This window comes from Arvicanthis niloticus, chromosome X (genome assembly GCF_011762505.2).
Source record: "Arvicanthis niloticus isolate mArvNil1 chromosome X, mArvNil1.pat.X, whole genome shotgun sequence".
In the NCBI taxonomy this organism is placed as follows: domain Eukaryota; kingdom Metazoa; phylum Chordata; class Mammalia; order Rodentia; family Muridae; genus Arvicanthis; species Arvicanthis niloticus.
The window spans coordinates 42029474-42135914 of record NC_047679.1 but is presented as its reverse complement, the minus strand read 5'-3'; the positions used below and the strand labels follow the sequence as shown (position 1 = coordinate 42135914).

The window sequence follows — 106441 nt, the reverse complement described above, 5'->3', positions numbered from 1 at the left end:
TATTAAATTTATAAGCAGAACCCTGGAGATCTAAATAAGTACAGCAATAAAAAAAATACAGAAACACCATCATGCTCCCTATTGGTACAGTCTCAAGAAACAGAGAAGCCAAACTCGGGAAAGAGGGCTGTCAGTGCACTCAAATTTAAGAACCCATTGGATAAAATTTGTTAGCAGAAGAGAGGAAGAAATGTGTCAAGGCTACTCCAGTGGGAACTGAATTTGTGCCCAAAACCCAGTAGAAGAGGGAGCTTCATTTCATGATGATAATCAAGGCTTTTCCATTCAAAAGGGCATGGAAGAGAAGCTAGGAAAGTAGTCTTTGTGAACAAAAAGCCCCACAATAAATAGCAAGGTTTGATATATGTGATGTTAGAGACATTTTCAGTTTCTCAAAGATCAAATATGATGTTGTTATTTTTGCTCATTGCATAGGTCCTCGTATAGATTATGCAACAAATTCATCTATTTATAGGACATTTATAGAGAGTTGTAAATCTTTAGAGGTGGAATAGTCCAAGCATAGCCAAATGCCCAAACCTTAGAGCCAAGAGCTGCTATGAATGAAATAATTGGATGTAGGTCAAAATAACATTTTCACATGAAGAGTGATTTCTCCACTTAAGAGACTATTGGCTTCTGTAAAAAATCACAAAGTTAATATATATTCAAGACATATAGGGCTTATCAAAATAACTCCACTTCCATCACCATGGATCTCTACAAAAGACTTTTCTTTCCACAAAGATTAAATGTTTGCTTGATTTATTATTTAAAATATTGAAAACAAACAAAAACATTACACACTAAAATTAACTAGATATAGAGCATACTAATTAAGCAAACCTAGACTACAACTACAGTGAATTTCTAGTCGATTAGAATAGGCTGTGAAGCTTTGCATTATGTTTTACACTTTGAGTATCAATTACATTTCATGTACTTGCCTGCTACCAATTGGTCTCAGTGATAGATAAGCAAATATGCTTATTGTTCAAGAATCATATATAATTTCCTGTAATTTTTTTCAGACCACATAGTGACATGATTAAGATGCTCTTGACATCTTTTATCTGTCCCAAGCCTACACTTACCATTAGCAGACTACTTCACACACTACTTTTCTCTAATTCAGGGAGCAGAGGCAACAGACAGGTAGGAAGACAGAGGACTTAGAATATTGTGTCCTCTCTGCATGCATGGCCACTTGATTCCTCTAACAAAAGCTACCACTGGGTCTGGTGAGAAGTCTCAGGTTAAGAATGCTTGCTGCTCTTTCACATTACATGAGTTTCCTTCCTAATACTATGATGGGTAGGTCCAGGGGACCAGAAATCTCTTCTGGCCTCCAAGGGTACCCACATACACACAGATATATACACAGATACAAATAGAGTAAGTCTTTTAAAAGGCTAACACTTCTAGCCCAATCACACTGTCTTCTCTGATTCCCCATCCTACTAGCAGGTCCCGTTCTCATTACCTGAACACCTAGAGATAGTGACAACATTCAGTAGTTATTATGGCCAAAGTACCACAGCCCGTTATGATTTTCTTATATTCTAATCACATGTTTGAAATTCTCAGATGACACAGTTTGGTAGTATTATCTTGACATTAAATGATTTACACACAGCAGATTTTTCTAATACTAAAAAAGGCAAGAGCATCCGTACTAGTCAGGTTGCTTTAAGAAATTACTATTGGCTGCATAACTTAAGAAGCATAAATTTATTGTTCGAGGTCCAGAATGCTAAGATGTCTGAAATCAATGTGCTAGTTGACCTGACATCTGGGGGAGTTCTGCTTCTTGATTTAAACTGCCCATCCTCTCATCACATCCTCACATGGCAGAGACAGACAAAGCAAGCACTCGTGTATCTTTTTATTAGAACACCAATCCCATTCATAGGAGTTCTCTTCTTATAGCCTAAACCAAATATCCTAATGATATCACTTTGGGGATTTGGACCCTGACATGAGTTTTGAAGGGACACAAACATTCCATTCATCACACAGTCCACAAAAGAGAAATTTTTAGAGTTGCTTTTCTTTTTAGTTATCAAAAAAGTAAAAGCTAATATTTACTGAAAGCTTATTCTATGGTAGAACTATTCTGAATATTTTAAATGCTAATTCCTATGACCTGAAATTTAATCCTATAAAGATGAGGTAGTAATTATGCAAAACTGCAGAGGAAGGTTAAATGACTTCCTCAAAGTCACATGGAAAATAAGAGGCAGGGTTGCCATGTAAACTATAGAACTCTGACTTCTGAGCCCCAATTGGTTATACAGATTAGTAGTGTCTTCATACAAAAAATAGTAAGAGAATATTTCATGAAAGAAATCATGCAGTTAAATGAAAAGTATATTAAATGAAATTTCCAGAATATATATGGTTCCTAAAATATTTTAATGTCAACAGAAAAAAAATGTTATAGGATATAATGCTATGCATGGAAAAACAGACCAAGAAACACCACTTTAGAAAAGGCATATTGAAAAAAATTAGCGTTTATGAAACATTGGTTAGGCTTTGTGTTCCCCTAGACCCAATATCCCAGTCTCATCTTAGTACTGGAATAGAACACAAGCTGCAGCCTTTCCTTGCCCCTTCTCCTGTGAATCTCACAAGCCATCCCTTCTTAACTATACTTCTTGTACTCAATTGCTGCACCCCAGCCCCCAACTCCAGGAGGTACCCCTGTTAAACCACAGATCAGATATGCCAGAAAACAATTCTCTCTCTCTCTCTCTCTCTCTCTCTCTCTCTCTCTCTCTCTCTCTCTTCCTTTAGACCCCATACTCCAGCCTCATCACTATCACTGCAACAGAACACTTGCTGCAGCTTTTTTTTATCTCTGGTTGACCCCACAAACCAACCTCTCTTAATCTCCCTTCCCCCCCAACTTGTTGATTTGTTCCAGACCCCACTCCAGCAGGCATCCCTGCTAAACCAAAGGCAGCTCATCCCCAGCAAGGTAGCTGGAAACCTGCTGTGTTCTCCCTTTATTCTTTGACCCTATCCATAACAATCATAAAGACCTCCCCCCCCAACCTTTCATTCTTAAATTCATTCCCCAACTCATTCCAATCCCAATTCTTCCCAACCTCCAACACCAGCAGGTAATCCCTGAGAACAGAACAGCTGAACATGCTAGAAAAATAGGCAACACACAATCCAGGAAGAAACAAAAACCAAGCAACAAAACACCCACCCAACAAAGACAAATCCAGAAATCAGCACCAACGTCTTTAATCATCCCAAACCCAGACGCTTAGACACCAACATAAAAATTCAATATAAACCAGCCAGGGTAATAATGTCTCCACTAGAGCCCAGATATCCTACCACAGCAGGCCCTGAATATTTCAACATAGCAAGAGTACAGAAAAGGTCCTTAAAACCAATTCTATAAAGATGATAGAAATCCTTAAACAGTAAGCGAATAAATCTTTTAAAGAAACGCAAAAAAAAAAACACAATTAGAGAAAGTGAATTAATCTCTTAAACAAATGCAAGAAGGAAAAAAAACAAAAACCAAACAAAAACATAATGGAAGGAAACAAAACTGTTCAAGACATGAGAATGGAAACAGAATCACTAAAGAAAAACCAAACTGAAGGAATTCTGAGAATGAAAACTTTAGGAATTAGAACAAGAACCACAATAGTAAGCTTCCCCAGCTGAATACAAGAGATAGGAAAGAGAGTCTCGGGCATCAAAGATATTATAGAAAAAAGTAGGTGCCTTGGTCAAAGAAAATATTAAATCTAAAATATTCCTGACACAAAACATCCAGAAAATCTGAGACACTATGAAAAGACCATAATAGATACAGAGGAAGCAGAAGAAACATAGCTTAAAGCCCAGTAAATGTATTCAATAAAATCATAGAAGAAAATCTTCTTAACCTAATGAAGAAGATGCCTATTGTTAGATGGCAGTTAAGACCACTCCAGACCACAGGGTTCCAAGGGGGAGGAGGTTTATTCAGGAGATAGGGCAAAGGTGGGGAGAGGAAGGTGGAAGGATAAGAGAGCAAGTCAGGGGGTCCTGCCTGTTTTGTATGGGTGGTGAGGTAGTATCTCCCAGGTAAAGGTGAAGTAGCCAGGTGGATTCTGGGAGTGTATGGCTGTTGCCTTGGCAACAATGTGGGGGTCGCCTAGATGTGATGTCACTGGGTTCGGAGCCTGATACAAACATACTTCCCTTTTTCTTATTATAAAGAGAAGAAGAAAAGTGGAGGGGAAGTCGATGGTGAAAAGGGATTTGGGGCGCAGTGTCTCTTAAACTACTTCCTGCTGTGTAGGGGCGTAGTCCATTGTGGGGAGTAGCTGGCTTTCACCATCAGGGTCCACTCAGTAGATATGTGTATCAGGTTCCTCTGTGGACAGTGGCTGGCAATCCTGTAACAGGAACTGATTAATAGTTTGGTTAGAAATAATAACACCAGGAGGATGACAAGAAAGGGTGTTATAAAAAAGAGTATCTTGTTTTTATATGGGATTTAAAAAAGAAAACTCAGAACTGGAGGTCTCACGTTCTTTAAAAACAGCATTTTTCCTGGACAAACCAGCGAAGACCATTTCAGGACATCTGGCCCCCGTCGGTTCTGAAGCACCACAGCTGGAATCCCACCGGTCTTGTGGTATTGGTGGAAGTGGTTGGTCTGTGATCTAGCATATATATTTGACAAGACCAATATGGGCAGCCCCCATAATTGTCTGGCCAGTTTCTACAATAATCTTCTACCTGTTCAAAGAGAAAGCAAGTATAGAGAGCATAATATTTAGATGAGTAACAGATATAGAGATGATAGCAGTTTAGACTGGTTCTTGGCACCCGGCTATGGAGCTGTTTCCCCGACCCTGTTTGGAAAGAGATGTTTTTTATCTGTGGGGGTTCTCTTGACTCTTGAACCTTCAGGTGTAAGGCCTGACCTGGATAGAAACAAGCAGCAGGGGGAGGGCGAGAAACCCATGTCTAGTCTAGTGAGGTTGAACTCGGCTGCCGGAGTAGAGTCTTGTGTTCTGGGATTGAGGACAAGGTGGGTGATTTTGAAGTCCTCTGGAGCTTAATAGAGCACGGCCCTGTTAGGGTTGACGTGTATGAAGAGTCGATTTTAGGTGGGGGAATAAAAGACTTGAGGTGAGACAAGTGGACCCAATGAGGGAGTCCATCAAGTTTAGCAGCTGTAGGGGTCACAAGAATTACCTTAAAAGGACCCTGCCATTTGGGAGAGAGGGGTGAGAGCCAATGATCTGGAGGGGAGAGAAGGACTTGGTCTCCAATGTTGACAGGCAGTGGACAGGCAACAGTGTGTGGTCGAGGTAGATGGTAGTCAGCAAAGTTCTACAAGACAGAACGGAGGTGGCAAAGTAATGTGGTGAGTAGATGGTCTGGGAGGAGAGAGCATTTAGGTGAAAGACCAGGAGTTAGGACTGGACGTTCATACATGAGTTCAAAGGGTGAGATGAGGAGAGGCTGCTTGGGGAGAGCTAGTAGCCTGAAAAGAGCTAGAGGTAAAAGTTTTACCCAGTCAAGATGAAGTTCCTGTGACAGCTTGACAAGAGTGGCTTTTAAAGAGCAGTTAGTTCTTTCTACCTTACCTGAAGATTGAGGGCAGTAAGGAATGTGAAACTGCCAGGGGATGTCTAGGGCCTTAGATAGAATTTGACAAACCTGGGAAGTAAATTCAGGACCATTGTCTGACTGGAGGGAGGCTGGGACGCCAAATCGGGGAATGATCTCTCAAAGGAGGAGATCAGAGACTGTCTGAGCCCTTTTGTTAGTTGTGGGAAAAGCCTCTACCCAGCCTGAGAAGGTGTCCACTAAGACCAGGAGGTACTTGACACGTTTGACAGTGGGCATGTGGGTAAAGTCAAGTTGCCAGTCAGTTCCAGGAAGGGAACCTCTAGCCTGGTGGGTAGGAAAAGGGGTGCTACGATACCTGGCGTTGGGATCTGACATCTGACAGACTCTGCAAGAAGTAATGATAGATTTTAAGAAACTTAAGTCCTCAGGAGTAGGCTGTAGGTGAGTCTTAACAAAATAAGACAATGCTTGGCTGTTAGGATGAAAGAGTTGGTGAAGATAGGACAGAGTTTGACGAATGTCAGGGAAGAAAAGGGTTAGCTCTGAGCTCAAGAAATCTTTCTTGGGACCATGAGGATGGTTACTCTGATCAGTGGCGGATGGCTAAAAAAAACCTGGGGTGTGGAACAGGCAGAACACATGGAGGGATTAGAGCAGAGGTAGATGAATGATTGAATATAGGGAATTTCTTTCCATTTACCAGACTGCTGTATGTATGTATGAAGACCCTTTAAAATGACTGGGTCTAGCATGCCATTAGGTGGCCATTTTAAACCATTATCTAGAGGATACCGAATCCAGACTTTATTGCAGAGATGTATCAATTTGGAAGGCCTCAAATCAGGCGTTAATTTTAGAGATCTGAGGTTTTTAAGGAGACAACTCAGTGGGGTGTCTGGGGGTGTGGCCAAAGACAATGTAGAGCCCATTGGGTAAGGCGGGGGGGTCTTCCTGAGCTATCATATCAGCAAAGGAGGTAAGAATTTCAGGCAACAGCCTAGGTAAGCAGGTCATCACAAGATTACCTAGGGGCCTCGACGAACTCCTGGAGTTCACCGAAAGCAGTTTAACCTAGTACCAGGATTTCTGGCAGCTGCAAGAGCTCAGAGTGGGGAGAGAGTCTGTAAACTGCTTTCTGGGAGGGGGGAGTCATCCAGTGGCCAATGTCCTAAGTAGTAGTTCAGCTAGGAGGCCAGTCATAGGGACGGGGGCAGACAAATGCCAAATATACAAGAAGCAAACAAAACACTAATTAGAGTGGATCAGAAAAGAAAATCATCCTGTCACATAATTATCAAAAACATACAGGACAAAGAAAGAATATTAAAAGTTGTAAAAGAAAAAGACTAAGTAACATGAAGTCAGATCTATTAGAATAATGCTTAACTTCTCAATGGAGACTCTAAACACCTGAACAAATGTGCTGCAGACTCTAAGAGACCACAGATGACAACACATGCTACTACACCCAGCAGTATTTTCAGTCTTCATAGATGGAGAAAATAAGATATTCCATTAAAAAATATTTAAGCAGTATTTATCTGTGGATACAACCCTACAGAGAGTGCTAGAAGGAAAACTCCAACCTATGGAGGTTAACTACAACCATGAAACTACAGGGAATAAAAAAAAAACCCACAGACTACCAAAATCAAATGAAGGGACACACACACACACACACACACAAACACACACACACACACACACACACACACACACACACACACACACTATCTTCACCACCACCACCAATAACATAGCAAGAATTAACAATCACAATTCATTGGTATTGCTCAATTCCCTCCTAAAAAGACACAGCAGACTAACAGAATGGATGCAAAAACAAGATTTATCCTTCCGTTACACCTAAGAAACACACCTCACTTTAACATCCAGGATATACATTTTCAACCTCAGAGAGAGGGTTTACAAAAGATATTCTATAAAAATGGACTGAAGAACAAGCTCATTTAGCCATTTTAATATCTAACAAAATAGACTACATAAAAATTGAAGATGGGGTTTGGGGGACTGGGAAGAGTAGTGGGAGAGGAAAGTGCAGCTGGGATGTATGATATGAGAGAAAATTTTTTTAAAAAGAGAAGGCTCATACTAACAACTTAAAAGAATACCTGAAAGCTCTAGAACAACAACAACGAAAGTAATCATGACTAAGAGGAGTAGATGTCAGCAAATAATCAAAGTAAGGGCTGAAATCAATAAAACAGAAACTAAGAGGACAATACAAAGAATCAATGAAGCAAAGAATTGGTTCTTTGAGAAAACAAGTTATAAAAATTTTTATCCAAACTAAGTAGAAGAGAGGCTATCCAAATTAACAAAATCAGAAATGAGAAAGAGGATGTAACAACAGACACTGAGAAGATTCAGAGTGATTAAGTCATACTTTAAAACCCTGTACTCCTACAATTTATAAAATCTCCAATAAATAAATAATTTTCTCAATAGGTACCACTTACCAAAGTTAAATCAAGATCAGATAAACATTTTATCTTATAGAGAGACCTATAACTCTTAGTGAAAGAGAAGTCATTAAGCCACTCTCAACAACAATAGCAGCAGCAGCAACAACAGCAACAACAACAAAAGTCTCAGGGCCAGGAGGTTTTAGCACAGAATTCTACCAGACTTTCAAAGAAAAGTTAAAACCAGTGCTTCTCAAATACTCCACAAAATAGAAACAGAAGGAACACTGCACAGTCCATTTTATGAGGACATGGTACCCTGATAGCCAAACTACATAAAGATTCAACAAAAAAAGAGAATTACATACCAATTTGCCTTATGAACATGGATGTAAAAATACTTAATAAAATACTTGCAAATCAAATCCATGAACATATCAGAAAGATCATCCAGCATGATGAAGTAGGTTTTATCTCAGACATGCAGGGATGGTTCAATAAATGAAAATCGGTAAGTGTAATGCACCATATAGACAAAATGAAAGAAAAAAATCACATGATCATCTCATTAGATGCTGAAAAAGCCTTTAACAAAATTGAACACTCCTTCATGATGAAAGTCCTGGAGAAATTAGGGATGCAAAGAACATATCTAAACATAATAAAGTCAATTTACAGCAAGCCTATAGCCAACATCAAATTAAATAGAGAGAAACTCAAAGCAAACTAAAATCTAGAACAAAATAATCTTTTCTACTCTCTTCATATCTATTCAATATAGTACTTGAGATTTTAACTAGAGCAGTAAGAAAACTGAAGGAGACCAAGGGATACAAATTGGAAAGAAAAACCAAAACAAAACTATTGCTATTTGACTGAGAAAAACTTAGCTATCAGGAAAATGAAAATCAAGAGTACCTGGAGATTCCATCTTACATCTATTAGAATGACTAAGATCAGTAACACAAGTGACAGTTCATGCTGTAAGTAAGGGGAACACTTCTCTATTGCTAGTGGGAGTGCAAACTTGTAAAGCCACTTTGGAATCAATATGGTAGTTCTTTAGACAGTTAAGAATTGATCTACCTCAAGATCCAGTTATGCTATTCTTGGGCATCTCCCAAAAGGATGATCCATCCTACCACAAGGACATTTGCTCAACCATGTTCAGTGTGGCAAGATTCATAATATCCAGAAAATGGAAAGAATCTAGATATTCCTCAATAGAAGAATAGATAAAGAAAGTATGTTACATTTACACCATGGTATATTGCTCAGCTGTTAAAAAAATGACATTGTGAAATGTACAGGTAAATGGATGTAACTAGAAAAAAATCCTGAGTAATATAACCAGACTCAGAAAGGCAAATGTGGTATGCATTCCCTTCTAAGTGGAGAGTAACCATTAAGTAAATGATAATGAAGCACAAGCTAACCAGATATGTTGGGTAAAGGGGAGCAGTGGGAAGGGGACAGAGAGATCTCACTGGGAGGGGAAAATAAAATAGATTTACAGGCAGATGGTAAACAAATGGGGATGACATCAGGGGGTGGATCAGATGGGGGCAAGGCAGAGATGGGGTATAGGGAAAGAGTGACAGGAGAGATGGCTGGAATTGGGTGGGCCTTTGGGTGGTGGTGTGGAAACCTAGTGGAAACTTCCTGGAATATATGAGTCTGTTCCTAGTGAAGATTCCTAGTAATGGGGGATATGGAGTCTGACCTGTTCTCTCTTGTAGCTAGTTGAGGCTTCAAGTGGTGAGACTAGAATGTATTCAATTGAATTGTTGTCCAATGGGCTCCCACTGAAATTCCCAGACAATCCAGGCTGCTGCTAAGATAATAGACTGCTCTCATCAAAGTGACATCAGGACTCCATTGCTGAGGACGACACCCACACAACTCACTGAACAGGGAGAAGTCCAGCTGGTGCCTACACAGAATGCTCACCCCTGTGTTCTAGCTTTTTTGATGCAGAAAGGTACTCCTTTACAGGCCTGTGAAAGAGAAATGTGGTCACCAATCCAGCCATATAACCTTTGACCTACAACCTGTCTTGCCAGAAAAATATGCTAGGGCTATAGTGGCCCAGAACTTGTTGGAGAATCCAATCAATGTCTGATTTGGTTTAAGGTCCACTCTATGAGGAGGAACCCAGAGCCAACACTGTTTAGGTAAACAAGAACCACAAACTAGAGATAGCCCGGTGGTCTAAGGTAAAACCATACAAGTAGAGAGTCTATAATGGAGGTGTCCTTTGGGTGGTCAGGAAATCTCATGGAAGAGGAGGTGGAAAGATTACAAAAGCTAGAGGGACTGGAGGACTCCAGGACAACCAGGCCTTCTGAATCAACTAAGCAGGGAAAGTATGAGCTCACAGAGACTAAATCAGCAAGCATGGGGCCTTTATGGGTCTGCACCAGGTTCTCTGCATATATATTATAGTTAATAGCTTAGTGCTTTTATGAGACTTCTCATAAAAAGGTGAGAACTAGTGGGTCTCTGACTCTGGTGCCTGTTCTTAGAACTCTCTTACTTTTGTTGGGTCTCCTTGGCCAGCTTCAATATGATGGGCTTTTTAGCTTCATCTTATTAGATTGTATTTTGTTATATTTTAGTAAAGTTCCATAGAAGCTTGTTTGGTTTCTAATGAGAGGCAGAAAGGGGTAAATGCAGATGGGAGGGGAGGATGGCGGAACTGAGGATAGTAAAGGGAGGGGAGACTATAATCAGGATATATTGTATGAGAAAAGGATATATTTTAAATAAAAGAACAAAGGGGGAAACTAAAAGTAAAAATAAGTATGAATTTAAAAAATAACTGGTGATATGCCTACCAAAATATTATATAGAAGCATTAAAACTTCCATCTTATTTGTATAATCCCCATAAAAGTTTTGTGTTGTTGAGGAGTGAAGGTGCACACTGCATTCTAAGTAGTCATAAAGTTAGAGCAGCGATTGGTATGAATTCAAGTTTGGTCTGGCTACAGTATAGATTATGACTTGATAAGCAAACAAAAACAAAACTTCTATTTTATAGTTGCTGCTCTTCAGTGTTAGGTGATGTCACCACAGGTCGTTGACATCCCTGGTTCAAATGTGCTCATTCAAGCAGGATAAAAGATAACCTGAAAATAGCTGGGCAGTGGTGGTGTATACCTTTAATACCAGCACTTGGGAGGCAAAGGCAGGTATATCTCTGAGTTTTCAGCCAGCCTGTTCAACAAAGGGAGTTCCAGGACAGCTGAGGCTACACAAAGATACCATGCCTTGAAAAACCAAAGCACACCAAACAAACAACAGACGAAAAACAGCCAAACAAAAGATAACCCAGAAATTAAATAGGAAAAAACTCAAGGCTTATTATAAAATGATAAATTCTCAAGCAGAATAAAATTATGTCATAGTACAGATGTGAGCACTTGATAGTGACCATGACAAAGACACAAACCCCATTTTGTCATATTTCTACTTGGTTCTGTAGCATTTTTCCACATTTTCAGTTACTCTAAATGACTTTTCTGTCAGAAGCATAAATCAAGTAAGGCTCCTTCATTTGTTCAGCAAATATTAGCTTTGTTAATACTGCTTATATCTCCAATCAGCAATTTTACACACTCTTTATAAAGTACAATTTAAATAGCAACTACACGTTGTTGCTTAAAGTATAGTTTAAACATCTGATAACTAAAAACTCCTGACTAAGGAACCTGTTACTGATGTGTTATATTTCTTTAGCTCTTCTAAACTCTGTTCTAAATAACAAGTTGGCATATTACACCTTTGGAAATCATTACCTCAATGTGCTGGTAGACCTGGTAACAGAGGAAGCTTAATCTAGTAGTGGCTAAAATGAAACTGTAGGGAAACTGGTTAGAAATTGCTAACAATTGCAAGAAGGCAAAACACTAAAGAAAGCTTTGCAGGATATCATGAGGCTGCACAGGCTGCAGGCAACTGAAGCCAATTCTGTTAGACATTTTCTAGATACATTTCCAGGAATCCCCGAATAACAAGAACTCAAGAAAGTGGAGTCCTGTGTTTTAGACCAGCTTGTGCTGCACAGTAAAATCATGCCTCAAAAACAAAACAATGACAAAATACCACAAATATTGAGCTGCCGTTTTGGAGGTATGTTCATATATAGATGTTTCCCTGTCAGTAAGACATGAATCTCAGGACTTCTGCTAAATATAAACACTTCCTAAAACTCTCATCTCTGGGTAATGTAATGTGGGATGTAAGGGTTTCAATATGAAGTTTTTTTTGAAAAAACATAATTCAGCCCACAGTACCATTGTTGAAAGCCTGTTCTTTCAACTTGGCACTTACAAAATGAAGAAGGGAACCTTATTCATAAAGTGCTTATTGTATTCTGGGACTGGAATAAGAGCTTCAGCAAATTATTTTATTCAATAGAGTATATCATTTTTTGACACTCAGAGAGACAAAAAATAATTTACTCCAAATCATGAAAGTAGTAAAGCTTTGCAGAGATTCAAAGCCTATCCCATTTAACTCTACCACTACAGGCTTTCTGAGACTCACAGAGCCTTTCTAATATTTACTGGTGAGTTTACTTAAGAGTGATTAAGAACCCCCAAAGACAGCAAATATCTCCAAGATCACATGACTCCACTTTGAATCTTGAAATCTGTGGGGTTTGTTTATTACTATTTCATAGAATCAGTTATCATTGGCTAAAAAGAATACATTTGCACCTGTGTTTCTAATCCATAAGAATTCTGGAAATTGAATTTTTGAAAAACACTTAGGTAACATGAATTCAGGGAAAAGAGAACTGGATAGTCTATGAAGATTTCAATACTGACTGTCGTTTAGCATTTTTATGCTGTTGGCTGTGTGATTTTTCATGTCTCTTGCATCAATATCTTCTAGTATAGGTGTTAAGGACTATCACGTTAAATTACCATGTACAGCCAAGCATAGTAGGAAAAGTGACTGAATAACTGATCATTACCTAGAGACAGCACTTGGTGCATCTTTGAAACTTCCATACTCAGAATGTGCAAACACCCTTCCCTGTGGTTGACACAGGAAGCTGGAGCACAGAGGATTAAGGCCTCCAAAGCTGCATGCTTCCATCACCTTGACCAGGTATTTGGTACTAGAATTATAGCTTTCTGTGTCAAAAACATCCCACTTTAGCATAAAAGTTCAAGCTCTGTGGTCTCAACGACAACTACTAATCTTTGCGTGTGAAGGCAGGCACAAGTGCAGAGAAAAGGGATGAGCATGTCTATTAGAATCCAGTACACCCCTCTTTCTCTCTTTCATCACCTAGCTTCTCCTCTCTTTCTTCTTCTCCTCTTCTTACTCCTTCTCTTCCTCTCAGTACTCCTCCTACCTTAGCTCCTCCTACACATCACCCTTCCTGTTAAAATGAAACTTTTTTCTCAAAATACAATTAGAACATAATTATGCCAATTTGTACCAGTGAGGTACAGGATAGTCCTAATACCCAGTCCATCCTTTTGTTGACTAACCAGCTCCTCTGTCATCTATTCTAACTAAAACATTTAGTTCTGAACCTGGCTTTAGGATGAATGTCAGCTGACGACCATCCACTCAAATCTTTTCTCTTAAGGTCAATAGCTATATGTTTTCAACCCCATCAGAAATCCAGAGTGACTGAGTTAACTATAATTGTGGGAAGCACAAAGCATAGTTTCTAAAACTTAGCCAATTTATAGAGACCTCTGAACACCTGGATACTCGCTCTACTTCAAAACATTGAAGACAGGGAGGCAGATGTTCAAGTATCTCTATCAGTCAAAGATAGTTGATATATCTAGGTTGGTCAGTGGGTTACACCTCTGATTGAACAATTCCAAACTTATAAAGCCTATGATTAACATTATTTTTAAAAAATGTATAAATGCAAAAAGGGAAAGGGGGCATGTGATAGGGGTTTCCTAAGCGGGGTGGGGGGAAATGGGGATAGGGGATGCCATCTGAAGTGTAAATAAAATATCTAATAAAAAAAATCAGAAAAAAAAGATTCTATCCAGAAGGAATAAAGGTGTATGAGAAAAAAAAAGAGTAAAGAAGGCTTCTTGTATAAGAAGGAATATTACAGCAATGAAATGGACACACCTGTGCCAATTAAAACGAATGTTTTCTTTAAAAAAAAAAAAAAGAATCCAGTACACTTTCATTTCTAAAGCACAGTGGTGGGCCCCATGTGGCCTGTAAGCTGGAGTTTCCACACACACACACACACACACACACACACACACACACACACACTCCTACACGTGCAAGTGGCATTCTTTTTCTTGAGATATTTTATACTGAATGGAGAAGAGAGCTTTTAAAGTCATATATGTCACATAAGAGAACTCAAAGTCCCCATTGACACTTTCAATTCTTAACTCCAAAATATAGTAGTATCTCCAGTACTCCCAGGTCTCTTTTCTCTTTTCCTATTTACCAGAAGTCCTCAAACCACCACCACCCCCAATATTTTTGAGAACAGTCTATTCTTTTGCAAAGAAATCATACCCAGGAACAGCTTTGGAGAACTGATTCGGTTTATTTGGGGGGAACAGAAGCTACATAATCTTTGGGGGTAAATGGGGCTATTGAGATGTGTACATCATTGACCAGGGCCAGGGTGCTGGGGGTGCCTCATTTGCATGAGGATGAATTCCAGGTGGTGCTGAACAAGACCTTATAAGGGCAAAGGAAGTTTAACCAGGCTACCAGCTATGTTAACTCCTCTGGTGAGGCAAAGGTGGGGATGGCAGGGCTACATGCACTGGGACATGCTACTCCTCACGATCTCAGGATGAGTTTCCTGGGTTTTGGACATGCTTCAATCACACTGTTACTCCAGGCCTGTTCCTCCCACCCCCCCCCCAGCTCCCTGGCCCCACTAGATAGATAGATAGATAGATAGATAGATAGATAGATAGATGATAGAGTTACATGGAGTTAGAGACACCGATGTCATTAAGTAAACTGATTCTCATAGCTATGAAGGTAGCAAAACAAAACAGTGTTTCCAGTCTATAATCAAGAACACCAGGTAAGTCTGTGCTCACTCAGTTTAGTCTGAAGCATCTTTTTGGTACTTTTTCATGTAGTTATACATTAATTTATATTTTTATTGTTGACTACTATCTCATAAAGTGATTGCACCAGTTTCCAGGATAACGGACATACTGTGGGTCCTACTACACTTTTGACAAAATGAGTTGAGCAGTCTGCTTTAGAACAGAATATTTTACTCTATGTAAATTCTACTTTAACACAAACATTTTAAACACGCTTATATTTTTTGAAACAGGTTTCCTACAAAAGGCTAGCATCAAACCATGTAGCTCAGAATGGACTTGAACTCATGACCCTCCTGCTTCAATTCTAGGATCATAGGTATGCACTACTGAACTTGACTCCAAGTTGTTTTGTTGTTTTTGTTGTTGTTGTTGTTATTTGAGACAGGGGTTTTCTACATAGCCGTACCTGTTATGGAACTTGCTCTGTCATCCAGACTGTCCTTGAACTCAGAGATGCCCCTGCCTCTGCCTCCCAAGTGCTGGGATTTAAGGCATGTGCTATCATGCCTGGCTTCAGGGTATTTTTTTTTAAAGTTTATTTGCCTGGAATTTTAAAGCTCCAAAATGTGACTCAGAATAAAGTTAGCTTCCAGCACTTGTCTAGCAGGCAGAAGTCCCTTGGTTTGCTCTCCAGAGTGATAAAACAAAACAGAAGTTCTAATATGACTGCTAGAGTAACATCTGTCACATCTGGCCTTCTGGGCAGTGAAAATAAAAACTAATGAAAAAGCTAAGAGGATATGGCACAGACTTTCCCTATGAAATCTCTTAAGGAAAAATCAAATCTTGTCAACATGTGGCTGAAGAGACGGCTCAGCAGTTAAAAGCACTAGCTAGGTTTGATTTCCAGTACCCACATAAGAGCTCACCACTGTCTGTAATACCAGTCCCAGGTGGCCTGCCATCTTCTTGCCTCTGTGAGAGCCAGGCACAGCAAGGAAATAAAACATAAACACACAAAGAAATTAATTATTTAAAACACCTTAGACTTTCATTACATTGGGCACCCTAGCTAGAAAATAGAGAAATAGGCACAGTGCACTATTCAGTCGAGCATGTCCCAGACAAAATGCTATGTTTGTAGTACAAGAAAACTGAGAGGACAGAAACTGGTTGTGCAATGATAGATTGAATCACAATAAACATGTGTGCATACACACAATTATTTACAGAGCATCAGGGGATTCGGGGTCACCCACTGAATCTCAATTTGCCTAAATTCTATATTAAATTCTACTAAGTATTTAATACATAGCTACCCCTAAACACAGCTAATAAAAATATGTGAAAGACGCATTTTATTATAATAGGCATTCAAAAGACAAGTTTGGGTAGAGTATATGTCATACTCACCCAAGTGGAATAAGCGAGGTTGCCTGTGTCTCCCAGAGACTGCAATTCTTTAAGTGGCCTGTTTATAATTTAGCAGTATTTAATTCTGCTGACATCTTGAATTTACCATATGCGAATGTTAGAAGATAGGCCACTTCACTTAAGTGTACATTCTACTTACACACTTGATTTGATGGCATTAGTTTGCAGGTGTCTCTCCTTCAATTAATTGCATACTGGTGAAATGCATAATTTAAACTCAGTGTAAAGTTGAAGTATTCAAATGATCGTCTCTTCAATGTGATTATTCCACACAAGGTGGAGTGCTGACAAAATGTTGTCCTTTATTTTTTTTAAATAATAGCTTCAAGTACGTTCAAGATTAGATAACACGAAAATGTCAACAACATTTGACAAATATGAAGTGAACATAATGAGATTAAGATTGTCTTTATCGAATTTTTCTCCATAGACACACAGGAGTTTTCCTTATGAAACCCCCAGCCTCTTTCCATGTTTTTCAGCCTGATTTAAAAAAACAATGGAAAGTGCCTTAAGAAAAACATATGTATGTATAGACATGGTCTTTTGTTAATCAGTAAGCTAAATGTTAATCTGGAAAAGTAAATGTTGATCTGGAAAAGTATGTCAACTTATTTTTATTGTAATAGCAGAGAGATAAATATGATTGAATTCAACAGAACTGTACACTTTGTATCTGAATACTGACTTTTCTTATACTCGTTTTCTTATAATTGAAGCCTTGTCAGAGCATATACTGAAAACTAAGAGTGTGGCCCAGTGTTATAGTTTCTACTTAGAATACAAGAGGATGTGGGTTGAATCCCCAGTACTGTATTTTAAACCTTATTTAGTCAGAGAAATGTCTATGTGCATCAATCAATGCAGAGACTCATGGTTGGTCAAAATGCTGAGCATAACTGTTGAGTGCTCACCTCTTGATGTGACATCTGTATCATGAACTCACAGCAGCCACTGTTACCTGCTCAGGATCAGTCTAGTCAACATCACAGTATAGATGGTAGAGACAATAACAATGCCCATCCCTAGCTGAGGAGGTATTGGTAAGTGATGACGACTGGTGAAGGATCATATTGTCTTGGGGAATGTTGCTGCTGGCAGCCTGTGCGTCTCCAGTGGATGGCCTGACACACTTGAGCATACCGGCAACACTAACAAACTAGGTGTGTTATACAAAAGAAGGAGGGGGAGGAAGTCAAGGTGGGAGGGGTGGGTGTTCCAGGAGAAATGGAGGGGTGCAGTGGATATGATAAAGATATATTATATAGATTATGAAACTGTCAGACAATAAATTTAAAATATTTTTAAGCTTCCTTGAAAATTAAATGCATGTAACTTCCACAGATCCCAAATACGTCATTTTATTTTTGAGTCATTCACTGACACAACATCATGTTGTCAAATTAAAGTTTGATGTTTTATCATCACATTTCATGTTCCATCAGATCATACTTCTATCGATTGATCATGGGCTCCGAGGTGAGGCATGTACTATATCATCACTGCAGTAGGTTAAACAATAGCTCTTCCATATCCTAATTTTTAGAAACTGTGCATGGCCCTTTATGTGGCAAAGGGGCCATTACAGATTTGATTAACTTCAGGAACTTGAGCTAAGTAAATTAACTTAGGTTATCCTGGCGGATCAAAAAGAGTCCTTGTAAGACAAAAATAGATGTTTATGGAACCAGAGAAAAGTCAAGGTGCTTTGCTGCTTGTTTAAAGTAGAAAAGAAGAGTCTATGGGCCAGAAAAGGCAATTCTAGCAACCTCTAGAGCTCAAAGAGACAAGGGACAGATTCTTTCCTAGGGCATCCTGAAGGAAAAAGCCAGGCAGCAATTTGAATCTAGCCCTATTGAAACCTATTCTGGAGGTCTCGCCTGATCTGTAATAGAATCATTTTATGTTATTTGAAGGCACACATGTGATAACTAGTTACATTAATAATAGGGCTTTAACACAATTTCTAATATCAAAAATACCATCAGACGTAGGGTGAAGCTTGTGCATTTGCTTATTAGACAAAAAAATGAGATGGGAAAAGAGTCAAAATGTGGACTAGATAAGTATGGGGAACTACAGACAAATTGAGCATCTAGGTTGACTTAACTCTCACAGACAGCTCTCCGAAATCATAGCAGTTTGTGTGGACCATCAAAGTTCATTTTACCATGTATTAAGTTCTCCTCCTGTTTATAAATAAAAAGAAACAGATCAAACTGTCTCATTTAGGAACAGTTTTTGGGAATGAGATGGGTCTGCAGGATGAAGTCAAAGAGGAATGGGCAAATATGAGCAAAGTACAGTGTTATATGCACATGAAAGTGTGTATAAGATAACTTGTTATGTTAAAGGTTATTAAAAATCTCTTTTTCATTTTAAAAGGAAAATATTTGTTCTATGCCTACAATTTTTTTAAAAAAATTTTCTTGGGGATCAAGTTCTGGAACTTTGGAGGTTAGACAAGCTATCTTTTCCCAAACAGTGAGTTTAGTGAATCAGATACTTTAGGGCCCTAGTATGGGTTTGTTTGTTTGTTTGTTTGTTTGTTTGTTTTGTTTTGTTTTTTTTCAAGACAGGGTCTCTCTATATAGCCCTGGCTGTTCTGGAACTCACACTGTAGATCAGGCTGGCCTCAAACTTACTGAGATCCTCCTGCCTCTGCCTCCTGAGTGATGGGATTAAAGGCATGAGCCACCACTGCAAACTCCTAGTATGATTCTACAAGGAGGCATTTGTATCACAAAATTAGGTTGTTTTATTTCTATAAGAGTAGTGTGTGTGTGTGTGTGTGTGTGTGTGTGTGTGTGTGTGAATTCACACTCAGTCTAAAGGTTTAATATTTCTATGAAGTTTCTTTGTAATAGAAATGTGGTATGCTCTTCACCTAGTCTCCATAAATATCTGACTGCCAGCCAAATGAACAATTAAAAGAAAATTTCCAGACACTTATCATTTGAGGTTATTATAAAATTTGTGAAGTTTCCTATTTAAAATGGCTTCAGAAATATTGAAACATAGTTTAAATAAAATAATTAAATATGAACTATTGTAATGAGTCCTCACACTTGTGTTTCCCCAATATGTAATGGGGCTTTGATGGGTCATTATTTCAAAATCCCAGGTAGGTTCTGGATTCCCTGGGAAATGATCTGATCTTCTGTAACTTGAACTTTATACTTGTAAAATGTGACTATTTGCACCCAAAATTTTTGAAAATTTAAATGGATGTTTGTCAATAACTTTTTTTGAAACACCAGCAAAGAAAATGTTAAGCTTTCAGAGGCAAGTATTTTGATATTAGTTTGGTTTATAGTGACATCTAGTGGCCAAAATTCATAATTACAGTCCTTGAAGTTAGAAAATGTTAAGGTAGGAAAAATAAACTGCATAGAAGAAACATTCATAAATTTGTAAATTTGGGGATAAAATTATCTTTTCTCATTTTAGAGTTTGGCTGTGAGAAAATATCTGAGTATCTACATAGGTATCCATTTATTATGCCAATAGGGATAAAGGAGTTTAATTTGAAAAAATAAACCTCATGGAAACAGAACTGGAAAATTTTCATTCTATCAACTTACTATTTAGAAGAAAGTAGTTTGTTTGATATATGGAATTTATGAAAGGTTATTTATTTTGTCTTACTTTCAAATAAAAATAAAGAAAGCATTTTGCCCTATAAAAGATGCCCTATGGGATTTTTCTCACACGCCCTCTGCGAACTCTAGAACTCTTGCTGTTTGAGTGTACAACTGCACATTGCCTGCCTTCCTACTACCTAAGGACTGTATCTGGATACCGCAATGACTCTTGCCAATAAAGGGCAGACTGGAAATGCCTGGAAGTTAACAACTTCAAGAGACTCTATCAACAAGAGAATGGAGCATAAAGATAATCAAGACAATCATTTCCTTGTCCCTGTGGTGGGACAATTCTGTGACGTTTTCTGTATGATCTCTCTGTCTAGAACATTTCAGGGGGATGAGAGTCCAATTGCCTGCAGCAGCGAGTTGTACCAGGTGTTCTGTTCTCTCTCTCTCTCTCTCTCTCTCTCTCTCTCTCTCTCTCTCTCTCATATTCCTCACTCTTACATGTGCCTTCTGGCATTACATTCAATAGACAATGTGCTCTGCAAACACTCTATGCTAGAGATGACCGCCAGGGTTCTGCATAATGACTTCGAACTGCCCTTTGCTTCACTATATGCCGTCTCTATATGCTTACCCTTGCAAAATTGTCTTCTCTCTTTATACATCTACTACTCTGGCACATCTTGAAATCTAAGGGGTTTTTAAGGAGCAAATATTCTGGAGAAATCTCAACCAGTTTCTGAAATTAGTTACGTCTCACCCCCTGTCTCAATTTATATAGAATTCTCTCCTTTATTAAAGTTTAAACATACAACAAGTTATCCAAAATCCCAGCAACATATCTCTCTATTAATAAACATCAACTTTGCTTCATTAAAAAATGTACATAAATCATTGCCCAAGTCAGCTTTCAGCTGGATCTAAGTAAAATACAGTGATATACCCAGATATACCAATGCTGTCCACAGGCACATGTGTTCATGTAATTAGGGATTAAATGAGGTTTAACATTTGCACTAATTTCATCAGCAATATATCAAAATGAAAGGTGCAAAGATAAATCTAGAATATTTTGGACTTATGGAACTATAAAGATTTTACAACTGCCACTGGCCCTGTTTGCACCGCCCCCTCCCCCCATGGACTTTCTCTTTGGAAAGAGAAAAATGGAACTTTCTAATGGAAGTTCATCAGAGGGAAATTGTTACAATAAGGGAAAAGGCCACCTCTTCTCCAGAGACTTTATGCATTCTAAAATTTCTGCGGGAAAACTTTAACTGGGAGCTGAGAGTTGGTTGCTTAATTGGTTAGTAAACTATATGAGGACACTGTATATCGGAAGACATGAAAACTAACCACAGACTTTACAAAATGTATTCCCCACAAGTCAGTGCTTTTATCTACCTTAACAAGGAAGTTAATAAACTGATTTTCTTCGCTCTTGAGGGCACACAAGAGGCAGAAAAAACTGTGATGGTCTCAATATTTTACACAAAATAGATCCCAGCTTAGGAAGTAATATACACGCAGAGGAGGTATAGGCAGTGGGAGTGCTTTGACCATCAAACACATGGAAATTTCAACCTTTGGCCACAACTTTATATCGAGTCAATTTATTCTGACCTGATGAGATGGGGTGAGAGGAAGCTGTTTTCTATTGACATGTGGAAAATTACAAAATAAATCTCACATATATTTACCCAAAAACTTGGTCACAAATAAGTCAGGCATGCTAACTACAGTATATGTCTAATTGAAATTTGTAATCCAAGGGATGGAGGTAGTTTTCATTTCTTTTAAAAGGAAAAACATTTCCAAGCCAATTACATATCTTCTCTAAGCAGTGTATTTATGAAGGTCAACAGCCATTAAGCTAAATAGACAAGATGCATGGGCCCTGAGTTCCTTTTAAAATCTTCATAGACTCTAAAATGGAATCTTCATCTTAAACTTCATGGATGTCTCTTATCTCATTGGGTTTCTGGGCCCCAAAGTAGCATTACATCTATAAGTATAGCAATAATATTAAACAGACTCCCACCTAACACTGTACATATAAAATTTTATTGAGTTCTATAGCACTAAGTTAATTGTTAAGATTACATGGTTACACTATGTACATGATTAAGATTACACATGCTGAAACTGAATCTTTAGATAGGCTGCTGAAATCCAAATATACATAACTAAAAATTCAAACTCTTACACGTCGTATCAACAATTTCTACATAGTAAATAAGTACAAAGTATCAGTGATAAATTATCCTAAACACATATTCCTCATGTCTAGTGAAAGCTGAAAAGGCTGAGCTTGGGTGAGCTCAGTGGGTTAACTCAAGGTTTTGGATAGAATTTGGCTCTGCCCTACGTGTTTTTCAGTGTCCTCAGATCAGTAGACTAGCTGTGCCATGGAAATTTTACATTGAAGATTGAAGTACAAAGTATAAGTTAAACATTCATGAGGCTTCAGCTCATATCTAACAGAGCTGCTGGGGCTTACATCCTGTGGACCAAAGCAAGCCAGGTCTGTAGTATAAAGTCTGACAGTAAGGAAACACACTCCTCTCTAATAAGGGAACATGGAGAGTTACATGGCAAAAGATGTATGTATACAAACTGGTGAAATAAATGGAAACAATGATTCAGCATACATAGCTTTTTATTATTGGAATTCCATGGTGTTATAAGCTATTGTATATAATTGTATAGATGTATGGTTTTTTAATGAGAAAATGTCAATGCATAATTCTGATATATTCATGAACAATGCAAAAAAATAAAATCTGTGGGCTAGAGAGATGCCTCTGGAGTTAAAAGTTCTGCCTGCTCTTCCAGTACATCCACATTCAGTTCCTAGCATCTACATGACCGCTAACAACTGTCTGTAATTCCAGCCCCTGGGTTTAAATGTTCTCTTTTGGCCTCCTTGGGTACTGCATGCAAATAGAACATTCTAACACTTATATACTTAAAAATAAATAAAATCTAAAAAAAATTAAAATCAAATTTGATCTATGAAATAAGTCAAATGAGATATTTTAGCCCACTTCTATAACTGTAACACTCAGGAAACTGAGGCAGGAGGATCTCCAGGTTGAGGCCAGCCTGGGTCATATACAGAGTTCCAGGGAAGCCTGAACTATAAAATAAAACACTGTCTAAAATTAAATAGATAATACAAAAGCAGGGAGGACAATGGATCAGAGGATGCTCTGTAGCATGGCTGTCTGCAGAAGCTTTTGAAGACCTGAAACTGTACGAGCACGATGAAAATAGCTTTTTTGAAACAGGGTGGACAGTGTAGCAGGCAAAGCAGACAGAAGACTGTCAATCCATCAGTCACTAGCCACTAAGGTCTAATAAAGTGTGGAGTTTGAGGACAGAAGAAAGTTTTCTTTCAGATTACCTCAGAACCTCAGGAGATAGATACAAGTGAAAGGTTTTTACCCTTGAAACAAGGGGGGTGGAGTGATAAGAAGAAGAAAAGACAATCACTTGCTCGCATATATTCCATGAAATACTCTTATAGTCATTGTGATGCCAAAACCCATTGTCTCTAAACAATAAAAAGAACTGCAGTGTTGACAAAGGGAGACTTCCATTCTCCATAGAAACAGATTATCTTTCATGGAAATCCTTCTACATTAGCTGACTTCTTGGCATGACTAAAAGGAGTTTGAGTTAGCATTAGGCTTTCAATGCCTTAATATTACACACACACACACACACACACACACACACACACATATATATGACAGGATTTCACTATATAGCTTGGAACTTGCTATACAAACCAGGCTTGCCACAAAATCACAGAGATCCACATGTTTCTGCCTCCCAAGTGCTAGAATTAAGGCATGTACCACACCATGCACAATATTTTTGGAAATTACTTTGTCATGCATGTACCATGAAAAAGATTGTTATCCAAAAAGATAGACCTGTTCTACAAAGTATGTAGAGGTGGTCATACAACTAGAAATGTTAATGAATCAGTTAAGAATGAACAATTGGGGCTGCAAAGATTGCACAGCAGTTAAGAGCATGAGCTGATCTTCCAAAGGACTGGGGTTCAATACTCACCACACATATGGTGGCTCACAACCATCTGTAATTCCAGTTCCAGAGGATCCCCACTTTGTCTTCTGGATCCTACTGGCAGGAGGCACACAAGGGATGCACAGACATACACACAGCTAAATCCCTCTACCCAGCACACAAAATAAGTTAACATTGAAAAAGGAAACTATTGAGCAATTAGTACAGAGTGACCATGTTGTAGCTCTTCCCACTTTGTGCTATGTAATTTTCATTTTTCTTCTCTCTCTCTCTTTCTTCCCCTTCCCCTCTCCCTCTCCCTCTTTCCCCACACTCTCTCCTAAGCATGTTCTCCCTACCACTGTGAGCTGTACTCATTCTCTATGGTTCTCCCCCTACCCCATGACTACTGGTACACTCTGAGACAGATCTCCATTCTAGTTTAACTCAAACATGGCTGTTTCTCTTTTTCTCCTCCATCTTTCTTCTCAGGCCAGCTGCAGAGATTTTTATCTTGCATGCCCTGGGATTTTTCTTTTAAAAGCTAATAAAGGTGTCCTCAAGCTTAAAACATAAAATAAACTGCCTGGATGCCAGCACCTAAATCTCTTCCTGGTGTAGAATGGATACACAGATATTATTCAATTGATTAGTCAATTGCTTAGAAAAGATAAAGATATCAAAAAATCAATGATTTCCAGTGATAATGTATCCCTGTAATGGCAACAAAATAGTAACGGCCTTCCTCTTGTAGCACCAAGTAAAAAGCATAGCAAACACTCTTTGCATCTTCTTCTGCATTTTAATCTCCTATAGTTCAAAGAAGTTGTATAGCTCCATTAGAATTGGGTACATGTTTCAATTATAAAATATGAATTAACTTTTTTGCCCTTTCTTGTTCATTAATGGAGAAAGGGAACTTTAATGAATAAATAAAATGTGGAATTATATCCGTACATTCCAAAAAAACAAGGGAAAGAGAATCTAGGAAACTATGCTAAGTCATAGTATATGTTTATGAATATTAGTATACCTTCTGTTAATTCTGCTATACTCATAGATCAGTGTCTTGTCTGCTTGTCACCAGCAAGGCTTCCTCCAGCAACAGATGGGGAAGGGTGCAAAGACCCACAGTCAAACATTATACAGAAAGAGTCTAAATTGAACATGTCCATCAAGTTCTTTTACTTGGAGACCAGGAAACCCTGTGGAAGAAGGTAAGGAAAGATTATAGGAGTCAGGAGGATCGGGGACAGCAGGAGAACATGAACAAGACTCATTGAATTAACTCAACAGGACTCATATGAGGTCACAGAGACTGAAGTGGCAACCATGGGGTCTACAAGTCTGTGTTAGGTCCTCTGCATATATGGTATGGCTGTTAGCTTGGTGTTTGTGGGACTCCTAACAGTGGGCGTGGGAGTATCTCTGATATTTTACCTTCTCTTGGGACCTTTTCTCCTGTTGTGTTGCCTTGCCCAGCATCAATATGAGAGCTGTCATTGTGTCTTACAGCATCTTGATTTGTTCTGTTTGGTTGCTGTCTCTTGGAAACTGCTGTTTTCACAAGGAGAAACAGAGTGGGGGTGGATCTTGGGGAGAGAGGTGAGAGAGATGGGAAGAGAAAAGAGAGGGGAAACTGTGGTAGGCATGTATTACATGAGAGAAGAGTCTAGTTTCAATTTAAAGCAAAATAAAAAAAAATCAGTGTATACATATGTGTGAGTGTGTATGTGTACATGTGTGTGCATCTTCTCTTAAGTAATAATACAGTTTTATCAATAGAAAGAAAGCTGAATCCCAAAATACTCCAAAACCAAACTAAAAATGTGAGCCAATATGTCAAAACTTAGTGAACATTTTTACGACCCATCAATTGTATCATTGCAAGTCATTAGAGAGGAGATTTTGATGAACATCAATTTAAAACATCAAGAAAAATAAATGATCCTTCATTTTTTTTCCTTCTCTTTGTTCTCACCTTCAAGTTGTTAAGGTCTTTGAGAAGAATAAAAGATGACACTTCAGTAGCTCACAAATCAGACTTAACTGTTCCCATGTCAGTTTGAGTTTAGAAAAGATTACTTTCATCTAACAGCCCTCTCAGATACAGTAGGATGGCTGGGTACTATGTCACCTCCAGAAATGATTTATACTGCATCCATCGAAAATTTAAAGTAGTAGAGAACTCTGCCTTCTATCTGTCTCCGTATTTCTAAAAGAGCTCCTAATGGTGCCTCAGTATCAAAAAGAAGAAAAAAAAGGCATTTTCCTATTATTTAACTATGTAACTACTTGAAAGTAAAGTTGTATTTATATTAAGGTTCAGAATAGAGGTCAAAATATCACACTCATAAAACTATTCACCATCTTTCTGGTCAAGTCAAGCTTAAAGTTTGTTCTGTTTTTTTTTTGTTGTTGTTGTTTTGTTTGTTTGTTTCATTAAAAGTCTAAATTGCATGTAAGGTCCCTTATGAGAAAGATTAGTGTGGATAATTCTTTTTCTCAATAAACTCCCAATCTGTCAGTCAGGCTAAGAGATTGCACATGTTTACAATCTGCAGAATAAGATGATGACAATCTGAGAAAGGCATCACTGGTGCTCTCAGAAAAAGAAAATAACTTCAAAACTAAGTAAAGCTGAGAATATAACGTTGTTTTCTAATTTGGATACATCTGATACCAGGGATCATCAAGGAAACATATAGAGTTTTATATATAAGGGGGAAGGGAGAGTTGTAAGCTTTTAGACAAACCAAGTGAGAATAATAGGATAGTAGCTCCTAGTGCCTGTACCAGGAATACAGATTTTATAAGATAATTGGTGAGAACACAAAATGCAACGTGATATCAGCTGCTCTTTAGAAGTGATGTAAGGCAGGGCTAACGTGAGAGAGCTCTCTTTCAGGTGAATGCTAACAAAATGTCTACTACAATAAATGGCCCTATAATGAAGCCTCAAGCCAAGGTACTAAGAGTGGGAACGGCAAATAGTGTCCAAAGTGAAAATATACAAGGAGGTGTAATCACCACAACAGCCTATATGCTATGATATGAACACTATGTAGAGAGAGAAATAGGAGTTACTTGTGAAGGTTGCATGACTAGGAGGGAAAAGTGCTGTGGCATTAACACACCTTGGAAGCCAAAAGAGGCATGCATGGGAAATTGAGAGATAAGTAGTCCAGGTGGAAAATATGTTGAATTTTAAAGCCCTCTCAGAACAATAAACTAAGAAGTTCTGCTTCTTTGGAAACTTCGGTAGCCTCTTTTAGTTCTGTGATTTCATCTCATGTGTGAACAGAAAATATAGACAGTAAAGTTTATCACAAGCTACATACTGTCGGGCACCACTGGCAAGGTGGTAATAAGGATACACAGCTCACAGTATTAGTGACTATGGCATTGAAAGGACAGTTCCTGGTGGCATTGAAAGGACAGTTCCTGGAGCAGAGGTTTGATAGTTTATTACCCTGCATGAACTTTTTTTCCTTCCCCTCATTCATATGTTATTTTCCTTGTTTGTTATGTAAAATTACTCCATTTTCTTTGTTTCATTTGCCTTTTTGAAATGGAATCCCACTATGTTGCCCAAGACTCTCCTTCCCATGTACTGGGATTACAGAGGAATGCCACTAAAGCCCAGCTGCACTTTTTATGAGATAAATTTTATTGTATATATTTAAAGAATACGATATGATGCTCTAAGGTTTATATAAAGTAAAGAAGTTACTACAGTGAAACAAATTAACCTCCATCACCTAGTGTAATTACTCCTTTTCCTATAAGAAATTCATTTAGCAAAAATCTTGATATTGGACAGATGCTATACAGACCCTAAGAGAACACAAATGCCAGCCCAGGCTGCTATACCCAGCAAAACTCTCAATTACCATAGATGGAGAAACCAAGATATTCCATGACAAAACCAAATTTACACAATATCTTTCTACAGACCCAGCATTACAAAGGATAATAGCAGGAAAGCTCCAATACAAGGAGGGAAATTATACCCTAGAAAGAGCAAGAAAGTAATCCTCTTCCAACAAATTCAAGATAGCCACACAAAGATAATTCCACCTCTAATAACAAAAATAACAGAAAGCAGCAGTCACTGTTCCTTAATATCTCTTAATATCAATGGACTCAATTCCCCAATTAAAAGACATAAGCTAATGGACTGGATACGTAAACAGGACCCAGCATTTTGCTGCATATAGGAAACCCACCTCAGTGACAAAGACAGACTCTACTTTAGAGTAAAAGGCTGGAAAACAATTTTTCAAGCAAATGGTCCTAAGAAACAAGCTGGAGTAGCCACTCTAAAATCTCCAGCCCGAGAACACAAAGGCAGGAACTCATGGCTCCACCTGTATAGGTACTTGAGGGTGGCCTTGCCAGGCATCAGTGGAAGTGGACGACCTTGGTGCCTGAAAGTTTGGATTCCCTAGTGTTGGAGAATTCTAGAGCAGGGAGGCAGGAATGAGAGGATTGTGGGAGCACATCCTCATAGTAATAGGAGGAGGGGGGATGGGGTAAGGAGTTTTGGGGGGAATGGGAGAGGAGATAACATTGAAAGGTAAATAAATAAAATATCCAATTTTAAAAAAACAGATAATGGGTCAGGCAATTGTAGTTGAGCAGCCGAGACTTTTTGGTCAACAATTTATTACAGGGATTTCGTATAATCCTCAAGGACAAGGTGTTGTGGAAGAGGCCCAAGGAACTTTAAAAAGATTGGTGAGACATACTGTTGCTGAGACAAAGAATGATGCCAACCTGTGAGCTTGCTGAGTGCCCTGACAAGGGTGACTGGGGAGCTGTATTGAACATATGTTCCTGACCCACCTTTGCCTGACTATATCCCAGATGGGACAAGCTGCCTTGACTCAAATTTTTAGACTCTGTGGGATAGAGAATTGAAAAGAGAAATTATGTCTTTTGTATTCTTCTTAAAGTTGTCCAGCTATTAGGACTCAATCATGAACTGGTCTAGAAATCAATCCAATATGGGAAATAACAGTCTACTTTTGGAAGACTGGAACTGGACTTTGTCAGAGACACATTTGGAAGCTATCTGTAGCTTGCTATGATGTTAGGATAGCAAGAAATAATGTTGGGACAGAATCTGGATTTCAAACAAGGGTTAGTGCATGTTTTAAGGCTCTTTGAATTGTCAAGCTAAAATTGGTTTTGTCTCTTCTACAGCATTTATTGTAAGTTGTGTTGACTGTGTAATTTCCAATTATGTTAGTCTGTTGAAACCTGGCATGTCTGTTACGAGGGTCTATCAACCAGCTTTGGTCTCACTGCCCTCAGTATTAGAAAACCTTGATTCTCTGAAAAAAGCTTGAAAGTGTTGAAAGAAGTGAGTCAGTCTTTAAGCAGAAGCAAGAGGGTAATGGGCTTGATTATTGCTGGTAAAACAGCTTTAATTCCATTAATTGCTAGCACCACTGCTTCTGCAATAGCATTGACACCAAGGAGTTAAGGCAACTATTTTTGTTAACCATCTAATAAAAACTGTTACTAATGTATTGAGTATACAAAAGGATTTATATAGGTACCTGGAACAACAAATGATGCTCTATAACCCATTCAAATTATTTGAAAGAGGTTCAGGGTTCAAGAGTTAGGAGCCATCCCAAGTGTCATGACAAATACCATTGGAGTAGTGTTACTTTTGAAATTTACAATGAGTTTTATTATAATTAGAAAAAAGTTTAAAGACACCTGTAGGATACTTGGCATAATCCCAATACCTCTCTGAGTGTGTTAACTTTGCATAATGAGATTATGAATTTAAAGAATGCTGCTCTGTTGACCTTTAATGCTGCAGATAATCCCAATAAAATTATCCATGGCCTGAGCTCAGTATTTCCATTTTGGACAAACCTCAGGAATGGCATATGTAGCTTGATCAGGCTAGCTCTTCTAGTCCTGGGAATACTTTTATTCCTTCCCATCATGTTAAAGTTTATCTTTAACAACATCAACATGTTGGCAGCCAAAGTACATGGCTTAAACCTGAAAATGGACCCCCAGACAGAGTTATTAAATTAATAGGCTGGCAAGCCAAGGACGGGTAAGATTCTGCACAGAGCCTTACCAATCTAAGACAGAAGTGCATTGCCATTGATAATGCATATTCCATGATGGGTAAGGAAAGCATTTTTGTCAGAATGACCTAAGACAGGCTCAGTCTTGTTAACGAAATAAAAAGGGGGAGAAGTGGAGAGCCTTTGGGGCTGCTTGGCAAGAACCTGACATGGGCCAAGGGCAAGGAAAGGGATTGCTTGACAGGAATATGACATTGGCCAAGGACAAAGATATAGGCTTCAAGCAGGAATCTGACATTAGACTAGAACAAAGAAGTAATTTCAGGTAGGAGTCTAAATTGTAGGCTACAACAAAGAAGTAATCTCAGGCAGGAATTTAAATATTAGGCCAGAACAAAGAAGTAATTTCAGACAGGATTGTAAATTTTAGACTAGAACAAGGAAGTAGGCTTCAGTCATAAAAATGAACTTGGGCTAGGATAGGGAAGTAGGCTCAGATACTTTGGTCATCCTGATAAGCCCTTAGAAACAGTGATCACAGGAGTGTTCATGTAACTGGGTTTAATGCCTTGTTTTCTCTTTGACTATTTGTGTTTATTGTATTGCTTATTCTTCGACTATTAGCATCTATTGTATTGTTAGACCCTCAACCTAGAACTAACCTTGTTACATGCATGTAATCAAAATGGTATAAAAGCATAAAGGAAGAGTGGTTATGTGATAGGGGGTTTCTAGGGAGGGGAAATGGAGAAAGGGGATGACATCTGTACTGTAAATAAATAAAATATCCAGTAAAAGAAAATCTTGAGTACACTGTTGCTACCAGTAACTATAGTCTGCATGACACACATTTGTTCTTACATATTTGCTACTACATATCTTTTGACCATCTTTTACTTCAAGATTTTCAGCACTGCTCTACTCTTGCACTTGACCATGAGCCACTGTAGATTAAATATACTCACACAGCAGTATAACTAAATTGGTATTTCCAATATGCAGTGCTTAAGTGAGCTTGAGAAAACGTTACCTTAGCTGTGTTAAGAAATAGTATAAATCCATGTTCAATCAGGCAAAGCAAAATTTCCCTTCCATTAAATCTCCACCACAGAAAGAAAAAATGAGTTAGGAAGAAAAGAGGAAATGGCAAGGAAAAAAAGGGGAAGAGGAGAAAGACTGGGGAGGAAGAGAAGAAAATGAATGCACCGGAGTGCAGTAGAATCACATAAACATGATTTCTTAAAATAAATCAAGTCAATACAAGGGCAAAAAATAAAAATTTATCTGCCCCCAGTATTCATTAATCTAACAAAGCAAATTCCTCATTAATTCAACTTCAAATACCTAGACCGTACTTACATCTATTAGAAGTTTTTCAAAGGTGGAAACTGGAGAGGCTAATGAATCCAAGTTTTCCACATTAATCCCAGCTTTGCTTCTGTCAGGTGTTTCAACTCAGCCAATGTTCTTACACGTTTAGCCTTAATTTTCTCAGGTATAGAATACTTATTAATAACATTGTCCTTTAGTGCTATGTTAAATTAAAAGAAAGGAATGCATGATGGGGGTGTTTGTGGCCCTCACCATTCTCGTATACACGGTCTCCATAAGTTCTAGTTCACTTTCTTATAGAATTTCTGTTTCTTAGAATGAAATGAAATGGTATTTGGTGGCACCTGGAAAACAGTGGATTAACTCTCAGCAAACTTCCACATTAACAAAGTGGTGTTTGAAAAAAATAGCTTTAGTATGTTCACAACTATATCCTCATGTTACTTTTTAAGTCATTATTTAGAATGAACTTATTTTATTGAGCAATGCCTTCTGGTCACATCGGATTTCTGTATATTCTACAAGCTAAAATAAAACTGTACCACGTGCACTGGAGTATTTTCAATCCGAAACAACATCTTACTGCAGTTCTTTTTTTTTAGACTCAAGCCATATTTGACTTTGAAACTCAGCTAAAAGAGAAAACACAGTGTTGATTAGCTATCAAATCTCTGCTAAGTGCCTCAAGATAACGGAACACAACTCCTCTGCATCTTAGTTGCATAAATTAGGCCCTAATTTTAGTGGACCTGACCTTGAAATTCGGGTTAAAGTTGTACAAAATCTATGGATGTTTGACATTTTGTAGTAATTAATTGCATAAAGCCTGGATCTTTATAGATGCACAGAATGTTAATTTCACAAGAACTAATATAGCTCACAAATATGTGTGGTAATGTTTTAAATACTATTTTTGTCATAATTAATGAAGTGCAGCAGCATTATAAAGCATGTATGTTCTTTCCTATAGCTTTTGTATGTTTTTGTTTTCTGGTGGTACTAGGGCTCTAACTGGGAGTCAAGAGGCTACAAGGCCAGCTATTCTCAACTTTCGGGCCACAACACTTTTGGGATCATACGTCTGATATCATGACTATCAAATATTTGCACTACAATTCATAGCAGTAGCCAAATTACAGTCATGAAGTAGCAACTACATAGTTTTATGGTTGGGGCCAGCAGAACATGAAGAGCTGTATTAAAGGGTCACAGCATTAGGAGGGGCAAAACCTCTGCTACAGGCAGTTGCTCTGCTACTGAGCTCCAATACTAGAGCAGAAAATATTTGTGTCATAAATAACTAACATCTAACAGAAACACAGTACAAACTAAAAATAATATTTATGAGTTCATTTATTTAAGAAGAAGATGGACAAATCCAGGAATGTGTAAATTTGGTAACTCTAACCGTGATAATGAGATCCATCTTTTTAAATATCTCAGCTTCCTGTGAGCCTTATTTTCAAGCATAAACATAATTTCCAGTTGTTAAAGGTATTCACAAGCCCTGCTAGTCCAGAACAAAAGGTATTGCCAATTTTCAACAATCCCAGTAAAGATTTGAAGACTGTCCCATATCTCTCTTGGATATAATTATGGTGGTCATGGGTATGGAATACTTGGATAAGCCAGGACATCTATCTATAGTGGTAGCATGCTGAGCATGCTTGTTTTCTCATTTCATAGGACAGACCTGAGCTATGTGTGTGGAACCAGTGGAGTCAAAATCATGCAATATGCATGGACTGGGAGCATTAAGATGGGAATGGCTCACTTTAGAAAAATTTCAGTGGTGACACTTCATTAAAGGGAAGGGCTGCCAAGCAGAAAAAAATAGGGTGGCCCTAAGGGCGTAGTGGAGTACAGAGTGATCATGTACAGCAGTGCATTTTCTTAGCATGTGTGGCTGTTCAAATATTGTTTAACAAAGAATTTCCCAATTGGAAAATAATAATAATCGCTGACCATTTTTTTCTTTATAAGTATATTTATGTTATCCGGTAGTTGTATCTCAGTGGAGAGAGTGCCTACCTAAGCATACCAGACAGAGGCTCTGGATTTGGTCCCTAGTACTTCCAAATCCAGACGGTGGCTCTTAGGCCTGTAATACAATCCCAACCACTTCAGAAGTGGAAGCAGGAAGATCAGAAGTTCAAAGTCATCTCCATATTTAATCAGCTCTTGGCCTACAGGAGCTACATGAAGCCCTGTCTTTTAAACAGAGAAGGTAGATCTTTTTAGGGCCTGAGATGTAGTTCGGTGCTAGAGTACTTGTCTCACATGTTTGCAGCCCAAGGTTCAATGTCCACCATTCTTCCTCCCTTCCAAAAATAGACATGGACTGATTTGATTTAGATCAAGTATATGAACAAAGGCTTGAAGTTTCTGCCTTTCATTTAGACCACTGTAGAGAACATTATGCTGGAGATGTCTATTTTGGAAATTCATCTGCCTGTACATCACTAGCTCCGTGAGTTTTCCTGGCCCATTAAGTAACTTCACAAAGTGTTGCTGTCTCTAGGGAGAAAGATGAAAACTCTACGAAAAGAAAATAGAAAGCAAGTAAATTTTCTTCAACAAGAACGTTCTTTCAGCTTAGCTCATTTCTGTCATCTAGTTCAGAATGTGATTGTGACTTCCTCCTGTTCTAACTTTAAATTTGTTATTTATTCTACATATGAAGGTCTTTGCTCTTAACATTTTTTTTCTGTCAGATACCTTAGCACAAAGCAATTTTATTTGGGTGATTATTATAGTGAACTATAATGAGCAAAGTTGTTGGTATTATTAGGTATTGATAACTGGTAACTACCCCACCCCTTCCACTTCTGTGCCCATTCTAGCTACCTGAATGTTCTTTACTAGAAGAAAAATGAATGGTGACAATAATGACCACTTCACAATAACAGGGGATCCACTGTCCTCTTCTTGCCTTCACAGGACATCTAAACACAGGTGCCACCCTATGCACAGTAGCCAGGAAACAAAGAAAGAACTGGTTTCCAGTATTAGGCATGATTTTCCTCCTGTTAAATGGATATTAAGTCTGTTACACAGCTGTCAGTTGCCACTCACATGTGAATGACATTTATTTCACCGTTATGCATATTTTGCTATGCTGGTCAGTGTCATGGCTCATAGATGTTGCAGCTGGGTAGGACTGTTTATTTGCCTGTGTATAGTAGTTTCTGGAACCATGGAAGCTAGGTCACAGGAAAAAGTTTTAAAGAACAGATCCAGCTCAAATAATCTGAGTTCTATAAGAGTCCACTCTCAACATCTGGGGGCAACCAAAGGCTACACAAATAGTTTATAATGATTTGAGAGTCACGTGGAATATTCTCAACCACTGGATATCATGCTCAGTACTGGGGATGCCGTTAGTCCATGGAGAGAATTATAGAGTACATTGTTAACCCAAGTGGTTTAAAACCCCCCCCCGCCCTCTCTGTCTCCATGTGTGTCTAATGTTAGGTAAAATATAAACTAATATGAGTTTTCAAGGCATTGTCAGATAATTTTGGTGCTATTTGTCCTTTGTCCCTCTGTTTCAACTTCCTCCATTCACCCAATAGGAGCTCTCTTCCCATTAGTCCATTGTCTGTTTTGTACCACCTGTATCCCTGTATCCTGCTAGTACCTTCCTAACCCTTCTCACGAGGTCCTTTGTACTTTCCCCTGTTTACTCACATCTGAGGACTTGAAGTTAGGGATCACAGATGAGAGAGAACATGCTCCACTTGTGTTTCTGGGTCTGGGTTACCTCTCTCCATATAATATTTTGTAGGACCATCATCCATTTACCTTCAAATTATATTATTTCACTTTTCTTTACACCTTAATAGTATTCTATTGATTTATTGAACCCAACTACAATACCTATGAACCACAATAGTAGGCAGCATGGCAAAATATGCGTAAAGGTGCAAGAAGTGGCACTCACTTGTGCGTGGTGACCAGCAGCTCTCTAATGGACTAAAGCCCATTCAACAGGAGAGAAACCGTGACTGTTATTGGAAACCAGTTTTCCATAGTTAGTAATCTTAGAAAAGAATCTATTACCATTACATTATTTATTACTGTTATTATACTAGTAGTAGTCACCTTCGCAGTATATGTATACTGTTACATGTATATGAGAGTTTTGCCTCTCATATAACATTTATATAACACTATATCTGTAAACCACATATTTGCAGTGCCCACAGAGGCCAGAAGATGGAACTGCAATCCCTGAAACTGAAGTCGCAAACCATTTTGAACTACCAAGAGGTTTGCAACCCCGTAGGAAGAACAACAATATCAACCAACCAGATACCCCAGAACTCCCAAGGGCTAAACCACCAACCAAAGAGTACACATGGAGGGATCCATGGCTCCAGATACATATGTAGCAGAGGATGGTCTTGTCAGACATCAGTGGGAGGAGAGGCCTTTGGTCCTGTGAAGGCTTGATGCCCCAGTGTAGGGAAATGCCAGGGCGGTGGTGGGAGTGGGTGGGTGTGTGGGGGAGTACCCTCATAGAAGCAGGGGAGGGGGTGAAGTAGGGAGTTTCAGGAGGAGAAACTGGGAAAAGGGGTAACATTTGAAATGTAAATAAATAAAATATCCAATTAAAAAAAAGAATCTAATCACAGTCCTCTGGAAGAACAGGCAGTGTTCCTAATTGTTGAGACATCTCTCTAGTCACAAAATTTTCCTCTTTTCAAGCATCTATTTTTACTTTTTTTACATTGTGTGTGTATCTGTGTAGTGTCCACAGAGGCCAGAAGAGGGCACTGTATCCCCAGGAGACGGTGTCACAGGAAGCAGTGACCTTCCTGATGTGGATGCTGAGACTTGAACTGGGTCCTCTGAAAGAACACCATGAGCCCCTAACTGCTAAGCTTTATTCTCCACCCCAACCTCTTTCTTAAGTAACAGCTTCCTTGAAAGTCTCACACTATTATGTACATTTACATCCTATGCTTTTTATTTTATTTGAAAATCAAAAATAATGTATTTTCTTCTGCAGGTTAAAGCAGTCTCCCAAATGTACTTTCTTTGTTCCTCACATTATACTTCAATGCATCATATCTAACATTATTTGGACATGCTTGTTTATACTTCCATTTAACATTGTAACTCTGACATGTGTATTTTACTTATAGCTTTTAGTTAAAATGCATTTGGCCCTGACTACTAATACTTTGTCTATAGTTCATATGGAGGTCATCTTCTTGTAGTATTCACAAGAAGAGCTTGTGATAGTCAGATGTTATAGTGTATGTGCATAATCCCAGCCAGCACTCAGGAAACTGAAAGGGATTACTAATAGAAGGCCAGCCTGAAGCACGTAGTAAGACATTGTCTCAAAAAAGGCTTCCTTGAGCTGGAGAGATGACTCCATGGTTAAGAGCACTTACTACTCCTCCAGAGAGTCCAGGTTCAGTTCCTGGTACCAATATGGCAGCTCATGACCATCTGTAATTCCAGTTCCAAGAGACTGATGCCATGTTCTGGCCTCTTTGAGTACCAAGCAAAAACATGCCATGCAGAGACATATATGCAGGCTAAACATTCATACATATCAAATAACAGAAACATTTTTTAAAGGAGCTTTTTATAATGATCTCATACTCTTGCTGCCATGGGCAGGAGCTGCTCCCACTGCTCAGAATATTATTATGCTTTCCCTACTCTGAAACTGTGTGCTTACACAAACCCTTCATTCTCCAAGTTGCTTCTGTCGGATATTTTGTTCCATAACAAGAAAAAACAGCTGATACAGAAAAATAATACCAAGGAAGGGAACTGTTGCTGTGATAAACCTGGCTGTCACTATCACAAGCTTTTGGAAATATGTTCTAGAGCAAATGTGAAAGAGTTTGGAGGTGTGGGCCATGGAAACCTCACAATTGTTGGTAGAAGTTACTGGGCCATTCTTGTGTAATTAAGAAAACTACAATGATGATGATGATGATGATGATTTCTTACTCTCATAAAGAAAGGAGGAAAAAAGTTCATAACAATACCTCCATATCTTCACGTATCTACATCACCATGACTAACTATAAAAATGCTTCACTTAGCCAAGTATGGTGGTGTACTCCTATAATTTCAGCACTTGGGAGGCAGAAGCAGGAGACTCAGAAGTTCCTTAAATATAGCAACTTTGAGGTCAGTGAAACAACACCAAAGTTTTTTTCTTTTGAATTTTCTCAGTGCTTCCCTCAGCATCCTCATTCTTCTCACTCCGGTCTGTGCAGCTTATATTGAGTCTTCAGGTCCTTTGTTTGCCTTATGTATTTACACTTAAATATGATCCCTATACTAATCAAATGTGTTGAGGATGATTGTTCTCCTGATTTTAATCAAAAGAGGGTACACCTGACAATGGCCTATAACCCTCTGGTTAAGTATCATGTAACCATGGCAAGATTGCCAGTGGAGAGATTGGGACATCAACCCAGATGCAATACCTTTGGCCCAAAATTTGTCCTGCCTACAAGATGTACTGGGGTAACCATGACCCAGAAATTGTGGGAGTGGCCAAGCAATGATTGTTCCAGCTTGAGACCTGAGCCATGAGAGGAAACTCACCTCTGATACTGCCTGGAGGGCTGGGTATATTCATGAATATCATGAATATATGGAACTCATGATAGAACCAAACACGAATGGGAAAGAAATTCAATGAAATAATTCCAAATAAGACAACAGTGTCAGCTAACCTGGGTCCTGGGGAGCTCCCAAAGACTAAGTCACAAACCAAAGAGCATACATAAGCTGGTCAGAGACCCTCAGCATACATGTAGCAGAGGACTGAGTACCTTGTCTGGACCCAGTGGGAGAGGATGCACCTAATCCTATAGAAACTGGGTGCCCTGGATAGGGGGATTCCTGGGGAGGCACCTGTGCAGAGACACAGGGGAGAGGAAGGGGATGAAGAACTCTGGGAGGGGGAGCAGGAGGGAGCAACATTTGGGATGTAAATAAAATAATTTACTTTAGAAAAAGAAATTATTCCTAATGATAATTCTTTTATGCTCTTAGATTGCCATCTAGTTCAGTTGTCAGAGAGATTTAATCCAGAAACTGATGGTAACAGATGCAAAGACACACAGGTGGAACATGGAGAATCATGTAAAAGATGGGGGAGAGGGAGCCAGAGGAGTTAAGGACACCAGAAGAACACCCACAGAATTAACCAACCTGATCACATAAGAGTTCACAGGGACTGACCTGCAAACCAAAGATCCAGCATGGGGCTGACCTAGGCCCTCCACATATATGTTACAGTGTGTAGTGTTTTCTTCTGGGACTCCTAACAGTGGGAGTAGAGGCTATCTCTTACTCTGTTGCCTGCCTTTGGGACCTTTTCCCTCTACTGAGTTGCCTTGAATATCTTTATTAGAAGAGGAGGTGCCTGGTCTTACTGCAACCAAGAGAGACGGGACCTTTTGATGAATTGTGTTGCCTTAGGTGTTCTAGTCTGTGTGCCTCTGGATGGTTTGCAATATGATTAGATGGAAAGAAGACCCTCATAAAACTTAGCCATTTATTCTCATACTGTGCAAAGGGGAGCTTTGGGATTATTTTCCAGATTTATAACATAGAAAAGAAATATTGTCTTAGAATTAAATGAGTATAGTTTCCTGCCATATACCTCAAAAGCCTCAATTACAGTATCTATAAAAGAGTAAACCAATCTCAATAAAAAAGAACAAGTACTCTTGTCACTTTCTTGTTACAAATGAGTCATCAGTCTAAATTCGAGTAGATTTCAGTAGTTTCGTTAAGTGTGAAGTCTTCTTCTTTTTTTAATTTGACCTTTTTTCTCTTTAATCATTTTTTACAATCCAGAATTTATTCCCCTCTCTGACTTTTCCACATCCCACATATTCTCCCCCCAAATCCCACCCATCTCCAAGAGGATGCCCTCACCCTACCCCCACCCCATCAGACTACCCCACTCCCTGGGACCCCAAGTCTCTTGAGGGTTAGGTGTATCTTCTCCGACTGAGTTCGAACCAGGCAGTCCTCTTCTGTAAATGTGTTGGGTGCCTCATACCTGCTGGTGGATGATGCTTGGTTGGTGACTCAGTGTCTGAGAGATCCTTGGGGGTCCAGGTTAGTTGAGACTGCTGGTCTTCCTATAGGGTCAACCTACTCCTCATCTTCTTCCAGCTTTTCCCTAATTCAACCACTTGGGTCACCAGCTTCTGTTCATTGGTTGGGTGTAAATATCTGCATCTGACTCTTTCAGCTGCTTCTTGGGCCTTTCAGAGGGTAGTCATGCTAGGCCCCCGTTTGTACGCACATCATATCATCAGTAATAGTGTCAGGCCTTGGGGCCTCCCTTGAGCTGGATCCCAAGTTGAGCCTGTCACTGGACCTTCTTTTCCTCAGGCCCCTCCTTTCAGACAGGAACAATTATGGATCAGAGTTTTTGCTGTGAGCTGTCAACCCCACACTTGATGCCCTGTCTTTCAGCTAGAGGTGAGCTCTACAAATTCCCTCTCCCCACTGTAGGGCATTTCATCTAAGGTCCCTCCCTTTGAGTCATGAGAGTGTCTCACCTCCCAGGTCTCTGGTACATTCTGGAGGGTCCCCCAACCTCCTACCTTCTGAGGTTGCATGTTTCTATTCTTTCTGCTGGCCCTCAGGGCTTCAGTCTTGTTCCCCCACCCAATACCTGATTATGTTCCTCTCTTCTCCTTCCTGTCCCCTTTTTGACCCAGGTCACTCCCTCCCTGTGCCCTCCTAAGGTTGCTTTCTTCTCCCTCCCAAGTAGGATTAAGATATCCTCACATGGACCCTTTGGCTTGTTAGCCGTCTTGAGTTCTGTGGACTGTATCCTGGGTATTCTGTACTTTGGCTGATTTTAATTTCCTCAGTTTTTGTTGTTATGTCTCCCGTTTCATTTCTGATTTTTGTTTAAGCTAGTACAACCACTCTGGAAATCAGTCTGGTGGTTCCTCAGAAAATTGAACATAGTAACACCTGAAGACTCAGGTATACCACTCCTGAGCAGATACTCAAAAGATTCTCCAACATGTAATAAGGACCCATGCTCCACTATGCTCATAGCAGCCATATTTTTAATAGCCAGAAGCTGGAAACAACCTAGATGTCCCACAACAGAAGAATGGATACAGAAAATGTGGTTCATTCACACAATAGAATATTACTCAGCTATCAATATTGAGGACATCATGAGTTTTGCAGGTAAATTGATGGTACTAGAAAATATCCTGAGTGTGGTACCTCAGATCCAAAAGGACATGCATGATATGTACTCACTAGTAAGTGGATACTAGCCAAACTAACTAAAGGGCCCAGAGACAGTATCCCAGTTAACAAAATCAGAAGTAAAAAGGGAGACATAATAACAGAAACTGAGGAAATTAGAAAAAATCATCAGATCCTACTACAAAAGCTTACACTCAACAAAACTGTAAAATCTAGATGAAATGGATGATTTTCTAGACAGATTCCAGGTACCAAAGTTAAATCAAGTATGGATGTCTTAAAGTTTAAAAGATACTATAGGTTACTTGTAAGTTTTCCTTGAGAAATGGCTTGACAATTCCATGAGTAGTGTCTGATCTGGTCTTGCTTGGAGACATGAACTGGATTTTTTTTTTCAAAATTTCAATAGTTATGTGAGCTTGTAACATAAAGGTGCACTTCTTTTGCTTCATATAATCTTCTGTTTATCCCCTTTTTACAAATAGTTCTGTTGAGGTATAGCTGATATTGTATAAGTTGCATGTATTTAAGATGTATGCTTTGACAAATTTGAACACATGCTGATGAAATAATGATCACACTAGAGAATGAGTATATTTACTATTCCAAAATTGTTTATGTATAACACCTACAATGGTTAGACCTGATAGAAAGACAGATTTTTTTCATTCAGCTGAAATAATTGTATAACAAACAAACTTAACAAGAAAAAAACAGAAACCACAAAGAAACAAATGTATTGTCATTTGTGATGTTCTGTAAAATAGGATGTTTTATTAGTCAATGGTGCGGAAACACACACACATTACCTTCTCTCTTTTGTCCTCCTTCTGCTTCCCCATTTTTTCCTGTTCCCTTTGTGTATGTGTGTATCTGTGTCTTTTACTCACTTTTCCTGTCCTCTCATTATATCAATGATGACTTCAATAGCTTTGATCAAGGAAAAATCTCACCTAAAAGTGATAATAAGCCAAGAGTGGTGACTCGTGCATGCAATTTCAAATGAAGGGAATGCCAGGTCCTAAAAATTGGTGCAGATCTGAGGCCAGCCTAGGTTATATAGTAAGTTCCAGGACAACCTGGAATATACTGTTGTATTCTGTGACATTCTGTATCAACAAAAGGATGATCTAGTAATAACTCACTTGTGTATTTTAGGGAGCATCAAGTTAGCACATGGATTGGAAATCCATGTGTGAATCAAAAAATCCTATACACTTATGAGTATCACCATATTAAAGTTGTACTCCACAGAAACAGGAACAGCAGGAGTAACTATCCTCTTGGCTCCAGGTCAAACCCAATCAGGAATAGACATTTGTCTGGCTAATTGTTAGAACAGGTGGTTTGAAGTTCACTGTATAAATGACTGCAAAGAGCATAAGAAAATCCTCATTTGAGGCTAGAATGTGACACAGTAACAAACGAACAAAGATGACTAATGTGTTGCAGCAGCCGGAGACTATAGAAATCTAAAGTGAATTGTGAGGATCTGCCCTGGTGTAGTAGCACATGCTACCTATAATCCCAGCATTCAGAGGAAAAAGGCAGTAGGATGAAGAATTGAAGGTCATATTTCATCCTTCATAAGACCTTGCTTCAAAACAAACAAATCATGAAGCTCTCTAACACACACCAGAAGCTGTGATCATTGGGAATGACAAAAGTGACAGCAACCATTTCAACTTGTCCCTCTCGCAGAAAGATTCCTGGGTCTTTAATTAGGAAAGGCATTTATAACACAAATCTAGATGACTGCTTTTATGGTGGAGCACAGCGAGAGCATCTGAGCCGTGTTTGAACACCTCTCTAACAAAAGACAATACACAAAATGGGGAGTCACAGGTCATGAAGAAATACTGACCTGTTAAAATTCCACAAATATCTGGAGAGTTCTTGGAATAATACACAAGGCTTATAATTAAAAGGGTGCCTAAATCAACTAATCTGTACATCAGCTTGGAAGATGGAATTCACATATAACAATAAATGAGAATACATAGACAGAACCAGTTAAAACAAGTTATTACTTGAGAGTGGCGGCTCATACCTGTAATCCCAACACTTAAGAGGCTGAAGTAGAATGACAGCTATTAGACTGAGACCAGCCTGGACTACATGGTACATTTTAAAACAGCCTGAGCAATAATGTGAAACCTTATTTAAAAACAAAAGCAAGAAAGGTGAAGGTGAGACGCTGCTCAGTTGATGTATTTAGTCTTTGTCTAGCATGCACAAACACCTGGGTTTGATCCCTAGCACCATATACAACTGAACATCAAAGGGCATGCCTGTCATGCTAGCACTTGGGAGGTCTCTACACAAAGATAAGAAGTCTAAAGTCATCCTCAGCTGCTCAGCAAATTCAAAGGCGTCCTGGAGTTCACGAGGTTCTGTCAGCAATACTAGTTTGTTTTTAAAAAACGCCTTATGCCAAAAACTTTTTTTTTTGTAGAAGAAGTAATTTTAATGTAGCATAAGATGCATTTGAATTAGGAGAAATTTTCTGTGATCGGCATAATATTTTACAATAAATACACTGAAAAGTTTAGCCAGAAGAAACATCAGGAGGTCCCTGGGTGGGTGTCAGTGTCTGTGCCACCTGGAGACACAATGCTCTTCATTTGTGGCAAGCCATGAGCGTCAAGAATACACTTAACCTAAGAGTGCCTGTATGCTGTCTTATTTCTGGAAAAAAGCAGGCCACTGAAGAATAACCATTTCCAGTCAAGTTTATGAGAGAATAGAAAGAAACCTATCGAACCGATCTGGGCAATGTGAGTAGAAGCAAAAACCTGGTCAATGTATATAGCAATACGGTCATGGAAGAGGGCAGCCCTTTCTCTTCCTAATTAAAGACCCAGGAATCTTTCTGCGAGAGGGACAAGTTGAAATGGTTGCTGTCGCTTTTGTCATTCCCAATGATCACAGCTTCCGGTGTGTGTTAGAGAGAATCTAAATCTTAGGCTAGAACAAAAACTTTTACATAAACTACTTAGAACTCCTTTTCACTAGAAACAATTTGCAAGTCACAGGGCTACATGCACCATGATTTGAGCAGTATTCATTTTGAGAATAAGTTATTCTGTTCTTGCAAGTATGCGTGAGCACACACACACAAACAGACACACAGACACACCCACACCTCTGTCAATTGTGCTGAATTATGAGGAATTTGTGCCTGAGAGCCATGGGTTTTCAAATCTTCCATCCTTGGTATCAAATAAAAGGAAAATTACTAACTTTTCTATCACTCAGTTTCCCTCTTGAATGTTTCTAAATTCCATAGTCAGTAATCAAAATTTTATAATTCTTTTTTTTAAAGCCCATATACACAATCTCACATTGTGTTTTCAGAATCCTGTTAAAAACTTCCAAAACATGGGGCAGGAGAGACAGTTAAATGAAAATCTTGATCATTGATATCCTGAAGTGTAGTTTTGAGATTTTTTTCACTCTGTTTTATTTGTGAGACTGTGTCAGTAATATAGCCCTGCCTGGCCTAGAACTTTTGGCAATTCTTCTGCCTCTGTTTTCTGAGTCCTTGGATTACAGTGTGCACCTCCACTCTGGACATCTTAAGTGTCTTTTATATGACTTTCAGTTCCTCCAAGACAGACTTTTCTCTCCTCTTGATAGACTTACCCATTGTTGGCTTATGTATGTTTAAAAATGACGATACATGAAAATTGTCATTATCCCATTTTGTCCTGAAGTCTTTCCATTTTCACCAACATCCCAGGAAATAATCACTTTCATTTATGATTCAGAAATGGAAGAATGGTAGTAGTGTTGATTCCTTTAGCCAGACTTTTTGCTTAACTTTAAATGTACAAAATGAATTTATTAAATTCAGCTATAATAAGAAAAAAATGCTAAAATTACTGCACAAGCCTTTGTCTTTAAAACATTTCCTGATAAGCAGCTTAGTGTAGTTCGGGTTGCTGAATCTTAAACCCATAAAACACCTTAAAAGTGTATACATAAATGTGGGTAGGAGCAAGCCCAGTGAAACTTGGTGAGTCACACACACAAAGAATGTGAAAGTAGGAAGGGGGGATGTTTGAGAAGAATGAGGCTTCCACAGGAAGGAGTGAAGATGGAAGAAAGTAATGGGTACCACTATTACTAAAATTCACTATATACATATATAAAGCTGCCAAAGAATAATCAAATAAAATATAGTATAAAAATCATATTTATAACATAGTATAACAAAGATTTATAGAATAGCATAAATCTCAAAATTAGTACTATAAAATCAGTTAATTGCTATTAAATATAGTTAAAAAAAAATAAGGGCAAACGTCATGTCTAGTTCCATTACCTAAATATAATGACTCTAACTAAGTGTCCTTTTTCCTAGCCTACTTTCTAAAAATAGGTGATTTTTAATTTTTATTACATTTTATTTATTTGTTTGAGTGTGCCTGGTGGTGTGTGCATGCTCTTGCTAACCAGCCTCAGGCTTGCTTCTTAAAAACATACCAGAACTCATGCAGGAAGTATATTAATATGTAGTGGTTTTCATTTAGTGTTACAGCCTAAGTATTTTCTATTGCTATTACGTAATATCCATAAGTGACCTTTTACATAGAGTAACAAAGTAATTCATTTAATTATATACTATAGATCACTTTCACATCCTCTTTTTTATTATTGTTTAGTGATACATTTATGTTCATTTTTGTGATCATCATTACCTTGGATGTTAATAAATTATACAAAATTATTTTCCCTATGCCATGTCATTTACACTAACTCTTTTTTATTATGGCTGTGATAAAATACCCAGGAACACAATTTAAAGGAAGAAGTGTTATTTTAGGCCTAAAAGCGTATGCAGTTTTGGTCATGGTTCCTTGGCCCCACCACCCTGAGTCTGTGTCAGGTAAGAGAATCATGGCAGAGAAGATATAATGGCCCAGAATGGTTCGCCTTCTAGTGCCTTAGTAGAAAGAAAGTATACCTATACTATCTGGCATCATCTTTTTTATCCTTTTATCCTACCCAGGCCATAACCTAAAAATTGTGCTAACCACACTCACTGTGGTATTAATTTCTTTGATCATTTCTGGAATTGCTTTCAAACATGCCCAGACATGTGTTTTCATAAACTAGTGTCTTTTGGTGTAATTAGAATGATAACCACAATGAACTATTATCCCTTTATTTTTTTATAAGAAGCATATTTTTCTTCAATTAAAACTAGAGTAAAAATTAAATTTATATGACTATGATAAACTTAGCTGTCTTAATTTAATTAAGGATTCTGATTTTTACTTAGATATGCTTTTATTTTTTGTTTATCTTTGCATGTATTTTCATGACATTAGAGGAAGAAGGAGGTTCCTATTAGTTGACATGGTCTCATTTCTGCTTACTCTATTGGCATCTTCTGCTAAAGACTACCTAGAACCAAACACAGGTCATCTGCAAGAGCAGCAATTGCTTTTAACTGCCAGGCCATCTCTCAAGCCCACAATTCCCAGTTTTGTGCCATACTGGAGATCAAATCATTCCTCTGTACTTGCTAGAAAAGCACCCTACCAGCTGAACCACAACCAGAGCCCTAGCCCCATGGAATCTTGGTGTGTGTCCACTGACTTTTAGCTAAATAATAACATATCATCCTAGAGTAGATAATTATATGAAAAGATCTATTCATGATGCTGCTAGGAAAAGTTTCCTTGTTCAAGTGAAGCTGGGTGGATTAGAGCTTAGTTTGTTCATTTATTGTCATTTGGCCAGTAAATTGGGGACTCACTGGTCTCACCATTCATTCATAAGTCTTATGGATGACAGAGGAAAGGTGAATTACTAGCCCACATAATCCTTGCTATCTGGTTGGATGACTGGAATTTTCCTTGTATAGAAAGCTAGGTTCTAAAAACAGACAGAAAACAAACCACACAAAATTGTTGTAATGCCATTGTTTCCATTATGTTAGCTGGCATGCAACTGGCTAAAGTAACATGCAATTGGCTACAAAGAATACTATCAAAGGACATACAGGTAAAAAAAAAAAAAACATTGTGCAACCATTTTTATCATCTACAAACAATGTGTTATGATCACCACTCAGTTACAGACCCCATGCCACGTAACCTGCTCTAGTGTAATAATACCCAGTGTGGTGTTGGGCAGCCAGTAGCCTTGACATTACAGAAGCAATGATGGCTTTGTAATACTGTCTCTACTGCCTATCTAGCCCACTGTCTGTTGTTATTGGAATAAATCAGGAAATTATTTTCAACATCTCCTGGAGATATGAATTCTTAGATGCGGAAAACATGATCCACAAAATAATTTAAGCACAAAATATGTATTAAGACATGTCAGCTATTTGATATTAAAGTAGAGGTAGTTATATTGTAGTTGATGGTTTAATCAGCAAAGGGGGCAAGGAAATGAGGAAGAGGAAAGTGAGCAGACGAGATAACCAAAACTGTTTATGTATTAATAAGATTTATGAACCCCCCCTTACTTCTGGCTAATTATCTGTTGCTGGGTAGTGGTGGCATACTCCTTTAATCTCAATGTGGGGCAGAGGCAGGCAGATCTCTGAGTCTACATAGTATGTTCCAGGACATCCAGGGCTACACAGAGAAACCATGTCTTGAAAAACAAAATGAAACAACAACAACAACAAAAGATCTGTGATTTGGAGTTTTTTGTGGTTTTGGTTTTGGTCTTGGTTTTGGTCTTGGTTTTGGTTGCTTGTTTTTGAGGAGTTTCAGTTCAGGTACACTGAACTGGGCAGGTAGTGCTGTTCCCAGAAAGGCATGGAGTTATTTAAAAAAAAAAAAAAAAAAAAAAAAAAAAAAAACCCTCAGTGCTAGACATGGACATTTTTCCAATGAATTAATGGTCAGGAAGGTCCTACTGGTCCACTCAAACAACATAGGATGTTGCTCTTGGTTGTTCCCCATAACTAGGTGGTAAGACCCTATTTTTTTGAAGATACCACATGCTTTTGTTACAGGACATGGAAACATTTACCTGAAACTGACTTGGAAACTTCCTCCCTGTTGGATAGCTTTAGTAGTGCCAGAAGATTCTGTACAAGTATCTGAGGTAGAAAATGACACTAATAGCATTACTCAATGCTAGAACCTACTTGCTAAAATGCCTGAAAGCTGATCACTAATGCTAAGAACTGATATCAAGTATATGTAGGAGGAGCTAAGGTGGGAGGAGTAGGGAGAGGAAGAGGAGAAGTAAGAAGAGGAAAAGGAAGAGGAGAAGCTAGGAAGAGCAGAGATATAGGATAGATGCAGAGCCATGCAGGTATGGAGAGCAGTCATGGGTAACAACTTTTATTTAGGTTAGCTAATTGGGAAACAACTTTCTTTGTATGGGCATATTGTTATTGAGCATTACTAAATATATAAAGCCTTTGATTAATCTTTAAGCATTAGAATCTCATTTTATTACTAGGCCCACCCACATGGATGGCAGGATGATCTGGACACTGCCCAGTCTTGCAGAGACAGCATGGAAGATTGGCAGAGCCATCTCCCACACTGGTGTCTCATGGGTGACAGGGCTGGTGTTTGTGGCTGGCTGTTTCTAGCTGCTGTGCGCACATGGCCTCCAGCTACTGAAAATGGCTGCTGAGCTAGGCAGAGCCACCACAGCTTAGACAGTCGGCTATACCAGCGGCCATTTTTAAATAATTACTACAACAAAGTAGTGCCCTAGGTAGGGCACGAATTCACTAGAAATTTAAGTCTATTCACCTGAGAGTAACAGATGTATTAAAAAAAAAAAAAGAAAGAAAATGAGTGAGTGATTGGCACTGATAGGAGTCACGTGACTCCAGCTTGGGAACTGTGAATAAAGAGACTGCTGACAGGCAGGTTTTCTGCTGAGAGAAATTGTAGAGCCAAGAGAGCCAAATAAGCCTCTGTTGTAGAACAGTTACTGATTTAAGTATAAAGTTAAAATATAGAGATTATTTGCTTTTAGGAAAGATTTATAAACAGATTTGTCCAAATCACATGGAGATTATCACCCACAGTTTGGAACTTAGATAGGGAAAATTGTCACTGACTCTAGAGTAGAGAGTACAGTGTATAAGTGAAAGCTGCTCTGGAGTACAGAGCCAAATAGATAGATGGTATAAATAAAGAACTGTTCTGGGCAGAGGGCTGATCAGAAAGCTAGTGTAAATCAGGTATATTCAGATGATATAAAGTTATATCGCCTCACAGGAGACTTGTGTTTTGTCTAACGTGGGCCCCACAGAAATTCTCGTTCATTTTCTGCTTGGCAAATTAGAGAAAGACTAAGAATAGGCACATACAGTACTTTAGTTAAGATAGGGAAAATTGTCACTGACTCTATAGTAAAGAGTACAGTGTACAAATGGAAGCTGCTCTGGAGTACAGAAACAAACAGATAGATAGTATAAATAAAAACTGTTCTAGACTGAGGGATGAACAGAAAGAGAGTGTAAAACAGGTGTGTTTAAATGATAAAGTTATATTGCCTCACAGGAGACTTGGGTTTTGTCTAACGTGAACCCCACGGGAATTCTGAGTTCATTTCCTGCTTGGCAAAATAGGGAAGGAAGATGGGTGTGATTTTCAGTTTTTTGGTTATATTTTTCCTCTGGGAAAGAGGTCAAGATAAAGGTTTTTATGGTTACTGGCTCAAGGATAGTCTGTTTAGAAAAAAAGATTTTGTCTGTGTGTTTTCAGAAGAGACGATTAAGATGTTTCTGCTGTCCAGAATTATATAGATTAGACATGACAGAGGCAGGCAGCCAGAAGATTAGATTCTGGAATTCAAACAAAAATTATCTTGATACTAAAATTTGTTTTGAGAATTGTATATTGCAGAATACACAGCCTTGGTGTATCTACTCATCAAGCAAGCTGAGCAGACCTGCTCGAATCTCTGATGTCCTGGAATTGCAGCTGGATACAATGAAGACACAGACATCGAAGGCTTATTAATTTACCCTTTCCCCAACCCCTCTTTTAATATCTCAACACCGAAATTCAGCTTGAAGAAGTTAATGAAGAGTTGGCGCCCCTATTCCCTGGGCTTAGGGACTGAAGTGGCTAATATTGGGCTGTCATTCTAAAGAAAAGTAGTGGTTTTGTTGAAACAGGGAGGAATAGCTAGGATTTATTGTATAACCATAACCTATTGGTAGAAATCTGTATAATTGTTATCAAGCTAAAGTTATATATCTTAAATGGTACAAAATTTACTTTGATTTCAAATTTAAGGGTGTCATTGGTACGAGTTTCTTATTGATATAAAAGTGAGATTAATATTGAGATGTAGGAGGATGGAGAGCCATGCAGGTATGAAAAGCCGTAGTGGGTAACAACTTTTATTTACATTACACACTATCTCCTGTCTGCTCCTTGTCAATATTGAAGATAAGGTCTTTCTCTCTGCCCCCAGACCATCACTCCTCACCCCTTTCCCCTAAATGGCAATTCCCTCCAAGGTAATTCTTGTGACCTCCCACAGCTGCTAGGCTTGAGGGATTGTCTCATTGGGTTCATCTATCTCATCTTAAGCCCTTTACACTTCCACTTCAAAATAACTATTCTTACACATCAACCCAAAACTCATTGTCATTGAGTTTTTTCTTCCTTGGACAGGTCAGGAAAGTGGAACTCTAATTTTGACAACTTTGACTTCCCCACATACTTGGTTATAGTGGATAATCCCTGCCCTTCCTTCCATTCCTCCTTCTTGGCTTCCTTCCTTCTTTTTTTGAAAACGTGAACTTCTAGAGACTGAAGAAAAGGCCATCCAGTGGCTGCCCCAACTTGGGCTCCATCCCATGGGTGAGCACCAAACCCTGACACTAAAGCTGGTACCACGCTGTGCTTGCAGACAGGAGCCTGGCATGACTGTCCTATGAGAGGCTCTGCCAACAGTTGACTGAAACAGATGCAGATACTTACACCCAACCATTGGACTGAGGATGGGGACCTGTATAGAAGACTTAGGGTAAGGATTGAAGGAGCTGAAGGAGATTGCAACCCTATAGGAAGACCAACAGTGTCAACTAATCCTTCAGAGATCCCAAGAGTAAAGCCACTAACCATAGAGCATACATAAGCTGGTCTGTGGCCCCTGGCACATGTGTAGCAGAGAACTGCCTTGTCTGGCCTCAGTGGAAGATGATGCACCTAATCCTCTAAAGATTTGATGCCCCCAGGAGGAGGGTGCCCTGAAGCTCAGAATACCCAAGATATAATCCACAGACCACATGAAGCTCAAGAAGAAGGAAGACCAAAGTTTGGATGCTTCAGTCCTACTTAAAAGGGGAAACAAAATGCCTATGGGAGGAAATACAAAGTGTGGAACAGAGACTGAAAGGCCATCCAGAGACTTCCCCACCTGGGGATCTATCTCATATACAGTCACCAAACCCAGACACTATTGTGGATGCCAAGAAGTGCATGCTGACAGGACCCTGATATATCTGTCTCCTGGGAGGATCTTCCAGAGTGTGACCAATACAGAGGTGGATGCTCACAGCCAACCATTGGACTGAGCACAGGGTCCCCAATGGGGTCCCCAATGAAGGAGTTAGAGAAAGGACTGAAGGAGCTGAAGGGGTTTGCAACCTCATAAAAAGAACAACAATGTCAATCAATCAGACCCCCCCCCCCCCAGAGCTCCAGGAACTAAACCTCCAACCAAAGAGTACACATAGAGGGACCCATGACTCCAGCTGCATATGTAGCACAGGATGGCCTTGTTGGTGATCAATGGGAGAAGTGGCCCTTGGTCCTGTGAAGGATTGATACTCCAGTGTAGGGAATTCAAGGGCGGGGAGGGGAGGCAGGAGTGGGTGGGTGGGGGAACACCCTCATAGAAGCAGGGGAGATAGGATAGGAAGATTTGGGGAAGGGACTGGGAAAGGGGATAACATTTGAAATGTAAATAAAGACAATATCTAATAAAAATGTTTTAAGGTAATGAACATGTATAATAAAAATATAAAGATTTACTTTTTAAAAAACATTTATGAAAAGGAAAACTGAACTATTAGAAACAAGTTTTGCAGGTGCCTTGGCTTTCAACATGCTCCTGATACCCAAATTTAGTAAGTCATAGATGAAGCTTCGCAACTGAAATGGTCCTAGGGATTCTGCTCCATCTCCATCTTCTCAAAATTGGATTATTCTTGAAAAAACAATGGACACAAAAGACTGCAATAAAAGTGTACATAGAATAAAGTTGTTACCACACCAAATGTGCAATGGCCAAGTATCGGATATCTACTCCAGGATGAAGGCCAAATCTGGATCAGGGTATCTACTTGACTGGATCTAGAATCAACTATCAGCCAAGCCAGAAGGCACCCATAAGAGATTTTCTCTTATCAGTTCAGTTAAAATGCAAAGACCCATCCTAAATGTGAATGACACCTTCTGTTGGCAGCTCAGAAAAAAAAGGAAAACAGGAAAAGCTTTTTGCTTTTTGCCTACCTGCCTTCACATTATGCAGGGAAGCTCGTCTAAGCTGGTTGCATCTTGCCTTGGCTGCTGCTGCCATTCTTCAGTGACGTGACTAAAGTTATGTGACTGGACTCAAGTCCATGCTGAAGGAACTCCAATTTCTTCCACACTGCCCAGAATGCTTAGTCAGCAAGATACTAGGCATAAGCCTATAATAACAATAGGGCTGGAGCACAAAGTAAGAAAATAAAGTGGTAGATGAGGGCTGCAGATGCTGAATTCTAATAAATTGCAAACAACAACAACAACAAAAAAAAAAAACAAAAAGAAAAAAATTCAAAATTATCCAATTGACCCTAAAGAGTTGTTACACAGGTCTTACTACATTTACTGTGCCTTTTTAAAAAAAAGTTATTGGAGATCAAAGTAGGTTCTTGCACAGTGCTAAGGAAGTAAGTGTTCTTTCTACCTCCGAACTATGCCTCTAGCCCTTTCTTTTTTTCTTTTTCCATGCATCTGTGAGATCCCAGTTACAGCCATCCATTTGTCATTCCTCCCTCAGCAAATACTCCTGCCTGACTGTGCCTTCTTGAAAATATATTTGAACTGCCACCTATCTTGAGAGTTTTTCTTTTGACACCAGGCTCCTCCCCTGTCTGGCACCCACTAAAGTGCCTCCTTTCCAATGCTCATCACACTTGCACTGACACTGCTCATCTCTTTCTGTCTATACCAACTTGCCAAGTTCTTAATTAAGAACTGGCTTTGCTTCCTGTTCCCAAGTTACCTTCTAGGTCTCTTCAGTAGTGTGGTAAATCTGCAGAAAAGAGGGACAGAAGGGAAAAACACAGTGATCCAGTATTTAAAAAAATGGAATGCTCAGTGAAAACTAAACCATTTTGTTTTGTAACATTACGTCTCAATAAGCAAAAGAAAACATCTATGATAATAATTTATTATATGTGTTTTGCCTGCTGATAAGCTCATTTCTTCAATTAGTGTACTTTCTGGAGAAGAAACTTCAGTGACGTTTTTCTAGTCACAATTACCTGATTCTCATAGATTGCTTTTCACTTTAATCAGAAGAAGAAGTATCCAACATCATACCAAATATAGCTATCCATTTGTCAAATATGAATCACATGCTATGTCTAAGCAGGGTTTGGGGTATAGGGAAACATGAGTAGACTAAAGCTTATATTCAGGGAAGAAGAAGATATAAAATAAGTATACAAGTAAATAAGTATATAAGTAAAATAAGTAAATAAGTATATATAAATATATAAGGAAATAAACTAACATAACTGTTATCAGATTAATGAGTTGGCCCATCTTGAAGTAGAAAACTTTAAAGAGACCTACAGAAGGCAGCAGCCGGGGCTAGTATGCAGGCCTATAATCCTAGCTACTTGGGAAGCTGAGGAAAGAAAATCTTGAGTTAAAAGCCTAACTTGACTACAGAGAAACTTGAAATTCAGCCTGGGCACATTGTCAGACTTTCTAAGTGAGAGACATAAATAAAACATAAAATGGATAGAAAATAGACCTCAGTGGCCAAGTGTTTCCCTAGTTTGTATGTGACCTTCCTGGGTTTCATACCCAGGAACAACGAGGGGGGGGGAATAAAATTAAAAACAGGAGAAAGCAAATGGTTATTATTAAATTTAAAGAAAACAAACAAATAAAAAATCCCAAACAGGACTTCTAACGAGGCATATCTGCCCTGTAATCTGAGTTCTGGGATGACTGATGGATTAGGAATGTGAGTTCAAGACCTTCCTGAGCTCCATAACAAAAATAACAACAAAATTAAAACATACAGAACTTTAAAAACAAACGGAACTGAATTCAAATTCATTTCTACCACCTACTGCTTACTTTTGAACAAATTATGTGATTTCCCTTAGCCTAGCTGTCTCGTCTTTAAGGAAATGAAAGGTCTCTCTACCTTCAGGTTATTAGAAGAATTACATCATTCATAAAAATATTTCACATGGTATAGATACAGAGTGGGTAATTAAGGCATAGTAGATATAATGATTATGGTAATATATTGAAACTAATGAATAAAATTTCTGAATGATTATTTTGAAATAAGATTTCCTTGCATAATAGCATATGATATTTAAAAAAACACTCTTTCACTCTACACATACAAATATAGAAAATCCTAAAAAGATTGTGCAACCCAAACCCCTCCTTCTGAAAGTGAAATTCTATCACTACCACAGAGGCCACCATAGCTGCCTAGAGTCTGGCTGATGAAGACTCACTGTAGACTTCCAGTCTGAAAAATGCCTGCATTCAGCTCAAGGTATGCACCTTGATGCTAAATGCTTGAGCTCTCTTGTTTCAATTTGGAACTATTTTTGAAGATTCACTTTAAATCTTTCTGGTAACCTCTGGATTTACTTCCCTCATTCCCCCACAGAGGGAACCTATTCTCCATAAACATGCTCCCCAATGTCCTTTCGAAAGCCTGCTTTAGGGCAAACCTTAATGGAGTACAAGTACAGGTAAGACACTGTCATTGAATAGGGTTGGCAAACATCACTGTAAACAGCCACATGGTAAAAAGGAATATTAGGCTTTGTTGCACCATGTGTTCTCTGCCATGTCTGGTTGACCATTCTTATGTAAAAGCAGTCACAGACTATACAAAATATAAATAAATAAATAAATAAATAATAAATAAATAAAATATAGTAGACAGCATGGGATATGTTAGGGAACTTGCCTATCATAACTAAGGCCTTAAATTCCATCCCCAACACTGACAATAAATAAACAAACAAATAAACAATAAATAAATAAATAAAGTCTAGTTTATATACCCTGAATTTCAATTTTAAATTTCATATAATTTTCACCTGCCAATAAATGAATAAATAAATAAAGTCTAGTTTATATTCACTGAATTTCAATTTAAATTGCATATAATTTTCACATGCTCTAAAATATTTTTGACTTAAGTTTTTGGGCTTTTAAAATCATATTAAAGTTAAAAATAATAAAACATGCCAAGTGTGATGTAGTGCTACATGTCCTTAATCTTCCTAGCATGTGGACGGCACAGGTGGACAGATCTCTGTGTGTTAGACACCAGCCTGGTATACATAGGGAGTTCCAGGACAGCTGGAGCTACATAATAAAGAGGCCTTCTTTCAAGAATAAGAAAAACCAAAAAGGAAAAGAGAAAAGAAAGGAAAAGAAAAGAGAAAAAGAAAACATCCTTAGCTCACAAGACTCTAAAGCTATCATAAAGTTAGATTTGACCAATGGCTCATAGTTTTCAATTCCTGGGCTGAATAAAAGATTAAGACAGTCATGCACATGTAAAGCTAATGTTTTAGTAAACAAATATACAAAAATTGAAATTATGAACTCCTTGGTCTTGTGTGGAGCATACAAAAGACCTTTTTCTGACTCCAGGTCAGAAGAACACATGAAGAAGGAAAATGGGGGGAAAGTATTCATAAATCCTTCTGAACAGCACAGCAGCATAAAAATCACACTCAGCAAAATAAAACAAAATGCTTCAATGTTCATAGTTGGAGGTTTTCTGTTGAAAAAAAAAATGCTATCTCTATTACTAAATAGAATTAGGGGATTTAAGTCACTGTCTTGTGGCTGTACCTTTTCATTTAAAATAAAAACGCATCCAGATTTAATGGCACATGCCTATAATGCCAGCACTTGTGGGATCGAAGCAGGAGGATAAGGAAGTCAAGATCATTAACTCTGTAAGGATTGCAAAACAAGTCTAAGCTAACTGAACCTTGTTGCAAAAAAAAAGTTTAAACAATTGAGATTTTTTGTTATTCATTTAATATTTACAAAGAATATACCTAAGTGACTTACTGATACAGCATAGAAGAAAAAAAAGATACAAGCTTATACTTGGAAAAATGTCAGTCCGTCAGCATTCAACAACCTTCTTGTAGTCCATTTCTTTTCAGAAGAAACAACCTAGCCAAATGTATATAAATAGGAAACAGGTGTTTAATTCCCAATTCTCAAATCTGTTGACTTCCTAGATTGCCATAGTGTTTCCTTTTGTTCTTGATTGGCTTATCTTCCAATTTCACTACTTCTAAAATTAAAGCACAATACCTTCCTCTCTCTGTGATCATTTTTATTTTTGCTCTGATTCTGTATAAACTTGCCCTTGAAACCATTCTTGTGGTTCCTCTTCCTGTATCCCTTCAGTATGTGATTTCTCAAACTCTCCTTTACTAGTCATTAATTTTTTCCATAATTCCCTCCATCACGTCCTCTCATCAAATGAATACAGTATTTCCTTGGGATTAATGGGAATGAGTGGAAGTGACAGGAGTCTTCTCTATGGAGTTATATTGCTATACTGAGAAATATGAAGGCTAGGGGTGCTGATCTCAGATGATACCAACTGCAATAGATGGCTAATAACTATGTCCTTGACTTTCGAAGTGTCCAGGTTTTTCTCTTTAGACACTTGAAGACTAAGTTGATCTACATTTGTCATGATGAATTCTGATGCCAGAATCTGGGTAGGAGAACTGTCATGAAACACAGTGTCCATAATGTATTGCTTATATAACTCCACCACCTTCTGTTCCAGGTACTCATTGAGCACTGCATTTGACATAGGCTTCTGCATTTGCAAGCTGCTTTTCTCTTTGATGCTGGTTATCCTCCAGTAGGATGAGTACCGCTGGATAGGTTTGAGGGGAAGTTCGGTGAGCTGAGTAGAAATGGAATCCTCCATGGACAAAGAAATCTCAGATGACTTTAGCAAAGGACCATCTTCAAAGCTGCTCTCGGAGGGAAAATCTGCCATTACTGAGTTAATGGCCATCACCTGTCCCCCTGCAATATGTAAGTCATTGTAATTTTTGCAAATACTTTTACAAGAAGGTGGAACCAAGTAGGTCTCCCTGATCACATCTCTGCATATGCCAACTGCAGCTAAGGCTGGACTTTCAAATACAGGGTTGGTGTTGGCCTGTAGCACTGTTCTGCTCTGGCTTCTGCTGTGCTGACTAGCTCTTGCATGCACTGATGAAATAACTTCCCAGAGGATTTGCAGCTCACATAAAGACTTTGAACTTGTGTTTCATCCACAGAGGAATATGAAAGAGCAGCAACAGAACTTGTCTCTTCATCCTGGTCCCCAGCCACCGGCTCATTATAAGATGCACAATTCCAGTGAATGTCCTTCCAGTAGGTAAGTCCACTAAGATATCCTTCTGACAGCATTCTGAAAAGAGAATTCATGAGAAATAGTGGGAGAAAAGAAGACTAGAAAAAATTAATTTGCACTGGCTATATAAAAAATGAAAGATGATTAAATTCATTCACTCACCAGGCCATCACTCACTGTATACTTGATGTATACCATGCCTATAGTATATGCTGGAGATACAAAGAAGAAAGGCTATAACTCATCTTTCTCTTATGGAAGAAGATAATCTAGATATAAATAATCTCAATATTATAATACTGGGGATTATAACAGTGGTAGCCACAAAGGTAGCATAAAGAAAAGGACCCTAACATAGCCAAGGACATAAAAGGAAGACTCACCAGATGTGGCATGTGTCAGTGCAGCTCAAGCATAAAGGGTAAATAGAAGTTGGGGCTACAGACATACAATTAGAAGAAGGCACTGTGGCATGGCCTATTCACTACAAAATAAAAAGCTGAGAAGAAAAAAATGGGACTGTACAATAGTACAAAATTTGATTACAAAGGGCTTTGGGAATTGGACAAAAGAATTATGTTGTGCCCAGGAAAAAAAAGCAATTGGGATAAAGGAGTGATTCTGTGTTTGGTTACATTGATGAAACAATTGACAAGAATTCTGAAACTAGTTGATGACTGATAAATTATGAAAGACCAATGTTTCCCCCTACCTTTTAAAGCTATGTTGGATTTTCTTTGTATTTTTCTCACATCACAGAATATATCCTAGAAATGTCTACACTCAACTAACAAGTTTACCTCTACCCTAGTTATTAAAATTCCTTTCTGACAGTAAGCCTTCTCACACTTTCCCTCCCCCTTCCATGTCTTTAGCAGTTGTCATTGAAGTCTGGGGTGGAGAGAACAAGCCAGAAACCAGCAGCTGCATTTTCTAAAAAAAGGAACACACTGGCATTCCTGGAATTTGAGCAACAGGCAACAGTAAGGAGAACTGGTTGTCTTTGATCACAAGGGCTGGGCTACTGAAACAGACCTGTCAATTTGACACTGAAAATGAAAAGTCAAAGGAAGTGTAATTTTTAAAGGTACATAACATTATGCTTTTCAGTTTCAGCCCTTCTTTTATATTCATGCAGTTTCCAATTAACTAAAATGTTCCTTTTAAAAATTGTACAAGGATAATGTTGTAAGTATCTGTATTTTGGGAATTATTTTCAAAGTATAGTAATCAAATTCACCAGTTGCTTAAACATAAACAAAGTGAAGTAATGCAACAGAAAGATACAAAGCTACATTTTCAACTAATCTGTGAATAATAATGCTTGTATTCTTAGTATAAGGACAAAAGAGAAAATATAATGCCAACCTTAAAGAAATACTTTCAAAGTACAGTTCTAACCTCAATAAAACTAGTATCCAGATGAAAAGATAAATTGTAAACACATGAGAGGATAACATGCCAAGCAGCAAAGATGACCATAAAGGCTCTATAATAGTGATGAAGCTACTTCCCCAACCTATCCTCACCAGGATGTAGCATGCCATTCTGCTCACAGGCTCAGAATATCACTGGGAATCACGGCAAAAGTTCACTGTTGACTTTTCAATTTCTATATAAATTTTAGAGAATCTTGACAGAGACTGTCCTGGACAACATAGAGAGAATCTAAAACATTAAAAATAAAATAAAAGTTGACAGGGAACGCATGTCTCAAAACAAGCAAGCAAACAAAAACTAAAAGTCAAGCATGGTGTTGTGCTTCCAAAATCTTGGCACTTGGGAAGCTGAGGCAGAAGATCTGGAGTCTAAGCCCAATCATGTCTCATATAAATCAAAAGAAAAGAAAGATGTGAGTATACTAATAATGAAAAAAATGTTTTTGAGATGCTATAACTGGAGATTTTGAACTTCATAATCTAACTTCAGAACCATTAAGAGCTTAGGGCATAATATCTATACATAAGTATCATGAAGTCAGGAACCAACTGCCCTGTCCAGCAAGGCTCCAAGAATGGACCTGATTAGAGTGTATAGGGAAAAGATAAACACACAGAAACACAAATAAAAAGCCTGGATCAGGTGGACCAGGCTCTCTAATGGAGAAACCACAGCACCCCGGGAGCTCAGTGTGTTTATTATTGTGCTGGCTGGTCTTGTGTCAACTTGATGAGCAGGCTAGAATTAGCTGAATAGAAAGAACCTCAACTGAGTAAATGCCTCCATAAGATTTCCTGTAAGGAATTTTCGTAATTAGTTACTGATGAGGGAGGGCCCAGCCCATTGTGGGTGGTACCATCCCTGGGCTGGTGGTCCTGGGTTCTATAAACAAAACAGGGTGAGCAAGCCATGAGGAGCAAGTCAGAAAGCAACATTCCTCCATGGCCTCTGCATTAGCTCCTTCCTCCAGGATCCTGACTTGTTTGAGTTCCTGTCTTGACTTTCTTTTGGTGATGAACATCAATGTAGACATGTAAGCTGAATAAACTCTTTCCTCTCCAACTTGCTTTTCAGTCATGGGGTTTTGTCACAGCAAGAGAAACCCTAACTAAGACAATTACATAGAGTTAAATAGAGATTTGGCGTTATTGCATGTAGCTGAACAAGGAGGGTGGGTGATTCCGTACAGATAAAAAAAGGCATATAACTGAACCACGAAGACAGATTTAGTTAATCTCAGTAGGAGCAGTCTCTATAAGGGAAAATGTGACGCACCGAGCTCCCGACCAGCGGGAAGAAAGACACGCACAACAGTTCCTTCCAACAGCAATTTACTCAGGCCTTGAAAGAAATGGGTGAGCCCCGGGCGATCTGATGGCTCGATCTGATGGCTCTCTCCTCCTCCTAGGGTGAGCCTTATATCCCTGAAATGACGTCCCAGCACACCACATCACGCTACTGCAAGCCATAGGCTCGGGCCTAGCAACGTCAGGTCAGGCGATTGCTAAGTCCTCCCATCTCTCCGCCCAGCCAGGAGTTGTACAGCTCTGGCGCGCATCCTACTGGCGCCATCTTTAGGGCCTGCAGTGTTGGTGTGGCTCTCCACAGGAAAATCTTTCAGGCTATAAATATTTGAAGGAAGAAAGCTGTGGTAGACATTTTCTGCACACACTATTAACACCCACACTTGGACACCCAAAGAAGGCTTCGCCATTTTCTTCTGGGCCTAAGGTTAGAGTCTTTGAGTTGGCTGTGCCTATGCCAACAACACATGCTCACTCAGACAGGATTTCACTCAGTCAGGACTTCCTTTGCTCTCCATACCCTAGCTCCCATGGAGAAAATGCGGAAACAGGAGCTCTCTCGGAAACTCTCTCATGCCTAGCAAGATGCAAAATCAGACAGGCACATGGCTCAGATAGACAGACAGTCCTGAGGCTGCCTTATCGAGTCTCCATAAAAACTAAAAAGATGTTGAAAGCCTGTCTACCAGAAGGATGCCTACAATTGGGATAGAAAGATTGCAAACAGAACTACCAAGAGCACTAACCAGGGGCTACTGGAAGAAGTTGCCAAGGATATGCATGTGATGACATGGTGAAATCAAAGATAGTCTCTATCTCTACATATGCCCATTTTTAACTGATCATCCAGTTCCATATATGAGCATTCTGGAACTCAGAGGTAAGACCTGGGAGGAGGGAGCCACTGAGGTAAACATGATAGGCAAAAGAATAAAAGAGGCAAACAGCACAGTTACTAAAGGCTGGTGCAACTGTAGACCTTTACTACAATAGAACATCATGTCACCATTCCAACAGTGAAAAAAGAAGGAAATAAACACATTTATCTCCAAACATAGTTTGGATAAACATAGTCTACCAAGATGACCAGTAACTAACAGGTGCTCTATTGTTCTCATTATATTATCAATATATTTTATATTATCATTACTATAGTGATACCTCCATGGGCTAGGGAATGAATTAGTTTGACACAACTGCACAAGGAACTGAGTCTAGATCCCTAGCATCCATGTAAAAGTGCTGTGAGATGAAGACAACTAATTAGTTCCAGGACAACCTGGGTTACAGAAAGAGGTCATGACCCAAAGATAAGAATAAATAAATAAATACAAGTTCCACTGTTATCCCTCCCCCCACCCCCCATCCCCCCCACCCCCGCTTGAGAAGCCTGCACTCACCCCTTAAGTGTATTTGCTTTCAGTTCCTTATCTGTCTCTGTTTCTTTGATAGTGATGAAGACCTGAAAATACTGGGTAAAGACCTCAATCTGGTCCCTTTGAAAGATCCCTAGCCTTCATCATCTGCAAGATTGTGAAGTGACTAAAAGAACTTTGATTGACAAAGAGTACTTCCTATGTATTAGGAAACTGTGAACCCAAATTTGAGATAAGGTAGCAAAAATTCCAAGTAAAAGAGCAGAATAGGCATAGATGTGTGTGTGTGTGTGTGTGTGTGTGCGTGTGCGTGTGTGTGTGTGTGTGTGTGCGTGTGTATCTGTGTCTGTCTGTGTGTGCATCTCTGTGTGTCTGTATGTGTGTCTGTGTGTGTGTGTGTCTGTGTCTGTATGTGTGTGTCTGTATGTATGTGTGTATGTCTGTGTGTGTGTTTCTATCTCTCAAATTGTTGCCAGCAATCCCCTACAGGGGATTAATATCCATCATACCTAAAAAATTCAAAAAGAAGCAAAACCAAGAACAATAAATAATCCTATCAGTACATGTGCAAGTGGCAGGGCAGTGGTGGCGCATGCCTTTAATTCCAGCACTCAGAAGGCAGAGGCAGGCAGATCTCTGTGAGTTCAAGGCAAGCCTGGTCTATAGAGCAAGTTTCAGGACAAATAGAGCTACACGGAGGAATTCTGTCTTGAAACACAAAAGAAAAACAAACAAACAAACAAATGTACAAGTGGGGCTGGAGAGATGGCTCACCAGTTAAGAGCACTGACTGCTCTTCCAGAGGTCCTGAATTCAATTCCCAGTAATCACATGGTGGCTCACAACCATCTGTAATGGAATTTGATGCTGTCCATCTTCTGGTGTGTCTGAAGACAACTACAGTGTACTCAGACATAAAATAAATAATTCTTTTAAAAAAATCTACAAGTGAAAAGAACAGATAGTTACTGAAAGAAGGACAACACCGCTAGCTGTCAGGGAAATGCAAATTCAAACTGCTTTGAAATTCTTTGACATCCTAGCCAGAATGGCTTTCATCAAAATATCAACAAATACTGCCAAGGATTTTGGGTAAAGAAGAAGCCTTTGACACTGCTGCTCTGAATCTGTGAAGGTTAATATTGACTGCCAATTTGCCAGGATCTTGAATTACTTAGAAGACAAACTTCTGAGTGTGTGTATATGACTGAATTAGGTTAGCTTCTGGGAACACCTGTGGGTATTAGATTAGGTTAACTGAGATAGGAAGATCCATTTTAATTGTAAGTGGCACCAATCCGTGGGCTGGAATCCTGGAGTAAATTAAAAAAAAAAAAAAAAAAAAAAAAAGAGCAATCTGGGCCCTAAATATCCATCATTCTCTGTATCCTGACTGCAGACACAATGAGACAAGCTGCCTCCTGCTTCTCTCCTGCTCCTGCTGCCAAGACTTCCCCACCATGATGCAATAAACCTTAAACCGTGAGCCCAAATACATTCATTCTTCCTTAAGTTGCTTTTGTCAAGACATTTTGGCACAGCAACAATACAGGTCACTAAGGTAGAATCTGAACTGGTACAGCTACTCAATACAGAGGTTCTTATAAAAACTAAAATGAGATTACCATATGACCCAACTACAGCATTCCTGGATATACACCTGAAGGCCCCTATAACATACCATATTGATACTTGCAAATTCATATTAATACTGTATTGTTCACAATAGCCAAGATATGGAGTCAGGCTCATGAATATCCATTAACAGATAAATGGATTGAGCAAATGGTGTGTGTGTGTGTCTAAAATAATTTTATGCAGCTATAAAGAATGACAACTTGATACTTCACAGGAGTGGGAGTGAAGAGTATTATATGAAGTGAAATAGAATCAGAAAGATGAATCATTTTTCTTATATAGAATCTGGATTTAAATTACAAACACACACAAACACACACGGGGGGGGGGGAGAGAGGGAGAGAGAGAGACATGAAAGTAGAGAGGTGAGAAATATGAATAAAGGCAGAACGGGAAACCAGAGACAGCAATGGATTACATGCTTGGGAGAGGATAACCAAGAAGCAAAGCAAAGCAGGAGGGAAATTATAGCGGGGCTGGGGGTGCATAAAAACAAAGACTAGGTTTGCACATATGTGTCCTAATGAAACACATATATTTGTATGCTAACCTGTGTTCAACACCCTCTTCTTGTGCCCTCAGACACTAGGCACACAAGTGCTACATATACATACCTATAGGCACTCACACATACATATAAAATAAAAATAAATAAACTTTTTTTAAAAAGTAGGACTGGGGAACTAACTCAGTGTCATATTACTTACTTGCCTAGCGGTTGCAAAGTCTTTGATTTAATCCAACTTCCACAAAAGTAAAAAATGATTTTAAAAGTACAGAAAAATATTTTAGAGTAATGAAGAAGAAACAAAAAGAAGGTGACACTTCCTGTACAGCTGGATTGTGGTGAAGAAAAGGGAAGGTGTCAAAAGTGAGCTTTTAAGCTTCTGAAGGATAAGACAGACTCACGTAACAAAGCTGTGGGCAGGTCGGAGGCTCCTTAGACAGGAGGGAATAGCAACACATGTGAATAAGTCTCTCTTGCCTCTCTTATGTTTGGCAGTGACAGACCCTAGTCTATAATATGTTATTTTTCAGAGTCACACATGCCTTGAGAGCCTTTCTTGAAGAGCCTGTCTTTCTTTGACCGGTTCCTATTCAGATAGATTCCAAATCTCCCCTTACTCTTTAGATTCATCAGTCTGATGTGGGAGAGGCTTCTCTCAAGGTGTGGTAATATTTATGAAAAGCACTGATTATCTCCATGCCTTCACAGTAGTGAAGAAAGTCCTAGAAGTTTGTTATTTGTGAAGAGATTTGTTAGCATCTTAATTATGATAAGAAAAATCCCAGCACTTGGAAGGCTCAAGCACGAAAATCATGGAAATTTAAACCCGCCTCTGCTACAGGCTAAGACTGTCAACAACAACAAGAAAAGAACAACAACAACCTGCCATTCTTGTATATGAAGCCAAGTGCAGATTAGTAAAGTGAAAATTCATCCTAGTGTCTAAGGATAGATTTGTCCCCTTAGAGGGAAGAGTAATAGTGTCAGCGAAATCCATTGAAAGAGACAAGGATGAACGCATTCTATTTAACGTCGGATAATATTAAGCACTTCTAATAAAAAAAAAATCCTGTCAAAAATGCTCCAAAGTTTTAATGCCAATATGACACCATAAATGTACAATTAATCTCATGTCACAGTCTACGTTCAGGAGCACAAAAAAAAAAAAAACATTTTATAAAGTCGTGTTCGGTGTCACTGTGTACAAAATGATACATAAAATTTGCATTTCCCAAAAGATATCATTATGTATACACAAGTATTTCAAAATGTCTAACAAATCGCTTCTGGTCCCAAGCATTTAGGATCAAAGATTCCCAACTTGACATTCAGGGGTAAGTTTTCAGAGTGTGGTGAAGTCTAACAGGAAAGCTCAAGATGAATGAGTCCTATAACCAACCCTAGCAGGGGGAAGATTGCTGTGACTTGACCTTGCTCAGGTTAACGTAGTAAAAACCAGCTTCAATAACACAAGCAGCACCTTTGAGTCTAAATATTTTGAAATATGGCACTAGTGCTGTCTGAAATGGGGCTGCAGCATGTTTAGCTTTGTTCCTCTTAAGCCTACGAGAGATGGGATATCTAAGTACAAATATCCGTGTCTAGGGAATGCCAGTATGATGGATATATCCATAAGGCTAGCACTTGAGAGACAAACACAGGAGGAGGCCAGCTCCATCTCTATGCTGTTATGATCCAGGCCAGGCAGGACTCCATTGAAAGACTATGTCTGAAATGACAGCGGGAGAGACAGAAGGAGGAAGATTGATTCCATCATAGAGATAAGTCAATAATAAAACCAGCTTCCAAAAAGAGGAAGTCGGGGGCCTCAGAAACTTTCTGGCATTGTAATAATGCCCCATAATGCACACCACATTGCCTTGTCGCAGATCTTTGTAAAGACTGCAGGAGTTTCAGAAGTACTGAACAGACCCCCGTTTTAGTTTCGGGTGTTAAATTGAGCAGCTTTGGAACAATGCAGCCAAAGTCACCAGATACTCAGACACTATCCGTCAGAAAACAGAATTTATAGTTACATTACCTAGCTTTTCAAAGACTCGGTTGCTTGCGTGTAAAGTGAGAATTCCATTCTCTCTCGAGTGTCCAGAATCTTGACTATTGCCTGAATTTAAGAAGAGGGCTAGTGGATTTACCCAGAATCCGATGTTTCTGAGAGCTGGCAGCAGAGGGCAGTAGAAAGCACAGCACAGAGCTTTCTGAAAGCGTTCTGAAGCTGTGCAGACTAAACTAATGCTGCTGCGCAGAAATTGCAAACAGAAATATACAAAGACAATTGAATTGAGCTGCACTTCAGAGCCCCAGTCTATAATGCCAGCACTCTGAAAACTGACACAGGAACAAAACTGCAAGTTTGAGGCCAACTTGGGCTACACAGCAAGACCAAAAAGGGGTTGCAGGTAAAGCTGGTAAGACAGCTCATTACATAAAAGCATTTGCTGACAAGCCTGATGACCTCACTTTGATCCCCAGAGCCCACTGGGTAGAAGGTGAGAACCAACTTTGGCAAATTTTCTTCTGAGCTCTACATAAGTGTCATTATATGCACACACAAATAAATAAATAATAGGTAGGTATAACTTAGTTTTTAAAAAAAAATTACTTCATCTTATAACCACAATTTAAAGCACCATTAGAATGAACACAGTGTTATGTATTACAGAATCCTTTTAAAACATCACAAAACAGAATGAAAACTTCCTGGGACTGTTTTAGTTTGTTTCTAGCATTTTTTAAATAATTTGTATTGCCCATGAAATGTAAAAAAAAAAAAAAAAAAAAAAAAATGTATCATGGTATCTCAAAGGGATACTTAATTTTATTTGAGGTACTGGACCTAATGGATTTAGCTATTTATATACTTTATTGTTTGAAGTTTTATTTTTTATCTTGGATGTGTGTGTGTGTGTGTGTGTGTATGTGTGTGTGTATGTGTGTGTGTATGTGTGTGTGTATGTGTGTGTGTATGTGTGTGTTTAGATTCTATCACTGGTTGTGAGTGAAAAGAAGACATTCAAGGACATCTGCTGATTAGATGTTCTAGGTAAATTTAGTCTACATTAATCATTACCAGACAGTGGCATACCAAAATTAACCTGGTTTGCAAATTCATAAACTAGAAGTATGGGCTAAAGTGCGGTACTTTGTTCAATCATTTACTTGGTTTTCTGAAGAAACATTAATATAAATTCTTCCTTCTATTGTCTCTGTGTGTGTCGGTATACATATATCATGAAACTCTTGTTACAATTTCTGTATATAGACATACATTTGACTTGTACTCTAACAACACAAACACATGATCAAAGAGAAAACCTAGTGGTGGTACATGTCTAATTCCAGCACTAGGAAACCAGAGGCAGGAGGATCAAAAGTTTAAGGCCAGATTGTCTACAAATTCTAAGCCAGATAAAACTACATAATGAGAACTTTTCTAAACTACAAAAGAAAAACAAAGCAAAAAGAACTAAAGAGAAAGGACTTTGTAAAGGGGACATCTAAAAAAATGCCTGTTAAGGATAGTAAATATTTAAGGTATTATAGGTCATACAGAGTCTGTTGCAACTCTGCTATCATAGAAGAAAAGCAGACAGACAACATGCAAACAAATTGTTATGGCCATGTTCCAATTAAACTTTATTTATAAAAACAGAGTCCTGGTCTGTGGTTTGCTTAACCTTGAGTGTAATCAACTACCAGTTGTAGTAGAATATTCCCAACATTTGAAGAACTGATTACTTCAAGGTTAGTCTGGGCTAGGTTATGCTTCAGAGCAAGATCCTGTCTTAAAAATACAAAACAACAAACAAACCAAAAGCAGACACAGAAGGGCATACCCTAACCTTATGCATTGGGAATTTGAGGCTGAGGATCATGAGTTTAGAACCAGCATGGGCTAAATATAGAGACTTGATCTCAAAGAAAGAAAGAAAGAAAAAAGAAAGAAAGAAAGAAAGAAAGAAAGAAAGAAAGAAAGAAAGAAAGAAAGAAAAAGTAAGGCCGGGCAGTGGTGGTGCACGCCTTTAATCCCAGCACTTGGGAGGCAGAGGCAGGCGGATTTCTGAGTTCAAGGCCAGCCTGGTCTACAGAGTGAGTTCCAGGATAGCCAGGGCTACACAGAGAAACCCTGTCTTGATAAACCAAAAAAAAAAAAAGTAAGAAAGAAGGAAGGAAGGAAGGAAGGAAGGGAGGGAGGGAGGGAGGGAGGGAGGGAGGGAGGGAGGGAGGGAGGGAGGGAAAGAAAACAATAAGAGGAATAGGGGGATTTTACAAAGGAAAAACAGAAAAAATTGGGGAAAGAAAAATTCAGATAGGGTAAATTGAATCAAATAACACGATTGCTACTCCGCTTTGGTTGCTTTCTATATACAACTTCTAATCTTTCAACAATGTTGGGCATTAAATATTATCGTAACTGCCAAATGAGAAAACTGACAAGGTGATAAATATGACTATAAAAATGTCCCTTTGAGGGAAAGAATGAGAAGCAGCAGGAGTAGCAGGACAATCCATGGAAGTTATGGGAAAATATTATCAACATGTATAATATACATTGATGACAACATCAAAATAAATTGCATCAGTATTTGGATTATGTAGACTACTTAATACAGTATATGTTAATAGAAAGTGTATGAAAGGAAAAACTGACCTTCCTAAGGTCATACAGCTACTGTCTACTGAAAGCAAGGCTGAGGCCCATGTTTAAAAACCCCAAAGCCTATATTTAGAACATACTGTTTTGCTGCAGAGTTGAAAGTAGTTAATATCACACAGTTATGATACCAAGTACTTTTGTTCTTCCAAGAAAATGACATCATCCCTGACTTCAATTAATAACAACAGCACTTGCCAAGTACAAGGAAGAAGATGCTGTGAAGTCTATATTTTACATGTCAATGCTCATTGATAAACAATTTATCTTCCATCTTTGAATATAACAATATTAACATTTTCCTTAGCTAGTCTCAATACTGTAGCCTAGTCTTGATTTTACAACTACCTTCCACAGGTAAATTAATTTTACCAATGTACTCTTTACACATCAATCAAATATAATAATAACCTAGATATGTTAGGCCCTCGTGATGTGTGGTCTGGCTGATTAACCTCATCTCTGCCTGTTCACAACAGGAATGAAGACCCTGGCTGTGCTGAGCCTAGTTTCATCTATCCCAATTACCATCCTAGGGATACTTTATTGTTCTATCCTGAGAACTTAGGCTCTATAGTTATCCCTGGCCTATCTCCCATCATTTTTGGGTCTCACCTCAAATATTTGACACTTCAGAGACTCTCTCTTCCTAAGTTAGAAAAAATGTTCTATGTTCATTTCTTCCTTATTCCAAGATAGTTACCAGGATTACATAAGATATTAATAAAAACCCAACCAATACCATAATCACTAAAATTAATAATTGAAACCGTATGTAACAAAGGAGTAATGGCAATGACAAAAAAGAGAGATCGCTGATTGGCGTGGAAGGGACGAATTTGGAATGGTAGTGATCTAGAACATATCTTGTCTCTTGAAGAATACTTTCAGTAAGAGTGAACTAAGACACTGGAAGAGACTGGACTGAGATGGGTACAAAGGACACCCCCAGTGGCCAAACATGAATGGAGGCAGTGAGCTGGAACCAACGTTATACAACATTGTGTTGTATAATCTGGTGAGGAAAAAAATCAAAATAAACTGTTGGATGCTATTTCACAGATGCTCTTGGGCTAGTGCTCCCATTTGCCATCATGTCTGCTAGTATAAATTTATCACAGCTGTGTGTCATGGACTACACCTGTAATCCCGGTACTCAGTAGACAGAGATATGAGACTCAAAAGCCATTCTTGATTACATAGTGATTTTGAGGCCTGCAATGGGCTGTAAGAGCTTATCTCAAAACAATAACAAGAAGAAATGGTAGCCTTTAGGAATGGTGAAAATTTCATCTACTCAACATCTACAAACTTCTTTCATTGAAGTAAATCCTTTATGATAATGCATGCTGATTTGTTTCTTGTTTTGTCCTCATGGGCAATATTGCATATGTGTCAGTGAATGATTTTTTTTTCAGTCCAGATTTTGAGCAGCAAACTTACTAGAATACAGCTATTACTAAATTTAATTTTGCTGTTCAGGGTGCAGGGTCTCATATAGCCCAGGCTGACATGAAGTTTAGTATACAGCCAAGAACAGTCTTGAACTTCTGATCTTCCTGCCTGCACCTCCCGAATGTTAGCATAAGAGACATGCACTATCAGGGATGATAACACATACCTGTAATCCTAACACTGGAAAAGCTGAAGCAGAAGGATCAAAAGCTTAGCCAGATCATATAATGAGCTTAAGGCCAGCCTGACTTCATGAGACTCTGTCCCAAAAGCTCAAGAAATAAGACCTAAATAAAAGATCTGTTCTTTCTGGACATGGTGGCACACATCCATAATCCCATCACTGAAGAGGTGGGGCAAGGAGCATTGTTTCAGATTCTAGGCCAGTCTAAGCCAGCCTAGTCTATGGAGCAAGTACCAGGCCAGACAGGGCTAAAGAAACAGGTTTTGTCTCAAAAGCAAAACACACAAACAAACAAACAAAATATAAACTGTGTTCTTTATAGCTAGAAATAATTAATGGCTTAAGCGTATACTTTAGATGATATCTTGAATAGGTCATCTTACTCCTCTGTATTTCTTTTGTATTATTAATGTGTGTGCAGATACATGCATATGTGAAGGTACTCAAGCCTGCAGAGAGTAAAGATGCAGCTTGCATGCTATTTCTCAGGCACTGGACACCTTGTTTTGTGGGACAATGGCTCCCACTGGCTTGGAGTTCTCCAAGTATGCTAGGCTGGGTGTCCAGAGAGTCCTAGGGTCTCCTCCTCACCTGCTCTGAGATTACTAGGGCACATCACCATGTCCCATTTTTATGCAGATTCTGAAACCCAAATTCACATGCACAGCAAGCAATTTATCTACTGAACTATCTTCCCAGTCTCATATTATTAGGGTTTTCTAAGCATATAAAGTAATGTTTTTATCACATATTCAAACATATATGACATTATACTTTGTTCTTATTAATCCCCATCCCCTACTGCCTTCTCCCATCCTTCCTGCCTGCCTGCCTGTTGCTGATCTTGTTTCTGTCCCATCACCCTGTCCTTCCCCTAACACTTCCCTCTTAAGGTTTCTTCTTCCCCTCACATGACCTCTTTCTTTTCTTTCTTGATTTAATACACACAAGCACACACACACACACACACACACACACACACACCCCTATACAAATGAGAGAAGTTACTACAAACACCCTGATTTTATTACTCTTTACAGTGGAATGAAATTCCATTGTGTGTATCTGCTACATTTTCTTTATCTAAACATTGGCTGATAGATATTTAGGCTGGTTCCATTTCTCCACTATAACTAATAAAATAAGAAATAAGGATGTGCAAGTTTCTGCGGTACACGGCCTTAGAGGACTTCAATTATATACCCAGGAGTGGTGCAGATGAGTCATATATTCTACTTTCGGTTGTTTTCTTTAAGACAGAGTTTTCAACCTGTGGTGATCCATCTGTCTTGGCCTCCTAAGCTCTTACAAGTATTACTAAGATTACAAGTATGAGTCATCACACTCGACTTCTATTTTTAGTTATTTGAAGCACCTTTATACTGGCTTCCATAGTGGATTCACAGGTTTACAATCTCACCAGAAGCACACCAGGGTTCATCTTTTCCTGCATTTTTACCAGCATTGCTACCTTTTTTGTTTTGGTGATGATGATGATAGATAGATAGATAGATAGATAGCCTTTCTGACAGGAGTGAGATGGATTCTCAATTCAGTCTTAATTTGCATTTCCCTGACTCAGTCACTTTTTTCTTTCTTTTTTTTTTCAGATTCAGCTCTTCATTGGACATGTTAACAAAAGCAGTTTAGTCAAAAATACCAAAGCCCATGTTATCTTCCGATTCCTCAGATTCTTCCTTTTTCCCTTTACCTATTCCCCGCACTCAGAAACCTCCTAGCCCACCTCCTCCTCCTTTTTGCTTTTATACCATTTTAATAACATGCAAGTATTAAGGTCAGTTCTAGCTTGAGGAACTAGCAATACAATAGATGCAGATAGTCAAGGAAGAAGCAAGACAATAAACACAAATAGTCAAAGAACAAGCAAGGAAATAAAATTCCGTGAACACTCCTGTTATCACTGTTTCTAAGTGCTTATCAGGATGAACAAAATATCTATGTGAGCCTACTTCCCTGTCCTAGTCCAAAGTCAATTCCTGTTATAAAACAAAATTTGTGATTAACTATTCTTCTGCTACATTTTTTTCAAGGCAGGGTTATATACTGAGTGTAATGATATGTGACTATATATATTGCACTCGAGATGCAGAGGCTTCAGGATCACCACAAGTTCAAAGCCAGCCTGTACTACATGGGAAAACTGTCTGCCAAAAATAAAATAACAAAGCAAAACTCTTCTTTTTCTATAGTAATTTGACTAAACCAGTAAATAATTTTAATTTCAGCTTTTCTGGTATTGTTATGTTAAACGATTCTAACTATATACAAGAGCTTTACCTGATTATGAAATTACTCATTTCAGAATGTGTGGATTTTGGTACAGAAGTATAAGTAAATATATGCTTTCATAATTTTGATGTTTCCTTATATTCTTCCTTACCACCTCATACATCTGAAAACTCAAACCTTATGAGCACTTTTTTAAAGTACTTTAAATATATTTTTATATGAAAGAGACTTTTAAAATAAGGAACAACTTTTCTAGTTTATAAATTCACATTTCTTTTTTGATATAAGCTCTCATTCTGTGGCCTGGGTTGGCCTGAGACTTATTACATACCTCAAGCTGTCCTTGAACTCACATCAGTTGTCCTACCTCAGCTTCCCACATTCTGGGATTATAGGCATGAGCCCCCACCCTTGGATTGATCTTACATTTTTCAGTATCATAATTATATTATCCTTATGCAAAAGGCTGCTTATATTCTTAGAAAATATACACTCAAGAATTTAAGGATGGTATGTGCAATGAAGCCAACAACATACTCTCAAAAATGTTAGAAAAAGGAGAGATACAGAGCGAAATGGGAAATAAACATGGTAAAATAATGCATCAAATTAATGTACTTGATGGGGATATGGATGCTCACTGTATTATTGCAAGGGAATAGAAATGGATATTGTTTGTTTCTTTATTCTTCTTTTTTATTTAGTTGGTTTATTTAGTTGAAATGAGGTTTCTCTGTGTAGCCTGAAACTTGCTCTGTAGACCATGCAAGCCTTGAATTCACAGAGATCCACCTGCTTCTGCCTACCAGGTGCTGGGATTAAAAGTCTGTGAGCTTGAGGAGTTGTTGTAGTTCTGAAGAGTATTACACATCTGTTAAACAGATGTGTCACAATAGATTGTTTTAAAGATGATGTTTATGTGAGTGTGGTGGTGTATGCCTCTCATCCCAACACTGGAAAGGTAGAGAGGCAGGACTATCAGGCGTTCCAGATGTGTCTCAGTCACTTAGGGCTTTCAAGGACAGTCTCTACTAAATGAGACTCCATCACATAAAACCAAACAAAAACTATTTCCACCGTGCTATGGATGTTTACACAGTTTTCGATAGTCTTTATATCTACAGAAAGTGTCTCAGTCTCAGAAACAATTGTTCCAGACAGGCTCGTGCAAGAAATGCAAGAGTATTAATGCGAACAGTCCAGTCAACCCAAGTCCAAATTCAAGCATAGACAGATGTGCACAAAAGGAAGGATGTTTGAGGTAAACAAAAAACAAACTAAACAAAACAAAAAGACTAACTCAAATTTCATGCACCTATGCATTTCCTGTCTTTAATACCAAAAAGGGTGCTTTCCTCAAATCATCCAGACAACAGTTTGAAAAGCAGTATCACTATAAACCATACTCACTCTTAATATTTCCTGCCACATAGAACAACAGTATCACAAACTTGCTGAACTGAATCACTGAGACCGAAATTCAATGGGAATATAATGTGATGTTTTTTCTCTTCTCTAAGTCATCAGCACAACTGAAGTCAAGAGCAATGGTGTCGTTACATATTCTGCTTAAGTTGTTAGGTCTTCTTGTTAAAATGCAGAATCTAAACAATATAGCAGTAGCAAAAGAGAACTAACAAAATTATAATAATAAAGGATTTGAAGGCTGAATACAGTAGTGCTGGCTTGTTATCTCAATAGTGAGGAGGCTGAAGCTTAAGATTGCTGAAAGTTTGTAGACACCCTAGGCTATATAGAATGATTTAGGCCATCCAAGCCTACATAAATAGACTTTGTGTCAACACACACACACACACACACGAGTTGGGGGTGGAGCACATGGGTAAATTGTTACCAGAATTAGTCTCATTGGTGCATGCCTATAATCCCAGCACTTTGGAAACTGAAGCAGGAAGTGCACAAATCACAGTCCAGTGTGCATTACCAAGGAAGAATCCATGTCAAAAAAATAAAAAAGAAGAAGCTGTCAGAGAGCCATAGCCATGGAGTTTGGCTAAGTTGCCTGCTTTTCTGAATTACTCAGAAAAGCATAATGCTTCCTTCTCTTCTTTTCTACCTGTGATCTAGCATGCCTACATCTAGCTTCTGAGCATGCTTAAATCACATGGCAAGACTTTCTATTCCTCCTGTCCATCTTCCTCCTTTGGTCAGCTGCCGAGATTTACAGCTTGCCTGCCCTGGGGTTTTGCTTTTAAACACTAATAAACTTGTTTTTAAGCTTCCAATTCTTAAAAATTAATTGATTAAAGTAATTTTAAATGTGTTTGACCAAATCAGTCAGATATTTCCAATTAAAAGAGAACAGATTATACTCTGCCTAGTGGCTCATACCTATAACTTCAGCACATAAGAGACTGAGGTAGGAGGATTTCCATGAATTCAATGCTAGCTTTGTCTACATAGCAAGTTTTAGATCAGCCAGGGCTACATAATAAAACCCTACCTCTGAAACAAACACAAATTGTGAGTTATTCTGAGGAACTGACTACATGAATCAAACCTTTCGGTATGCATTATACATATAGCAGACTTTACAAAGAAAAATCTCTTGCTGCTATGCTACCCATAAAGCTTCAAGCTTCATTGCAGACATGTACCTTAAAATCGTGTTACTTAACAGGCATCGTAGATCACACCTGAAATCCTAACAGTAAAGGACTGAGGCAAATCCCTGCTAGTTCAAAGTCAGTTTGGGCTACAGAGTGAGATCTTATATCAATAAATAAATAAATAAATAAATAAATAAATAAATAAATTTTAAGCTGGACCTTAAACTTATAGTGCGAACTATTTAGGTGGCTAAAAAAAAAAAAATTCAAACTCTATCTAGTCTATCTGGCCAGACATTAGTGAGTCTGTTTCTTATAAAATAAAAATGAACATAACTCAGTAATAAAGTATTTGCCTAGTATGTGCAAGGCCCAGAGTTCCATAGCCAGCACTCAAAAGCAAGCAGCAGCAGTGCAACAACAATAAAATAAACCATAACACTGTTTTTAGAACTATTCAAAATGACATAAGGATGTCAGGGAAGGAAGGGAATAGCTTAATTTTTATTATTTAACTTTCTAGCCTCACTAAATATTTGATCAAGTTCCTAGCCACTCTATCTTAGCAAGCTAGAAAGCCTTTCTGATGTCATAAGTATAGGCTTGAGTTCTGATGGTAAGAGGCTAAGAAAGTATAGGAAGAGGGAGGAAGGAGAATAGTTGATAAGGGAACCAAAGGGCCCATTGCTTCCCTTACCTTCACCAGAGTCTGCTCCTGGGATCCTGCAGCAACACAATAACTGCTCTAATAGAGAAGAATTAGCCAGGCAGGGCTCTTTTCCAAAAGGCTTTCAAGCCTCTCACTGACGAGGCCACTAAGACACTGAGCTGCACCCTTCTTTGTATCACTGATCCTATGGAACAAGAGTTGTTTCACTTAAGTGTAGTTTGTTCTAAAGAAGGAGTGGGAAGTCCCAGGAAATGGGCAGGAGGTAACTGACAAAGCCACATTGGGCCACAGAATGGTGTTTCTTCCTCTTTTTTGAAAAATGAAACCTATCTGTGAGACTGTCTCGTGTTTTTAAAAAAAAAAGTTGTTGGCTTCCCATTACAGTAGTAAAACATCTGGTAAACCTCTTCCACATGAGAGCAACATGCACATATGACTGCTTTAAAAATTATGTTTCTTGATTAATTATTAATAATCTATGATTTTAAGCATTATTTCTCATTGTTTATAATGTTACCTGGGCATAGTAGCTTATGTTTTTAATCTGAGTTCATGAGGGGGCTGAGGCAAAGGATTGACAAGAGTTTGAAACTAGTCTGCCTAAAAAGGAAAAGGGCTGTGTCGAATACCCGCACTCCAGAGGCAGAGACAGGAAGATTGTCACACATTCAAGGCCAACCTTATCTACATATGAAGTTCCAGGTCAGTCAGGGCTTCAAAATGAGACCCTGCCTCAAACAACAACAACAACTACATCATCATCATAATTTATAGAATGTAAAGACCATGTATGCTGCTCAGTGGTACACTACTTGCTTACCACAAACAAAAACTCAATTTGCATTCCTATCACCCTGGAAAAATCTGAATCCAATGTGCCAGCCATGTTGCCTCACAAATGGAATCTTCATATATGAAATGTTAAGGCTGAAGATCTTAAGTTCAAGGCCAGCCTGGGCTACATAGCAAGTTCCGTACCCATTTATGTTACAGTGAGCAAGGCCTTGCCTCAAAAAATTGAAAACAGTAAATGGAAGAAATTTTGTCTCTCCAATCACTGAAGATCGAAACTGTGATAATATATTATGTGGACATTCTTACACATCTTTGATATATTTTGATAGTAAATTCACTGCATCTCTCAAAACTTTAGGAGTACATATATAAATTTATTTTATAGTTCAATTGTGCTATATGATTTGTCTTTTTAGGCACTCCTTTTGCAAATGGGCCAGAAATGGAAACACTGGCTTTTAAAGTTATTTCCCTGGTTTACCCTAACTGAAAAGAATAACTGTCCCTAAATGACTGTCATTCTCTCCTTTTTCCCCTCCTAACTTTGATTATGCTGCTTTCCAAACCATTATTTTTGAATGTTTCCACTTAGTGCAGTTACTAAGTTTGTTTTTGTGTTTCATGACTTGCTCCCAAAGTCACATTTTTAAAAGTAGACCAGCAATTGACTTTCTGTTTGAGTCTCTCATGATTTCCAGCATGACTTCATGGAACATTATGCAGACCCAATAGATGGTTCCTACAAGTGATACATACTAACTTGACCTGGCCCACTCAAGGCCCAAGGGCAAGTTCAGCTTTAGTGCAGGCATAAAATCAGACCTAGGGATAGATCTCTGTGTGCTTTGGTAGCACATCAAGAATTTAACTGTGATCAAGAGATTCATAGCACCTTCAGGGTGAAACACAGCCTAATGGAAGCTCAACCATAATGGTGTAAATAAACTATAGTGGCTCTCATCTAACACCAAGGACTCTCCTTGGTGGGGTCCACAAGAACTGACCTGGATTGCCACACAGTACCCAATAAAAGATAATTCTATTTGACCAATTACCCCTTAGGTCATATGTATATTTTGTATGTTTCAGAGGTATGTGTATATGTGTGTGTCAGTGTATGTGTTCGTGTGTGTGTGTGTGTGTGTGTATGTGTGCAGATGTGCCATAGGAGGATATCATGTGCCCTGGCCTGTCACTCTCTGCCTTATTCCCTTGAGGAGGACTTGGAGTCTGGTGATGTAGGCTGGCATCCAGCAAGCTGAAGCAATCTTTCTGTTACTACTCCTTACAATAGCAGACTACAGCTGCGGTGCACAAAGTTCATGCCCGTGTTTTTACAGTAAGTATTTTTACCCACTACAGTATTCACTCGAATTCTGTTTTCTCTTTTTTTCTTTTTTATTGGATATTTTATTTGTTTACATTGCAGATGCCATCCCCTTTCTCATTTTTCCTTCCTAGAAACCTCCTAGCCCATCCCCCCTCCTCCTTTTTGCTTTTATACCATTTTAATTACATGCAAGTATTAAGGTCAGTTCTAAGTTGAGGGACTAACAATACAATAGATGCAAATAGTCAAGGAACAAGCAAGACAATAAACACAAATAGTCAAAGAACAAGCAAGGCAATAAACAAAATTCTGGAACAGTCCAGTGATCACAGTTTCTAAGGGCTTATCAGGATGACCAAAATATCTGAGCCAACTTCACTGTCCTAGCCCAAAGTCATTTTCATGTCTGAAGCCTACTTCTTTGTTCTAGCCTACTCTATAGAAAGAATTGGCATAAGAATAACTATGTGTCCTAGGCTAATCTCAACCTCTGACAAGGCTCTTGTCTCCCTTCTGGAGCTGGAGTTACAGGCACCTTGTCCAGAAAAGTCCTTGTTTTACTCAAATACAAAATACAAAACTCATATTGATGACTCCAGGATAATCTTAATATCCAGAAGGCTGAGGCAGAAGGATTACCAGGAGTTTGAGGTGACCCTGGTCTTGATAGCAAGATTTTGTCTTAAAAAAAAAAGCACAAATGACCCTAGAGTGGTGGCTCATGCCTGTACCAACAGCATGCAGGATGCTGATCCAGAAGACAGGTTAGCTAGACTCTCTGTAAAAATTAAAACTAAAATGGATGTAGGTATACCTCAGTGGTACCATGTTTGCCTAGCATTTGTGATGTTCTAAGTTCAATCCTCAGACTGGAAATAAAAAGACTTTAGATAGAGTGTGGTGGGATATGTTCATGAACTGGTGTGTGTACATGTATGAATAGATATGTGGATATTTAATATATCAATTACAGAAAGACAATAATGGATTTTTCAAATAGAATGTGACAGAAAGATCTACTATTGAGAAATGAGGGTTCTTAGAGTACAAGTCCCTGTAGCCTAGCAGAGGATGGGCGTGGTGGAGAACTGACAGTGAATAAAGTGTGAATGACACAATAACAAAGATAGCTTGGAGGGTATTTCCCACCCCAGCCTAGGTAACTGAATGATAGGAATAATATCCAATCAGAGAAATGGACATTAAGACACTAACTCTTACCTGCCATTCAGCAGACTGACACAAAATCATACAATTTTAGCTATGAAGGATGTAATTCTATTTCATAATAGTCAGCAAAGAGATAGCAGTTTAAAGTCAGCTTTATACATTCAGCTTCAAAAAGAAAAGTGGGAAGCTAACTTAAACTGACTGCCCCACGTTTTGATTAATGATTCTTTTCAGAGAGAAAATTAAAAGGGATTTTAATTAAAATACTGTATAGGTTGTTTCGTTTTACTTTATTTGTTTTTGTTGTTTATTTTCATTTCTTTCTAGCCTTAACCAGATTGGAACTCACTCTGTAGCCCAGGCTCACAGCGAAACTACTACTGCAGAGACTCACCTCTATGATCGTCTAGTCTAGTGGCCTTTATTTGAATGTATACTCTAATCACTTACATTTCCAGAGGATTTCACAGTGTTCACTTAATTCCTTCTCTTTCAAAGTAGTTTTTAGGACCACTGAAATGGTTCAGCAGGCGAAAGTTCTTGCCATCATCCTTGACAATATATATTCTATCACTGGGAACTGCATGCTATAAAGAAAGAACCAAAGCCCCCAGTTTGACATCTGACCTCCATAACTGAATGTGTACATACATAAATAAAAATGTAATCAAATTGATTTTTTGAAACTTTATGTACTGCATTGTTTGAATGTGAAATGACTCCCGTAAGCTTGGGAATGTGAACACTTGGCTCCCACTTGGTGGCCGTGTTTGAGAAGGTTGAGGAAGTGCAGCTTTGGAGGAGGAAGCACACCACTAAAGTGGGCTTTGAAAGTGTGATCTCAGCTAGGGTCACCCCCACGGACTACCCAGAACCTTCCCTGACCCCAGGTCTTCAGCTAGTCCCACAGATGTCCCACATAGACTGCCATTCCCACTCCCAGCCCTCTCTCACACCCTTCTCCCCACACCTGATCCCCATCCCTAGTCCCTTCCTCACTCTCCCATTCAGTTCCCTTCCTCCATCCACCTCCAATGACTATTTTGTTTCTCCTTTTGAGTGAGATTCCTGTATCCTTCCTTGAGACTACCTTATTACTTGGCTTCAACAGCCAATGGAAACAGATGCAGAGACCCACAGCCAAACATCAGACAGTGCACAGGGAGTCTTGTGGAAGAGTGGGAGATAGAACTGAGTGAGCTGGAGGAGTCAAGGACACCACAAGAAGACCTACAGAATCAACTAACCTGGGCCCATGGGCTCACAGAGACAGAAACACCAACCATAGAGCATGTATGAGCTGGACCTAGACTCCCTACACATTTGTAGCAGAAGTGCAATTTGGTCTTTATGTCGGTCCCCTCACAAATGGAGCGGAGGCCATCTCTGACTCTGTTCTCTGCTGTTGGATCCCCTTCCACTAACTGGACTGCTTCGTTGGGCTTCAGTGGGAAAAGATGTGCTTTAACCGTACTGAGACTGGATGTCCCAGGGCACGATGGTACTCGAGGATTGTCTTCTAAGGAGAAGGGGAGGGAAGGATGGGGGAAGAAGTTTTTAAGGGTGTGACTGGGAGGAGAGGAGGGACTGGGGGACAAAATTGGAAGGTAAAATGACCAAATAAATAATTTTTAAAAAGAAAGTGCCATCTCATCCCCTGTGCAATTTGCTTTCTCTGCTTCGGGCTTGTGGTTGGAGATAAGACTTCTTAGCTTTCTCCTCTGGCTGCCATGCCTGCCTGCTTCCATACCTCCTTTTACCATGATGAATTCTCAGCCCTTCAAAATCATAAGCCCAAACAAACTTTTCCATGGGTCACTTTTGATCACGGTGTTTTATCCTAGCATCAGAAAAGTAACTAAGACATGTATGTAATAAAAATGTCTGCAAATGATACAAAAAGATGTAAAGAAACCGAACTTTTCTCCGTCTTCTATCTCACAGTTCTGCTTTCCCAGAGGCACCCATTATGGCTGAAATTTGTTTTAGTTGCTATTTTGAGCAATTTTGAAACAGGCTGTCCTGGAACTCACTCCGTAGCCCAGCATAAACCCAAAGTCATAGCAATCCTCCTGACACAGCCTGCTAAATGCTAAGAAATAGCCATGAGGTATGTTTAGCTATTGTCACCTTCTGGAGTATCCATTCCAAAGATTAGATGTATCTTCTTTTTCAATATGAATTACATATATTCTCCTGCCTTTTACCCCTCTATTAAACCCTGCTCAACCAACTCTCTTCGTGGAGAAAGGGCCTCTCATAACCCAGGGTGGCTTTGAACTCACTATGTAGTTAGTCAAAGCTCAAGGCTGACCTAAAACTCCTAATCCTCCCCCACTTCTACCTCCCGAGTACTGAGATAACAGTCAAGAACACCAAGAGCAGCTTTTTGTAGGACAGAATGTCATATAATACAGGATGCCTTCAAACACTTACAGAGCTGAAACTGGTCTTGAACTCCTGATCTTCCTGCTTCAGCCTCTCTAGTACTTGAAATACAGGTACATGCTATATGACTGGCCATTTCTAACATCATAAATGTGTCAGCACATTGACTTTGTGTCCTTTTTAACAACCCCATTAATTTCTGGTGTGTGGATGATTCAATAGTGATATATCAAATCAAGGTTTTGTTGATGCATCCCTTCTTTAAGAATATCTTTGCACCATCAGCACCACCTAGATGGTTTTGTGTCACTGAACATCACTAGCTATTTTCCTACCTCCCACTTATTATTAATCTCTTTCCTTGGTTTCCTATTAACGATATTTCTTTCATTGAGTTTCCTGGTCTTTCTTTACAATAGCATCTTATTTTGGTAAACTCATTATCACTTGCCACATTTTCCAACTTTCTTCTCTGGATGACTTGGGTGTATGTATATATGTATATATATGAATATATATGTATATATATATATCCATATATACACACACATATATGTATATATACATATATATACATACATATATATGGATATATATATCCTATCTTTGTGTTTTCTTTTGTGATCATTAAAATTTCATTTATGAACACTTGCCTATTTCACATAACTAATGTCAAATATTTATCTTCTGTTCACAAGTCACAACCTCATCATTAGAGCATCACTCAACTCAGTTTTTTGAAATAAAATTCTCATCTAACTCATCTTATCCCTGATCGCTACAAATAGCCACCAGTGCCTTCCAAGTTCATACTAAAGACCAGAGTCATTTATAACTGAATTAGATTTGAGCCTCTAAAAAAGTAAACCAGAAAAAAATCATTAGTTCCTATATGGTTTAACATAATGATGTAAAAATAAGCCTTTTTACAATAGTGAATGACCTAACATCTTTTAAACTACAGTCTCATTTTCCTATATTCATTTTCAAGGTTTATCTTAGTAAATTTATAATTACTATTTTCTGAAGTCATAATTACCATACTATAATATAACATTTTAGTTCCTACTATTTCTACTATGGAAGATTCATTTTAATTGCATTCTACAAAATTAACATGAACATGTTAGAATTTAGGGACATGTTATATGTCCTATAAAATTAATATAACACTTAAAATTATTAATTATACTCCATAGGTTCAATTCATACTAAAGAACTCCATAAGGTAAGCTCTGGGACAGGACTGCTTATCTGGAGGACAGGATGACAGATTACAATTGTTTTACTAAGCACAGCATTCTGAATTTGTATGCAGCTGTAATAGCTTCTTGTGCACTAGAGGTTTTGTTATTTAAGATATAATTGATTATAATGTGTACTGTTTGCTCTTGGTTAACTCCCATTTGCCTCCTCATAGAGATTTCATTTCAGTATCAAATTATCCAATGATTGCTGCATTTGTAAAGCATCTGAAGCATTTCAAAATTCTTTTGATTGGAACATAACTTTAAATAAAATATTATATAAATGTAAGTAGAAAATTGAATTTAATTATATATATATATATATATATATATATATATTTCATAATTAAAACCATGTACAGTATTCAGCATACATCATCTTTATTGGACACCACCCTTTATTTGGAATCAATCAGACAGAGCAAAGCAAGTGCTTGCATGTCTAAGGAATAACATGAATGTAGTCATAGTCATTGGCTTCTGCTTTCTGTTTTTTTCAAACTTTTTAAAATTTTATATGTGTTAATGTGGGAACTTGTGTAAAGGTCAGAGGTTAACTTTTGAGAGTCAATTCTTGCCTTCTACTTTGTGAAGGCAAGACCTCTCTTCTTGCTCTGCTGCTGAGCTGGCTGAATAGCTCCAACCTAGCCTGTCTGTGAGCTTCCCATCAATTCACCAGTCCTGCCTCCTATCTCACTGTAGAAGTGCTGGGACCACTTCTAATTTTATACGTGGATTTCAGGCACAAAATGAGTCATCAAAATGCATGGCTAGCATGTTCACCTTCATCTCTCTGGCCACTGGGCTTTTTCTTTCTAATTGCCATCTTTTTCTTTTCCTTGATGCAATCTGCCTTAATCAGCAAATATTCCTTCATCAAAACTTAAATCCCTATCATCAACTCTAAATTAAAGTTCAGCCCGAGAATGCATAGCAAGATCTATTTCTGTCTCTGTCTGTCTCTCTGTCTCTGTTTCTCTGTCTCTGTCTGTCTGTCTGTCTCTGTCTCTCTGTCTCTCTCTGTCTCTCTCTCTGTCTCTCTGTCTCTCTCTGTCTCTCTGTGTATGTGTGTGTGTGTGTGTGTGTGTGTGTGTGTGTGCTAAAATTCCTTCCAGTGCAGAGGTAAGCAACATGCACCCCTTACCTCTAAGGACCCAACATCAAACCACTATTTAACCAAAGTTCACTTTGAAGAAGCAATGAGTTTATTGGGCTTCCTTACAGAGGTGTGGGGTGCTCCTCCCCCAAAGACCACACTGAAAAAAAAAGCCCCACCCAGCATGGAAGAGGAATTCCCCATAGTTGCATAGTCTCCCCTGGCTTATGTAGTCTGGCCCCTTCTTGAGGCCACACATAATTTAGGCAGACTTGCTTACAACAGGAAGTAGTGAGAAGATGGGTACTCAAGTGGGGGACTCATTCCTCCCCTCCCCTCTGCATAATGGAAATAATCAACAAAACCAGCTGGGCTAATCCTTTTTCAAGGGAATGCAACTGGACTCTCATAGATGGTGACTGTTTGGCTAAGAGGACAGTGTGTATATTGTTTTGTTTGAGCCAAAGATCTCCTATGTAGCCAGGGCTGACATTGTCCTCTTGTCTCTGCTGGACTTCCAGTTCTGGGATTACTGGCCTGTACTTAGTTTCCGGCTTAATGTTTGTTTCTTGTGAAGATGTTTTGAGAAAATTCACTTCCCTTTGCCCTGGTTTTAGATTTTCACTCTTGTCTCTCCTCTGGTTTGATTGCCAGCTTTTAAGAAACAGAGCTATGCCAGGTGGTGGTGGTACTCGCCTTTAACCCCAGCACATGGAAGGCAGAGGCAGATCTCTCTGAATTCCTGAGTTTGAGGCAGCATGGTCTACGGAGTGACTTCCAGGACTGTCAAGGCTAAGTGGGGAAACCACCCCAAAACCTAAAAAAACAAACAAACAAAAATAAGAAAGAAAAAGAAATAGAAATAGATATCTGCTCCTTAAGCCAAGATAATGCCTTAATTTCCTCTGTCATAAACTGGTATTAATTTTAAAATGAAAGGGGAAATTTGAATCTGTTGGTATCTATCTGCTGTTGCTGCCTCTGTATAGAACTAAGTTACATGAAAATGTTACACTGAACCAACAGGCTAAAATCAATTGTATATTGAGATAAAATGTGGTTTCAATTCTGTTTAACATCTTGCCTCTGTATATTTAGATAACCCAAAACCATAAGGCAAAGAATGAGTCCAGTCAACCTTCACAACCAAAGGTGGTAGTTGTTTGCCTCTCTAGTTGGCAGCATGAACCTGAGAGAGTGGGTGTAAAACTGAGGCCGACTAAAGTCCCATGCACTAGCCAACTTTATTCAGAGCACTGGACAATACTCGGAGAGGTAAGAAGAGGCAACTAAGCAAAGTGTATAATCACAAGGACAAGCCTCACATGGTAAAAACTGGTTTTTTCTTTTCACAGAGGCATATGAACAACAACTGAAATAAACTCACTCCTATCTGCTACACCCAGAAGAGCCTGCAAGCACATTCCAGAAACAATTCTATATTTTGAAGAAATGGAGATCACAAGATTCTTGTCTTATTTTCCTAGAGTTTTCTTGTAGGTACTCAGAATTCTTACACGGCTCTATTCCTGGACTGTCTTCCAACAATAGTGCCTTCCTGCCATGTGTTTCTCTTCCAACCTGCTGTTGGACGGTGGAGTTGCAGACCAAGGGTTCCAAATAGTTCAAATACTGTTGTGCACCCCACACTTTGTATTTTTACATTTATTAATGTATGCATGTATGTATGTACGTATGTATATGTGTTTGTGTGTATGAATGTATGTATTGTGTATGCGCATGTGTGTGAAGAGTGTGCACACATCATGGCATATAGGGGAAGTCAGAGGACAACTTGTGGAAGTTGCTTCTCTGGACTTTGTGTACTTTTATTTAGTTTGACTCTGTCTGTTTTGATAATCAGGTTTGGACCAAAAACCTTTACCTATTTAACCAACTCACTAATCCTATATCCAGAAATTTGAGAAAATATTTATTTTCTGTCATCAAGTTGTTGATATGAATTTATAGGCTGCATTATAAACATTTACTGAACAGCTCTTAAACATGAACCCAGAAGAAAATAAAAATACAGCTTGATAGCCAAACATTTGTTCAATTTTTTTCAAGGCCCTAGGTTAAATTATGAATATCAAGAAGGAAATAGAGGAACTGCAGAGATGGCTCAGTGGTTAAGGGAATATGCTACTCTTCAGAGAATACAGGTTTGTGTCTAAGAACCTACATGGCAGCTCATAACCTTCTGTAACTCCCATTCTAGGGGATCTGAACCATCTTCTGGCTTCCTCAGGCACCAGGCATGTATATGGTGCTTAGATATGAATGCAAACTCTCATATTCATAAGAAGTGTAAATCTATTTTGTTTTCAGTTTGTTTTTATTTTGTGGTTTTTAAATATATCTCTCCTCTCTCTCTTCTCCTCTCCTCTTCTCTTCCTCTCTCTCTCTCTCTCTCTCTCTCTCTCTCTCTCTCTCTCTCTCTCTCTCTCTCTCTCTGTGTGTGTGTTGGGGGAATGAGTATATGGCATGGCATATGTGTAGACATCAGAAGGGAATTTGTCTTATGGATCCCTAGAGAGGCTTAGGGCCACCAAAACCATGTGAGGCTTGTAAAGAAGAAACTGGAACTTAGCCGAGTAGAATTGTCTCACAAAGCAATAGAGAATTAAAAATAGTGTCATCAAGCTGTTTTTGTTTCTTGAAAATATTTGTTACTTATTTATAGAATACAATTTAGCTTCACAATATTTATGTAATTGAATAATGGCATGCATACAGTGTATTATGATTATACTCATGCTCCATTACATCCTTACCCCTTCACTTACTGCTGTCCCCCTTCTTCTTCCAAAACATGTAATGTGAACACTTTATGCAGGTTGTTGCAACTGCTATTGTACATGTTATGTTCCCAAGATGGGGGTTCCACAGCACTTCCCCCATTCTATGGCTCTTACTGTCTTTCTGCCTCCTCTTCTGCAATGATTTTTTGGCCTTGGAGGAGGTAATGTAGATGTCTCATTTAGGCCTAGGCACTCAACAGTCACTTATTCTCAGCACTTTGACCAAATGCTGGTATTATAAGTGTACACAGCATCGTGATCAATTTGCCTGCAACATTTATCTCTAGGGTTAATGGCTAATCTAGCTGACCAGGAAGATAATCCTTTCTTTCCTAACCACTCCAAATGTTCTCCCCACAGGGATGTATGCTGTTTAAGAGGACAAAAATCTATTCATCAATTAAGTTTATAAGAGTACCTTCACTCATGTTAGAACCAAAAAAGAAAATCCCTCAAGGTTTTTTTTCATCTGAACATGAGGCTCTATTTGCAGAAAATATTTTATTTCTATGATTTCTATTGCTGTGATGAAAATACCATGACAAAAAGCAAGTTGGGGAGGAAAAGGTTTATTTGACTTATACTTCCACATCATAGTACATCATTGAAGAAAGTCAGGACAGGAACTCAACCAGGGCAGGAACCTGGAGGCATGAACTGATGCAGAGGACATGGAGGGGTGCTGCTTACTGGCCTGGTCATCATGTTTTCTTATAGGATCCAAGACCATCAGCCCAGGGAAGGTACCAAGTGCAGTGGGCTGGGCCCTCCCCCATTGATCACTAATTGAGAAAATGTCCTGCAGAGTTGCCTGCATCTCCACTATATGGAACATTTTCTCAGTTGTGGCTTCCTCCTCTCTGATGACTCTAGCTTGTGTTAGATTGACACACAAAACCAACCAGTACACTCTAGTACATGTATAATGTAGACTAAAATGTTTGATTTTTGTAATGCAACCATGAAAATATAATTGAAATTTATTATTAAACTGTGATGTGTTTTCATCACAGCAATAGAAATCATAGAAATAAAATATTTTCTGCAAATAGAGCCTCATGTTCAGATGAAAAAAAAAAAAAAACCTTGAGGGATTTTCTTTTTTGGTTCTAACATGAGTGAAGCTACTCTCATAAACTTCATTGATGAATAGATTTTTGTCCTGTGCAAAGATAGAACCCAGGGCCTCATGCATACTGTTTTACATTTCATGCAAGTACAGTTCTTTTAAAAAATAAAATTTTAAAAAATAAAGCTTGGCTTTCAGAGAGAATTCCAGGCCTATAATTTCAACAGCTGAGAGAGGTGTGTGTAGAAGGGGTATGTAGAAATTCAAGGGAAGTTTGGGTTACAGAGTTAGACACATGCACACACATATTACTCTGTGTGTGTGTACAAAACAATCACAGTGAGAAACATTATTTTGCCCAAGATTATGCATAAGAATGGGTAGTAGAGATTTGGGCCTAGGTTTTTTTTAACTCCACAACTAGAAAACTAAGGGAAATATGGTCTATATGTTATATGCAAGTTTTTTAACATAGCATGCTTAGAAAAAAATGATGAAAAATTTATATTCATACTAGTCAATAAAAATTGGAAATATCAAAAATAAAACAACATTTTAAAAATGTAGTGTAAAGCTGAATGTAGTAACAGGGAAATCCAAAGTTTATGGCCAGCCTGGGCTAAATTATGATACACTGTATCAAAAAATGAACAGGGAGCAAGGAATGTGACTCAGTTTGAAGAGTCTTGCATCAAGAGTCCATGGATTTAATCCCAACAGTAAATAAACTAGATTTAGTAGAACATGGCCATAGTCCCAGACAGCTCTGGTGAGGGACAGGATGGAGAAGACAAAGTTCAAGGTCATCATGGACTACATAGCAAGTTAGAGGCTAGCCTGTCTTACTTGAAACTGTGTCCCCCCCAAAAAAAAAACAAAAATTGAAAAAAAAAACTGTATATGTATCAAAGGAAGATATAGACTGTCGAGTTATAAAATAGGAAATAACAAAAGTCAACAATCTACTTGTGTCAGCTTTGCTTACAATTAACTTTCATTAACTTTTGTTGTATTAAACTATAGAAATACTCAAGTAGAACTTTTAATTAATTAATTTGTTTATTCCTTTGTGTGTGTGTTTATCCACATGTGTATGTGTGTGCAGAGTGCACATGCTTGTATGCTTGGGCAGAAACTAGAAGACAATATTGAGTATCCTCCATCATCCTCTTATTCCTTTGAGTCAGAGTCTCTCTCTGAACCTTGGATTTCTACTTACTCAGCTGTGCTAGAAGCAAGAAAGCTCTAGACATCCTCCCATCTCTAGCTTTCAAGAATTAGTTACAGGCATTTTCAGAGACTCCTGGATTGTTATGTTATGTTGGTGCTGGGTGTCTGAACTCTAATCCTCATGATTCCAGAGTAAGCGCTCTTAACACTTCAGTTGTTTCTAGCCCTTGGATAGAATTTTTAAAGCCAGCATTGGCGTGCTAAAGAGATACAAAGCAGAACTGAGAAAGTTTGTGTCCGTAAAAAGATAGAAAAAATAAGGACACCTTCAAAGAAAAATGTCTCTATCACTGAGCAACCACAAAGGCATTAATTAACAAAAGGGTATGATCAGATGTGTTTTGTAGAAATAGAAAAGACCCATTTAAGTGGGGGAGGGAATCCCAGAATTTTGCAGTGTATTGCTTCCAAATTGCTGCATAGCAAACCATTCCAGAACTGTGTGATGTAGGGGTTTTGTTTGATTTAGTTTGCTATTAATTAATTAATTGATTGAGTGGGTGTTTTTTTGGTTTTGTTTATAGATAAAGGGTCTCATATAGTCCAGACAATCCTTGAAATCCTGATTTTTTCTGCCTTCACTTCACAAGTGCTGGGGTTACAGGCATCCATTATCACATCTGACCTGTGTTTTCAGATAGTAGCAAGTTCTTTAGTTCACAATTCTGTAGGTGCCATTTTCTGGCTTGGACCAGGCTAGGCTGATCGCATCTGGAATTGCTCATTTGTCTATAGAAGATGTTCTCAACCTGTGGCTCAACTCCTTTGGCAAACTTCTAGCTCCAAAAATATTCACATTATGATTTATGACAGTAGCAAAAATTAAATTTATGAAGTAGCAACAAAAAAATAATTTTATGCTTGGGGGGGTCACCACAAAATGAAGAACTGTATTAAAGGGTCACAGCATTAGGAAGGTTGGGGACTACAGTAGATATTGACAGAGATCCAGTAGCCTCATTCACATGTCTTGTGTTTGACCAGGGTAATAAGGAAAAATAAACAACTTGACTAGCAAGTAAATGAAATAATAATGGTACTGAGAGGACAATTCTCCTAACCCAAATAAATATTTTAAGCCTCTGTGTCAAAATTGCTAATGTCCTATTCATCAAAATAAAACGAGGCATAGGCATAATGATGAAAGCCTGTAATCTGTACATTTGGGATGTGGAGACTTGTGGTCAGGCATTGAAAGTTATCCTCAGCTACACATATAGTGAGTTAATAGTCAACATGATTTATATGAGACATTGTCTAACACAACCAAAGTCAGGAGGATCACAAGTTAAAGGCCTTCTCCAATAACCTAGAGACTTTGAAGCCAGACTGAGTAACTTATTAAAATTTTGTTTCAAAAAATAAAAACATAAAAAGGGCTAAGTATGTGTCTCAGCTGTAGGATGTTCATCTCTTAATGCATGAAGGCCCAGATTTAATCCCCAAAACCATAAAAATAAAGGATGTATATCAGTACTTTTTTTTACTGCCACAGTGACCAAGGATACTTACTAGAAGGATGGTTTGAAGGGCTTAGAGTTCCAGAAGGATAAGTGTACATCACCATCACCCCATTGTGGGCAACCATGGCAACAGGCAGAAGTGGCATCTGGACCATCGAGTTAAGAGCTTACATCTAGAACCACAAACAGGAGGCAGAGAGAGTAACTGAGCTATTCAAGAGCACATGGCTTTTGAAACCTCAAAGACTTCTCCAGTGGCATACTTCCTCCAACAAGACCACACATTATAAACCTACGAATACAGTGCCTTGAACTGCAGACCAAGTATTCAAGTGAATAAGACTATGGGGGACATCTCATTCAACCCACCTCAGAAAGGAAAGAAGCAAGGGATGGAGAAAGGGAGGGAGAGAGAGAGGTAGAGAGGAGGAAAGAAGGACATATTCATTTAAGCTAAAAATAATCTACTTTTTATAATGTTTAACAGTGATGTTAATGGAACCTAAGGCCTCACAAACGTGGCCCACTCCTGAAATATACACCTTAGATGAGATTCTATTCTACTTCTACTGAATCTTTTTAAAGATAAGAATCTCATACTGTAGCTCTGGCTGGAGTGGAACTCACTGTTTTGTCCAGATTGGGCTTAGCCTCGAAAGTGTTAAGATGTTAGGTCTGACCCAGCATACTAATCTCATATTCTACCTCTTACTAGAATAAGTTTACTATTTTTGTTTTTGGTTTTTGTTTTTTGGGGTTTTTTTGGATTGGTTTTATTTATTTAAGATAGGATCTCATTTTGTAACCCTGCCTGACCACAAATTTTCAAACATCTTTTTCCTCTTCCCTCTGCCTTTCAGATTCTGAGATTAAAGTTATGTGTGATGTGTCTATTGGGTTTGGGGTTTCTTCAAACAGACTCTTATGTAATTTGGCCCCATTTGGCCTCAAATTCAGTTTGTAGCCAAAGCTAGCTTTGAACTTCTGATTCTCTTGCCTCCACAGGTATGTGCCATCATGTCCAGCTGATCACTAGAATATTAAGAAAATATTTATTTGTTATAAGTCAGATATTAAGCATTTATTAGCAAAAACATTAATAAAGCTTAGCCAAAAGGCTAAGTAGTTGGACAACTTCCATATATCTCTAACTGGAAAAGGAATGAGCAGACAGTAAGTTACAATGTAACATGAACTGCATTCTTACTGTTTCACCATAAGAGAAAAGGTTGAACTTTTTTCAACTAAGTTAGTGATTTATTGGTATTGTCTTTTTAATTAGATGGCAACCTTCAATGGACTCATTTCTGTTTTTGTTAATAGATAAGCCATTGTATAATATATAGTCAATAACAAATTAATTTCTTATAATTGCATACTGTGACTTTTGAAAATTGTTTTTTTTGGGGGGGGATACAGATTACTTTCTATTTCTTTTAGCTTTCACATCTCACAGGTATGACTTGTACTATAATTATAAATAATATTTAAATACTCATAATAAATACATGTAGACTGTTTTAAATGTTAGTTAGGAGATATAATGACATCCAGAGTTCATGAGGTCTCTCAACCCAACTCAAAGAACGACAGGCAACTAAAGAATGCTGGGAGCAGGAGAAATAATCTTACTCAGGAAGAAGCCCATCAGTTGGTTTTCCATAGCTAAGTGGTCAACTCTGAAAACATACATATAAGTAACATTATACAGACTGAGCAGGTTGTATTTATATATTTAGGGAAATGTATGTATACACATATATGTATGTAAGAACAATTTTTGAAAACAAGGGCTATGAATTGAAAAGAGTAAGGACAGATCTATGGGAGGCTTTGGAGGGAGGAAGGGCGAATGCTGTAGTTAGAATCTCAAAAAAAGAAGTATTTTAAAAAGAGAAAGAGAGAAAGTTGGATTTAAGCACACATTTTCTTCAGGGAGGTTTTGCTTCACCACTGTGGTTTCCCATAATCTACTTTCTAGTTTGCATTCCAAGGTAAGGCATTTGAACCCCTCCTTGACCATCTATTTGCTTTCTTACACTTCATAAGGAAATGATACTTTATTTACAAAGCTTTTATCCTAAGTGCAAGATGATCAAATCAAGAAAAACTGGTTCTTGCTGGTCCTCTGACACTGAATACTTGAGAATACTTGAGCTAAGGAGTCAGTTGCAGAATCCACTCATCCAAGTCAAATTTATAAACTTCCCTCAGAACCATAAGAAACTCGAGTAGCCTGAGAGAAGACAGGTTCTCCCTCTACAGGATAACTCCATCTTGTAAAAAGATGTCTTTATCATTGTTCCTTTGTGAGTTTTGTTTCTTTGGCACCAACGAGGTTATTTTGTCTTGCTTTTTTTCAGATTTTGGAGTTAAGGGCTTGTTCTGTAGCTCAGGCTAGCCTGGAAATCACAACAGTCCTCCTGCCTCAGCCTCCCGTGAAAGAAAACTGGAACTGACTATTCCCATCCTGGAGGCAATCAAATCACAGTAGCCTCTCTCTCGGTTATGGAGTGAGTGGCTCTTCATGCCCACCTCTCACAGGAGAGGGATTTTTTTTACATGATTTTTTTCTTGTCTTCCATAAAAGGGAAACCTCAAGCTCCTCTGCTTGTCTAATTTCCCCTGCACTTCCATACTGATGTAATCACATTGCTCTGAAAAGTATGTCTGGAAGTCCTGCCTGTGAAAAAGTACTAGGAATGAGGCACGATCTACCACACCCAGCCGATTTCTTTGATTATTTTGAGATAAGTCCTCTGTAGCTCAGGCTGCGTTACAACTCAGTCTGCTACCCAGGCTTTCCTTAAATTCAGGATCTTCCCTCCTCAAGCCTCCTGAGTATTAGAATTATAGTTGTGCATTACCACACCTGGATCCTTGGGTTTTAAAATATTAAATATCAAATATTAAAATTTAAAATATCCAAAGTTAGCAGCCTAAGAACAAATTTGATCCTACGGAGACACTTGATCAGCCACAAGAACACAGCCAACCACAGCTGTGTTACATCACCTGGAATCTGGAGCCCAAAGAGGACCAAATTTGACAGTGATCAATACCAGGTTCTTATTCAGGCCTTTGAAAAGAACCCATATCCAAATACTTACGTCACAGAAGAACTAGCCAAACTGATCCGTATTCCAGAGTCCTGAGTCCATATGCGGTTTCAGAACCAGAGAGGGCGAATTGCAAAGGGAAACCAAAGAAGCTCCAGTGGAACTGAAATGTGGCCACAGGCCCCTATCCTAGGACACAGACTACTTGAGTTGTTCAGGCCCAGCCAATCAGACTAGCTAGGCCTTTCAGGGGTCCTAGGAAAGATGAATAACTTCCCCCAGGGAACTGGAGCATCCTTCTCGTCAAGCCATCCATGAGAAGAATACTGGCATCCTGGATGAAAGTGTATCCTCCCCTAATCTGGAGTCTTCATCCAGAGAGGCAGGTGATCCTTCTGGATACTTCTACCGCTCTTCCTCTTTGGGTACAGCTGTGTTTCCACCTCCTATTTCCCAACATCTCTTCCCACAGCTGGATGCCAGTGGTAATAGGACTGAAATTTGTCTGGAGACACCCAAGATGCTATTATCTGGGGACTGGATCATGCAGACTCAGGGACAACGTCCTTGCTGTAGGCAGTTGACATTTAGCATGAGGCTGGCAACCTCGACCAGCTCTAGATCCCAAGATGGCACCCGTACTGTTAGTGGCTTGGGAACAGCCAGAACACTACTCCACCCAGAAGCTCTGGCAACACTCAGCTTCTCCCCTCTGAATGGGCATCTGTCTCAGCTACAGCCAGTAGTAGGGCCCACTGAGTGCCAGGAACAATTTCATCTCCCTTTTCCAGACAGAATTTGTGTTGTAGACCCCAAAGTACCTCAAGCCACTGTGGGGTTTGCAACTCAGATTCTCCCACAGGAAAACAAGAAGCAGTTGAAGTAAGAGCCCATGATTTTGGTGTGTGTGTGTGTGTGTGTGTGTGTGTGTGTGTGTGTGTGAACTAAGTTAGTACATATCTGTAGTAGAATTGAAAAAGAACACAAAGATTTGTACACTTTTTTTCCCAGAGAGGACTTCCAGGCATACTTTTCAGACCAATGTGATTACATCAGCATGGAAGTGCAGGGGAAATTAGACAAGCAGAGGAACTTGAGGTTTCCCTTTTATGGAAGACAAAACAAATGTAAAAAAAAATCCCTCTCCATGTGTGGTGGACATCAAGAGCCACTCACGCCATAGCTGAGGAGCTACTGGAATTTGACTGCTCCTGGGAGAGGAAGACTCAGTTCCAGTTTTCTTTAGTGGTGTGGCAGCTGGAATACCATCCACACTCCAGGAACACAAACAACTCAGAGGGTGGGTGGGGAGACATAGATTTGGGTGAGTAGGAAGGAGGAGGTGGGGGAAGATAAAGGAGAAATTGGGGGAGGAGATGAATGTGATCAAATATATTGTCTGAAATTATGAAAGGGTTAATAAAAGTATTATTGTGATAATACTCTTGTGTATAAATATGGAACAAAGCAAAGACAATATTCTCCAAAATGATTAAAGAGAAGGGTTTTAAGATCTGAATGAAAACTATTCTGCACAGATGTATTATTTTACAGTCAATAGACAATGATTCATCAACTAGCTCTTTTCACGTTCTATTTTGTGGTTCTGGTGACTGACCCCAAGGTCTCATGCATATAAGGCAACTAAATACTTCCATCACTCATCTGAATGCTCATTTTTGCTGGCCATTTTCTTGTGTAGATTCTCCCTCATCAAAAGGCAAAAAGCAAGCAGCAGTCCAGAGAAACATTTAAGATGTATAATTTTCCAGATTCCTGCCGGTTGAGTTCAGATCACTGTATTTGTTCTGGGGACTGATACATTTAGTAACTGTCTCCATGGTTCTTAGGGTGATGCAAGTCTAGAGAATGCTACAAAAGAGAAACAACTTTCAAGCCTGAATGAATATCACTATTGCCTGAGGAAATTTTATTTTTAAAATTTATTATTGTGCCAGGCATAGTGGTACAAGTCTTTATTTCCAGAACTTAGGAGGCAGAGGCAGGTAGACCTCTGTGAGTTGAGGGCCAGCCTGGTCTAGATAGTGAATCCCAAAAAGAAAGAAAGAAAGGAAGGAAGGAAGGAAGGAAGGAAGGAAGGAAGGAAGGAAGGAAGGAAGGAAATAGAAAGAAAGAAAGAAAGAAAGAAAGAAAGAAAGAAAGAAAGAAGGAAGGAAGGAAGGAAGGAAGGAAGGAAAGAAAGAAAGAAAGAAAGAAAGAAAGAAAGAAAGAAAGAAAGAAAGAACTATTGTGTGTGTGATATGCATGTGTGTGGATGTGAGCATGCCTGTGTCTTCATACTCATGTGGAGGTCAAAGAACAACTTTCGAAAATGGTTTTTTCCTTTGACCGTGGTTTCTAGGAAACAAATTGAAGTCATCAGGTTTATGTGCCAGGCACTCTTACCTTCTGAGCCATCTCAAGGGGCCACCTGGTGCATTTTAAATGTACACACTGCATATATTAGGGTTCAGGCTCCAAATCCAAAGATTATTATTTAACTGATGCGGAATGCGGTTAGGCACTAGTTAATTAGTTACTTAGCTTTCATTTGTTTTAAGGCAGGGTTTCACTACATAACCCAGATTGTCCTGAAAAATCACAATCCTCCAGTTCACCAGTTATACAACTCTAAGCATATGCCACCAGGAACTGCTAGGCATTGATAGATTTTTGTTAATGTACTTATTTATTTATTTACCTATGTATCTGATCATTTATTTTGTATGTATAAGTTCCTGGTTATGCATTTATGTTTTTAAACAATGTTGCAGATGAGTCTAGGGTTGAACTATTCACCACTCTAGCATTTAGAAAAATGATCTTTCCCTTTCTTCCTCTCAGGTTTATTATTTGTGAGACCAGCTCTCACTCTTGAGCCTATATTGGCTTTTAACCCCTAGTTATTCTCCTGCCTCAGCCTCCTACATGCTGTAATTCCCTGCATGATCCACCACACACAGAAGGAACAGAAATTTCAAGTAGATCTTTTGTTTTAGGAATGCGTTACACACTTAAACATTATAGAAAACACAACAAATTTTGGCAGTTTATGCTAACATTGTTCTTTTCTTTTGTCTTTAAAAAAACTATTTTATACAATATATTCTAAGCACAACCTTTCCCTTCACCCAACTCTCCCCAGGTCTTTCCTATATCATTATCCAACCAATTTCATGAACCTTCTTTATCTCTTTAAAACAAACAAACACTCACACACATTAAAAACATACCCACAAAAATTGTAAATCAAGATATATTAGCAAAATAATGAAGTGAAAATGTCCCAACAAAGCAAAAAACTTTACAAAAATAACTATTGATTTAGTGTTTTATTGGACATTTACTCCTGGATTGGGGGATACCATGAAATGTGCTTAATATAGCCAGTGAGACTCCATTGTAGTAGACTGTTGTGATGGTTTGTATATGCTTGTCCCAGGGAGTGTCACTATTAGAAGGTGTGGCCTTGTTGGAGGAAGTGAGTCACTGTGGGGGTAGGCTTGGATATCTTCCTCCTAGCTGCCTGACTATACCCAGTTTGTTCTTGGCTTCCCTCAGATTAAAATGTAGAACTCTCAGCTCCTCCTGCATTATGCCTGCCTGGATGCTGCCATGTTCCTGTTTGAATTCATGATAATGGACTGAATTTCTGAGCCTGTAAGCCAGCCCCAAATATATGTTGTCCTTTATAAGAGTTGCCTTGGTCATGGTGTCTGTTCACAGCAGTAAAATCCTGAGACAACTATGTTTCCCTTTAAAGCAGTTACCAGTTGAAGATAGTTTCTTGGTTAGGGGTGGGAGCTTGTGTCCACTTTCTCCTTAGTCCTGGGTTACCATTTGCCCTGAATCTGTGTAGGTCTTGGTCACACTGCCAGTTCATATGTACATCAATCACATGTATCTGGAAGTTTTCAAAAAATAAATTGCAATTAACCAAGATATGGTGGTGCATGTCTATATTCCCAGCTTCTTATGAGGGCTAAGCCAAAGAATTGAAATTCAAGGCCAGTCTAAACAAGTTAGCAATACCCTGTCTTTTTTTAAAAATTTACTTGTTAATTCTTTGGGAGTTTCTTATGATGTATTTTGATCATATTCATTTTCCTTTGTCCATGTTCACCTCTCACTTCTTCTGGGATCTATTTCTCTTTTTTTTCCCCACCAACTTAGTGTCTTTTCTTTGTTAAACCTTTCAAGGCTAATTTGTGTTGCTCAAAATATTCTTGGAGCCTTTCCACTGGAGCCTTACCACTAACTACACTCAGAGAAAACTGACCTTTCCTTTCCCATTCACTCATGGCCAAGGGTAATACTGTATGCCCAACTTCCCTCTCTGTGCTGGGATTTGGTCTGCCTCAGGCTTGCACAGATTTTAGGCAGACTGTCACAACTTCTGTGAGTTCATATGTGCAGCTGCTCTGATAAATACAAAAGATATTTCTTGGTGGCAACCCACCACCTCTGGCTTGTCCACCTGCCCCGCATCTTCTGCAAAGATCTCTAAAAGCCCACCATTCATTAGTCCCTTATTTTTTGCACCTTGGCTAGTCATAGTATAGTAGTTTTTTAAAAGTTTAAACAGAGTTCAGTGGAAATATAGTTCAGTGGTAGAACATTTGCCTAGTATGTGCAGTGCTGTGGGTTCAATCTGCAATACTAAAGAAAATTTGAAACTAATATTTTAAAACATTCATTTATTAATTAAAGATACACAATGGTAGAATCTTTACATGATATTATAAATAGCATATAATTGATGGCAACTCCCCCCCACACACACACACAAAGAAATTATCTGGATTTTGATAGCGCATGTCTCCAATCCTAGCATTCAGGATACTGAAATGGGAAGATCTTGAGTTCATGGTCAGTCTGAAATGTATGGTGAAACCTGTCTCAAAAAGAAACAAACACAAACACACACATTAGTGAGAAGCTTAGCATCACTCTGAGTGGACATAGCAAGCCTATCATCGGCAACTCAGAAAACAACTTTTGCAACACAGTGAACTAACTAACTAAAAAGCAGATTATAAAATTAAAAGAAGCTTTCTAGGTAGTTGTCAAAGATGCTTTTGGGAGTATGAGAACTAAGGAAATAGAAAGTATCATGATGTCTCTGGGGTAGAATCCCACAGAGACAGAGTTACAAGACATTATTAATAAAGTATATGGCGATAGTATTGGCATGATAGACTTCCTTCAATTTCTCACAATGACAGCAAGCAAAATTAAATTACAGAGAATGAAAAGATCATAAAAGCACTCTGTGTGTTTGATAAGGATGTCAAAGGCTGTATTAATGCACATCGATTCAGCATGTGAGGACAAACCTTGGAGAGAAGTTAACAGATGAAAGGGCTAAAGAAATAAACTGGGAAGCAGAAACTGGTGGTACTGCTCAGGCATACTGTGAAGAACATGCACAAATGAAGACAGCAAAAAGAGTAAGTCATCCGGTATGTGCTAAATGTCAGTGTTTATCATCTGTCTGTCTGTCTGTCTATTTATTTGGAGACAGGATCTCTTTAGGAAGTCCTGGCTGCTTGGAACTCACAATGTAGGCCAGGCTGACTTCAAATTCAATGTAACTGGAATCATCTTTTATTTCCTTGTCTCCTGAGTTATTGGACTAAGTGTCTTTTTTGTAACTCTAACTCTCTCTCTCTCTCTCTCTCTCTCTCTCTCTCTCTCTCTCTCTCTCTCTTTGTGTATCAGAGAGAGAGAGAAAGATGTGTATGTGTGTATGTGTGTGTGTGTGTGAGAGAGAGAGAGACAGAGAGAGAGAGAGAGAGAGAGAGAGAGAGAGAGAGAGAGAGCATCCAAGTATGTATCTGAGTATGTATCATGGCATATATTGAAATCAGAGGACAACCTCAAGTTTCCTTCCACTTTGAAACCAGGGCTCTTCTTTCCCATGACATAAAACAGGCTAGTTGATCCACAAGTCTCCAGGGAGTCTCATGTCTCCATTTCTCATCTTATGGAGCACTGGAATTCCAGATGCATGCTGCCATGTCTGAACTCGGCTTTTCATATTCCTACAGCAAGTACTTTACTCAGTGGAGCTATCTTGCCAGCCCAGAATATATTAAATTTCTTGTACCAAATTGCTTATTTGTCTTTCTTGTTTTGCTTATAACTTATAAAATGTCTCCACAACTATCAAAGAAGTACATGTATGAATATTTCATTCCTTTATTGTTCGTTTATTTTCTGCTATTGGCATTGTCATTAAACCTTATTCTAGACAGCATGCACCTTCCTCACTTGTACCATACCATCCTCAGTAGGCGCTACTCTACTTTCATATGCCATGTGACCACACACACACACATCACCTCCTTCTCCATCTATTTTTATTCAACCATAAAAAAAATGAAGTCATGAAACTTTGAAGAAAAAGGATGACTCTGGAAAGAATAGTATTAAGTGCGGTAACCTAGAGTTAAAAGACAAAAATAACATATAATTGCTAATATGCAGATCCTAACTTTTAACTATATGCATGCTTATAAATAAGGGAGTGAAAGTGTGAAGGTGGGTCATGCTTCTTTTAAAAGTAGTCTTTAGAATTGATAACACATTGTTGAAATGTGGAGTTGTAGCTCTGCCTGGACTATAAACAGTCAACAATATGTTTGTAAAAGAAATAATATTGCAAATTAGCTACGCTGGCTTTGTATTCTACTGGTAGTGTATCAGGGACATCTTTTTATTGTTTCTTATTTTTTAAACTTTGTTTAGACACTTAAAGAAAATCTGCTTATGGTAAAATTTGCCCACATCTATTCCAGGTTGTCTATTTGCTTTGCAATTAAATGTTTGAATTAAATACAAGAACAGTAACATTATTTTCTGGTTTTAGCTCATAGTGAACATTTAAATTCTAGCTTATATTAAGCATATAAATTCTATCTTCAATATGGATACATTAAGTAGGATTTTGGTTTGGGGGTAATTACATTTTGTCTATGTTGCATGTATGGAATGAGGGGGCATACCGAAGTCACAGGACAGCTTGCAGGATTTTATTCTCTTTTTCCACAATGTAAGTTCCAGGCAGGGAACTGAAACCTTCCTGCATGGCAGCAGGTACATTTACCACAATTAGTCATCTCACTGGGCTTGGGTTTTGTTATTTTTTATAGTGTTGTATTGTTTTATTTTTGGTTAATTGGTTGATTTGAGGATTTTAATTGTTTATTATGCAGCCAAGGCTGGCCTGGTACTTACTGTGTAGCCAAGAATAGCTAGGTTACAAACAAAAAGGAGAACATAAAGCTGGGAAAGAAACAGAACTGAAACACTATGAGGGTTTGGAGAGAGGTAATGATGGGTGTTGGTTTGAATAAGAATGCCCCTATAGACTCATATATTTAAATACTTAGTTATCACAGAGTGGCACTAATTGGGAGGGATTGGAAGGTGTGGTCTTGTTGGAGTAGGTATAGCCTTGTTAGAGAAAGTATGCCACTGGGCATGGGCTTTAAACTTTCAGAAGCCCATGCCAGGCCCAGGGGCACTCTCTCTTCCTCCTGCCTGTGGACTCAGATATAGAACTCTCAGCTACTTCTCCAGCACCAGGTCTTCCTCCATGCTCCTCGCCTTGATAATGGACTAAACCTCTGAAACTGCAAGAAGGATCCAATTAAATTCTTTATAAGAGTTGCTGTAGTCATAGTGTCTCTTCACAGAAATAGAAAACTGACTTTGACAAGTATGATCAAAATACAGTATATAGATGTAGAAAATTTCAAAGGATAAATGAAGTTATTACTTCTAAAAAATAAAACAGAAAACTTCTGAAATTGTTCATCAGGTAAAATCTTTGACACAAACATCTGAAGAACTGTGTCTGATCCTCAGAACCCACATAAAGGTAGAAGGAGAGATTCCACAAGTTGTTATCTGATCTTACGTATACCCAGATACACAACATACATACAGGAATGAATAATAATTGAAACAAGTATTGAATAGTCCTCCAAATTTTTACTTTTAATTTGAAAACTTATATTTTTCTACTGGCAACACTGACAGACAATTCTTATCTTGGAAATGGTAGAAATCTTTTATTCATTCCCAAGAAAATGTTTGACAAATTTCCAAGTTTGCAAAATTAAAGTTTGCCAGTTATTCTTTCAGGTAAAAAATGTCATTTTGTAAGAAAACTGCTAGTTGAACTGTCAACTCAATGACTTCAGGCATCTCATCTGTTTCTTATGCATCAGGAAGCATTTCATGTATGCATCTCATTTTATCACTAAGAATGCTTCTACAAGTATACACAAGGGTCAGTATTTGATAAAATTAACATATGCTGTTTCATCAAGAACATGCTTAATTGTCAGAACTGATTCTCTTTGACCTCCACGTGTGGTGATTTTAATGAAAATAGCCCATAGGCTTATGTGTTTGAATGTTTGGGCCCCAGTTAGTGGAACTGTTTGGAAAGATTTAGGGGATATGGTCTTGTTAGAATGTTTGTAGCCTTGTTTGATGAGGTGTGTTATTGGGAGTACACTTTGAGGTTTCAAAAGCCCATACCAAGTCCAGTCTCTCCTCTCCTCTCCTCTCCTCTCCTCTCCTCTCCTCTCCTCTCCTCTCCTCTCCTCTCCTCTCCTCTCCTCTCCTCTCCTCTCCTCTCCTCCCCTCCCCTCCCCTCCCCTCCCCTCCCCTCCCCTCCCCTCCCCTCCTCCTCCTCCTCCTCCTCCTCCTCCTCCTCCTCCTCCTCCTCCTCCTCCTCTTCTTCTTCTTCTTCTTCTTCTTCTTCTTCTTCTCTCTCTCTCTCTCTCTCTCTCTCTCTCTCTCTCTCTCTCTCTCTCTCCTTGCTTTCCATGGAACAGCATATAAAACTCTTAACTACTGCTCCAGCCCCATGCTTCTCTGTGTCCTACCATAATGATTACAGGCTAACCCTCTAAAACTTTAATCAAGCCCTCTATTAAATACTTTCTTCTAAAAGTTGCCTTGGTCATAGTGTCTCTTAACAACAATATAATAGTAACTAAGAAAACATCCATGAAATGGCATGTACACACACACACACACACACACACACACACACACACACACACACACACAGTAACTACAAAACAAACAAAAGCTAGAGCCAGAGAGATGACTTAGTGGATAAAGCTGCTTTATGTCAAGCTGACAACCTGAGTTCTATCCCCAAGACCCACATTGTGACATAAGAGAACCAAATCCCAAGAGTTGTCCTCTAACTTCTAAGTGCCCACCATGGCATGCAGATTTGTGTGCACATATATATGAACACTCACACACACTTGGACATACACTTCCCTATACACTAATAATGTAATAAATGTAACAAAAATAATGCAGTACCAAAAAAATGTTGCCAAACTTGGCATGCACATGTAACATCAGTATTTGGGAGTTGGAAGCAGGAGGAACAGGAGTTCAAGGTGTTGACTACCTAGTAAATTGAAAGTTAGTCTGAGCTATATGAGATCCTTTCTTCTAAGGAAGAAAGAAAAGAGAAAGCAAATGAAAACAAGAATCTAAACAATTGTATAAACTCAAACAAGAACAAAGATTTAAAATCCAGATGCTTTTCTTCTGATTCTTAACTTGTTCTTCTGCTTCTACATCAGGTCATTTTCCTTCTTTTGAACTTTCTGTGGTTTAAATGGTAACTACTGGAATATATGGATTCCTGATAAGGAATGTTTGCATTGAAATGTGGTTTCAAAACTTAAATGTTGCCAGGCAGTGGTGGCGCACGCCTTTAATCCCAGCACTTGGGAGGCAGAGGCAGGTGGATTTCTGAGTTCGAGGCCAGCCTGGTCTACAGAGTGAGTTCCAGAACAGCCAGGGCTACACAGAGAGACCCTGTCTTGAAAAACAAACAAAAAAAAATAAAAAAAACCAAACCAAACCAAAACAAACAAACAAAAAAAAAAACCAACAACAACAAAAAAAAGCCAAAACCGTTAAATGTCACAGCAATGAAGAGGTTAAGGCAGTATTACTGCAAGGTTAAAATCAATTTGGCCTACACCATGAATTCCAGGACAGCCAGAGCTACAAAATAAAGAGCATATCTTAAAAGGGGGAGGGACTTCTAGGAATTAACTAATTTAACATTTATATCACTAACACACAGTAACTTTATTTTAGGCATAAGGAAGAAGACACAGAGAGTTTCCCAAGCACATGGGGCTTATATTGAAGTTAATATTTAAAATCAAGAGAACTGGTTTCAAGGCCAGTTTACTACATCATCATTTATTAAGAAATAATAATAATGATGAGAAACTTCAAATAAAGGCACAAGCAATATTGATTTCAAGGTAGACACTGGCAGAGCCTGGATCCACACACCTTTAATCCCAGCACTTGGGAGGCAGAGCCAGACAGATTTCTGTCTACTAGTTGGCTGCTAGCCTGGTCTACATAGTGAGTTTCAGGATGCCAGGGCTACATACTGCAACTGCCTCTAAACAACAACAAACTAACTCAAAGTGAAATGTTATCAAGAGGCTCATGTGTTTGAATTCTTTGGGCTCCAGCTGATTGTGGGAACTTGTTAGAGATGGGACTTAGTAGACTATATACTAGGCTTGATTATTGTCCCCTTTGGTCCACTTTTTGGTCTCCCAAGATGTATCAAGCTGTGCTGCAAGCTCTTGATGCAAGGGACAGAGCCAAATGACCCACCGTGCCTTTCTCTCTATGAAAGACTAATATTTTCTAAAATTGTGAGGCAGAGAAAATTCTTCCCTTAAGTTGCTTCTTGTTATAGCAATAAGAAAGTAATCAACTCCTTCGGTCCTTCCCCTAACTCTTCCATTGGGGTCCCCAGACTCAGTCTGTTGGCTGTGAGTATCTGCATCTGTATTGGTCAGGTGCTGGCAGAGCATCTCAGGGGACAGCTATACCAGGCTCCTGTCAGGAAGCACTTCTTGACATCAGCAATAGTTGTTGGGATTTGCAACTTCATAAGAACAACAATATCAACTAACCTGACCACCCAGAGCTTCCAATGACTAAACTACCAACCAAAGAGTACACATGGAGAGACCCATGACTCCAGCGACATGTGTGGCAGATGATTGCCTTATCTGGCATCAATGGAAGGGAGGTCTTTGGTCCTATGGAGTCTAGATACCCCAGCATAAGGGGACACTAGAGCAGTGAGACTGGAATGGGGGTGGGACATCCTCATAGAGGCAAAGAGGATGGGGGATAGGATGGGGGTTTACAGAGAGGAAACCGGGGAGGGGGACAACATTTGAAATGTAAATAAATAAAATAACTAATAAAAAAGAATAAATTTAAAATATTACTTTTACAAAAGAAAGAAAAATAAATTATACAATTAAAAAGGAAATAATACTATTGGCATGCTTGTGATTTATTTTATTTTTATAATTTTTTCCTTTTCTTAAATTTTTCTTTGTTGTTGGGAATTTCATACTGGACAAAGTCTCAGTATGCAGCTCAGCTGCCCTCAAACTCATGATATTCCTATATCAGCTTCTCTAATGCAGGAACTACCAGGTACCATTACACTTGAATAAGTAGTGCTTTTAAAACATTATACATGAATGTAGCTGGGCAAAATGTTGGAGGGTATCTCTGGGGCAGGGAATAGGGGCAAAAAATAAAGATGGATATGCTAAAACATCAATTCTCAGCATGTGGGATGTGACCCTTTTAGGTGAGTCGAATATCAGATATCCTGCATATCAGATATTTACAATACAATTCATAATAGTAGCAAAATTACAATTGTAAAGTAGCAACACGATAATTTTATCATTGAAGGTCACCACAACATGAGGAACTATATTAAAGGGTCACAACACTAGGAAATTTGAGAACCACTATGCCAAAGATACATTGTATCTATGTAAGAAATTGACAAATGTATTACTTATTCTTTAATATGACAATATAATTGTATCATTTGTCCTTTTTCTTTTAACCCTCCAAATTCTCCTATATAAAATGACTTATCCTCTTTCAAATGCATTGACTATTTTTGCATTATTATTATATACATTTATGTGTATGTATCTATACATACATTCTTAAATATATAAATGCAACCTCATCATTCTGTATAATATTGCGTGTATGTCTGTTTTTAGGGCTATTTGGTGTTGGATAATCAATACACTTGCTCTTCTCTGGGGAAAACTATGTCTTTCCCTCTCAGCATTCCTTACTACTCTGTAATTCTTTGGGTAGGATTGATGCAAGGGTGCTTTCCCCCATTCAAGATATGTTTGTTTGTTTGCTTGTTCATTCATTTTAATAAAAACATGTTGAATCAGTGTTTCACACTGTAGTTCGAGACAATCCTGGAGCTCACTATGTAAGTCATCTATAAATACCTGCCTCACATTCTTATCTTTCTACCTCAGCCTCTGAAGTGCTGGGATTACAAGCATGAACCATCACACCAGTAGCTCTTTATTCAAGTAATATTATAAATCAGGCAGGTATGGTGCACATATAATTCCAGCATTTGGGTGACTAAGGCAAGAAGATCATCTTGAGTTCTAGTCCATCCTGGAGTACATAGCAAGTTGAGACTAGTATGCACATAGTAAAGTTGTGACTCAAAAAAGGCGGGGGGGGAGGACAATGGCAAAACCCTCATCACACATGTACAAGGTCCTGAATTCAGTCCCCGTCACAGGAAATCACATAAAGGTGAGATGTAGCTCAGAAGTATAGTGCTTGCTTAGCACGCACAAGGTCCTTGGTTCAATCCCCAGTACTTGTGACTGTGTGAATATAAAACTGAAACCCATAAAAAGATATTTGTTTCATTTCCTCAAGAAGAGGCGAAGAAGAAGGAGGAGGAAAAACTGTGGGAAAAGATATGTCTGAAAATTGAAGCAAGGAATTCATTCATGGGAATCAGTAAGAATACACCTATATGCCTATAAAGGGCATGAATGACTTTACATTTTCAGATTTCTGGTATCAGGATGTGGTGAACAAATGTGCACAAGGGAAAATGTTGTGGTTTGTGTCATGCAGAGCACATGACACTCTCTTAAAAGCACATCTGTTTCTGGAGAAGACCAGGGTAATGGAACAATTGCTATCTAACAACAAACCACTTTCCTTATCCCTTACCACAAGAATTTAATCCAGGCATGGTGATGTACACTTAGAATCTCAGATCCTCTGAGGCTGACAGGATTGTGAGTTCAAGGCCAGCCTGGGCCACATAATGAAATCCTACAGAAAGAACTAAGGGAAATAAAGAAGGGAGAAAGAGATGAGGGGTGGGGAAGACAAAGTAAGGAAATGGAGCAGAAAAGAGAAAATTATAAAAAAAAAAATTAAAAAGCTAATGTCTCTTGA

The 106441-nt window shown here is 38.6% G+C and overlaps 1 protein-coding gene and 1 long non-coding RNA gene across 2 annotated transcripts; both read right to left on the bottom strand.

Moving 5' to 3' along the window:
- Positions 1 to 55987: 55987 nt before the first annotated feature.
- On the bottom strand, positions 55988 to 66020 carry Tasl (TLR adaptor interacting with endolysosomal SLC15A4). The gene is given in 3 exon segments (XM_034486364.2): positions 55988 to 57231; positions 57234 to 57421; positions 65672 to 66020. Coding segments are annotated over 2 exon segments (894 nt in total). The 5' UTR covers position 57421; positions 65672 to 66020; the 3' UTR covers positions 55988 to 56524.
- A 17529-nt stretch (positions 66021 to 83549) lies between these two features.
- LOC143435461 (uncharacterized) lies at positions 83550 to 95599 on the bottom strand. Its single transcript, XR_013105788.1, has 3 exons — positions 95489 to 95599; positions 90073 to 90196; positions 83550 to 84274 (listed from the first exon to the last, which is right to left on the bottom strand). It is a non-coding gene; the product is annotated as an uncharacterized LOC143435461 (long non-coding RNA).
- Positions 95600 to 106441: the final 10842 nt, after the last annotated feature.